This window comes from Amphiura filiformis, chromosome 2 (genome assembly GCF_039555335.1).
Source record: "Amphiura filiformis chromosome 2, Afil_fr2py, whole genome shotgun sequence".
NCBI classification, from domain to species: domain Eukaryota; kingdom Metazoa; phylum Echinodermata; class Ophiuroidea; order Amphilepidida; family Amphiuridae; genus Amphiura; species Amphiura filiformis.
In genome coordinates, this window is record NC_092629.1 from 33,001,796 (window position 1) to 33,125,628 (window position 123,833).

General features: G+C 37.1%; 2 protein-coding genes across 2 annotated transcripts; both read right to left on the reverse strand.

Annotated features, from left to right (window-relative positions):
* Window positions 1-32,782: 32,782 nt before the first annotated feature.
* LOC140171499 (uncharacterized) lies at window positions 32,783-60,117 on the reverse strand. The gene is made up of 15 exons (XM_072194771.1): window positions 59,554-60,117; window positions 57,788-57,826; window positions 56,702-56,740; window positions 54,569-54,607; window positions 53,431-53,469; window positions 48,950-48,997; window positions 47,340-48,608; window positions 46,854-46,892; window positions 45,477-45,506; window positions 44,758-44,796; window positions 43,089-44,315; window positions 41,056-41,094; window positions 37,614-37,820; window positions 36,067-36,215; window positions 32,783-33,105 (listed from the first exon to the last, which is right to left on the reverse strand). Exons 1-15 carry the CDS (start codon window positions 60,068-60,070, stop codon window positions 32,929-32,931), a joined length of 3,897 nt encoding a protein of 1,298 aa, XP_072050872.1. The 5' UTR covers window positions 60,071-60,117; the 3' UTR covers window positions 32,783-32,928.
* A 58-nt stretch (window positions 60,118-60,175) lies between these two features.
* On the reverse strand, window positions 60,176-109,514 carry LOC140171509 (uncharacterized). The gene is made up of 13 exons (XM_072194780.1): window positions 109,382-109,514; window positions 96,737-96,835; window positions 93,019-93,105; window positions 91,972-92,076; window positions 88,714-88,804; window positions 87,660-87,775; window positions 84,525-84,623; window positions 81,406-81,492; window positions 76,789-76,890; window positions 64,928-65,800; window positions 63,142-63,264; window positions 61,973-62,092; window positions 60,176-60,786 (listed from the first exon to the last, which is right to left on the reverse strand). Exons 1-13 carry the CDS (start codon window positions 109,512-109,514, stop codon window positions 60,176-60,178), a joined length of 2,646 nt encoding a protein of 881 aa, XP_072050881.1.
* Window positions 109,515-123,833: the final 14,319 nt, after the last annotated feature.

Genomic DNA, 123,833 nt, shown 5'->3' on the forward strand with positions numbered 1-123,833 from the left:
ACTTGATTTGTTTGGGATAATTTAGACCATATCAATGTACAGAGTTTTACGGTATGCAGACACAATAAAGATTTTAATACTATGTCTCTATATTGTTTACTGGCTTGCATACCGTGCATTTTTTTTTTTTATGTCAAGTTTTGAATCTAATTTGTGAAGAACAGGTCTGAATACCGTGGTTCTCTATTCAATAAGCCAATTATTATTGCATAAAACAAGTGGATTAGTTTTAAACACTTTTTATTCGTTTATAATGAATCTATAGTACAAAGGTGCACGTAAAATTACAACACCCCAATAGCTCAGTGGATAAGAAGACTGACAGTTAACGGAAGGGCGTGGGTTCAATTCCCGGCATTTTTTTTCCATTTTTCCAAGTATAACGCTAACGGTCGACACAATCAGTTTAAAAAGAAATCAATGTAATTTTCTTTCTTTAAATTTTGTCGACCGTGGGGAAGTTAATGAATCAAAATTCCAATTTTATTTTTACAACCCTAAATACATTGCCAACAAATATATTCGGAGTAAACCGATGAAATTATGTCTGTTTGATACGTTTCAGTTAAGTTTTCTATCACGCCGCCACGGACCATACGTACATTGAATAAGTTAATATACATTATAAATCGATTAAATGTTCAGAGAGTTCCTCGTGTTGCAGCGGTAGAGGCTGTGACTTGTGAACTAAAGGTTATAATGATAGCCATGAGTTCGAATCTTCTGTAGCGCTATCTTTTAATAATATTACTTTTCCTATCCTCTTCTGTACGATATGTTTAAAAGCTTTTTTACCCAACTTCTTTCTTTCTTTCTTTCTTTCCATCTTTCTTTTTTTCTTTCTTTCTTTCTAAGATTTAAAATAGCTCAATTGGTAGAGCGCGTACCAATTAAACGGAAAAATTAACCGCACGGGTTCGAATACTACATGCTACCTTTTTTATTTTGATCCCGATATTTTATTTTTCCTTAGTATTTACTTCTACAGAATAAATTTCAGATTTTAATGATCGAAATAATATTTTACAATGTGTTTGGTCAATGATGTCTTCTGCTATAAGTATGAAATACTAGGGCTTGGTGTGATAAGCCTTTTGATAAGTATGAAAACATGTTTAATATTCCGCTAGCTTAGTATGTATTATCAGCTGACTTCAGATATGCAAACTGTAATAACAACATTTATTTTCATTTTAGACTTTTTTATAGTCTATATTTTCTTCATTTCAGCTTAATTTAGCAGTTGTCATGGTTGTGTGCAAATTCTCACCCCCCCTCCCGCACCCACCAGTCAATGTTGTTTTGATACTGAGACAGGAACGGACAATTGGTCTAGTATTGGCTCCAACATTGCTTGGGGGGGGTTGCAATATGAAACATTAATGTTTGCCACTCATGTTACTTGCAATGTTTAAACAAAGAGCACGTTTCTATATGGTATCAGTCACAGTATATGTTTTTGCTTAACACGTGTGCTATGACCCAAAAATACATCATCTCCAAATACACAGTTCAGTGACCTCGAGGCCTCCATTCAACAAGAAAGTTAACCTGTTGTTATAGAAGGACATGCATTTATACCCAATACACTCAGAGGTCAATTTATGAGTGCACAAACATTATAGGGTCAACAAACTGTGTCTTTATAATCCGAACAACATGTGACATATTTACAGCAAGGGCCCGTGCCAAGGCCAAATCGACTTTTACAATGTTTATTGAAGAGATAAGATATGCATAATCTCAGTTTGCGAGTAGATAAGAGGTCAAATTTTCCATGTTAAAAATAGAATTACATGCTAGGCATGTTTGTTCCTCTTTTTCGTTTGTGTATTAATCATCATCATCATCATCATCATCATCATCATCATCATCATCATCGTCATCGTCATCATTATCATCTTTGATTTGATTTGATTTGTTCATCATCATCATCATCATCATCATCATCATCATCATCATCATCATCGTCGTCGTCATCGTCATCATTATCATCATCATCATCATCGTCGTCGTCGGCGTCGTCGTCGTCGTCATCATCATCATCATCATATCATCATCATTACCTGACTACTAGCCACAAACCCATACCAAGGAAGATAAAATATCAATTTTGCTGCAAGCCCTCAGAGAAAAGTAATATACAAATGTTTAAAATCATGTTTTATTACAACGTATCTAATAGTAATAGGAATTTGCACACAACCATGATAACTGCTAAATTAAGCTGAAATGAAGAAAATATAGACTATAAAAAAGTCTAAAATGAAAATAAATGTTGTTCCAATTAGTTTGCAATTTCTGTAAGAAACCAGGGCATACAGTGACCATGTGTCGGAGCTTAAAAGCCAAACAAGATGCACAAAAACAGCAGCAAACTGCCAGTAATACTGTAGGATGTGCAGTGTCACTTGAGTCAAAGAAACAAGTCAGTCAAATCAAAAAACAAGAATTCCCACAAAAGAGAGGTGAAACAGACAAGGTGTGTGAAGAATTTGAACCATTTGTGTTAGAGGGAGTAGTATCACTTGGTGATAATGGTAGTCCAAAGCCCACCTGGATATTCTCTTAAACATGCCCCGCGTATTGGTAAAAAACGTGGAGGAGGGGTAGCACTTCTGTATAAAACTGGTTTGAATATAGACTTTTATGACACTGGACTTGAATTCAAATCATTTGAATTGCTATGTGTAGACATTACAAGTGTGAAATCTTCAATATCTCTAGTTGTTTTGTACCGCCCTCAATGCAAATCAACAGGTTGTTCATTTGGTATCTTCATTGAGGAATTTTCTGATCTAATTGATCACTTTTTATTAAGACCATTGCCTCTTGTCATCACTGGTGATTTTAATATTCATGTAAATGTTCCTGATGATGTGGATGCTAAATTATTCCTCAATGTGTTATCTGCTACTGGACTCGAACAGCACGTTACTTTCCCAACACACATACATGGAAACACATTAGATTTGCTCATCACACGCATATCTGATCCACCAGTCTTCTCCAATCTTCATGGTGTTGACGGACTCTCAGATCATTACGTGGTCAAATGTAATCTCTTTTTAAAGAAACCATCGGCCATCACCAAGTCAATTACTGCTCGCAAATTAAATGGAATAGACATTGATTCATTATGTGATGATATTGCTACCATTGACCTTTCAACCTGTTCCTCAAATTTGTCTAGCAAAACACAAAAATATGACTTTGAACTTAGCGCATTACTTAATAAACATGCTCCAGCAAAAACGCGAACTGTAACGATCAGACCCAATACCAGCTGGTATAATGATGAAATCCATGCTGAAAAGCAGAAACGCAGAGAACTAGAGAAAAAGTGGCGGAAATCGCGACTTGAGATTGATCATCAATTGTACAAACAGCAAAAACAAAAGGTGATATCACTACTAAAAAAGCCAAAGCCAATTATTATAATGACTTATGCGTAGCACATGCCAATGACCAGAAACAGCTTTTTAGCATTGTAAATAAGTTGCTTCATCATAAGCAGGAGTCCCCTCTCCCAGACTGTGACTCAGATAAAAACCTTGCCAACAAGTTCTGTAACTTCTTCACTGAAAAGATTAATAAAATCAGAAATGGTTTTCAGATTGCTGATGACTTATCATGCAATGAACCTGTAGCACCACTTCATCATCTCACCAACTTTGCACCTGCTTCAGAAGAGGAAATCCAAGACATTTTGTTCAAATCACCAACAAAATCTTGTGAATTAGACCCAGTTCCTACTTCTCTGCTAAAAAAATGTGCCAGTGCTACTGTTCCGCTGATAACAGACATTGTAAACCACTCTTTGAAAACGGGTGTTGTGCCACAGGAATTTAAGACTGCGCATGTCCGCCCGCTCATTAAAAAGCAGAATTTGGATCATAATACACTTAAAAATTACCGGCCTGTTTCAAACCTAAGCTTCCTCAGCAAGACTCTTGAACGTGTAGTTCTCGCGAGATTAAACCCTTTCCTCCAAGAACATGGATTATGTGATGATCACCAGTCAGCATATCGTGCTCACCATAGTACCGAGTCTGCTTTGCTTAAAGTACAAAATGACCTGCTTCAAGCAATGGACAATGGGAAAATCACACTGCTAGTGCTGTTAGATTTATCTGCAGCGTTTGATACTGTGGACCATGAATTACTTATCCATCGAATGAAATATCAAATTGGAATTGATGACGTAGCGTTAGAATGGTTTAAATCATATCTGCATGACAGACATCAGCTTGTGTGCATTAATAATGAAAGGTCCGAAAAAGTACGTCTTGACTATGGCGTTCCCCAAGGCTCTGTCATCGGACCTAGCGCTTTCTCAATATACACATTACCACTTGGTGACATTATACAAAGCCATGGCCTTGATTACCATTGCTATGCGGACGATACCCAGATATATATTTCTGTAGACCCTACCCAAAGTAGCGTTGATGCTGCTATCAATCGCTTGGAAACATGTATTGATGAGGTAAAAGTGTGGATGTCCAATAACTACCTGAAACTGAATGATGACAAAACAGAGTTCATGGTTATTGGTTCAAAATATCAAACTGCAAAAGTCCATGTTGCACATATCAGGGTAGGAAATGCTAATGTTATCCCATCATCAGAGGTTCGAAACCTGGGTGTTATTTTTGACTCATCCCTTTCTATGGAATACCATATCACAACAGTGTGTAGAGCCGCATATGCGTCCATTAGAAACATAGGTCGTATTCGTAGAAATGTAAACAGGGTGACTGCTGAAATGATGGTACATGCCTTCATAACATCCAAGATAGACATTGGCAACTCTCTGTTGCATGGCATCACAAAGACCCAACTGCACAGACTACAGAGAATTCAAAACATTGCTGCCAGACTTATAACATACACAAAACCACGTGAGCACATTACACCTGTTTTACATGACTTGCATTGGCTACCAGTTGAACAAAGAATCACATTTAAAATAGCCTTGTTTGTCTACAAGATCTTGTATATATCAGCTCCAGCATATTTAAATGAACTTGTAGAAATGTATTCACCAACTCGTAACCTCCGTTCTACTACAAAAGGACTTCTTCAAGAAACAGTTGCCAGAAACCAGTGGGGCAGCAGATCATTTCATGTTTCAGCTGCAAACATTTGGAACAATCTGCCATTTTCGGTTCGCTCTGCCAAGAGCTTGTGTAGTTTCAAAACAAATTTGAAAACACATTTGTTCCAAAATGCTTTTAATTGACTCTTTGCATATCATGAACTATACAACACTGATGAACTGTTTTTGTTATTAATTGTTATAATATGTTTGTATCATTGTACATTGGTTGTTTTTTTGCAAAGCGCCATGAGCGTCTCTCGACGGATACCGGCGCTTTATTAAGTGTACATTATTATTATTATTATTTATTAAGATTGTGCGAGATACGTGTTGTGCACGGTCTATGATTCTGGAAGGAACTTTGCCCTTTAATGAGGATAGTTCAGCTGGTAATGCTTTGATCCAGGGTATTGGGATGGAAATACTTAATGTACCTCTCCACAAAATTAACTTGACATCTGACTTGGTTTCTGGTCCTGTAACCATAGGAGTTAGACATGAATTGCCAGTCAAGGGAGTGTCCATGTTGCTAGGAAATGATCTGGCAGGGGGGAAGGTTTTTCCTGACCCAATAGTTAAGCCCTGTTTACAGGATGACAATAGTGAGGAAAAGGAGATATTTCCTGCATGTGCAGTGACACGGGCAATGAGTAAGAAGGCCTCATTAGAAACAATTGAGGACAACCAAATTGATGACTTAGGCTACAATTTGGAAGACACATTTGTGTCAAAGTTGAATGAGAAAGAAGATAAACTTCCTTCTCCTGGGGATAAAAATACCCCTACAAATGACACAGCCTCTGAGCATGAACAACTTGGGGAAACCATAAAAGACCCATTAAGTCATGACAAGCTAATTCTGGAGCAACAAAATGACCCAGAACTCAAAGAGATCAATCAAAGGGCATTGACCCTAGTAGAAGCAGAACAAAATTCTGTCTGTTTTTACAAACAAGATGATGTGCTAATGAGAAAATGGCGGCCCCCTGATGCACCTGCCGATGAAGAGTGGAAGGTAGTGCGCCAAATTGTGGTACCAAAAGTATACCACACTGAAGTTATTAACATAGCACATGATAGTCCCATGGCAGGGCATTTGGGTGTTAAGAAAACTCATGAAAGAATTCTGAGACATTTCTGGTGGCCCACTCTCAGAAAAGATGTTTCTGAATATTGTAAAACATGTCACATATGCCAAGTAGTAGGGAAGCCAAATCAGAAAATACCTCCTGCTCCATTGAAGCCAATTCCAGCCTTTGATGAACCATTTAGTAGGGTTATTATTGATTGTGTAGGCCCCCTACCAAAGACTAAGTCAGGTAATCAGTACCTTCTGACAATTATGTGCGCGTCAACACGCTTTCCTGAAGCCATACCCTTGAGAAATATTAAAGCAGTGACTATAGTGAAAGCTTTAACGAAGTTCTTCACATTTGTGGGGCTCCCCAAGTCCATACAGTCAGACCAAGGATCAAACTTTACTTCTGGAGTATTTCAGCAGGTCATGTATCAATTAGGTATAGAACAGTATACCTCAAGTGCATACCATCCAGAATCACAAGGTGCACTAGAAAGGTTCCACCAAACATTGAAAAACATGATCAGGACATACTGTTTGGAATTTCAGAGGGACTGGGATGAGGGAGTACACTTGTTGTTGTTTGCTGCAAGGGAAGCTGTTCAGGAAACTTTAGGATTTAGTCCTTTTGAGTTAGTGTTTGGACACACAGTGCGCGGGCCCTTAAAGTTGTTGAAAGAAAAGTGGCTCAATGAGAAATCAGATATCAATTTATTGGATTATGTCTCCAATTTTAAGCATAGGCTTAACAGAGCAACTGATATCGCCAAAGAAAACTTGAAACAAGGTCAGGCCAAAATGAAACAATGGTATGATCAACATGCCAAAGAGAGAGTGTTCAAACCAGGTGACAAAGTTCTAGTACTGTTTCCAATTCCAGGACACCCATTACAAGCCAGATATCATGGCCCATGTGAGGTAGAGTCAAAAGTGGGTGAAGTAGATTATTCGCTACTTGCACGGTTCCGCCATTATGCACTATGTGCGGGAGAGCCTCGAACTGGCAGCATACATGAATGGGAATTGAACTAGTCATAACGTTCTGTGTAAGGTTACATAATTCTTCCTTTCATGTATGCTGCCAGTTCGAGGCTCTCCCCGCACATAGTGCATAATGGCGGAACCGTGCAAGTAGCGAATATTATCAAGACTCCTGGTAGATGCAAGAGCAGGCAGTTATGCCACATAAATATGCTCAAAGAGTATGTTGAAAGAAGTGACAGTGGCATTCCAAAACCTGTGTGTACAGTAAAACATACTGATAATGTAGACAAACATGCCGATGTATACAAAATCGCCAATGTAGACAAGAGTAAAGATGACAATTCTGATGTCACATTTGACCAGGATAAAGAGCTGGAGCACAAAGAGTATAATGTAAAATTGAACAATTCTGATGTGCTCACTAATTTGGACTCAAAGTTAGGTCATCTTTCTCAAGATCAACAAAGTCAAATTGCAAATTTGATTCACAAATTTGACAATATATTTCCTGATACGCCAAGTAGAACAAATGCTGCATTTCATGATGTAGATGTTGGTGATACAAAACCAATCAAGCAGCATCCTTACAGAGTCAATCCATTGAAAATGGAACATCTCAAAAATGAGATTAATTATATGCTAGACAATGATATCATAGAACCAAGTAGTAGTGAATGGAGTTCACCATGTATTCTTGTTCCCAAGCCTGATGGTTCATACCGATTGGTCGCAGACATGAGAGCTGCAAATGTTCATTCAAAGACAGACTCGTACCCAATTCCAAGAATTGATGATTGCATAGACAAAATTGGGAATGCAAAATTTGTTAGCAAATTTGATCTTTTGAAAGGGTACTGGCAGGTTCCACTCACAGACCGTGCCAAAGAGATTTCTGCTTTTTGTACACCATTTGGTCTTTACCAATACAAAGTTATGCCATTCGGGTTGGAAAACGCGCCAGCGACATTTCAGAGAATGGTGAACCAAATTGTGGCAGGCATAGAGGGATGTGAAGCGTATGTAGATGATTTGATTGTTTACAGTCAAACTTGGGAACAACACATGGAACAACTCCAACAATTGTTTAAGAAGCTGTCTGAAGTACAATTGACAGTCAATCTGGTAAAAAGTGAGTTTTGCCATGCCACAGTCACATACTTAGGATATGTTGTAGGTCAAGGTCAGGTGAAACCTATCAAAGCCAAAGTTGAAGCAATTGAGCAATACCCCACACCTGTAAACAAGAAGGCACTCATGAGATTTCTAGGAATGGTCGGCTATTATAGAAAGTTCTGTCCAAACTTTTCAGAGATAGCAAGTCCTATGACTGACTTGTTGAAGAAGGATGCAAAATTCATTTGGTCAGAACAGTGTGAAAATGCTTTTCACAAAGTCAAATCAATACTCATGAGTTCACCAGTACTTACTGCACCTGATTTTCAGAAGCAGTTCAAGTTGACTGTTGATGCCAGTGACATAGGCTGTGGAGGTGTTGTGATGCAAGAGGGTGAAGATCAAATAGATCACCCCATTTGTTACTTTTCAAGGAAATTCAACAAGCACCAGAGAAATTACTCCACAATTGAGAAGGAGTGTCTAGCATTGCTATTAGCATTGCTACATTTTGATGTGTATTTGGGTACCACAGTATACCCTGTGCTTGTTTTCACAGATCACAATCCCCTCACCTTCATCAACAGGATGAAGAACAAAAACCAAAGACTGGTGAGGTGGAGTTTGACCTTGCAAGAGTACAATCTGGACATCAAACATATTAAGGGAAAAGACAATGTAATGGCTGATGCCCTGTCCAGAATTGCTTAAAAACTGATAAACAAAAAATTCCTTTAAAAGGGAAGTTGTGTGTGACAAGTAGTCACTGTGTATGATGAGTAAATACTCAAAGTTGCTAATATGTTGAAGTTGATGTAAAAGAAGAAAACATTTAAGAAAGTTTTCATTACATTCAAACTTTCTTCTTTTAAGGGGGAGGGTGTGATGTGCCCTGAGTAATTTAATTTGATGATTTATCTTTGTTTACAAAGTTACATGAGTGATGACATTTTGGGGAATTCCCCTCTCAAATTGAGCAAAACAAGCTGAATCATATCTAATTTGGAATATTTGGAAACCCCCTGAAAATGATGTAATGGGATTTCCCCTCAGGAAGTGATGTAATGGGATTTCCCCTCAGGAAGTGATGTCATGTGAAAGGTTAATGTTATAATTAAGACTTTGGAATTCCCCAGATTGAGCATAATGTGAAGGCAGTAAATGGCCCAGAATAGAATGGGGTTTTTCCCAAGCTTGGTATATAATAAGAAAATGTAAACAATGATTCACAGTTGATAGTGTTGATCTGGGCTATGCTTACAGTCCAATTCCTTGAAAGAAAGGAAATTACAAACCAGAAATATTTTATGTAGTCAAAGTACTACTATTTACCAGTGTTGTCGGAGAAGATCTAGAATACGTCAAAGAACGTTATTCTTCCAAGAAAGGAAATATATTCTTCTGTCGACTTGCTGAAGTCTGGTATTTTGATTCAACGCAACTGTCAAAATAAGTGGGGACAGCTGCATCGCAGTCCTGCTTCCTGAAGATATTGTGTGAAAGGAGGAAATAGCACCAAATTTGGAGAAAGCAGCGCAAGGAGTTAAATTTGGAGAACTGCGCAAGGAGTTTAGCATAGGAGAACGGCGCAAGGAGTTTAGCATAGGAGGATGGCGCAAGGAGTTTAGTATAGGATAATTGCGCAAGGAGTTGTAAACGTGTTTGGAGAACACCATTTTCGTGTAAGGATTTTATACGCAAGGAGTTATCAATGCAAGTGTACAAAGGACTTCGCTGATTGCCGCAGGACAAGTGAATAGGGATATATTACATCAGTCGTCCAGAACATTACAAGAACTTTATGATCACCAAGAAGAAGAATGCTGGCTAAGTACAAAATAGATAAAGAGTGATTATATTTGATTAATGTATATGTGCATTTGTAGTCATTATATTGTACCAAACGAAACTTGCTTTCAATTAAAGACTTAGATTTTGTTAGCTTAAACGAACAGTGTATTTGTGTTGTGCATTCGTGTGAGTTCGGGTAAAAGGTGATTTTGGCCTTGAGTCAAGTACGACTCGTAACACCTTCTAAAGATTCACAAAGTTGGCAATTTTTACCACCATTTTTAGAAAATCCTGATTTTGTCAAATTTGCAAATTCACGGAGCGATAATTGTGGGAAAAAAACCTAACTGTTGCAAGTATTTTTTAAGGCAAATATGTGACTGGACGCGGCGAATCAGCCGTAAAGTCGGCCCGGTCTAATTTTTTTTTTATTTCGTGTTTAGAAAATATATACCATAAGCTTTAAAATGGTATATCATTTGACTTCAAACGATATCCAAAAGCGGGGTTATGATTTGTTGAACTCTGTTCCTTCGACAAAATTGTATTTTTATCGGTTCTACGTGTGTCTCTTTTTCTACATTTCTGGTAATAAATATCCAACAGTCATAATTGGCGGTCATTTCAAATCATCCCCAAGTCAACGAGGTTCATAAATATCCTCTCATTGTTCATTGTTGATTATACATACCTAGATAAAATACAATGCTTTGTTATCTACCACTTGAACAGGATTTAGCCAAAGCAAACAAAGACAAGAACTAGTCTATAGAAATAGGTAGAAGCTTATTATCCTCTTCAGCAGTAGTATTATTGATTGATTTAAACTGCGTTTGATAAGATACTTGTCGCAACGAATTGATACACCTATGAATACGACCTTCACATACATTTTACACTTTAACCCAGAATACAATTTGCCGAGTTTACGGCTGATTCGCCGCGTCCACTCACATATGTGTGATTTTCAACGGAGGGCGGTATTTTGTGCCATTTATGACCTTCAAAGACCAGTATTTCCTAAACTGCACAACCAAATTGTCTGATTTTGCACAGGATTTTGCTATGAGGGTCTAGATTGAAAAAATTAATACATTATAATTGTTTTTGGAAAAATAGTTTTATTTGATGACAAAAAATGATTTTGTGCGCAATTTTTTCATGTGTGACCGTACAAAAATGCTGTATTGACCATCGTTTCGAGCAATAATAATAATTTCCAGAATAAAGTACTACGACACATATTTCTTCTTCTGATTGTTAATATGGGTATTTAGAAATACTATGAGTTGTTAGTGTAGATACTCTAGAACAAGCAATAATAATTTTATTTTTGCATGTATGTACCAGTGATGAATTCAAAAAAATATATAAAATGAACAATGGGATTTTGATTCCTTATCTGAAAACGCACTCTAGAGATAAAGGTACTCAAAATTGTAGCCCCAGAAGTGATCTAAAGCATGATGCAGTCATGTCTACAGTAGAATTCACCGCGACCTTTGCAGGACTTAAACCCCATTAAAAGCTATTAAACCAAGATAACACTCATTGAAAACAGCTCAACTGATTAAATCAGATCTTCTCTGGTTGTGCACATCTGTCTGTTTTATATGTGCGGTATCGCAATGAGCTGGTATTTATAGCTTCAGTTGGGTAACCGATTATAAAGGAAACGCAAGGAAACAATGGTATGTGGACCTTTGTTCACGAAATGAGACAATGGCCTGCTTTTTGTTAACCAGCATTCTTGAAAATGAGCAACATAATGATTGTTGACTTAACACGGTTTGGAAATAATTTCTTCATATTTTTTGGTGTTATCTGTCGTTTACATATCCTTCCTAAGGCTGCGATCACATAGAGGTATACTATTCGGGTATACGGTGCACGTTTTGCAGGTGCACGCGTATAGCTTAAATCGGGCAAGGCAATTCCCTAGTACCGGGTCACATAAGGCTACGATCACATAGAAGTATACTATTCGGGTATACGGTGCGCGTTTTGCAGGTGCACGCGTATATCTTAAATCGGGCAAGGTAATTTCATAGTACCGGGTCACATCAGGCACTATTCGAAAAGCCGTATACCTGCGTATAGTATAGTATAGTGGGAATCGTGCGTGCTCGATTTTAGTGCAGCGTATACCGTCCTAATTTTAAAACTAAACCATATGTGGGTAAATTCATTTTTTTGTAATAGATGCACTATCTAATTCTGCATATTATGACACCTCATTCAATGCAATGTGACCTCAAGAAGTAAAGTTACAAGCATTTGATTAGACGAAGAAAATTGGTAAACTGACCTACAAATGTATACTCGCTATTAGCTATACGAAATACGCTCATTTGATTCAGGCTGAGTTCACATAGTATACTCCTATATGAACTCAGCCTGATCGAATGAGCGTATTTCGTATAGCGAATACCGTATACCGTATACTTCTATGTGAACTCAGCCTAAAACACCAAAGTACGAATATTTCCACACATCTAAATTAGCTAAAATTTAGGACATGTTACAAAACTATATTTTCTAGAATTTTAGAAGAGTACTTTTAATATTGGCCGGTTATTTTTCACACAGCGACGTTAACTAGGCAATGTACTATTACCTATAACATACACTAAAACACCAAAGTAAGCATATTTCCAAACATCTAAATTAGCTAAAAATTTAGGACATGTTACAAAACTATATTTTCTAGAATTTTAGAAGAGTACTTTTAATATCGGCCGGTTATTTTTCACACAGCGACGTTAACTAGGCAAATCCCCACACTTCTAACGTACGCTATTTGTAGAGGTCACGCGTCAATGGGAAGAGCACTGTGTATTGTGTATAGGAAAACGGACAGTAACTGCAGTATGGTGCCTATACTAACACCAATAGTATTATAAATTAGTTAAAGGTCCGTGACCCGATCGACAGCATCATCCCCCCGATATTTTTCATTGTTGGTGAGGTTTTGGTATCACATGATAGTACTATTTTTCTCATTACTATCCTGAAATTTGACGCTCCAAGTCGATGTATTTCCGGAGAAATCATGAAACACAGCGGTTTTTACAGGCTACCAGTTTGTAAATACTAAAACTTCTTCGGATTTCTGGGCAGGGAATTAATTGCGAATCATCAGTCTCCTCAACAGCTACTTTGGTTTAGCGTCATACACATTCTGTGTCATACACATTCTCCCTTTTGTTTGCTGAAGTGGTTTGTTGGTAACACTTATTACAATAGGCGCTTAGTTTGAATAAACATGGATTACATCTCTTGGCGATGACCAATGCAATGGGAATTAGGCCTATGTTATGAGCTTTACGCTAATATTATTAGGGATGACCATCATAATTTCATGTTGCCCCTTTTGCTACAAAAGATTGCTTTCTGGAAAGAACTCATCAACAGAAGTATTTTGGTGGTTAAATGGTCAAAATCGGTCAAAAACTTTTCGAATTATGAATTTTCAAAGTTTCCCATTCTGACCGGTCATTGGAACGAAATAAATTGACAAAGTCTAAATATAGCAATGTGAGCAAAATTGGTATAAGCATATATTTACCTTTTTATATTTCTTTATTTTAATATATATGGAAACATGAAACAAGCATATTGTGAAAGTATCAAAGGGGTTTCTTATGAAATGGCACTTTACTAGTCAATAGCATTAAGTATTTCTTCAAACCGAGGCACTGAAATCATGCTTTTAGAAAACATTTGCCAAAAATCATCCATAATGGCCAAAGTGGCACAAAATCAAAAGTCCAGGTGAACTTTTTTCCACAACAATATACACTACACATAAGAAAAATACTGATGTACTACAAGGGATTTTCAACATAGGAATCCAAACAATCAAGTACCAACATGCACTGCTTTGTCCTGATATCACTTCTGGGGTTTTAACAAAATGTTTAACCTCTATTGTGATTGGCAGCAGCATAAGGTATCTCTTTGATAGCTGATAATGCCCAGCCATTCAGCAAGTGGCTAATAACAGACCTTGATAGGCTTGAATGAATACTGTCATGTGCTACAAAACCATCACACTCCAGGGCCTGGTCACTCTATATGCTACTGGGAGCACAGTACTTTAACAATGGAGTGAAAGACTCATTATTGATTAGGCGCGTATTTTAAAAGTACAGCTCCTGTGCGTGTATAGCAGCAAGTCAGTGCAGATGGTATAAATATAAGAAAATGTTTAGGGTTAAGATCAGGTGAATAATACAACAAATGAGCATGAAACTTCACATTTATGTTCCATTACTCGTTGATGGTCGATAAACGTCCCAATAAATCGGACTTAGTCACCGGTCAGTTCTACAGCATAGATATCCATGGCTAACGATGGTTAACTATGGAAACATGTTAAAGGACATCAAGAAAATTTTCTAAGTTATTTATTTTGAGCTCTTTCGAGACGAGTAATGGATATATTCTGTAGATTTAGGTTTTGTCTGTGACTGCTAATGTGAGGCCGTCGTAGGTCGTACGGGGCTCAAACTCGGTGGGTGGGTGTAGTTCTGTCCTGGCAAGAAGAAGTTTATGTTCGTTAAGTCATCCGACCCCAGGGCCCCCTCCCAGGGGTCATTTGAGGTCAAATGACTAAAAACTGCCATATGGGCATGAAACTAGGTCCTACGGGACTCAAACTCGGTGGGTGGGTGTAGTTCTGTCCTGGCAAGAAGATGTTTATGTTCGTTAAGTCATCCGACCCCGGGCCCCCTCCCAGGGGTCATTTGAGGTAAAATGACTAAAAACTGTCATATGGGCATGAAACTAGGTCGTACGGGGCTCAAACTCGGTGGGTGGGTGTAGTTCTGTCCTGTCAAGAAGATGTTTATGCTCGTTTTAAAGTCATCTGACACCGGGGTCCGCTCCCAGGGGTCATCTGAGGTCAAATTACTAAAAAGTGTCGTATGGGCATGAAACTTGGTAGGTACAGTCAACATTTAAAACAACATTTTTTGAAGGTCATTTTGGGGTCATCCAAGGTCACCACGGTCATCTGAGGTCAAATTAGTAAAAACTCATATATGGGCATGAAACTTGGTGGGTACAGTCAACATTTAGAGTTATAAGTTTAGATCATTTTGGGGTCATCCAAGGTCACCCAGGGGTCATCTGAGGTCAAATTACTAAAACTGTCGTATGGGCATGAAACTTGGTGGGTACAGTCAACATTTAGAGCCAAATTTTTAGAAGGTCATTTTGGGGTCGCCAGGGGTCATCTGAGGTCAAATTAGTAAAAACTGTCATATGGACATGTCACCATCAGCCTGGTAATCGCGCCCAGCCGAGAACCGCCAAATATGGTAACCGCCTAGTCTATTTTAAAACTGATGCATCAATGACTATGTTCATCATGTCATTATTGTATCATTCTCACATACATTAGGAAATGAATTTGGAGAATAGAGGCCTTGCATGTGACATATCATCCCGTAAATATGGCGGACTACTCAAATGCATTCAACAAAAGCATGATTGCAATCAAATAGGTTGATGACAACATTTGATTGAATAACTACGGTGAAGGGACACCGGCTCAAATCCTTTGTTTGGAGCCAATCGATAATTTCATGCAGGGCCTCTATACTTTCTGTTAATAAAATACTATGCTGACCTCACACTCCAGTAATTTCAGATCATTGAGCTCAGTAATACATCAAAGAATGTCTTCCAATTCATGAAAACAAATAGATAATCTGCATATCGGATTAAAAGCTTGAGGCATTTCAATTGCAAGGCCCATTACTTATACACCAACAACAACATAGGCCTACAAGTGTATATAATGTAGCATGTGCACACATTATCATGTTGTGGATGGGGAATCAAGCTGCAGTGCCTACCCATTCCCAAATAAATGCAGTGACCAACCGGTGTTCACTCATGATTGACGTACTGATCATTATGTATGATTTAAACTTAAAGGTTTTGGCAATTTGGGAGGGGGTGGGTTCAAAATGACCCCATAGGATTATACGGGGGTAAAAATTTCAAATTGCTCAAATACCCCTTTCAAATATATCAAATTATTTAAATAAATAAATGAATGAATGAATGAATGAATGAATGAATGAATGAATGAATGAATGAATGAATGAATGAATGAATGAATGAATGAATGAATGAATAAATAAATAAATGAAAAAAAATTGAACAAATTGTAGCGTAGCATTATAATCATAATAACCATTGCTGGCAGGCGGATTCGAACCAACGATATTGACATTACCAGTCTGATGCTCTAACACTGAGCTATGCCATCATCTAGTAATGAGGGTCGAGTTTTTAGCGTATACAGTGTTTGTCTGTGAAAATGCCGCCTTGTGAAATAAATAAATATAAAGTCTCAATTTTTAATTTAAATTTATTTGATAATTTTCTAACCTATATTTTCTTTAGAGCAGGGACAAATATTTCCCTTTTATCCAATTTGGCCGCTAAATAAGAATCTACTTCTTTTATTACTGATTTAATTCCGCGATTTGTTCCATTCAGCAATATCAAAGATTAATGTCAAGCAACTCACGACAGATATTTAGTTGGCTTAGTGGTTTTGCACAGTGATTTTTAACCGGGAGGTACCGAGATCGATTCCCACCTCTGCCTGCAATTTTTTTTCAAGACTGGGAAATAATAACCTGACATTCGCCGCTGACATTCGTACTGCAGAAGCGGAGTTGTAACTTGTTAAACTTTGCTCCTTCCGTAAAAGGGTACATTATTTTGGCACTACATTATTTCTTTTTTTCCACATTGCTGGTAGGCCCCTATTAAATATCAAATGGTCATAATTGGCGGTCACTTCAAATCATCGCCAACTGAACGAGGTTCAGGAATGTACTCTCATTGTTAATTGTTGGTTAATCCACCACTTGAACAGGACTTAACCAAAGCAAACAAAGACTTAAGCTTTTTTACGAATGCTATACATAAGTATAAGCTTATTATCCTCTTCAACAGTAGGATTAAAGATTGGTGCTTGACTGGAATTACGTGCTAGTGTCATTGGTTATTGTTAAAAGGCAATAAGGTGTGTAATTGCAATATTTCCTCTGAATAGGAAAGACTCTCTACATCGAACCATGGATGCTGGTGGTTCGAATTAAGCCCGATCCTGACTCCACTTCGCAGCGGTATGCGATGCTGCGATGCTTTTCAAACATCTCAGCATCCAGCGATGAAATTAAAATGTACAGGTGGAGTCAGTATCGGGCTTTAGGAATAAAAACCCAATTCGAAATGATGCGCTTGAGAATTCAACAATATAAATAATGGTAGCTCTATTATAATACACATTAATGATAAAATTCCAAAATATAATACTGTTTTCTGTCTTTGCTTGTCACGTGGTAGCGATTATATTTTTAAATAAGTTTCAAATGAATAACAACAAGACAAGTGGCCGAGTGGTCTAAGGCGCTAGGCTCATAGAGTACTAAGCGTTGCGCCGTGAGTTCGAACCCCGCCTCTGCCAAACTTTAAAAGAAGTAAATTAAAATTTGACTTTTTTAATTTCATATTTGGGAAATGTGACTGGGAGAATTTATGTATGGTGTGGAGTGGTGTGATAGGGCATGTACTTTAACTGGCCGGCGCGGTCCGGTGACTAAGTCTTTATTGGGCGTTTTATCGGCAGTCAACGAGTAATGAGAAAGGTGTCTATTCGAAAGGTGTTTGGAAATTCCAAAGGGAAGCTGGTGATTTAATTTTTAACTCGAGTGTGACTCGAGATCTACTTGTCCGTTTTTTTCCTTTTTACAGAGGGTATGATAGAGGTAATAACAACAACTCTGCCAAATTACAGCTCAGTAGGTCAAGGTGTTCACCTGATCTTTTCATCTGAATATTTTGTGCCATTCTGAGCAGTGCTGCACTGGGCCACTGGCAATTAAGCGCACTGTGGCGATGGACCAATTTTGACTCACACTTACAGAAAAACCAAATAAGTTATGATGCTGTAATTTGCAGGATAGTTACAAAACATAATTGGCATTAACATCTCCAATTTTTACAGAAAAATTATGAAAAATAAAAGAATGAGCTCAATTTAGAAATGTCTGTGCAAGCAGTGCACAGTTGAGCTCCCTGCATGTCTATGGGAGTGTTCTAATCAAGTTGATGGTTCATTGGTCATCCCTAATATTATACTTCTAAACATGTTTCAATTAAATATTCTTGTGATATGCCTATATTATTGTCCCGGATTATTATAATAAAAGCTCAATTATTATTCCAGTAAACGTCAGCTTTGTCAATTTTATATTTCCATCAGGACACAAGCCCATTTTATCTGTTTGCTCTCCCTAGCCCCCCCCACCACCACCATCACCACCTCTCCATATCATCCCCTCCCTCCATCCATGGAAATAGTAGATAAACTACTATATCCATGCTCCATCTATTCATCTATCCTCACTTTCCCACTCCCCAGTGGCGTTGCCAGGAGTTTTCTTTTAGGAGGGCAAAGACTCCTCTTTGCATTCTGATCGAATTAAATATATCTCCCCGAATGATCCTTATTTTGTTCTTTAAAAACTCCCAGAATTTTGAATTTCAACCAACATATTTCTGGATGCTCCTTTTCTGACATTCTTATTTTTTGTAACAAATAGGCCTCCTCTTTTAATAATGAATAATTTGGTTGACATACAATACCCATAGGCCTATAATATGCGTATAATAGCGTGGCACATGTTAGACCAGCTTTCTGCTGAATTGGGGTACATAATATAGGCCTAAACGAATAAAATAATAATTAAATAAAATACCTGAACAGTACAAACATATTTGGTTATATAGAGGTGTAATTATAAGACACGCAACGTTGTAAAAAAATGTTCACAGTAGCTGCAATTCGCAGAAGTTCACTACACTGCTGGGTCCCGTAAAATCAGTCCATTTTACTGGAACTTAATCCCCTTGGCGTTGAAGTCAAGCCAAAAACTTGGTTCCGCAAGCTGATTTGGTGTACGTCATGAGCACACACAAATGTATATATCAAGTGTGACGTTTGGAACAAAATTTATTTTGATCTAATTCAATCAGTAATTTTAGCATCATGTGGCATGTTTTTACCCAAACCAAATTAGATTTCCAATAATTGGTCTATTAACTAGACAATACATAAGTGGTAATTATGTAGTCTATGAGGAAATATGCAAACCATTGTTTTAATTATGACGTATTTTCATCATAATTTACGGCACACTATAGATTCTGGCGTTAACTTTAACTTCAAGCGGCTTTAATGGCAGAGTGGTTTTGAATACATAATCCTCTATAATCCTCTAGACGTTAAAGTTAAAGTTAAAGTAACTCCATTTCGCAAGCTCTCTAATGTCGTCATACGAACGGGAATTGTTATTGTTGTTGCTTGCCTGCCCAGAATGCAATTCACATATACCAAGGTATTGGATTGCAAATTTGGCTATTCACATTTACGCTGAAAATGCTCTCGTTTTCTCACAAAGCAGCATAAAGGGGGCGATATTTGATATTATTATGTAATTTTAAAGACAATCCATATCCAAAACCAATAGGGTTACCCCCCTTTAACATTCCTATTCCTTGTATGGAGATATCGTGTGAGATAGGAAACATGGCAACAATATTGTTTGTATTTGGAAACCATTTTGAATGTGCTTCCTTACAGATCTTTCCTGCTCACTTTCCGTTGTTACATTGAACGTTGAGTATCATATCTTGCAAAAATGTTTGTAAACCGAATGGGTCTGACCGCTGAAATTACCACTTTATGACCTAATAGCCCATTTCATGGGTTTCGTTGGCCGGTTTCAAAACGCCCTCTAGAGAAAAATGTACCGTAAAATTTGAGTCCACCCCGCCCTCTAACATTGTTCTAGAGTATCTACACTAACAACCCATAGTATCAAAGAATGGTGATTTTGACTATTGAATGAACTGGCAATTAATTTCTCGCATGAGATAGTATCCAATCCAACACCATTTTGTGATATTATTTTGGCAGCCATTTTGAAATGTTTTTGAGCTTTCAGAACGTCCGGCTTTACGTTGTACTGACCGTTGATTATATATCCGTCAAAATATTTACAACTTGAATGGATCTAAACTATTATAAAATAAGTACTTTATCCTATTGTCCCATAAATGCATTTTGATGGCCAGTTTTGAAAACGCTCTTTAGCTAAAAACCCCGGGGGGATCACTCACATAAATGGTCTGTACGCATGCGTGACCAAAAAAAACAAGGAAAAGGGTGTGTTTTTTTAGGCAAGGCAAGTTACGCGAGTGACGCATTTTTGGTAAATTACGAGTCCAAAAAGGGTCCATTTTTTTATATTTTTACTAGCCAAAAAACTCATTTGGGGGTAAATTTTATATTGAATTACCTTATTAAGGGCCTAAATTTGCTGGTAGGGTAAAACTCGTTTAGGGGGTGTTTTAAAAAAATTTGGTCACGCATGCGTACACTATCATACTTGAGTGGCCCCCCGGGCTAAAAACATACCCTACAATTATAGTCAACTACCACCCCCCCCAGTGAGCAGTCTATACAACCCATGGTATCAAAGATTGGTAGACATGGGTTTGTAAATCAAAACCCCTTGCTGTTAGACTAGTTCTTATTTAAACATTTTATTCGTTTAGATCACAGCCTGTCTTTAATGCAGAACACACAAAAAAAAATCATGCCTTCCCACGATATGTGAAACCTTAAACTCTAGAAATCTACTAAGAATCTACACATGTGGATAATAGTGGAGGCCAAAATATTTACACAGGGACCGTGTATAAAGGGACTGGGAACTGGCTATATAGGCAGGTCCATCCCAGGAAAACAACTAACATCGTTCGCTACCAGAACCATTCATATGCTGCTTGGGTTAATAGGATAAAAAGACGCCCACGGGCCACCTCGATTTTTTCCTGAATCCAAGGTAGCGGCCAAAAAATCCCCTGTTATGGAACTATTTTAGTTTACATTCAAATTATATACAGATATCGTTTAACAAATGTGCACAACAAGTTCATTTCATTCATTCATTCATTCATTCATATTTTATTTCCATAAAAATCAAAGATATTACATAAAAAATAATAAATAAACACGGTACATATGGAGGAAAAGGCTGTAAGACCAAAAAGGTCTGAAAGTTAGCCTTTCCCTGAAATCAAATGAAATTAACAAAATAAATCAACATCACATAACATAACCAAAAGACAAGGGAGGGGGGGTGCTCACGGAAAAGATTAATTATATATAGAGATCAGTTTTGTTTTGAATTGATTGCGGAAATGTTTAACAGATTTTGAAGCTTTCAGATTTTTATCTAAAGAATTCCAAAGAATGGGACCTCTTGTACGTATGGCATGATCAGAAAAGACTCTTATTTTTGGTTAGATTTAGGTCATTTACATATCGTGTCTTGTAGTTATGTATGTCAGAACGTTTGGTAAAATAATTATCAAATGAACAGGGCAGCTCATTTATTATATTTTAATATGTTATAATTAGCAAACAATGGTGTTGTGTGGTCTCTATAGTGAACGTTTGCCACTGTTCTAATAGCCCATTTTTTAATTTGTACAATTTTATTTAAGTAAGTTTTACATGTATTTCCCCATAAAAGTACTCCATAATTTAAATAAGGTAATATTAACGTACAATAAAGTGTAAATAAAATACGACTTGGAACAAAATGTTTCAATTTATTCATGACACCAACATTTCTTGAAATTGTTCTAGATACGCAATCTATGTGACATTTCCAAGTGAGACATACATCTATTAGCACACCAAGGAATTTAGTTTGATGCACTCTTTCTAAAGTCAAGAAATTGGTAATACATTAAATGATGCACCTGTAATTTTTAAACAGAATTACACCATTTGTGCTACAATGCGCTAATAATATAATTTTACTTCTAAGCATAATAGGCTAATGCAATGGAGCACTAGACCCAGGTGGTGGATGACATGATCGAGCCGGCAACTTGTGAAACCGCCCGGCCGTATGACATTTTCAATATACTTGGTTAGTTTTGTGGGGTTCATTGTCGAACCCCAACGGTTTTAGCTTGTATTTATTAAAAACCTCGCGTCGAGGTTTTGCCAAGTTTTAAAAAATAACGGTTACTTAATGAAATAACGGTTAGTTCATGAAAAAGAAGAAGTGAAGTTTAGCAAAACGCGACGAGGTTTATTTACCCGTAAGAGAGCTCTATTGTTCCGCTATTGTATCCACTATTGTATTCTATTCATAAAAGCTACTGCAAGAATCGCGGCAATCCCTGATCTTGCAGGTGTCTACCGCCGGCGTTTCGCATTTATTAACATTCAAAATGATCCCATACTCTTACATTTATAGACTTATTCCCGCTTTTTATATAATATTCAGAAATTGCAATTATGAAAACTACAAATTTTGAAAGTGAAAATATATTACCATCGAAAATATATCATACTTAAATTCTATAGAATTAAATAAATATGGCAGACTACTCAAATGCATTCAACAAAAGCATGATTGCAATCTACCGTGACAGTTCGTCTCACACACATAACCCTGCACTACGATCAAATAGGTTGATGACAACATTTGATTGAATGGACTGTACTCCGCCATAACTACGATGAAGGACACCGGTTCAAATTCTTTGTTTGGAGCCAATCAATAATTTCATGCAGGGCCTCTATAGATACCCAACCCAGAAGTGCCCATTTATTTTCTAATTTTTTGTAATCGCGCCCAAATATCCCCGCAAATATCTTATACCAGGAGGGTGAAAGTGCATAGGAACAATGCCGGAAACTACGTCACGCTATTGTTCGACCTAGGCTACATATTTTTAACGCATGCGTGTTCGTCAATACAGCTTTAGACTCCTCCACCTTCGCAACACGGTACGTGGAGTGACTGGAATCACACTGACGGCGGAGGAGAATACTAGCTGGTCAAACAGTTTAATTCTATCAAGCATATAATACCTAAACAATCATCGTCATTTGATCTATTTACTCACAGAATATATTGTATACTCAAAATATAATTTTAAAATAGTAAACCTGTTAACTTATATATTTGTGTACTAACATATAAGGACACGTGATGTCGAAGACAAAATGGCCGCTAATCCGCCTATTGTGAGACCTAGGATACATATTTCGAAAGAGGGCAGCAGACTAGGATGCCTATCCCTTTGTCTATTATTCCTGCTTATACACGGTTTTATTGATTCATTTTGGGCATTTCAAAAGTTAGAAGTCGTCAAAAATGGCAACATCCATTGATAGCAATGGTTGAGTAAACATTGTCTAAACACTAGATAAAAAGACAGCTTTGTACTACCATGGAAATAGTAGATGAGAAGGAATCACAACGAAATCGATCGCCTGTGACTAATCCCGCTTATCTATTCTTCATTACAAAGGAAGAGGACTCAACAAATTCCCTTTTGAGGACACTCATATTGCCGCCATCAGCGTGATTTGGTAGCAGAACTGGAAATTCATAGCGATAAATCTTTGCGCACCAACACATTTTGAACCGGTTGTTGTGACCTTAGTTGATGAAGCGCACTTTTAACGTTCATTTAGACTGGATTTTATAAACATTTGCAACAGATTTCTGCATTTTCAGATGCAGAGAAGTCAAAACAATACAAATATTGGGAAATTTAATCAAAATACGTTGTATTTTCGACTAAAGACACTTTTACATTTTGTAAGGATAATCTGACCCCAAATTTAATTAAAATGTAAAGGTATAAAACAAGTTGTTCCGATTGTTTCCGAAAAATGGGAACAGATTCTATCATAAGACAAACGGAAAATCAATTCTATCAAATTGCCTTCACATGTGCCCCAGACCGCCCACATAGGTAAATTTGCCCCTAAATGTTTCAAATATATGACTTTCTACTTCCGATTTTGGTAATACATCCTTCCCACAAGGCATTATTTTTTGGCTATGTTATCCCATCTGTCCCATAATGCATTCATATTTCCCGCCCTTTCCTGCTCACAAGGCCGCATTTAGTCCATAAGCATTGGTCGCTTGACTGCAGCTTTAGAATTGAAAATGTCATGTCATAGAAATGTTACGTCACCGATGACCATCGTGTTGGGATATAATCCCAAGGATTATGATATAACTATAGTGGTTGACGTGTATAGAAACGTCAATGTACATGTCGGCAATGTGTTTGGAACTTTGATGATGGATAGTTGTGATTCCTTCTCATCTACTATTTCCATGGTACTACAGAGAAGATGTGAGGAAAAAAATATGTGTGCTGCCGCTCATTCAAAAGTAATCACGCTATTCTGGTTTAACAATAAAATACAATAAAGGGGTTCGAACCCATGGTGGGTGTGATACACAACTTGCTGCTTAATAGTTTTAGGGAAAGGTCAGTGTCTGTATATCATCATACCATGGAGGTATATAAATAAATGGAGAATGATCGCCAGAATTCTAATCTCTTAAGTGGAGATTATCCGATTACCTCTATTCAATGAGTCACCAAACTTGAATGACTAGCCACTTCAGCCAAGCTATTGATCTCCACGATGGTTATGAGACTCTACCATGGTTCATTGATCGTCACTCCCAAAATTTCCTCATAGGAATTGACCCTACATTGACCCGTACCGGAAGGCTTGTAAAAGAGACTGTATAATGACGTCAGCTAGTCAATTAGATGTTCAAAGTCGCCAGTTTTGATAGCTTATAGTTTCAATGTATGATTGTGCGAAAACCCGATGAAATTTGGATGTTCTGTTCTCAAGTTATGAAACTGTTTTCAACACTAGTTGTGCCGTAACTTGACAAATATACTTAGTTTTCATGTTCATATATTAAGCTTTTAAGGGGGTCTGAAATAGTGCAAATGAAAGCAAAACGTTTTTACCTTCCGATTGTGAAAAAATTATGTTGGGCCAATTTGGGCCAATTGAGTTACGAGCGAGTAAAATTTACCGGAAGTACTTCGGAATTCAGCTAAAATCTTTTCATCATCATTAAACTTCTCATTTTATAATAAATAATTATCAGTATTTAGGCCTAAATTATTATTAATATTATTAGGGGCATCATTTTCTTTGGAGGGGGTTCCAAATAGGCCTATACCGGGGGTCATAACTTTTTGGAAAGAAAAATAGGGGGTCATAGCCTAATTTAATTTTTCAAGAATCATGACCAAAATGTAGGGGGGTCACAATATGACCACAGATATAGGCCTACAGATAGGGTGTTTATTTTATTCAAAAAGACTGATTTCAATGCAATTTTTTGACGAAAATGACATTTTGATATTAAATTTTCTGAAGCATGAGCACTTTCCAATAAACATTATAAGTAACTGCATTTAGCACCCCATTGAAATAAATGACCAGTGAAACAGACTTAACAATGTAATCAGCTTAGCATAATCAACAACCCCTGAAAATGCCTATTCAACAATAATTGGTCATAACCAACGTAGTACAAAAGATGCTTGGCTAGATCATTCTCCATTTATTTATATACCTCCATGATCATACTATGCATACCATGCATGCAGACCCTAACATCCAGTTATATTTCAAATGAAAATATGACCGAAGTTCCATGGCAAATTATAATTTCTGACGCTTGTTGACTCTTTCAACCTCTACGATTTATGATACAGACTATTTTCAATTATCAAAATATCTTTATTAGGTTTGCAGGAAATGACAGGAAAATACATACAACAATAAAATAAACATGATCAACAATCATCCCTTTTCTAACAAAATCCTAAAACACTCTCCCTAAATAATTATAATTCGAAATAATAACACCTATTCATTTATTCATTATAAACCTCTCGCAAACTGGAATGTGTATGTGGTGAATTGTAATTTTAATAACCGATATGGAAACAAACAGGTACTATAATATTATTCAAAATCAAGAATAATATCAAACAAATCCTCCTACTCGAACAGTACACTTAATTTAGGCCCGGGATTTAGGCCTGCATTATGATTATAGACCTAAGGTAAAAATACTTGAAGAGATAACAAGAAACCTTTCGTGCTTGGCCACTGTAGTGCTTGGCTGATCCTTGCTGGATGAAGGTCAATATTGATCTATTATGTGAGTGAAATCAAACACCGTGTCCTCGTTGCTACTCCCATGTAATCGAAGGTCGTAAAATTAATCCGATAACAATAGAGGGTATTCATTACTACATCATTGATGTGGTTGCTCAATGCTCATGCATAAAATTCTTCCATGGGCTGTTTAGCTTAATCATGTTAATCGGGAAGTGACCTCTTGAAATGATATCATCACAAAGTGAACGATGTTATAACTTGGAGGGCTAACAAACCAACACCGCCAAATTCGACTGACGTGTGTACAACGTGAGAAGCTATGAGGAAATGGAACACTCGTTGTCTGATAATGCATGTGTTTATGGTTAGGATAGCGGTTACTTAGCAGCTCTCGTTCCGCTTGGGTTTATTGAATACACTCTATATAATTATAGTCATCAATATGTCGTTTCCAGTCCCTGGCTGAACTATAGGGTTCAGCTATTATTTAAATAATTCTTTTACCCCATGCAGCTGATTGGGGTGGTTACAGGTCGTTTAAAAACCACTAACCGCGAAATGAGGATATCGAACATAGGCCCCCGCAGGGCTAACCGCGAAAAACTGCTAACCGCGAAATATGGATATCCAACTAGTTTGCCCTCGAAGCTGTAAAAACCACTCACCGCGAAATATGGATATCCAACTAGTTTGCCCTTGCAGGGCTACAAAGAACCACAAACCGCGAAATATGGATATCCAACAAGTTTGCCCCGCAGGGTACAAAGAACTGCTAACCGCGAAATATGGATATCCAACTAGTTTGCCCCTCGAAGCTTCAAAAACCACTCATCGCGAAATATGGATATCCAACTAGTTTGCCCCGCAAATCTAAAGAACCATTAACCGCGAAATATGGATATCCAACTACTTCGCCTCGCATGGCTACAAAGAACCACTTACCGCGCAATATCTTTTTACCTCAAAAAAAGAATTAATATCTACCAAAACACGTTTCAAAACGTAAAAAGGGGCCAAGTTTAACAAATCTTTCCTGTGTGGCTTTTCACCCTTTTTTAAACTTGGTCCCATTTATGAAAGTTTCTAAAGACCCATACGAAGTCATCTTTAGGCTACTTGTTTGTTTTCTTAGTTGTCAGTGTTCATTTTGTAGAGTAAATTAATTAATGTTCGTGCTTGATTGAAGTTTTTCCGTAAAGACGTTATAATGTATTTTGATTAAAGCAAAAGTAGCAAATACTCACTTTGTTAAATTCTTCATCGTCTTGTGCGATCCTGCGCCTTATGTACAGATGTAGGGCCTATAATATGTAACAGGTTGACAGACAGTCAATTTGCTAAGTATATATAATACTCTACTGCTCTTTATGAACACGCAATATAATGAAACATAAACCTTCAAATGTGTTTGATAATACATAGCCTACGTCATATTGCACCGCTTTCGAACAGTCTTAAACCTAATTGTTGCATGTAGAAATTAGGACTCATTCTTCATGTTATTACGGTACCACTTTACTGAATGGGACCAAGTTTAAAAAAGGGTGAAAAGCCACACAGGAAAGATTTTTTAAACTTGGCCCCTTTTTACGTTTTGAAACGTGTTTTGGTAGATATTACTTATTAACATAGGCCCATTTGTTTGTGATATTTCAAGCGTTTTAAAATTTCAAAATAATCCCATTCAATTACACGGTTGACGATGAAAATTTACTGAATTTAGGGAATGCAATGCGGCCACCACCTGACTAGACCTTTATATATAGTATTGAATAAATTCGCACATACTTATGCTACACTGTCAAAGGGGGCTGTTACCCAAGAAGGCATTTTTTGTTATTTTGGACTTTTTGGATAGTCAATCATCACTGGCGTATTCCTGTAACAATTCTCAACTCAAAAATCTATTTTTTTCGTCGCCCATCCACCGTTGCCATGGTAACGGCGGCCATTTTGTATTTTTACACACCTAATTATTCCGGTTTTTCAGAAAAATTAAAACAACAATTAGTCTGAAACCACCAATATTTAACTGTTAGAAGCATAATAAAAAGAAGTACAGAGCTCTTTTTCACAAAATTTGCTCCCTTTTTGTTTTTCAGACGTTTTTAGATCGTGTTTATGCAAAAAGTTCAAAATTTGGTCATTTTTGGAAAAAATCACCATATTACAAATTTGGAGGGGTTTTGTTTAAAAAAAAGGGCTTTGTACTTCTCTAGATCTACTTAAAATACACCTTTCTGCCAAGTTTCAAATCATTTGGACTTACAATGGCTGAAAAATCCTGAAATTGCTGGTAAAATTACCATTTTGAAATAAACGCGTTTTTAAAATGACTAATAATAGCCAGGTGAAAAACTATGAAATATATTATTAATATACTAGAATATAAATTTGTTGAGGCAAAATTCATATATGAATAATAATAAAGTATATATAAATAATAATAAAGTACAGTCATGGACAAAAGTTTGGAATATTTTTTTTGCATAACCCTGTTTTTAAGTGCAGATTTTTTACCATCAATGACCCGTCAGCCATGCAAAATGGATCACGGATGTCTGTCAAACCATTCCATATCACATAATACCTAATGTAGGACAATGGCTTCATATGCCTGACCAATGAACCATCGGGCATCCTTTTCGCAGTTATTTTAGCGATATGATTCATAAGGTTACATTGGCTTTTGCATTACGGTGTGAAGAAACCAGTTTTGCTTTGTTGCATCTGTCTGTTGTATACAATATTTCTGACCATGGGGTACGAGTTGAGCGCAAATTTATACGCCCGCGTCATTGACTTACGTAATCGCGGCTACAAACAGAAGGATATTGGTGCCGCATTAGGAATTACATAAGGTGCAGTCTCTAAATTTTTGAAGAGACGTCGAGAGACCGGAACTACTACACCTAGTCCAAGGTCAGGTCGGCCCCGAAAGACAAGCGCCAGGGAAGACCGATCTCTCCTGAGACATTGCCGCAATGGCCGCACAAAGTCTGCATCCCCGCTGCGAACAGAATGGCGGAGGTCCATAAACTCGCCTGTTACCAGGAAACTTGTGAACAATATACTGGTTAGTGCAGGTTTTCACGCAAGACGATCAATAAGAAAGCCGATACTACTGCAAAGACATCGGCATGCGCGCTTACTTTGGTCACAGAGACATAGGGATTTGACAGTAGGCTACTGGCATAATGTGATCTTCAGTCAAGAAGCCTGGTTCCTCCTCTACAGACAAGATGACCGATTCAAGGTCCGAAGACAGGTTGGTCAAGCCCTGCTTGAGGATTGTATCCTTCCTAGAGTCCAGGGAGATGGTGGTGGAATCACAGTATGGGGAGCATTCCACAGTAGGTCTAAATCACACCTCTACATGCTAGAAGGACACATGAACCAGGACCAATACCTGTATGTTCTTGATACAGTTATGCTTCCGTTTGCAAAAGGAGACTTCGGGAACGATTTCGTGATCCTAGATGGCAACACCACGGGGCACAGAGCCCTACGCGTGAGGGAATTCCTTGAAAATGAGAATGTAGAACTCCTGGACTGTTCGGATTTGAGCCCGGATATGAATCCTATAGAGAACTTATGGGCAGAAGTATCCTGCAGGATAGGTAACATGGACAACCAACCAATCACCCTGCAGGAACTTAGACACGCCCTCATTGCTTGCTGGTGAGATATTCCATAAGGGATCTTGACAAACCTGGTTGAGGGAATGTCACGTCGCGTAAATGACCTTGAGCTGGCCAGGGTGGACACACCAAATATTGAGATGTGTTTTCTTAAGCAAGAGACTTACTGAACATGTCACAGTGAGAGTTTACGTTATTGTTTAAACAATTAAGTTTGCTAGTGTCTTAAATCTCATTTTGTGCGACAAAGAGATGACCACCAAAAAGTGTTGCGATTGTATGATCCTTCCATTGTAATGCGCTTCCTCTGGTAATTCTTTGTTTAATTGACAAACTATGTAATGTAAACATCAAAGGACATTCATATATTTCAATTAAATTCAACAGAGCACTACTCCAGAACAATAAATCTGTTCCTAATATGATTGAAAACTGCATTTGATACAAAAATAAAAATATTCCAAACTTTTGTCCATGACTGTAAAATAAATGTTAAATTATGATTGTAATTGTTATTCTTTTACATATCGCACCTTGAAAAACAATAAAATACATTAAAATTCAATTGCATGTATAGGAATAGGAAACGAACGAATGTTACCATATTTCTCTACACCTTGTTCACTTGAAATAGCCGAAACTTTGCAATGAAACATCCGATTTTAATGGGGTAAAAATTATTTTAAAGTTAAACCTCTGCTAAATTTAATAAGTTGCAAAATTCAAATTACACATAAATACTCATTCTAATCCCTTTCTTGGGTAACAGTCCCCCCTTTTTTTTTTTTAAAGCAATTTGATTTTAGATTAGAATATAGGGTTTCATTCACTTAATAAATTCACTTTTGTAAAAAAAATCTTAAATGTGATGCGATCAAGCAAAATCTGTCGGAACTCGGAAATTTTAAATTTTCAGTTTCTTATAGGATAGTAAAAACCATTTACAAAGCTGCATTTTGCAGAAATTCCCATTGAAATTGAGCAACCAGTTCCAAAGATATGAAGAATTAAAGAGTTTCCAAAACAAGAGGAAACAAAAGGAAATATTTCCTTTGTTTGGCTATATCTCAAAATCAATATTACCGAGTTCCGACTGATTTGGCTTGATCCATGGAAATAGTAGATGAGAAGGAATCACAACGAAATCGATCGCCTGTGACTAATCCCGCTTATCTATTCTTCATTACAAAGGAAGAGGACTCAACAAATTCCCTTTTGAGGACACTCATATTGCCGCCATCAGCGTGATTTGGTAGCAGAACTGGAAATTCATAGCGATAAATCTTTGCGCACCAACAAATTTTGAACCGGTTGTTGTGACCTTAGTTGATGAAGCGCACTTTTAACGTTCATTTAGACTGGATTTTATAAACATTTGCAACAGATTTCTGCATTTTCAGATGCAGAGAAGTCAAAACAATACAAATATTGGGAAATTTAATCAAAATACGTTGTATTTTCGACTAAAGACACTTTTACATTTTGTAAGGATAATCTGACCCCAAATTTAATTAAAATGTAAAGGTATAAAACAAGTTGTTCCGATTGTTTCCGAAAAATGGGAACAGATTCTATCATAAGACAAACGGAAAATCAATTCTATCAAATTGCCTTCACATGTGCCCCAGACCGCCCACATAGGTAAATTTGCCCCTAAATGTTTCAAATATATGACTTTCTACTTCCGATTTTGGTAATACATCCTTCCCACAAGGCATTATTTTTGGCTATGTTATCCCATCTGTCCCATAATGCATTCATATTTCCCGCCCTTTCCTGCTCACAAGGCCGCATTTAGTCCATAAGCATTGGTCGCTTGACTGCAGCTTTAGAATTGAAAATGTCATGTCATAGAAATGTTACGTCACCGATGACCATCGTGTTGGGATATAATCCCAAGGATTATGATATAACTATAGTGGTTGACGTGTATAGAAACGTCAATGTACATGTCGGCAATGTGTTTGGAACTTTGATGATGGATAGTTGTGATTCCTTCTCATCTACTATTTCCATGCTTGATCGCATCACAAATTAGCGACGACATGTACAGGGTGTCCCAAAAAAGAGGCCCCTCATTGCGCCCTCTTTTTCTCCTACTTCTGACAAGTTGATCAAATATATTTTGGTATGTAAAGAAACCTTGAGTCGTTAGTTTTAATAAACCAAAACAATTATATCAATCGGCTCACAACTTTTGAAGATATGCTCTTTTAAAGAAATGTACCCGTTTTTCACTCTGTCCACGGAGAAGGTTTGGCTACTTCAAATATTGAAAAGGAGTACACATACCATGAATGAATATCAAACATTCCTCAATGATGACTTTATAAAATAACTTTATTTATGGAATGGGCTTTACCGGTTGGTTTATGGGCAATGAATTTTGTTAATAGTGTCATTAATTTGTGGGTAAAATGGATGGTGAATGGGACTTCTTTTGCTTTACTTGCAATTACTTATTTTTTTTCTTGGTTATTTATGCCTTTTTCTTTTATTATGTTTCTTACTTTCTTACTTTGTTGTTTCTTGCTTTCTTTTTTTATTGACAACATAAGTCATTTATCTTTTTAGGATAATAGGTAGCCCTAAAAGGCTGTTTGGTTTGTCTTTGGTTCTTCTGAAGTGAGTTTACTGTGCTGCTATGCCCTCTACCTGGTTGCCTCCTTGGCGAATACAGGTTTCAGCCCTGGTCCTCATTGCATCAGTTGCGTTGCGTACCATCCTTGTGCTTCGTATACTTGCGAATGCATTCAGTAATACGTTTGCGAAGATCTTGGATTTTGCCACGAAGGAAAAAACCAAGTGGTGTGAGGTCTCGTGATCGTGCAGGCCACTCCACAGCATGAGCCATCCCAACCACTCTGTTTGCTATCCGTGGACAGAGTGAAAAACGGGTACTTTTATTCAAAAGGGCATATCTTCAAAAGTTGTGAGCCGGTTGAAGTAATTGTTTTGGTTTATTAAGGCTAACGATTAAAGGTTTCTTTACATACCAAAATATATTTAATCAACTTTTCAGAAATAGGAGAAAAAGAGGGCGCAATGAGGGGCCTCTTTTTTGGGACACCCTGTATATGCATCATAATCACGTTTTATAGTTTATGAAGAACATAATCAGGTTTGATTATTAATAGTGAGGCCAGGTTTGTATTTCTGCATACAGGGCGTCACCGGGACAATCTGTAGGCTTGTACCCCTCTCTCATGTCCCGATGTCCACGTAGGGTGTAATCAGATCGAATCTTTCCTAACTGTACTCCACAGGCTATCATGTTTTGTGCCAAATCACGAGCGGCTTGGTTGGGCTGGAGATAGGGAGTGAGTGACAGAGAGAGAAAATACAATTAACTTCAGATAGAAATGAGAATTTTAGGCCTTAGTATGTTTACAGTTTACTCCAGTACTCATGATCGATGCAGAAAAACGATTAAAATGTAATATTCAACGTAATAATGAATGTCCAATCTCTGGCCTACTTCTGAACTTTACCAATCGCAGTGGAGATGATTCTACGATATGTAGCTTCTGACCACACCACTCGACGCCATACATAAATTCTCCCAGTCACATTTCCCCAATATGAAATTTAAAAAAAGTAAAATTTTAATTTCACTTTTGTTTAACAGAAGTTTGACAGAGGCGGGGTTCGAACTCACGGCGCACCGCTTTGGATATTCTACAGTGCAACAGAGCATAAATGCCCAAAATTTGAAAGCTATATTTATTTATGAACAATATACACTACACATAAAACAATACTCATACAAGGCATTTCCAACATATAGGAATCCAAACAATCAAGTACCAACATGCATAGCTTTGTCCTTATAGTCCGGCTGCAAACTATTGTTTTATTTGGTTAGCTGGTTTTGCCAGTTAAAGTGTTTTTCTTTGCTGATTATTAATCTATAGGTTGTACAAAATGAGATTATGGGGGATGTAGAATTGTCACCCCTGGGCAATTCAAGATTTCCAAGGTCAAAGTTTATACAGGGGTCAAAATTCAAAATTGCACAATTTTGTTAAAAGTATAGTTTGACCCACCTCCGACTTATCATTTCGGAGTTATAAGCCAAAAGGTCAAAGGTTAACTTTGCAGAAGCACAGGGGGTGAAAGAGATACAATGCTCCAATTTGGATGAAAATGGTCTTAAATTGTTGGCAGTGTTATCTCAATCGAATAAAGAATAGTTATAACCAACTGTAACGACTCGTTACGTAGGTAAGCATTCAGAGAAGTACCAGTAGGTCAACATCAGTAGGACTCAATTGACAATGACCTATTTTGATGTGTTACCAAGGCAACAAGTCATTCTAGGTAGTTCAAACTATTCATTATTCGAGTTGTGGTACAGAACGACCAATTTGAGACCATTTTCATCAAAATTGGAGCAATTGTCAATTTCAACCCCTGTGGGAGTTCTCTATTTAACCTTTGACCTTTTTACTCATAACTCCACAACGATAAGTCGTAGATATGTGAAACTATATATTTTCTGAATCCTTATGACAAGAGAAATAATTTGACATATGTTTGGACAAAATTGGACAAGTTTATAATTTTGACCCCTGTATAAACTTTGACCTTGTATATCTCGAATTGCCCAGGGGTGACAATTTTACATCCCTGGGAATTTCATTTTGTACTACTCACAGAACAATAATCCAGAAACAAAAACACTTTAACTGGCAAAAGCAACCTACCTTGGTCTGCCACCGGACTATTATATCACTTTTGGGTTTTTAACAAAATGTTATCAAACCTCTACTGTGATTGGCAGCTGCATAAGGCATCTCTTTGTTAGCTGATAATACCCAGCCATTCAGCAAGTGGCTAATAACTGACCTTGATAGGCTTGAATGAACACTGTCATCTGCTACAAAACCATCACACCCTAGGACCTGGTCACTCCATAATGCTACAGGGAGCACAGTACTTTAACGATGTAGTGAAAGACTCATTATTGATTAGGCGCGGATTTTTAAAAGTACAGCTCCTGTGCGTGTATAGCAAAAATTTGGAATAGAATGTTTGGAATTTTGTAAATAAAATACTAAAAGCATTTTGCAAAATGTGCTCTGACCAATTTATAAAGCATTTCATTGGCTTTAATTTGACATATTGGTTGACATGTTTGGAATTATGGTAAATCATTAAAAAATATTTATTAATTATGTCCATTAATTAAATGATATTCTCTGACACAATGGTAGGAGTTGACAAAAGTCAATACTTTGACTTTTTGATAAGTTTAATTCTTATAACATATTCATTTTTGACGATAAAAAAATAAATTCATTTTTTTCATACATTTCTTTTTATTATGCTAATTATATGAAAATGTACGAAAACGTGTCAAATTTTGTATACACATTCGATATTTTTATCAATTATTTAAAAAAATCCACATTAGACCCCATTTTTTTTCAGGAAATAAAAGATTAGATTACCATAAAAAGGAAACATTAATCTTTTTGTGGGGTCTAATGTATTTTTACATAGAATTTTCAACGTTTTTTCTATCCTTATTCGTGCTCAATTAAAAAAAAATATTTTGGCCTATATAAAATTGAAATAAAATTCCTCTTAAACGACATCAAATGTGCCACAATTTGGTATCACGAATCGTTATATATGATGTGCAGTAAATATTCATATATTCTTTTATACATAGGACGCTTCAATTTTGACACACAAAATATTTCATTGAAAACCCTCTCACTCGGCTATTTAAATAAGGTAACCACGCTTCCCTAGAATGTGCAACAAATTAGCATTAAAAGTTTTCTATTTTAGCAGCATTCTAGAAACTCTTGCCGTTTGACGAATAGAGAAGTAGCTTCTGATCACGCGAGATCGGGTCGACCAAAGTAAGTAAGTCGTAACAAGAACTGTCTTTAAAAAAGACAACGCCATAGATGATGATCATAAATAATATTATAATATACTGAGATGTATTTATTTATTAAAAGGGTCAAATAAGGTAAATTTTTCCAATACTACATGTATACGTGTATAAATTATCGCTTTAAATAAATTTGTTGCTTATTTTTGGTTAGGCTGTATAAAATAACTACCGTTTCAGTCCATGACACAAAGCCAAAGACTCATTTACCAGCCGGGATTGATCTAGCAACTATGAAAGTGAAAAAATAAATGTGCATTTGGATCGGAAAGATGCCAAATTACTGGTAATCACAGATGAAAAACTTTTTATAAAGTAAATTTTAGGGTAGAGCTTAGGGTAAAAAACATAGAAACGTACCAACTCGCTCCTGAAATTACCGATAAAAGAGAACGCCAGACCAACGTCATTATAGCCTTTGGTATGAGCCCCTTTTCGATCCCAGCCTCGTCCTTCGTAGGCATTGCCATCTTCACCAATTAGAAAACTATAACCGATATCCTTCCAACCTAGGAGTATGAGGATGAAAAGAAGCCATTGAAAATGACGCACCAAACTATTCCTTATAGGATCAGATTATACGCTTGTATGGTTTTTCTTACCAATTTTCATGTTCAGTTTTTAATAAATTACTTTGTTAAGATGTTAATGCTGGTAAATAAGTTTATCATAAATCCCATTAAAGCCTTAATGTACGATTTCCGTCAAATTTTGATTTTGTTATTCTTTATTCAAAATGTTGAAATAATATTAGTAATAACTGACGGGAAGGGCTGCTGTCCATTTTAGGTTGAAATAACAAGGTGAAGTGAAAGAAACTCCACTGGTTATTTTGGCCAGTTGGGAGGACATATTATCATATAATTTTAAAATTATGATAATATGTCAAACTTTGCTCTGTTGACCTACAAAGACAACAAATTTGGCCGATTCCATTTAGGTGCAAGTTGGGACATGTGTAAACATTACAAATATACAAAAAAATCAGGTTTGAAAAAAATTAACCAATAAAATCGTACATTATGGCTTTAAGTGTTTTTGTCGCACTCTAAGAAGTCAATAACCTCTTAATCTTGAAATAAAAAGGGCCTCATCGTTTACCCCGAAGATCCTGGAAACTGCTAGCAATGTCAATTACTTACGTGAAAACTGCTGTACCAATGTCCCTGCCAAAAAAATTCCACTAGCTCTTAAAATGGGTGATTTTAAATAATGTGGCATTTGAAGCAGTATTATATATTTGCAATAAATATCATCTTATTTATTTACTAATGTCAATTAAGTGAAAGAAAAACATGAAAACTTTTGTTTTTGCTGAGATCTTTGACGATAAGCATGATAGTTCATTTTACGTGGTACAAAGTTCGGCGATTAAGGTGGTACTACACCCCTGATAAAGTGTGTGACTAATTTTGCATTTTTCTCAAATGTTGTGTATATTATAGGGGCAAGGAATTCAATTACTTCACCGAAATTTCATAGATTCAAGACAAGTAGTTCATTATATATGTTAAGATCAGTCTCGCTCACCAACGCTCGGCCAAACTCAATTTCTAGTGAGCGATTTTCCACTCGCCATCGCTCCCGGCGAACCATCGCGATCACCCAAAATTGAATCCAATTTACATTCAAGTTTCAGCATTTTAATGTATTCATTCGATTAACGGTAATAAATTATAGCCTTAATCTCTAAAAACGAAAGAGATGGTGTCTATAAGTTTCTATAGTGCGTACGTGGTCCATATTGGTATGAATTAATGGTCTTTCAGACCTAGAGAGTGACTTGGCCACTACATACAACTAGAGAGTGATTTGACCACTCGCCTAGCATCATACTAGCGAGTGATTGACCACTCGCCATTTTTAAAAAGATTTAAAAATCTAGACGGCAAGGCCTGCATACCTACCCTTTGTATTCATGTGATAGTTCTGAATGCTCCGCACTCTTGAACTGCATTCTGATTGGTTGGAACACGGAAGCCCGTCCGTATGGTGTATAATACTGTAAAATACTGATCCCGCTAAGTTCTTAACGGTGGCCGTTGAATTCTCAGCTCCCCAATCGTTACGACTGATTACAGTAACTTGTTGGCACGGGTCATCAGCTTCACCGTCTGTGTGAAAAATATGAATTGCAGATACACAAATATCTTTAGTGTACAAACTTTTGGCGTAAATTGATTCCCTAGATATAATTAGTGATGATGTACAGCTTATTTTATTCCGTGTGATGGAGGTTTAAACTTGATATGTCCGCCAACAAAATGTAGATTTTTGAAAATAATTTCGGTTAATGTTAACAAAATAAATATTAATGTTCTTTTTATGACATGTCTAGATACCATCTACTAGTACCCTGTGAATGTCAAGTTCACAACTTGCATATTTATCCCGCATTCCATATATTCCTGAGCGGCGGCGTAGCTGGGATTTTTTCCAGGGGGGGAGGCAAGCCTGTATGGGGCGGGGGCCCAAAGCCACCAAATTTCCCTGCACTTGGGGGGGGGGGGGGGGCCAAATAGAAAATTGTTGCCAGGCTTTTTATAATAATCGTATGGTATTGCATATCGTATGGATTCCCCATCTCTCTGCCCCTCCTCTCCCTCTCTCTCCTCTCTTTTTTCCTCTTTCTCCCTCCTTTTTCCTCTTTTTTCCTTGCACTAGGGGCCGGGGGCCCTAATTGGCAATTTTTGCCAGGGGGCAATTGCCCCCCGGCAGCTACGCCACTGTTCCTGAGCAAGATCTTTACGTGACTCATTATGCAACACGAGGTTTATTGCCTATGTTGATGACAGGAGATAACCTTTTGGTTAGGTTTAGGGTTAGTGTCCCAAAGAAAGAAAGAAAGAAAGAAAGAAAGAAAGAAAGAAAGAAAGAAAGAAAGAAGGAAAAAAAGAAAGAAAGAAAGAAAGAAAGAAAGAAAGAAAGAAAGAAAGAAAGAAAGAAAGAAAGAAAGAAAGAAAGAAAGAAAGAAAGAAAGAAAGAAAGAAAGAAAGAAAGAAAGAAAGAAAGAAAGAAAGAAAGAAAGAAAGAAAGATGTAAAGGGGTACAATGTCCGGATTATTCCGAGCTTATGATCCACGGGATGATTAGATGCGAAGTTGAAATATTGGTCCGTGTGTGTGCTCTCGCGATAGATTTGGACTTTGACGAACTGTCCGGTTTCATAACTGACAGGAAGGCACGGGAGTGATTTTCCTCTCCTTCAGTAGTAAATTTAATGTCCTGATCCTGGGAGGTCAGATGGTCTGTGAACTTTTGCGAATAACACCTCTTGAGTTTGCAACGAGTGTCATCTACATAACGATATCACCACAAAGTGGATTGCTCGTTGTTCCAGGTGTTTCATGTAGATGTTGCACAATATAAGGGGAGTCCCATCGCTTGTTGTTCGTAAAAGTTTCCACTGAACAAAAGAGATAATTCTGATCTATTAAAAAAACAGATGTAAATGGCGTGGTGACGTCATCGTCCTCTACTCTACTAATTAGATCAGCAGATAACGCAATTTAATGTTATAGCAAGGCGAATGTGGTAAATCTGTTGAAATCTATCTGTCCAAGATGACCAAAACGTAGGTTTTAAAAGTCAAAACCTAAAGTGTTCTTTACAATATTTTTCAAATTTTATGTTATTAAGTGAAAGAGCACACTTACATGTATATTGGCCATATACTAGCTACATTAGAATGAGCAATGACCAATTCTCTTTAAATTGCAAATCTTGTGCAAAAGTTACTATTTTCGCCTGTTTTGTCATACGGTTGTAAATTCAATGAACTATTACTTTGCTAAAGAGCGTTTACAAATTGATATGTGGTAGACCATAACATTTTGGGGGATTCTCAGTAGTTGGATATAATTTTCGATATTCGACCCTTTGTGGTATTATACAGCAATACCATAAGTGCTATCTTATAGCGAGATGTGGGGTCGAGGTTTACCTAATCTCTTGTAAGTGACATTATCACTGAGTAAATTATCACATTTCTGATGGTATTCTCTTATATCTAAAATTACACACAAGCGGCCTTTATCAGCAGGTTAAATACGAATGCTCTGATGTTTTCTGAGATTTTGGAGTGCCTTTATTTTCTCCATTCTACCAAACTAAGATTATAGTCACTTTTCTTGGGTTTACTCACGAGATTGACAACTTTGGATCGCAATTCATTGGCGTGTATCTCTGATAAATTCCGACATAAACGTTCGGTCGCTGTAACAACTTCTACAATTGGGATTTTGATGTCAGTGACAGCAAAATTCAAACCACGTGCGAGCAGACACAACTCCGGGTCGCTAAGAATACGCTGGGAAAAATTCTTAACCCATTTGCTGATACATTCCGAGGCAATGTTACAATTGGAATTAATGTTACAATTAGAATTGCGTTTATATGTCTCTGTTCTCTTTTCCACGAGGCGAGCGAATTTCTGTTGTGACGTTGTTTTGACGTTTCGTGCTCTTTGACCTCTGATCTCGTTAATCGTATTTCTACTTCCGCTTTATCGTCAGCTGACAAATGTCTCGCGCGAAAGACGCGATTTTCAAAGCGATCTTTTTCTTTGTCCAAATGAACTCATTTCTGAACAATCTGTCCAATTCCAACTTTCAAAAGGGAGCGTTCCACTCTTTTTAGTACTATTATCTGCTTTCTATCCTTTTTACGGAGCTTGACAAACGTAAGCTTGCTGGTGCAGTGGCGTAGCGTCATAGGCGCACAGGGGCACGTGCGCCCCCCATCGATTGCAAAATTTATAAAATCCCATAGGAAAATTGCCACAAAACGCCCCCCCCCCATCATGGTCGGTGCACCCCCACCCAATATGACGACCCACGCTACGCCACTGTACTGGCGTGATGTTAGACAGAGACCATAGGTGGTTTGAACGGTAAATGTGACATTTACGACAAACGACCCCTAACCCTAATCTCTAACCCCTCACCTAATTAGCATATGGAGATGTGTATGTCTTAAATGCCACATATACCGTTTGAACGGGGAGTCAAGGAGGCAGTGCAAATCAGAGTCAACCAGTCATCTCTCAACAAAGACGGGGGCAGGTTCAAACTTCCAGGAGTCTACGAGACTGTGATCAAGTCAAAGGTCAAAAAGGTCACGACCTGATGATCAACATCACAGTCTCAGTCACGCTGATGAAAGTTGGAGTAACCGAGAAGTGGGAATTTTCTTGTGTTTGGATCAAAAGTTAATTAAAGAACGCATTGCTATCAGCGCACACGTTTTTGAATTTTCATTCAAATTGGACCAACTTAAATTTTTTCTCAGATTTCTCCCTCTCCCCTCCCTCCCGACAAATTCCAGCTATGCTACTGCAATGCCTCTTACCTGTGCTTGTTGGCAGGGTAGTACGTCCATTCGTTTCCTCTGCGTTAATAAAGGGAAAAGAACGTTGTAAACACATAAAAGAAGATCGTCAAACACGTGACTGACATGTGCAGGAGAACGACCATATTATAGACTGGGAAGAGGCTAAGGTAGTAGGTAAAGAGGCTGATAGATACAAGCGGTGGATTAAGGAGGCGATAGAGATCAGAAAACAGGAGACCATCATGAACAGGGACGAGGGGCAATACATTCTCAGTCACGTGTTTGACGATCTTCTTGGATAGAGAACTGGCAACCACGTTGCTAAGCAACCATCAACATCAGTGGTACACAGAAGTTCGTCACAACAACAATAGTGTAAAAAAGATGTCTGGTAGACATCGAAACGTCCACAGTGAGTACTGTTTATTGGACTAGAAATAAGAAAATTCTACTATTATGTTTCATAACAGTCCTGAGGAACATGTTCAGCGTTGTAAACACAATTATAGGAAAACAATGAATTTTAACAATAGGCATATACCAATTAAGCTCGAAAGGTGGTCATCATGCATGAAAGAATTAGTTGGGGGAATTACGTGTTACTTGAATGTTGGTACATTGTTGTTATATGGTTCTTAAGGTAGCACAATTTAGCTACCATTCGGTTCCTCTGCGTTAATATGGTTAACAAAGGAAAAAACAAAACATAGTAAACACAATGTAGGGAAACAATAGGCATACGTACCAATTAAGCTCATATGAAAGGAGGTCATCATACATCAAAGAATTAGTTGGGGAAATTACGTGTCATTTGGATGTTGGTACATTATTGTTGTTATATAGTCCCTACTCCCAATTCCAGAAAAATGTAGCACTATTTTTTTGGCATTAAAAATATTAGCAAGTTATGCCAAATGAAACATAGCTCAATCTAGAAATAAAAGAAAAAGTTCACTATTTTACTAATTTCTTGACAAAGAGCCAAAACCATGCATTTTCGGCATGTTTTCTGACAATCGAGTCACATAAATCAAAGACTTGGAACAAGTCTAAGCATTCAAAATCTTGAGTATAGGCTGAAATTTTGCTCTAATTTTCATTTTTTTTGTGTGTTACTTGAATTAAATTGATGCTTATAAGAAAGAAACAAGTCTTTTTCAAAAATTAGAATGTATAAACTGAAGTTAGTCTTAGTACAGAGGCATCAGCGTGGCACACTGGTTAAGGTCTTTGCCTTTGGTGCGAGAGATCCCGGATTCGATTCCCCGCAGGACCTAAAAAAATCTCCGCTCTCCCCGTGGTTCATCTGGTAATGGCGGGGCGGATGATCCATGATTAAAAGACCTCATTTACAGGCGGTTCCGATCAGGGTAACGCCCGATTGTCGGCTACACTAGCCTGTCCTGTAAAAATACGACGACCAGGTATCTACGGCGACCCCCTTCGTTCACCAGGTCACCTGGCCGAGGTATCGTCAACGTTATCTCCAAGATTTCAGCTATTAATGCCTAACTATGCTCGTCTTTGGGCTTGATTGTTACAGCATACGAAAAACACACCAAAAAAACGTATGTTATTGGCCCTTATCTCCAAAAATTGGCCAAATATTAACATTTGACTTTTATTGCTAGTAAGGACTAGCTAAAGGATTAGGATTTAGCTATGTTTCATTTGGCAAAACAGGATAATATTTTTTAATCCCAAAAAAATAGTGCTGTATTTTTCTAGAATGGGGAGTAAGGTAGTACAATTTTCTGTCTTTATATAGTTCTTCATAGCCACTTTGGTCTCGTCTGATATGAACTGGATTTCGCTATACATCATTTGGTCAATTAATATTGATTAACAATAGTCTTTGATCACTCGTTTTTACATTACTATTTTATTTTCACTTGCGGCCAAACTTATATATAATATGTGCTTTACTTTTTATGGCTGATCAAATCATCCTGTATATCGTGTATTTGAAACTTCAGAAAAAAACATCAGTTTACGTCATGTGTTTAAATTGACAAGCACCAAGCATAAACAAGCAGCTTTGTCACACTTACTTCTAAAATATACGTCTGATGCCGGGTAGACGTAGGATGAAGCGCACTCACCACTGCAAATACCATAAACGTAAACAAAGAATAGGGCATTCGGGTTCGCATGCTCTATATAATGTTCTCCTGTATCGATGCCTTTCCTGACGCAACACATTTCTTCATTATCTGAAGAAAGCTGATCATCCCAAACTGTTGTTCGATTGTCCAATAAGAGTCCATTTATGTATGTACACTCCATAACAACATTGATATAATAGAGGGCTAGATGGTCCCTGTTATTATTGCGAAATCCTTTATACCGAAATACAGAGAATGTTACATTACTGGTGTATGATGTGACCGGTGGAATAACGATCATTGATTCAAAATTTTGACGGCCTCTTCCAGTAAGGTACTGCGAGACCATAACAGGTTGGTCTGATATCAGTGTGAGGACTTTATCACCTGTTCCTTCGTAAAAGTCTTCTGGAAGAATAGTTACCGTATCAATATTAGAGATGTGCAAAGTTGTGAACATAGTTCCTGCATAAACTCTGAAAACATACAGGTCTGAATAGAGAAACGGTGCTAAAACATAGGTATGTCCCCAACTGCTGACTGGTGGAAGTTGCTCGAGTGCTCCGTCACCGTATCCAATGTTTTCGTTCCGTGTTGCTACGATACCACCAGCTATCACAGCAACTGGCTTGTTACTTTCTATTCGTGTTCCGGACAGGTCTTCACCATCACTTCCGTCAAACCTATAACTCTCGTACTGTCTGAGATGATAAATATTATTTTGTTGGAATTTTTTCCTAACTGAAACGACTGTATCGGGAGAAAGCGCGGTAACACAGAAGAAAGAAGTGTCTGGCGTGTATGTTGCCACATAATACAAATTTCCTAAACGCGAAGATGAATAAACAGTAAATATATCACTTTCGATATATCCAGTATCTATAACATGCACAGTTATCATTCCCGAGGATCTTATTATACCGGTTACATTTTGCTTTCCACCGTCAAGATTAAGACGAAATTCAAATGGCAACGTGATATCGGCGTGATGTTCCCGGTCGATGGTATGATAACTCGCATAATTGAGTGAAGGAATAGAGAGCGTCACAGCAACAGGATCTTTTGACGGTGTTGTGATAAATACGTGTGGGTAAAGACGTTTGTACGTAACTGTCGGGCCAACTGTTGGGACAGTAAACACATATTCATTCCTCATTTCGCTGTCGTCTACTCCTATACCAGAAGAAATGATACATAAAAGGTAACATTAACATGGCAGCAAGTTCGGTAACTCGATAAACATAGTAAACAATATCTATATAAGCCGTAAGATACAGGCAAATGTCTTTCATTAACGCGACGGTTGCCAGTCCGTAATAATTATTGGATATTCACACTTTCAGTCCATTTGCAATGCGCAATGGAAACTCAATGAAGATTCGAAACCTCAAAATTTTAATAGATTCTTTACTTTATTTTCTATTATTTGATAACTACAGGTATTATCGACACATCAGGTGCACAAGTGAAACAAAGAAAACCTACAAAATGTCGCCGTGATATTTTAAATATTTTTGCCCATTTTTTAAATTTCTACCCTCAATCCCTTCAAACTCGCCTCTTCTCCTCTTATAATCTAGACAAATCCCGGCTATGCCGCTGCAATGCCTCTTACCTGTGCTTGTTGGTAGGGTAGTATGTCCATTCGTTTCCTCTACGTTATGAAAGGAAAAACACAAAACGTAGAAAACACAATATAGAATAAAACAATACAATCTAACAATAGGCATATACCAATATTAAGCTCATATGAAAGGTGGTCATCATGCATGGAAGAATTAGTTAAGGGGGAATTAGATGTTATTGGGATGTTGGTACATTATTGTTGTCATAATAGTCCCTAAGGTAGCATAATTCTGCACGTTTCACTCTTCTAATATATAGCTTTTCATAACCACCTGGTCTCGTCTGGTCTATGTCATTCTTACACTTTTCTTTAATTCTCAGAAAGGAATCAAATTAGCTCTTTATTTGGAAGCAAATCCTTTTAGTGTATGAAAAACGTTCTGAAAATGTGTACAAATATCGAATTTCTTGCTGCACAAGTCACGGAAAGGGGAGAAAAGGGGTCCCGCAAATATAAGTAAATAATGCGCGATGGAAACTCAACCAAGATTCGAAACAAATTTTAATAAATGCTTTATTATATTCATTAAAATATTATGATAATTATATGTATTATTGATACATCAGATGCTCAAGTAAAACAAAGAAAATGTACAAAATGGCCGCCCTGATATTTTAGATATTGTCAACAAACTGTCCCCCTCCCCCATAAAACTCGCCCCACTCCCTCTAGAAAAATCCCGGCTGTGGCACTGCAATGCATCTTACCTGTGCTTGTAGTTCGTACATTCGTTTCCTCTGCGTTAACAAAGGAAGAAAAACAAAACGTAGGAAAACCAATGCAGAGAAACAATACACTATAACAATAGGCATGTACCAATTAAGCTCATATGAAAGGTGGTCATCATACATGGAAGAATTGGTTGAGGGAAATTAGGTGTTGCTGGGATGTTGGTACGTTATTGTTGTTATATAGTTCTTAAAAGGTTAGACGCTATTTTAAACTGTTGCGATTTGGTAGTTCACAGCATCTTGCGAACGGTAGTGAGCTTTGGGGCAAAAATTGCATTTCTCATTTCATAGCGAGAGCGTAGAAGAATTCAAATATCACAGACATATTTTTGTAGGTCCTGTGGTTCTTATATGTTGTAAAGAGGGCTGAAACCACAACACTTTTGTAAAACGTAAATAACTCATTAACAACAATAAATCAAGCATGTTTTCAAAATATATGATTTGTAGAATGAACTTTTGCAAAACATCAAAGTGTTATTTTCCAATAATATATTGATTTAGATAATGAAAATAGATTGTTTGGCTATTTCGACCAACAATACCTAGTCTACCCTAAAGGCAGCACAATTTTGCACTCTTCAGTCTTCATGTAGCTCGTGATAACCACTCTGGTCAAGTCCTGTATGGACTGGATTTCGCTTTAAAATATTGTTAAAATAATATTGATTAAACATAGCCTTTGAACGCTTGCTTTTACATGAATTTTTTATTTTTACTTATGGGAAAACTTATATCGTAAGGGGGGTGACATTCTATCCATATACTTGGTGTCCTCGCGTAGCGACACTTGATACAAGAAGGTCGTAAATGCTTGTAGAATTAGGATTTTACACGAGGACAGGAAAGTATCGGGATATTATAAAAAATTACAACAAAAAGTAAAATTCTCATAAAAGAATCAAAATTGCTCTATATTTGGATGTTAGAAGTAAATCCTTTTAATGTATAACAAAAGTTTTGAAAAGGTATACAGATATCACATTTCTTTCTGCACATGTCACGGAAAAGGGAGGAAATTTGTTCTTCACATTATTTTGTGTTCCACATTAATAAAGGGGTCATTTTCATACTTTCAGACCAATTGCAATGCGCAATGATAATGCAACCAAGACCCGAAATCTACCCAAATTTTAATAGATTCTTTACTATATTTACTACTTATTGAGATCATTTCTTGTATTATTGTAAAATCCGATGCACAAGTGAAACAAAGAAAACGTACAAAAATGGCCGCCATGATATTTGAGATATTTTGCCCATTTTAATCAAATTTCTACCCCTCCCTCCTTGAAACTCGCCTCCCTACTCCCTCTAGAAAAATCCCGGCTATGCCACTGCAATGCCTCTTACCTGTGCTTGTTGGCAGGGTAGTACATCCGTTCGATTCCTCTGCGTTAACGAAGGAAAAAACAAAACATAGTAAACACAATGTAGGGAAACACAAAAGGCGGCCATCATGCATGAAACAAATAGTTGGAGGAATTAGGTTTTCATGCGATGTTGGTACATTATTGTTCTTATTTAGTAGTACAATAATTATGCACTCTTCAGTCTTCATAGAGCTCTTTATAACCACTATGGTCTCGTCTGGTATGGACTGGAATTCGCTTTATATCATTTTCGCAATTAATATTGATTAAAAATAGTCTTTGAACGCTTGTTTTCACATTACTATTTTATTATAACTTATGGCCAATCTTATATATAATTATGTGCTTTACATTTTACGATCATCCTGTATATCTTGTATTTGAAACTTCAGAGAAAACATCAGTTTACGTCATGTGTTTAAATTGACAAGCACCAAGCATAAACAAGCAGCTTTGTCACACTTACTTCTAAAATATACGTCTGATGCCGGGTAGACGTAGGATGAAGCACACTCACCACTGCAAATACCATACACGTAAACAAAGAATTTGGCATTCGGGTTCTCATGCTCTATATAATGTTCTCCTGTATCGATGTCTTTCCTGACGCAACACATTTCTTTATTATCTGAAGAAAGCTGATCATCCCAAACTGTTGCCTGATTGTCCAATAAGAGTCCATCTATGTATGTACACTCCATTACAACATTAATATAGTAGCTATCCGGATGGTACTCACTCGAGTAATCACTTGATTCAAATGATATTCCTTCATACCTAAATACTGAGAATGTTACATTACTGGTGTATGATGTGACTGGTGGAATAATGATCATGGATTCAAAATTTTGAATGCCGTTTCCAGTATAGTACTGCGATACCATGACTGGTTGGTTCGAGAGAAGTATGAGAACTTTATCGCCTATTCCTTCGTAAAAGTCTTCTGGAAGAATAGTTACGGCATCATCATCAGAGATGTGCAAAGTTGTGAGCATAGTTCCTGCATAAACTCTGAAAACATACGGGCGCGCATAGAGAAACGGTGCTAAAACATGGGTGTGTCCCCAACTGCTGACTGGTGGGAGTTGCTCGAGTGCTTCGTCACCGTATCCAACCCATCCAGTATCCAACCCAACCCGTCCTATTGCTGCGATACCACCAGCTATCACAGCAACTGGCTTATTGCTTTCTATTCGCGTTCCAGACAGGTCTTCACCACCACTTCCATCAAACCTGTAACTCTCGTACTGTCTGAGATGATAAATATTAATTTGTTGGAATTTTTTCCTAACTGAAACGACTGTATCGGGAGAAAGCGCGGTAACACAGAAGAATGAAGTGTGTGGCGTGTATGTTGCCACGTAATACACATTTCCTAAACGCGAAGATGAGTAAACAGTAAATATATCACTTTCGATATATCCAGTATCTATAACATGAACAGTCACCATTCCCGATGATCTTATTATACCGGTTACATTTTGCTTGCCATCGCCATGATTAAGACGAAATTCAAATGGCAACGTGATATCTACGTGATGGTCACGGTCGATGGTACGAAATTTCACATTATTGAGCGAAGGAAAAGAGAGCGTCACATTAACAGGATCTCTTGACGGTGTTGTGATAAATACGTGTGGGTAAAAGGAAATCAAGCCATAGCCGAAAACCATGGTCGGACCAACTGTTGGGACAGTAAACACATATTCATTCGTCATTCCATTGTCGTCCACTCCTAAATCAGAAGAAATGATACGTAAAAGGTAACATAAACATGGCAGTAAAACCGATGAAGATAGTAAACAATATCTATATAAGCCGTAAGATTATATTTAATTAACGCGACGGTTGTCAGTCCGTAATAATTATTGGATATTCACACTTTCAGTCCAATGCGCAATGGATACATGTATTATCGATGCATCAGATGCACAAGTGAAACAAAGGAAACGTACACAATGGCCGCTGTGATATTTTACGCCAATTTTTGTCAAATTTCTCCCCCTCCATCCCTTCAAACTCGCCTCTTTACTCCCTCTAGACAAATCCCGGCTATGCCACTGCAATGCCTCTTACCTGTGCTTTTTGGCAGGGTAGTCATGGTAGTACGTGCATTTGGTTCCTCTGCGTTAACAAAGGAAAACCACAAAACGTAGTAAACAAAATATAGGAAAACAAGAATCTAACAATAGATCTAATAATCTAACAATACATGTATTAAGCTCATATGGAAGGTGGTCATCATGCAAGAAATAATAAGGGTTTTTTTTTGGGGGGGGGAGATTATGTGGTATTGGGATGTTGGTACATTATTGTTGTTATTATAGTTCTTAAGGTAGCACAAATATTATGCACGTTTCAATCTTCATACCCACTCTGGTGTCGTCTGGCATGAACTGGATTTCGCTATATTTCATTCGTTTCAAAAATTAGTCTCTGAACGCTCGTTTTTTTTTTAATTCTCAGAAAGGAATCAAATTTTCTCTTTATTTGGAATTAAATCCTATTAATGTATGAAAAAAGTTCTGAAATGGTGTACAAATATCAAATTTCTTTCTCCACAAGTGACGAAAATAATCCTGGTCCTGCTCAAGACCTGGTCTACAACTCATCCGCCAGAGAGTTTGAAAGTTGATTTGTGTTGGTGGACCACTCATCTTTAAGAATCACACAGGTGGATTTTTCAAAGCCCTTGCCAATAAATAAATCCAAGATGGCCGCCGGTGGCCATATTGAAAATATATAATTTCAGCCTCTAACCCCACGGGTATGTGTAATACCTCATTTTAGGGATTTTTGCACGCGGGGAATCAATTTCTGACATCATTTTTACGATTGGAGGTCAAGGTCACGTGATAAGATCAAGTTAAATGTCACAATTCAAGATGGCCGCCAGTAACTACATGAAAGTCTACATTTTCAACCATTCGCCATTGAAGAATACATATTCCCCCCTTTTGGTGGTGGTGGTGGTGGGGGGGGGGGGGTAACCTTAAAGGTGCAGAGAATAATGATTTCTAACGTTATAATGGGTCGTCAAGGTCATATGTTGCAGTCAAGGCCTAGGTCAGGAATGCGCAAAACAGCTAAAAGTTCCCTTATGTACACATTTAGAAAACTAATAGTCATAAAATTACTATGTTTTGCAATTCAGCTCATCTTTTATTTCAACTTTAATACTTCTTTTCAACTTGAATACTTCTTGTTTACCAGAGGCCCAATATTAATCAGTCCATTCCCGATTAATCATAATTGATCAATATCAAAGACCCTAGACACAAAATCTACCATTTAAGCGTGCGTCTCATACTTGCGATATTGAGCAATACATAAAAATCTTTTATAGATTGATATTTAATGACATTGACACAATATTGTACACGTTAATGACGGCCAAATCAACAGCACTGTTCTCACCAGCTCTACAGATCCTCTCTCCCTTCTTAATGCTCTGCTCTCTGTAGCTGTCAAATACTATGTGAGTCATTGCCAGTGATGGACAAACTCGGTGAGCACTCTGGAATACTTCTTGAATGACTCCACCAAAGTTTGGAAACGCAGATCGCAGATTAGGGAATTGTCGTATTTTCGACATAAAGTCAATCACAACATGTGTTGTTTGAGTATTATCCCTCTTGAAATTTGGTAGTCTCCAGGGGTGAGATTACTTTCAAGCTCAGCAACCATTTGCGCTTTGTCAGGCTTTGTTGTAAAGTCCCCCAGAAATATTGGGCTAGACTGGAGAAGGTCATGTGCATATATCTCTTCTGGACCAAGTCCACGTAGTTTAGCAATCTCTGCCTCCCTCTGTGCAGATGCAATGTCCTTCGTAGAAACATTGGCCTTGGTTGTTTCATTGCTGGTTTTGTTTGTGTCACCCTGTGAGTTGAAGGCTGGAAGAGTCACCTTGGATATTGTGTAACTCAGCTTCTTGGATCTGTGTACGTAACACTCTTCACGAAACTTCAGATATGCTGCGTCACCATTCTCCAGTGCCTTCAGGAATCTTACCTTGACGATGTCATCGACGATTTGTTTTGTTACAAAGTTGAAAAGTGGAACATCAGGTTCCCGCACTATGAAAGGGTTTTCCCGTGCCTTTACGAAGTCTAGAAGTCGTACCACATTTTGGTCGAAGATAAGACCCCTGCGTCCCCCAATCTCATGCTGTATGGATGTTTCCAAATGATCCATGAGTCGAACAGTGGTGAGTAACTTGAGAAGATTGCTGATTGCAAGGATCTCATGAAATAGAAGTCCAAACTCGGCCACGACATCAGCATCTCCAGAGCTTCCAACAATTACATGTCCACCTGGTCCCTGTGAGAATCTGTTCTGGGACTGTTCCAGCTTTAAGTCCCTTGCCACAGCAGTGAGTATTGCATCAGCTCGGTCCTTCACAACAAAATACCCCATATGGAACCGGCGGTAAAGGGTGGGGTAGGTGACCTCCAGAACCTGAATCCTCTCCAAATACCATGATGCATACCGCAGATAGTTTATGGCATCAAACTCACGTAAGATCCCCATGGATGTCTTCACTGTACCAACATGCAACGGCCAGTTGCCATCCCGGTCTGCAACGACCAACTGCTTGATGAGAGAAACGATCTTGCAAAAACTCATAAAATACTTGCATAATTCTGATTTCTCCTGACACCCTAGGGCAAATGCTTCCAATTGTTGACGGAGAGCCACGGCAGCAACAGATACCTGCTCAAACTTGGTGACGCATTCCTCACGCTTCATGGTTTGCAACATATTCTTGAGCTCAATAGCTGACTGGACAAAGGGAATAGATGCATGGTCATTGGACTGCCAGAACGCACTCCACATGAGTGAGTCAAGGACCTCTGAAACAATAAGCATTCCCTTCAAAGACCTGACATAGTGACCACCAGAGAGAACCGTAGAAACTGTTTTCGGCCCAAACACTTCACTTTCAATAAGGGCATCGGTCATACCACTGCCAGTAAGGTACTTTCCTGCACATCTAAGGAGGACCTTGGCAAAGTGAAACATTCCCAGCATGGGAAATAGGTCATTAAAAGTGCCTGGTTCATTCATGACTATATCAACTACTATGTGATACACACCCTCATCAGAAACTATAGCCATAGCTTCTTGATTCAACTGCTCTCGGCATGCCATGCAACTCTCATCAGTGGAACATTGGCTGTTGTGATAAGGGCATGGATACCACCCCAAGGGGGTAACTCACCCGGGGCAGGAGCTGAGTGTGGCAGTCCACAGCGGACAAATGAGGAACTCTGTATTTTGGACCTCTCAACAGCAATCTCAGCATTAGATAAGATTTCACATTGGTATTTTCCACCAGTGTAAAGTTGGATGGCAAGGTGGGTCTTACAACAGGTTTGTAGCATGGGGTACCTCCTGACAAGAAAGTTTTTCTTTCGAAGGACAAGAGAATTTGGAGAGGCCAGTGCTTGATACACAAGGTTTTGACTTAGGTGGGAAAGTTGTATCCTGGTAAAGTGCTTGAGCTGTATAATGTTTGCTTTGTGTACCTTTTGACTTGTCATCAAAGTCTTCATTATTAAAGGCACCAAATGCCCAGCCCTCGTTTAATTCTTTTACTAAACATCCTGTCTGATTGAAGCTGCCCTTTTAATGCTATCTTTACCGGCTTGTTTCGGTTGAGTTATTTTTTTGGTCTTGTCATGTTTCTGGCAAATGATACAGTTTGACACATACAGGGGGAAACTTCGGGGTGCTACTCTCTGCCATTATCTTTGTAAATCGCAATGTAGGATCTGGAAAAGTTAGTGGAAGATATCAAGGGGAGGGCTCTCATCCACACTGTAAAACCGAAAGAAAAGATTATGAAATTAGCTTTGTTGATATGAACATTGTACATATATATTCAATACTATATTCTGGTTTAACTTGTTAGCATGTCTGTGTGTACATGTATTATAGACTGATTTATGACTTTATTTTGACTTAAACTCATGAAAAGAATGTCAGAGATAAAACAAAAAACAAGGTATTACAAACTTCTGCGAAAAGTGGCAGGAAATCATAATTTTCCATATGGCTACTGGCGGCCATCTTAGATTTTGACCTTGAACTTGATCTTATCACGTGACCTTGACCTCTAATCGTGAAAATGATGTCAGTAATGGATTCCCCACATGCAAAATCCCCTAAAACAAGGTATTGCACATACTTCTGTGGTTAGAGGCTGAAATTATATATTTTCAATATGGCCACCGGCGGCCATCTTGGATTTATTTATTGGCAAGGGCTTTGAAAAATCCACCTGTGTGATTCTTAAAGATGAGTGGTCCACCAACACAAATCAACTTCAAACTCTCTGGCGGATGAGTTGTAGACCAGGTCTTGAGCACGACCAGGACTAAAAGGGGAGAAAACTTGTTCTTCATATTTGAGTTCCGTAAAGGTGAATCAAAGAAAATGTACAAAATGGCCGCCCTGATATTTTAGATATTGTCAACTTCTCCTCTTCCCCTATAAAACTCGCCTCCCCACTCCCTCTAGAAAAATCCCGGCTATGCTATTGCAATGCCTCTTACCTGTGCTTGTTGGCAGGGTGGTACGTCCATTCGTTTCCTCTGCGTTAAAAATGAAAGGAAATGCAGGGAAACAATACAATCTAACAATAGGCATGTACCAATTAAGCTTATATGAAAGGTGGTCATCATGCATGGAAGAATTAGTTGAGGGAATTACGTGTTACTGGGATGTTGGTACGTTATTGTTGTTATATAATTCTTACGTTTAGACACTATTTTAAACTGTTGGGATTTGGTAGTTCACAGCATCTTGCGAATGGTAGTGAGCTTTGGTAAACCTTGCATTTCTCATTTCATAGCGAATGCGTAGAAGAATTCAAATATCACAGATACACTTGTGTAGGTCCTGTGGTTCTTGAGTTATGTTGCTTCGACCAACAATACCTATTCTACCCTAAAGGCAGCATAATTTCGCACTCTTCAGTCTTCAAATAGCTCAATCACTCTGATCTCGTCTTGTATGGACTGGATTTCGTTTTAAAATATTATTAAATTAATTTTGATTAAACACAGTCTTTGAACGTTCGTTTTCACATGATTTTTTTATTTTATTTTTTACTTATGGCAAAACTTATATCGTTTGGGGGGATGACATTCTATCCAGATACTTGCTGTCCTCGCGTAGCGACGCTTGTTACAAGAAGGCCGTAAGTGCTTGTAGAATTAGGATTCTACATGAGGACAGGAAATTATCATGATATAAAGGTTACATCATAAAATCAAATTATCAAAAAAAGAATCAAATTTGCTATATATTTGGAAGTAAATCCTATTAATGCATAAGTCACGGAAAAGGGAGGAATTTTGTTCTTTATATTATTTTGTGTTCCACAAATATTAATAAAGGGGTAATTTTTATACTTTCAGTCCAATTGCAATGCGCAATGATAATGCAACCAAGACCCGAAATCTCCCCAAATTTTAATAGATTCTTTACTATATATATTATCATTGTGATAATTTCATGTATTATTGTAAAATCAGATGCACAAATGAAACAAAGAAAACGTACAGAAATGACCACCGTGATATTTGAAATATGTTTGCCCATTTTTGTCATATTTCTCCTCTCCCCATAAAACTCGCCTCCCCACTCCCTTTAGAAAAATCCCGGCTATGCCACTGCAATTCCTCTTACCTGTGCTTGTTTGCAGGGTAGTACGTTCATTCGTGTCCTCTGCGTTAACAAAGGAAAACAAAACAAAACGCAGTAAACACAATGTAGGGAAACGCCGTAATTGAAGGGGAGGCGATCTTTTGTGCGTAATTATAGAGAGCCAGGGGATTTACTCTATCATTATAAAAAAATATTTGAAGAAATCAGAGAGCCCTAGGAATAAAAAACTGTGGTGTAATTCACGCCAGACACACAATTTTATTTAATGCCAAAAATGAATTTTTGTAATCGATCAAAAACCAAACGTTTTATACCAATTTTGAATTTAGCCTGAATCCGTAAATATGGCACCTCTCGCCCTTTTTTAGGTCAAGGCTGTTTTTACCATTATGCAGCAAACTATTGTTGAAGAAATTTCACATACATGTTCAAAACACTCGTTTTAACTGTCATTAATTTGGTATAAAATGCTAATAAACAGTTCTTGTCTTTGGAGAGATCGAGAAAGACATCACACTTAATAAACTAATGTTGTTACTCCACCCTACACGATCCATTTTCGGGCCCATCACCGACTAGTTACTCCTAACCACAGAGGAGTAAGATAAGACAGAGCGCGTACCACCAGTCAAAGTCTCCGCCTCATCCGATAATGAGGGCCGATTGTTCTGTGAAATGCGACAGGCGAGACTGCTACGCAATTACCGCGTATTTTCTTGGTCTATCGCGTAATCGCGAAAGCACGCAACGCTCTATCGCGGATACGCGAAGGCACGCAGCGCTGGCGTGATTGTTAGACACCACACGATCGAACAATCGGCCCTCATGAATATGCGAGAACTTACACCATACAATACACGGGGACTTTGACTGATGGTACGCGGTCTGTTTCTCTTTCGTCCATGCTCCTAACTATCTCTGTAATAACAGGCCTACAGAGTGGTATTGCCAAAAAATGTATCCAGAGCAAATTATAAACTGAATTGAAGTATTAACAACAGAGTTAAAAACTATACTAAATAACTCCTTTATATTGATAAGATTAGTCACACTGTGCACAACTGAACACAGTATATTAGTCTTATATTTACAAGGTGAGACACACTGTGTACAATTGTACACACCATTTAAAAAAAAATACACCACACATGTTTGAAGCATTTGATCAAAAATAGTGTTCCCTGTGTTCTACAGGTCTTACACTAACCCCCTGACCAGAATTTAGCTTGTCCACAATGTTATTTCATATAAAATTAAAAACGGAAAGTACCAGTCTTTTGGCAATGTGCTGAAGTGGGTGATGCCCTCTTTGATTGTGAAAAGTGACATTCAGCTAGGCGAGGGCGCTCTGCACTGGAGGATAGCACATGTATGCACAATTTTGCACATGGTGTTTCTTTGCAGTAATAGGCTTCCCCTGGCATACAGAGCGCAATATAAGTTCACGTGTACAATTGTACACAGTATGTACGAAGGGGATTATTATGTGTTGATTTTCACACGCTTGGATTCATCAAAACATAATAATGATTAAACATGGTCTTTGAACGCTCCTTTTCACATTACTTGCTTTATTTTTACTTCTGGCAAAACTTATATATCTTGTTATATATCTATAACATGTTGTCTTTGCAAAGTGACGCTTGATACACGAATGCCATAATTGCTCTTATTGAGAATTACGATTCTACGCGAGGACAGGAAAGTATCAGGATAGAATATCAAAATTAATTTTTTTTTAATTCTCAGAAAGGAATCAAACTTGTTCTATATTTGCAAAGCAAATCTTTTTAATGATAATGACAAAAGTTATACAACTATCACATTGCTTTCTGCACAAGTCACGGAAAGAAAATAAACTTGTTCTTCATATTTGGGTCCCGCAAATATAAGTAAAGGGTCATTTTCACACTTTTAGTGCATTTGTAATGCGCAATGGAAACTCAACCAAGATTCGAAACATCACCAAATTTTAGTAGATGTGTTATTATATTCATTAAAATATTATGATAATTACATGCATTATTGATACATCAGATGCTCAAGTGAAACAAAGAAAATGTACAAAATGGCCGCCCTGGTATTTTAGATATTGTCACCTTTGTCCCAATCGCCTCCCCACTCCCTCGGCTATACCACTGCAATGCCTCTTACCTGTGCTTGTTGGCAGGGAATTACGTCGATTCGTTTCCTCTGCGTTAGCAATACAATGGAAAAAACAAAACGGAGGAAAGGCAAAATCAAAACGTAGGAAAGACAATGCAGGGAAACAATACAATTTAAAATAGGCTTGTACAATTAAGCTCATATGAAAGGTGGTCATCATGCATGAAAGAATTAGTTCGGGAGATTATATTTTATTGGGATATTGGTACATTATTGTTGTTTTATACTCCCTAATAGTATAATTTTATACTCCCACATTATGTACTCCGTCTTCGTATATGACCAGAATGGTCTCATCTGGTATGGACTGGATTTCGTTATACATCATTTGGTCCATTCATATTGATTAAACATAGTCTTTAAACGTTCGTTTTCACATTACTTATTTTAATTTCATTTATTGCAAAACTTATATTTCGTTTGGATAAAATTGACATTCTATCCAGATACTTGGTGTCATTACGTAGCGGCATTAATTGATACAATGTCGTAAGTGCTGTAGAATTAGGATTCTACGCGAGGACTTGTGTCAGGATAGAATATCAAAATGTTTTGCGAAAGTTCATTCTACAAATCATATACTTTGAAAACTTGCTTGATTTATTGTTGTTAATGCGTTATTTACGTTTTATAAAAGTGTTTTTTTTTAATTCTCAGAAAGGAATCAAATTTGCTCTATATTTGGAAGTAAATCCTTTTAATGTATGATAACAGTTCTGATACGGAAAGGGGCGGAAATTTGTTCTTCATATTATTTTGTGTTCAGCAAATATTAGTAAAGGGGTTATTTTCATACTTTCAGTCCAATTGCAATTCGCAATGGAAACGCACTACCAAGATCCGAAACATCCGCAAAATTTAATAGATTCATTACTTTATTTACTATTATTACGTGTATTATTTATTAATTTATCAGATGCACAAGTGAAACCCAAAAAAAGATGTTTTAAATGGCCGCCGTGATATTTAAGATATTTTTGCCCATTTTTTAAAAATTTCTCCTCTCCCTCCTTGAAGCTCGCCTCCCCACTCCCTCTAGAAAAATCACAGCTATGACACTGCAATGCCCCTTACCTGTGCTTGTTGGTAGGGTAGTACGTCCATTCGGTTCCTCTGCGTTAACGGGAAAAACAAAACGTAGTAAACACAATATAGGAAAACAATACAATCTAACAATAGGCATAATCATATACTGTGATGTGCCCTGAGTAATTTAATTTAATTATTTAACTTTGTTTACAAGCTGAAAGTATTTCATTAGATGGGAAATCCCTTTGTACTTTGTTGGTGTGGAAAGCCATTTTGGGATTCCCCCAAATTATTGTAAACAAAGTCAGATCTATGTTTGGAACTTGGAAATCACCAGTTCAGTATACATTGCACCATAAGAAAACCCCAAGGAAGTGATGTAATGTGAAAGTTTAATGTGTATATAAAGTAGATGACATCGTGGGGAATCACACACAGGAAGTGTTGTAATGTATCAGAATGGTCTATTAATAGATTATGGGTTTTTTGAGGAATGCAAAAGCAGGAGAGAAGTGAGTTTGTTCTTGGCAGAATGTCATTAGAGATTGTAAACTCTCTACGTGTTGTCATTTTTGTGTTTCAAAAGAGGTACATTTAAACCAGTATACATAGCCAATAATGTGCTATTTTAATACAGCAACGAAGGAGAGTTTGAGAGACTTGCTGGAATCTGGTTTATTATATTAATCAACACATCTGTCAAGTGAAGCAGTGTTAAAGAAGCCTGTTTCCCGGAGGAGTTAAGTGTTAGGATAACGGCGCAAGGAGTAAAGTGTTTGGAGATCTGCGCAAGGAGTTAAGTGTTAGGATAACGGCGCAAGGGTTTAAGTGTTTGGAGATCTGCGCAAGGAGTTAAGTGTTAGGAAATCTGCGCAAGGAGTTAAGTGTGAGGATAACGGTGCAAGGAGTTTATTGTTTGGAGAACTGCGCAAGGAGATAAATATGTTATACGCAAGGATTTTATACGCAAGGATATATATGCAAGTGTACAATGGACCTCGCTGATTTTCGCAGAACAAGTGAACACCAGAATCAGCCGTCAAGAACATTGTAAATGAACAAGATGATCATCAAGGAGAAGACTGCTGGTTAAGTACTGAGTAGTTAAATTAATTATTGTGATTGTGTGATTATTTTTGTATGTGCATATGTTGTCATATATTGTACCAATCATACTCTGTTTTCAATTAAAGGCCCATATAAAATTAACAGATGTGGAAATAGGAGTATAAGCTGCAAGTAGATACCAGTTGTAGTCCTACTAATTCATGGTATATTGGATGGCCTAGGGGAAAGTTAGCCCATATTAGCAAGACTATCCTTGCCTTCAAGGTGAAACAAACCTACTCATGTTACCCTCTGGCCATGGGCTGGCCTGGTGTCAGATCTTACCCAGGGAAAGATGACATTCTAATATATGCCTTTAAAGACTTAGATTTTGTTAACTTAATCAAGCAGTGTATTTGTGTTATGCATTCGTGTGAGTTCGGGTAAAAGGTGGTTTTGGCCTTGAGTCAAGTACGACTCGTAACAATACCAATTAAGCTCATATGAAAGGTGGTGATCATGCATGAAAGAATTAGTTGGGGGAATTACGTGTTATCAGCTGGTTATTGGAATATCGGTACACTCGTTTTACATTACTATTTTATTTTCACTTATGGCCAAATTTATATATAATACTTCGGTATGCTTTACTGTTTTGGCTGATACATCCTGTACATCTATTATTTGAAAAGACAAATAAAACGTTAGTTTACGTGGTATTTATAAATTGACAAACACCAAGCACAAACAAGCAGATTGCTTACTTCTAAAATATACGTCTGATGCCGGGTAGACGTAGGATGAAGCGCACTCACCACTGCAAATACCATACACGTAAACAAAGAATTTGGCATTCGGGTTCGCATGTTCTACATAATGTTCGCCTGTATCGATGTCTTTCCTGACGCAACACATTTCTTTATTATCTGAAGAAAGCTCATCATCCCAAACTGTTGCCTGATTGTCCAATAAGAGTCCATCTATGTATGTACACTCCATTATAACATTGATATAATACCGAGCTGGATGGTATCCAGTAGATTCAAATGTTATTCCTTCATACCTAAATACTGAGAATGTTACATTACTGGTGTATGATGTGACTGGTGGAATAATGATCATGGATTCAAAAGTTTGAATGCCGTATCCAGTAAGGTACTGCGATACCATGACTGGTTGGTTCGAGAGAAGTATGAGAACTTTATCGCCTTTTCCTTCGTAAAAGTCTTCTGGAAGAATAGTTACGGCATCATCATCAGAGATGTGCAAAGTTGTGAGCATAGTTCCTGCATAAACTCTAAAAACATACAGGTCTGAATAGAGAAACGGTGCTAAAACATAGGTATGTCCCCAACTGCTGACTGGTGGAGTTGCTCGAGTGCTCCGTCACCGTATCCAATGTTTTTCGTTCCGTGTTGCTACGATACCACCAGCTATCACAGCAACTGGCTTGTTACTTTCTATTCGTGTTCCGGACAGGTCTTCACCATCACTTCCGTCAAACCTATAACTCTCGTACTGTCTAAGATGATAAATATTATTTTGTTGGAATTTTTTCTTAACTGAAACGACTGTATCGGGAGAAAGCGCGGTAACACAGAAGAATGAAGTGTCTGGCGTGTGTGTTGCCACGTAATACACATTTCCTAAACGCGAAGATGAGTAAACAGTAAATACGTCGCCTTCGATAGATTCAGAATCTATAACATGAACAGCCACCATTCCTGATGATCTTATTATACCGGTTACATTTTGCTTTCCATCGCCAAGATTAAGACTGATTTCAATCGGTAACGGGATATCGGCGTGATGGTCACGGTCGGTGGTATGACAACTCTCATGATTGAGCCCAGGAATAGACAGAGTCACATTAACAGGATCCCGTGAAGGTGTTGTGATAAATACATGTGGGGGTTCCCATTCCCCAGTCGGATAAAATGTTGGGACAGTAAAAACATATTCATCATGTTCAATCGCCATTCCACTGTCGCAGATTCCTATATCAGAAGAATCCGATAATAAAGAATAAAGGTATTGCTTTTAGCCACAGAAGTGCATCTATCGTTTCATATAACACAGGCAATATCATTATTTTAAGTAAAACAACGAGGCAAAGCCAAAAATAATGACGTCGCCCGTGTTATATGAAACAATAAATGCACGGCAGCGGCTAAAAATAGTACCTTTATTCTCATTCTTAAACACTTCAAATCAAATCAAAAAATATATATATAAGTATTACAAATATTATTTTAATCAAATTAAATCCTACATTATACAAGGAATTACCTAGGGCTTAAAATTAATCAGTCCTGTTGTTGCTATGCGCCTACGATTGGTTCAAATAGTCTAATAGCCAGGAGGGGTTCATGAACACCCCCCTTATAACTAAATTCTAACATGAGTTTTAGCACCTCTAGGACATCACAGTTAGGAATTTTGATGTTACCAGTGAAAAAAAATGTCCCACGGGGATCAAATGGGGGTCATATTTAAAGTAAGGGGGTCAAAATTCAAAATTGCTCAGATTTTGGTAAAATGCACATCAAATTATTCCTCTGGTCATAACAATTCAGAAAAAGTATAGTTTAACCTATCTGCGACATACCATTCTTGAGTTATAGGCCAAAACGTGAGAGCAAGGGGCGGTCATTATTCTTTTGGCTCCATAGGAGTCAAAAATTAAAAATGCTCCGATTTTGACGAAAATTGTCTCAAATTGCTCGTCATGCAATATAAAGCCAAATCAGAAATAGTTTATAGTGTCTAGAATGCTTTGTTAGTACCAAAATCTGGCAATAAAGGTTGACCCCCATTGAATCCTATTGTGAAGTATTAACGGTGACATATTTTCCAATTTTAAAGAACATATGTACCACCTTCACATGTGTTGGTGCAACCTACAAAAATGACATCTATATTATGACGTCATTGTGACATCAAATGGGTGTATTGGAGTTTTTTGATATCGAAGGAATGAAAATACTCTACGATATTATTGATACCATTTTGTAAAAGATTGAATGATAAATGATTGTATTTGGCCTTATTCCTTCATACCTAAATACAGAGAATATTACATTACTGGTGTACTGAAAAGAGTATAGGTATGCTATCAAAGGCTGCATAGCGATAGCGTTTTTGTTGCAAAATGATAACCTTGAATTTCAATGTGTAACCTACCAGTATGACAATTTTGCTCATCCGAGTAGTCGCCACAATCATTGTCACCATCACATTCCCATGATCCTCGAATACAGAATCCATCAGAACAACGAAACCCATTGCATGGCACATATCTAGCTGTAGGTGGTGAGATATATGACAAAACAGGGTCAACGGTAGCAATAACAATACGAGTCAAAGGTCAATGTTGGAGGAGTTTGTCCGTACGGACACTTGTTATCAAGAAGCAATGGAAATCACGTGATATTTTTGTGATTGATAACACTACAAAGTCGCAGGGCTCGTTTCTCATGGAGTCTTTGACCTTGGACTCTGGACAAGAAACCATGAAAGTATCATCTAGTGGCCATATGCTATATTTGCACCAAAATACGGACCATGAGGAGCGTGTAGTTCTTGAGCTAGCTAGAGGAGAGCAACTATATCAGAGATTTGATAAATTAGAAAATAAAATTAAAATTCTCGAAAGGCAGATAATTGTAAAAGAGTATATGTATGCTAACGAGGTTACGGTTCGCTATCTATAAGGACCGCTATCTCTAAGGTTCGCTATCTCTAAGGTTCGCTATCTCTAAGGTTCGCTATCTCTAAAGGTTCGCTATCACTAATTTCAAATAAGGTTCGCTATCTCTAATTTCAAACAAGGTTCGCTATCTCTAATTTATAATAAGGTTCGCTATCTCTAATTTTAAATAAGGTTCGCTATCTCTAATTTTAAATAAGGTATAGATAGCGGACCTTAGGTATAGCGCACCCTAATCAAAATTAGTGATAGCGAACCTTAGAGATAGCGAACCTTAATTAATTAGGGATAGCGAATCCTAAACAAAATTAGTGATAGCGAACCTTAAGTATAGCGGACCTTTATTGCAATTAGTGATAACGGACCTTAGAGATAGCGAGCCTTCAATATATTAGTGATAGCTGACCTTATTCAAAATTAGTGATATCGAACCTTAGAACTAGCGAACCTTATTCTAAATTAGTGATATCGAACCTTAGAAGTAGCGGGCCTTTTTAGGTATAGCGAACCCTTTTCTATTAGAGATACCGGGATTCTGATCTCCATAGACTTTACACGTTAGTGATAGCGAACCTTAGAGATAGCGAACCTTAGAGATAGCGGTCCTTAGAGATAGCGGGATGTCACCGCTAACGAAACTTACCAGGACATAAGTTAGATTGCTCATCCGAGTAGTCGCCACAGTCATAGTCTCCATCACATACCCATGATCCTGGTATGCAGTATCCATCGGGACAAAGAAACCCATCGCATGGCGGATCTCTACCTGTAGGCGGTGAGATATATGACAAAACAGAATCAACGGTTGCAATAATAATACGGGTCAACGGTCACAGTTTAGTCAATGTTAGAGGAGTTTGTCCGTACGGATCTTTGTAGCCAAGAAGTAATATCACGTGAAATTTGTGTGATTGAAGTCCAGAATCAACTCTAATATCATAAACTCATCTCAAAGAATGGGTAAAACCTTTAGTGACAAAAAAGCACCTTACTCAGAAAAGAATAATGTGACCAATGACCATCGACCATTTTGCTATAGCTAAAGAACCATACGTCGAAGACATACTAAACTTAACTTGTTCTGAATCGTGTTGACCAGATGAAAACTTAAGTGCTTTCTGATCAACTTTGAAATTAGTATATTGGTCAAGCTGAATACTTTGTTATAACATTTGGGGTTCCAAGCGATCACACACAAAGTCTGATTCAAAGAATCATGTATGCCAATATCACACATATGTCTATCCTGCAGAAATCCAATATTTTTCTCTCATTAAGGGATCTAAAATGAGCATTTATTGCGTTTCGACAGTATTTTTTGTGGGACATGAGAGCACCTCAGACCTATCGAATTGCATTCTGAATACGAAGCATGTCTTTCTGATATCAAATAATTTTCATTTTTTGAAAATCACAATATAATACAAATTTTCTGACAAATTATAAAAATTTGATATTTTTCAAATTTTTGATATATAACAGTCCTCGAAGTAATTATATAAATCTAATGATATATTTTAAAGTGTATGTAGCAGGAGAGGAAAAGCCGACAGTCAATTGAAAATTTTGACCTTATCATATTGAAGATATGGATTTTGTTCCCCAAAAGACCTAATTTTTATTGGTGTTTTGGGAAAAAAATCCATATCTTCAATACGAAAGGTCAAAATTTTCAATTGATTGTCGGCTTTTCATCCCACCTACATACACTTTAAGTATAAATCATCAGATTTATAAAGTTTACTTCAAGTACTGTTAAATATCAAAAATATCAATTTTAATGATTTGCCATAAAATGTGTATTATATTGCGAATTTCAAAAAATCAAAATTATTTGATATCAGAATGACATTCTTCGTATTCAGAATGCAATTCGATGTCTGATGTGCTCTGATGTCCCAAAATAAATACTGTCCAAACGTTCATACCCCAGCCCTTAAGTTGACACATTAACTGAATGACATAAAATATACAACATAATGAGCCAAAATCACAATATTCAAAAAGGTGTCAGCTGTGTTTTGTGGCCTGCATTGTACTTTCGTGATACATTTATGTCATTGGGATTATCTGCCTGTCCATAAGATGGACTTACGCACTCTAACTGATGATAAAGCCTCCTTTGTTGCAGGACTTTTTCTTTGGAACAAACTCCCTCGCCATATCCGCCACTCTCCAACGCTAGTAACCTTCCGATCTAATCTAAAAACTCATTTATTTGATATTTGATTTGTGGTTTGTTCTTGTATGATGTTTTTCTTCCTTAATTTTCTTTGTAAAGCGCTGTGATACATTGTTTTCTTTGTAAGAGCGTTATATAAGTGCCTGCATAGCATATCATAGCATAGCATAGATACACAAATATTGTTATTGCCACAAAAAGCACATGAAACTATATATTAGGATATCTACTAGATTAAGACTATTACCATTAGTGTGTATGGGTGTTGTCGGCATTAGTGGTTCTTCAGATGGAAGTTTTGGTTGGACAGCATCACAATCAGCCTCATCAGCTTCATTTTGGCAATCAGGATATCGGTCACAGCGCCGTCTTCTATCCACGCAAGAACCATCCCCACAATCGAAATCCCAGATACTACATGGAGGATTCTGCACTATGGAAGCACAATTTCTCTCATCGCTTCCATCTCTACAATCCGGGTTTCCATCACATCTAGCTCTTCCCATGATACATCTGCCATCTTCGCATCTAAACTCAAGCCGTCCACATTGCCAACTTATTGATCCAGTCAAATCTGTTACCGGATCAGGATAACCACATCCATACTCATCAGCACCATTGTCGCAATCTTTGACCTTATTACAGCGACTCTCCACTAAAACACAATTAGCTCCATCACCACAGTTAAATTGCCATGGTTTACAACCGTCTAACACATCTAATGAAGATCCAGAACAATCTTTTTCATCACTGCCGTCTATACAGTCTTGTATCCCATCACACCACAGAAAACGACTAATGCAAGCACCGTTGGCACATTGTGATTCATAGCTACTACAATCAATACCAACTGGCACAGCATCTCTTATTTCACAGTTATCTCCTTGCCATGAGTCAACACAAATACACATGGATTTCCCTAACACAATCAGACATGTACCTCCATTCTGGCATGGTGAGCCACTGCAAGGTGCAGATAGGAAACTTGTTGAGGTTTTACAAAGTGAGCCAGTCCAGCCAGAAGAACAAGCACAATTATATATGTAGGTGTCTGGTGTATGAATACAGGTACCTCCATTACTGCATCCTGAGGTTGAACAATTGGCTATCAGAGTACAAGCTGTTTCATGAAGGAAGAGAAAGAGGACAATAATATTCCTGCGCATTTAAGCCTAGACATGACAATTTCGGGTTTTTTTTATTATTATGTTTTTAAATTCTACAATTACTAACTTTTTCTCTATTCAAGTTCTATGGAATAGCATGCTTGAATCTCCCACAAATGAAGCAACGGTTGGTATTTAAAACAGTTGCTAACCTTAAATATTGGTGAAATTTAGAATATATAAAGTGTATATATAGTATATTTCAAACAAATGCTATTCTTGAACTGCATGAAATGACACAGAAACTTGCCAGAGAAAACTCTTTACAAATAATCTAAAACGTATTCCATTGGTTACTTTTTATGTCAAAGGTCTGTGACACCAAATACTTATTTTCGAATATATATATATTATATAGACTACTAAATAGTATACAAATATATACTGACATGAGAGGTTCTGGTTAAAACTATGGGCCCCGAGGTGAGATCAATAGTACTATTTTCCTGAGGGGGCAGCCCCGAAGGAAAATAGTACTATCAATTGCTCTCAGCGAGGGACCATAGTTTTAACCTGAACCTCGAATGAAGGCAGTATATATTTGTTTTATATCCTTCTTTCATATATTTTTGTTCATTGATTGGTTAAAAGATTATATGAAAACTCCACCATGCTTCAATATAGGTCTAGGTAGGGCCTATGCACGTTAGGCCGGTTTAGGTAATTCAAAAACTCGCACTGTCATGTTCATGTGTTAGTGGCTTTTAAGCTTACTCATTGTCAGTGTTTATTTGTTCAAGTTGTATCTTCATTCCATTGTGCCTTCATTCATAGATTTACATGTAAAAAGATTTACTTGTAAACTCGAAGGCCATCGTGCAATCGGGATAGGCCTCCATACGCACGGTACTAGGCCGGCTGCCTTCATGCATGCATGGCCAAGGCGGTCCGAGACTGGTCTCGTACTGTCAGTGTTTGTTTTTAAGCTTACCATGTCAGTGTCGCTCTGAATCTGACTCTGTGTTGGTCTGAATTCAGTAAATATTCCTGCGCTATAACTGGTAAAAAAGTTAAAATTAAACAGCTAAAATTGTGAATCTTTTTCAGCAGTAGCAGCCATTCCAGCTTGATTTAATATTTCGCCATGTTTGTCCGAGAAAAAGAGATAGAGAATGGACACTCCGTACAATTAACGTGCAGACGGCCTATACCGATGTGAGGACAGAAAATGTGACTCTCGTGCTAGTCTCGGGCGCGGGCCAGACTGTATGCGGTATGGTTGACTAGCTAGACTTCTCTGTAGTCCACTTGCCCATTGTGCATACTCTGGATATTGTATTTAAGCTTAAAACTCTGATTTAATTAATGTGTGCACAATTGATAGATTTTCACAACTGATCTTTTCAGTCACCGTACTCCCTCTGTTTGTTAGCTTCCCAAGTGGACTACTGACTTTGGATTGCGTTTAGCATTTTTAACACGGGACGCTATGGAGAGTTAGGCCAATTTCTGGCCTAACTAAAATTGGTCATGATGTAATGCATCTTTAAATGAATCTGGCTTGTGATTGGTCGCCCAGATCTCGTTATTGTTTAAATCCTCCCGACACGTACCATTACCATTAACTATACATGGTGCACAACTATCTATGGAATGCGGCGCTTTTGTGCTGGCGAGAAAGTGGTGGGTGAACGTGCGCATCTAGCGCGTATTGTACCACCATGCTTAGTCTTGTGGTTAGATTTGATGATAAACAAGTATGATTGACAGTGTGTTTTAGAGAACGAAGTCCCTGGGTAAAGTTCTGCTTAAAAGTAAAAATCCATAGTCGATTTTTAACTCGGGACTTTCGCGATTAATACTGGTAGATTCTAAAATCAGAATTGTTCAGTATTGAAGTGCCAATATAATTATGACATTATGATATGTTGCATTACATAATATAAGCCTACGTACACTTTACTTTTACTGTCACTAATATAATTATATAAACTTTTTCATAACAATTTATACTAGTATTTTGATGTAATAAATATCAGTATAATTTTGAGTTCAACTGAATGCTTTCATCATGAATAATAACATGCTTTTATTTATCAAAAATCGACTATGGCATAGTCTAGAGACTAGCACGAGAGTCACATTTTCTGTCCTCTGCTGTCCTCCGGAGTGTCGCGGTCCTGTGTTTGTGTCGTCGTTTTACGGCAGTGCCAAAATATTCTCATAGTCAATGTCGACGTTCAAAGTTATTTTTATGCTTTATCGACTGCGACGTGGGTATGCTGCTATCCGTAAATAGTAAATATCCAGAAGTACTATTTACGGCTTGGAGGTACTATTTACGGACGTAAATAGTACTTTTTCCACTTCTTTCCAGCATTGTGTGTTTATTTTTTATCACGTGACACACTTTTAACCAATCAATGAACAAGAATCTATTAATGAAGGATATAATATCTTCTTTTATTATCATTCTAAAGTTAGCAACTACTTTAAACTGTTGGGATCTTGCGAATGGTAATGAGCTTTGACAAAAATTGCATTGATCATTCATAGCGAGTGTGTAAAAGAGTTTAAATATCACAGATATACTTTTGTAGGTACTGTGGTTCTTGAGTTATATTATAAAGAGGGCTGAAACAACAGCACTTTTGTAAAACGTACATAACTCATTAACAACAATAAATCAAGCAAGTTTTCAAAGTATATGATTTGTAGAATGAACTTGTATTCTCGTAAAAGTATTTGTGTTTTCGTCGTAGGCCATTTTTCTTCTCAATTAGATGTCGCTTTTGCGATTTTATTGAGTATTTGTTTAGATTAGATTTAGATTTTGCAAAACATCAAAGTGTTATTTTTCAATAATATATTGATTTAGATAATGAAAATCGATTTTTGGCTGCTTCGACCAACAATACCTAGTCTTCCTTTAAACCTACACAGCCACTATTTGTTTACTCTCTCTCGTTTGCCTTATGTCAAAGGTAGCCAATTGGCCGCTTTTTTGCTGCATTTTTTCATCTATCTCGCTGGAAAATAGCCAATTTGCTGCCTTTTAAAGCGGCTTTGTACTGTAGACGTGATTTCTTTCGAGGAATTGAGCTTTTTAATAGGTATGTACTTTGTAATGTTTTTTGTAAATACAAGCAAAGAAAAGATTTGTTGACCCCAAACTGGATTGTGGATGGATTTTATTTCACCATTTCACTCGTGATCGCAATTTAACGCGGCTGTGTGCTCAGAATGCTATTTCTTTCGAGCATTTGAGCATTTTTGATATGTATGTACTTTGTGATTTTGTATAAATACAAGCAAAGAAAATCAAGATTTGTAAAACCCCAAACATCATGTACAACCCAATTTTAGGCTTAAACAGTTGAAAGCGGTATCATGATTATGTAAACAGATGTTTTTGAGTCATTTTGAACTTAAATTTCTCTTTACAAAATTATTCACCTGCACAGCATTTTTCGGATATAAAATATATCTATTTATGACAAGATTGGTGGCGCTATTTAGTTGGAAATTACCCTTTCAAGCTTTTAATACAAATAATTCCTTAAATTTTTGATGAAATATGTTTTTAAAATTTCTTTGTTGCTTGTTTCCCCAATTCTATCTGTTTTAGAGGCAGTATTGATTACCGACCCCTCACAAATTTAAAAAAAAAAATGATTTAGGATAAATAACGCCACCTATATTTTGCATTTATTTAAGAATGAAGCCAATTCCATAATAACAGGGTGTCCCAAAAAGTCTCGATACTATTTTAAACGTTCATAACTATAGTATACGCCCATCACTAAATCGAGTACTCCTTTCTCATGCTTGTCACCACCTTCTGTCATATAGTATACAGCAACCAACCATAAACATGAAGGTATCTTTGCACAATGAAAACTCGTGCAGTTATTGACAAGCGAGAGGTGAGGGTTCAAGTCCCCGCACAGGCATGTATGTCTGGAGTTTTTACTCTGGTATCTGCCTATGCATGTTATGTTTTCATTTGTAAATTCATGATTAAATGTGCTAGTGTGCGATGCGTGATTCTTCTTTCCTCTGTATAACAAAATGAACATATAAATACACAGATATAATAAATAATCTACGGTGAAACAGTTGGGCATATTACGCACAAAACTATACAATAAGTTTACAGCATATCTCCGGATCCCAAGAATCCACTATCTCCGCTCAACATCTTGACCAATTTCGCACACTTAATTCAATTGCAATATTAAGAAGTTCTCATATTTTAATAATAGACTATCAAGATGACAATTCAACACCACGAAAGGTGTACTTATGCTTTGATTTGATTCTGAAATCAAGCCAGTAAAAGCTATCTTCTGAATTGCATAATATTTAATCCATCAAGTTACAAGAATCCTCCACCAGGACTGTCCGGATATAATTCTCAAAATAAGTAGCTCTCGATGAAAAAAGACGGGCATGTCAACATTGAACATAAGTGTCGTTGTTCTTATTGTAACTGCAAACCCAAGGAAATCAACCAGTTGTTTTCCATTCAAAGTCTAGACATTATGCTTAAGATCAAAAGACAAATTTGATCTTCAGTTGGTGCTTCATCATCAGTATATGACCGGGCCAGGAGTGAAAGCGCTATTTGCATCCATTGTTAGATTGGATTTCCTATGAAATGATTTCAATCTATAATCATCAACTATAATCACAATGAATGAGATAATGATTTTCGTCTAAATTTCACAAGGAAAGAAAGTGAAGAGAGAAGTTTTAAATTATTTTTTTATTGTCAATGAGAAATGTTGTAATAGGAAAAGAAATGCAACTAGAAGGCTATATATTTGTACACAAATACAGCTATACCCGCATGTTATCGGTGTACCCAAACTTACAGTCCTTATTTGCTGAGGACTTAAAATAAAGAAATAATATTGTAAAAAGTCGCCCAATTGAGCAGAAAATGTGTAAAAAGTGAAAGTCCAAGTCACGAGCTTTAATTGAATGTACAGGGTGTCCCCCCAAAAAAGAGGCCCCTCATTGCGCCCTCTTTTTCTCCTATTTCTGAAAAGTTGATTAAATATATTTTGGTATGTAAAGAAACCTTTAATCGTTAGCTTTCATAAACCAAAACAATTATGTCAATCAGTTCACAACTTTTGAAGATATGCCCTTTTGAATAAAAGTACCCGTTTTTCATTCTGTCCACGGATATCAAACAGAGTGGTTGGGATGGCTCATGCTGTGGAGTGGCCTGCACGATCACCAGACCTCACACCACTTGATTTATTTCCTTTGTGGCAAAATCCAAGATCTTCGCAAACGTATTACTGAATGCATTTGCAAGTATCCGGCGCACAAGGATGGTACGCAACGCAATTGATGCAATGAGGATCAGGGCTGAAACCTGTATTCTCCACGGAGGCAACCAGGTAGAGGGCAGAGCAGCACAGTAAACTCACTTCAGAAAAACCAAAGACAAACCAAACAGCCTTTTAGGGCTACCTTTTATCCTAAAAAGAGAAATGACTTGTGTTGTAAATTTAAAAAAAGGCAAGAAACCAAAAAGTAAGAAAGTAAGAAACATAATAAAACAAAAAGGCATAAATAACCAAGAAAAAATAAGTAATTGCAAGTAAAGCAAAATGAAGTCCCATTCGGCATCCATTTTACCCACAAATTAATGACACTATTAACAAAATCCATTGCCCATAAACCCACCGGCAAAGCCCATTCCATAAATAAAGTTATTTTATAAAGTTAGCATTGAGGAATGTTTGATATTCAAGCATGGTATATGTACTCCTTTTCAATCTTTGAAGTAGCCAAACCTTCTCCGTGGACAGAGTGAAAAACGGGTACATTTCTTTAAAAGAGCATAGCTTCATAAGTTGTGAGCCGATTGATATAATTGTTTTGGTTTATTAAAGCTAACAACTCAAGGTTTCATCAACTTTTCAGAAATAGGAGAAAAAGAGGGCGCAATGAGGGGCCTCTTTTTTTGGGGACACCCTGTAGGTTGCACTGTTGTAGAACTTAAAATAAAGAAGTTGTAAAAAGTCCCCTCCCAGGGGAGTTGTCGCTCTTAGGTTGCTGTTGTCAGTATCTCTTACTCACAGTGAGGCTATGCAATATGATTAGGGGGAAACTATTCCAGAGGGAGTATGTAAATTAAATGGAACAGCCATTTCAGAGGGAGTATGTAAATTATATGGAACAGCCTTTTTTGAGGCCATTTCAGAGGGAGTATGTAAATTAAATGGAACAGCCAATGGGTATGTAATTTAACTGGAACAGCCTTAACGCTTCACGCTGGTATTTCCAATTATGATATAATACGATCTGTCTGTTTAGTCCTACGTGTGTGTGGGTGTGTGTGTGGGGGGGGGTGTGTGGGTGTTAGTAACAATATAATTCTCAGGTGCTATATGTGTACATATTCTGAACCCGGAAGCTGCTTTCTGTTGATGAGAAACGGCCCGCCCTTTGTTTTAACATTTCCTATTATACTTCAACATAATTATGTACATGGGCATCATAAGTCAAGTGCTATCAGTAGACTCAAGCTGGCCACTGTAGCTACTTTATTTACTGAGTAACGACCGTCCCTATGTTTTGCGTTTGGGGCCCTGGGGCCAATATTATGTGATATATGGGGCTCATATGTACATATAACAATGTAATTTTCAGGTGCAATCTGTGTAGAAACTCTCAGCCATAAAGCTGCTTTATATGATGAGAAACGGCCGGCCCTTTGTTTTAACATTTGGGGCCCTGGGGCCCAATATATATGACTTATGGGGCTCATGTACATATGTTAAAGTGTGATTCTCAAGTGCTATCAGTAGACTCAAGCTGGGCATTGCAGCAGCTTTATTTACTGAGTAACGGCCGGCCTTATGTTTTAGCGTTTGGGGCCCTGGGGCCCATATTATGTGACATATGTGGATTATATATACATATGAAAATATAATACTAAAAGACCTATCTGTGTACCAAATCTGAACCCTGTAGCTACTTTATTTGCTGAGAAACGGCCGGCCCTTTGTTTTAACATTAAGGCCCCTTGGGTCCCCAGCCTTGTACATCTGGGGCCAAAATGGGCAAAAGGCACATCTGCAACTTAAGGCCCATACATATGCCACATATGAGCCCTAGTGATCTTGTAATTTTAGAGCTAGGCTTGTCAATCTGTTGCACCATATTTTAACATTTGGACCCCTGGGGCCCATAATATATAACATATGGGGCTCTTGTATATTTGTAAATATAGAGTACCCCTAGGGCTATCAGTGTACCAACTCAGGGCCCTGAGGCTGCTTCATTTGATGAGAAATGGCGTGCTTTGTATTTTCACATTTGGGCCCCTGGGGCCCGTAACCTTTGACCTCTGGGGCCAAGATGGGCAAAAGGCACTTCTACGGGGTAGGGCCCATAAGTGTACCACATATGGGTCCTGGGGCCCTTGTAGTTTTAGCGCTAGCCTTGACAGAATGATGTGTTTGATGGAAGGAGGAGGAGGAGAAGGAAAGGAAACCACACTAGAAGGCTATATATTTGTACACAAATACGGCTATACCCGCATGTTATCGGTGTACCCAAACTTACAGTCCTTATTTGCTGATGCCTTAAAATAAAGAAATTGTATGTGTAAAAATTGAAAGTCCAAGTCACAAGCTTTAATTGAATGTAGGTTGCACCGTCGTAGCACTTAAAATAAATATATTGTAAAATGTTCCCTCCCAGGGGAGTCGTCTCTCTTATTCTCCATAGGGTGCTGTTGTCAGTCTCTCTTACTCACAGTGAGGCTATGCAATATGATTCAGGGAAACTATTCCAGAGGGAGTATGTAAATTAAATGGAACAGCCATTTCAGAGGGAGTATGTAAATTAAATGGAACAGCCTTTTTGGGGGCCATTTCAGAGGGAGTATTTAAATTAAATGGAACAGCCAATGGGTATGTAATTTAACTGGAACAGCCTTAACGCATCACGCTGGTATTTCCAATTATGATATCATACGATCTGTCTATTTAGTCCTCCGTGTGTGGGGTGGATGGGTGTGTGGATGTTAGTAACAATATAATTTTCAGGTGCTATCTGTGTACAAATTCTGAGCCCGGAAGCTGCCTTATTTGATGAGAAACGGCCCGCCCTTTGTTTTAACATTTGGGGCCCTGGGGCCCATAATATTTGACTTATGAGGCCCATGTACATAATTATGTTGGAGTATAATTTCCTAGTACTATCAGTAGACTCAAGCTGGCGACTGTAGCTACTTTATTTACTGAGTAACGGCCGGCCCTATGTTTTAGCGTTTGGGGCCCTGGGGCCAATATTATGTGATATATGGGGCTCATATGTTCATAGTTCTCAGGTGCAAACTGTGTACCAACTCTGAGCCATAAAGCTGCTTTATATAATGAGAAACGGCCGGCCCTTTGTTTTAACATTTGGGGCCCTGGGGCCCAATGTATATGACTTATGGGGCTCATGTACATATGTTGAAGTGTGATTCTCAAGTGCTATCAGTAGACTCAAGCTGGGCATTGTAGCTGCTTTATTTACTGAGTAACGACCGGCCCTATGTTTTAGCGTTTGGGGCCCTGGGGCCCATATTATGTGACATATGGGGATTATATATACATATGACAATATAATACTAAAGACCTATCTGTGTACCAAATCTGAACCCTGTAGCTACTTTATTTGTTGAGAAACGGCCGGCCCTTTGTTTTAAAATTTGAGCCCCTGGGGCCCCCAGCCTTGTACATCTGGGGCCAAAATGGGCAAAAGGCACATCTACAACTTAGGGCCCATACATATGCCACATATGAGCCCTAGTGATCTTGTACTTTTAGAGCTAGGCTTGTCAATCTGTTGCACCATATTTTAACATTTGGGCCCTTGGGGCCCATAATATATAACATATGGGGCTCTTGTATATTTGTAAATATAGAGTACCCCTAGGGCTATCAGTGTACCAACTCAGGGCCCTGAGGCTGCTTCATTTGATGAGAAATGGTGTGCTTTGTATTTTCACATTTGGGCCCCTGCGGCCCGTGACCTTTGACCTCTGGGGCCAAGATGGGCAAAAGGCACTTCTACGGGGTAAGGCCCATAAGTGTACCACATATGGGCCCCAGGGCCTTTGTAGTTTTAGCGCTAGCCTTGACAGAATGATGTGTTTGATGGAGAAGGAGGAAAAGGAGGAGAACTAGAAGGCTATATATTTGTACACAAATACGGCTATACCCGCATGTTATCGGTGTACCCAAACTTACAGTCCTTATTTGCTCCACTCTCGTGCAAATAAAGAACTTGTAAAAAGTCCCTCCCAGGGAGTTGTCTCTCCATAGATTGCCGTTGTCAGTCTCTCTTATTCACAGTGATGCTATACAAGATGATTAGAGGAAAACTATTCCAGAGGGAGTATGTAAATTAAATGGAACAGCCATTTCAGAGGGAGTATGTAAATTAAACGGAACAGCCTATTTTGGGACCATTTCAGAGGGAGTATGTAAATTAAATGGAACAGCCAATGGGTATGTAATTTAACTGGAACAGCCTTAAGGCTTCACGCTGGTATTTCCAATTATTATATTAATAATTATAATACGGATATGTCTGTTTAGTCCTACGTGTGTGGGGAGGGGGGTATTGGGGTGTTAGTAACAATATAATTCTCAGGTGCTACTGTGTACAAATTCTGAGCCCGGAAGCTGCTTTATTTGATGAGAAACGGCCGGCCCTTTGTTTTAACATTTGGGGCCCTGGGGCCCATAATATTTGACTTATGAGGTCCATGGACATATGTTGAAGTTTAATTCTCTAGTGCTATCAGTAGACTCAAGCTGGGCACTGTAGCTGCTTTATTTACTGAGTAACGGCCGGCCCTATGTTTTAGCGTTTGGGGCCCTGGGGCCCATATAATGTAATATATGGGGCTCACATATACATATAACAATGTGATTTTAAGATGCAATATGTGTACTAACTCTGAGCCCTAAAGCTGCTTTATTTACAGAGTAACGGCCGGCCCTATGTTTTAGCGTTTGGGGCCCAGGGGCCCATATTATGTGACATATGGGGTTCATATATACATATGACACATGTCCAACATATGAGCCCTAGTGCCCTTGTAGCTTTAGAGCTAGGCTTGTCAATCTGTTGCCCCTTATTTTTAACATTTGGGCCCCTGGGGCCCATAATATATAACATATGGGGCTCATGTATACTTGCATTTATAGAGTACCCTGGGGCTATCAGTGTACCAACTCACGGCCCTGAGGTTGCTCCATCTGATGAGAAATGGCATGGTTTGTGTTTTGACATTTGGGCCCCTGGGGCCCGTGACCTTTGACCTCTGGGGCCGGGATGGGCAAAAGGCACATCTACGAGGTAGGGCCCATAAGTGTACCACATATGGGCCCTGGGGCCCTTGTAGTTTTAGCGCTAGCCTTGACAGAATGATGTGTTTGATAGGAGGAGAAGGAGAAGGAGGAGAAGGAGATGGAGAAGAAACCACAGAATGGGAAGATACCCTGCATGCGCTGCATGCGGGTATAAGGAGGAGGAGAAGATGAAACCCAAGGATGGGAAGATACCCTGCATGCTCTGCATACGGGTATAAGAAACCACAGGATGGGAAGATACCCTGCATGCGCTGCATGCGGGTATAATGATGGCAATATACCCGTCCATGCTTCGCATGCGGGTATAATATGTTTGGTATCAAAATAATTGCATGAATTAACCTTTTCCAAATATGTATTTTGATCCGGGATTTTGATTTCCCCTCGGGCAATCATTGTGAAAGATATGACGGTTCAAAATGGTATCAAGACTTTTGGAACACCCTGTACATCAAACAACCACGAGCTGAGAATAAATGTAATTAATAGGTGGCTTTTTGTTTGATTTATGAAAATTTGAACTTTTTCTTGTAGCCAATGCAAATTATTCGTTGAGTGTGTAAATATTATGACCATTGATGGGCTACGATTATGCTTTTACTTACAGCTTTGCGTGTTGCAGGATGATGAATCTCTAGCAGAACCATTGCATGAACCACTTGGGCAAGTGTTGGGAAGAGCGTCCAATGACCCCGCTGACATTGAAGCTGAATATTAATGAAACATATAACAATAATGTTAAAATTCCTATATATTACTGCTACTTTCTCCGACATACTTTTTATTTATTTTATCATGATGTCTACACTTGGTTGCTTTAAATGGCTTCTTAGTGTGTCTCTATGGGGATTTAAATGGCTTATAACCTTATATAGCTTATGACCTCGGATACACACCTTTCCACCAATGCGTATGGACAATGTACTACGAGGTATAGCCACTCACCCTTATCACAAAGAAATGCTCCCAGAGTATTACAGGGATGTAACTGCCACTGCCATAAGTAGAAAAAGCTGTAACGTTGTACATCAAGTGCCAAACAAAGCTGCAAATAGTCGGTCAAATTGGGTGGTATTGCTGGTATTGTAAACCCTTGACTCTCCTTCTTTTCAACTGGTACCTCCCACGGGAACTCCCGTTGGTTGGGAGCCTCCCAACCAACCGGTACCTTCCAATCGGAACTGTTTGAGTCCCTTTGTAGCAGATACCCCATCCAGTATGGGGAATCCATTCCCCAGTTTTGTCTGATGACTAAGTCTAGCTCATCATCAGTGACCATGGCTAAATTGCCACCCTGTTCTGCGCAGTAGTCATGTGCCCCTGCATGTGTTAATGGACCAGTGAATGTTTCAAAACACTTTTTAGTTTTGCCATAATATACCCAGCCAGATGGACATTGATCTAAGAGATTTAAATGAAAAATGAAAAAAAAGAAATAAAGATTAGGGGAAAGACTGACAGGGTTTTCCAACCAATGGCTAAAATATTTTGCTGTAAACCTTTGACCCGAGCGTACTTCCGTATATGTTAAATGTCATATATATATATTGCTCGGACAACATCATATCATTGGCAAGCTAATATTATGAGGACAATGAAAATGACTCCTTTTTTGAGAAAATAAGACGTTTAAAATTTGTATTCCGCAAAAACCAACTTAAGCGATGAGTTCCTTCGACCGAGACAGATTTGACCTAGAAAAAAGGTTGACGTCATGAAATGAGATGTGCCTGCTTTGAGAGAAGGGACTGTAAACGCTCTCAATGCACAGAAGTATACTGTTGTTCTCAGAAAAAGTCTAATCAAGTGTTACAAATTTAACGGTTTTTAAACATATGGATAAATCAGCCGCTTCTTTTTTATATATTAGTAAATTGTGATATAACAGTTCATATGTATAATTATCAAAATCATGAGAAATATTTGGACTAAAAAATAAAAAAATATTTTGAGCTTAGAACTTGAGCGTGAGACTAGTAATATTCAGGTATACTATCAGTGATCAATATTGTATTTATTATGCAAATAAACAATATTTCAATGAACCTTCCCGATTTCTCGTGGTAGAAGGTCGCATATTATACACATGACTGAATGTCAAAAGAGCTCATATCCAGGCCTCATGTGTATGTAACATGACTCTTCATTTACTGTTACGTCATCAGTCTCCTGCCATGGAAATCAATTTTGCTTCGAACGGGGGAAGGACCGTACATTTGTGTGCGAGGCAGCATTTTACAAACACAATTTCTCTTTTTCAAGAGAAATACGAATAAAAAAATTGCAACGAGTGTCAACTTGTAATGTAACTAATTCTCTTCGAATGGAGTTAAACTTGTTTTTGCAATAGATATGCCCTTTAAAGTTTGTGGTTTCAAACTTCATTTCGCAAACTCTCTATTGTGTTTTTGCCGTCAATGACTCAAGACATTGACAACTGGTAAATTGCTATACACGCAAAGGAGCTGTGATTTTAATATCCGCGCCTAATCAATAATGGGTCTTTTACTCCATTGTTTAACTACTGTCCTCCCTGTGGGATTATGTAGTGGCCAAGGTCCTAAACCACTAAATCTTAAATTGGATGCTTTATAGCAGATGACAGTGCCTTATCAAGCTTATCAAGGTGAGCCATTAGCCGGCTTGCTGACTGGCTGGGCATTATAAACTATCAAAGAGATACCTCATGCATGTGAATTTAACTATGGTCAAAGAACGTATACAAAGAAGTACAGTATAGGCGTAAGCGCGAGCTTTCATACGAGAAATGTTTTTGCTTTAAAGCCTTAAGGGATGGGGTATGAACGTTTGGACAGTATTTATTGTGGGACATTAGAGCACATCAGACATATCGAATTGCATTCTGAATACGAAGAATGTCCTTCTGATATCAAATAATTTTGATTTTTGAAATTCGCAATGTAATACACATTTTATGGCAAATCATTAAAATTGATATTTTTGATATTTAACAGTACTCGAAGTAAACTTTATAAATTTGATGATTTATACTTAAAGTGTATGTAGATGGGATGAAAAGCCGGCGATCAATTGAAAATGTTGACCTTTCGTATTGAAGATATGGATTTTTTTCCCAAAACACCCAAAAAAATTAGGTCTTTTTGGAAAAAAATCCATATCTTCAATATAAAAGGTCAACATTTTCAATTGATCGTCGGCTTTTCCTCCCAGCTTCATACACTTTAAGAATATATCATTAGATTTTTAAAATTTACTTCGAGGACTGTTATATATCAAAAATGTGAAAAATATCAATTTGTCATAAAATTATTATATCGTGAATTTCAAAAAATAAAAATTATTTGATATCAGAAATACTTTCTTCGTATTCAGAATGCAATTCGATATGTCTGGTGTGCTCTCATGTCCCACGAAAAATACTGTCGAAACGCTTAAAACGCTCATTCCAGATCCCTTAATGTACGATTTCCGTCAAATTTTGATTTTGTTATCCATTTTAAGCTGGAATATCAAGGTAATGTGAAAGAAACCCCACTGGTTATTTTGGACATTTAAAACGCAGTTCTATGGGAGGACATATTATCATAATTTTTAAATTATGATAATATGTTGAACTTTGTTCTGTTGACCTACAAAGACAACACATTTGGCCGATTCCATTTAGGTGCAAGTTGGGACATGCGTAAACATTACAAATATGCAAACAAATCAGGTTTGAAAAAAATTAACCAATTTCATATTATAAGATCGTACATTATGGCTTTAAGATTGTCCTTATCACAGCGTATTCCCGTTTTCCTTGCTGAGCATTAATAATAATGATACTACTACTAATACTACTAATACTACTACTACAGGGTGCCCCAGAAATTACCGAGTGAATAGAATTGAATGTAAGTCGAGAAATATACATCAGAATCAAAATATTTTAAATGTCGCGCATAGCCTATTTTATTGTGCATCACATACGAAAATTGTATTTGATTCGTTTGACTGCTTGCGAAGAAATTAACGATTACATAATGCGCGCATCAATGCAGTTCATTCCAAGTTTGACCAACAGGCGCTTTTTTTATACTCGCTCACCACTTCCTAAAGTTTGTGTATCTCATTAAATTTAGTCCACATTATCTTTTTTATAATCTGACGGTGTTATGTTATTGAATGCTTTCACTGAAGATGAATAACAGTTTGTCCGAGAAAACTTTCTGCAATTGAAAGCTTTCCCACTTTCATTCTTTAGGTTGTGAAATTATGTTATATTTTAACTTTCCAAAGAATATTTGAGCCAAGAATGACAATGATCAAGTGCTTACAGCTTTACATGTGATTTTTGATATCATGCAACATTATTGTGGACGTTTTAAAAGATTTAATCTTTGCATCACAATTTCTTGGAAATATGCCGAAAACATTAATGTGTGTGAGAGATTCTTTAAATGCAATAATTTTTAATTTATGCAACATTTGTATCAACATTATCGAAAAAAGATATTTACAAGTACCGGACATCATCTTACATGCAAGCTTTAATTTTCAATATCGTGCAGGTTTTCAAATTTGAACAAAACCTAATAAAATGTTTTGCAAGAAACAGATTGTTTAAAAAGAACGAAAAGAATTTCAACGAACAAAATATGAAGCCCACTGACAGTTTTAAACCACTACATGTAGTGCACATTATGTTGAAAGATCTTTTTTTCAAACTTGGAATGAAGTGCATTGACGTATGCGTTATATAATCGCTCATTTCTTCGCAATCAGTCAACCGATTCCAGCAAAATTACCGTAGAAGATGCAGAATAAGATGGGCTACACGTTGATGGTTAGATCCTTGGATTTTGATGTATAATTCTCGACTTACGTCCTAATTTATTCGCCCGGTAATTTTTTCTGGGACACCCTGTACTACTACTACTACTACTACTACTACTACTACTACTACTACTACTACTACTACTACTACTACTACTACTACTACTACTACTACTACTACTACTAATAATAATAATAATAATAATAATAATAATAATAATAAAAGTAATAATAAAAGTAATAATAATAATAAATAATATTATTAACTACAAACTTAAACTATATACAATAATTCTTAAACACTTTACATAATATTTGAAATAAAACAGGCGACTTTTGAGTTGAGATTTGAATGAGATCAGAGAATATGTTCAGAGAATTAGTAGGTTAGATATCGTTAGATTTATTCTAAACAAATAACTCACGACAATAACAGGTCCTGGTTCGAATCTTAGTTCCACTGCCACATATCTTACTGCAAGTACCCCACGGACCCCATGACTGCCATGAAGCTGCAAGAAATAGTGGTGATATTTGTTAATTTCATCACAATTTGACCTTTTCCTTCGGCTAATGCAAATATTCATTGAGTAAGTGAATACGTGACCCCCGACGTGACCATTGTGAACATTTTAATTACACTTACGGCAGCGTTGTGTATTGCAGGGTGACGAAGTAGTAGCAGAGCCGCTGCATGGGCCATGTCCAGAACACAACAACAAAAAAATAAACAAACAAACAAACAAACAAACAGGTTCTTGATATTTATATCTAGTTTTGGGAAATTAATATAAAATACTGAAGATTTCCTTTTATGTGGCCCGGAAACTAAGCACGATGACTTCAGATGGTACTGCCATGCATAGTGCAGTTTTTGCCCACGGCAAATTAACCGTGACCTTTTCAGCCATAAACCCGCTTAGTGAAGATTAAACCGAAATATGCAATACTAATTCAGTATAGTAATCTATTGTCCAATGCAAATTTCTTACCACGTGATAATATTAATACAATGAGCGATCGAATTGTCCGCTACGGTCGACTAATCCAATCGATAATGATGCTATGTACGGGCGGAGCTCCACTGACTGAGTTTTGGGGTATTTTTCACTGGTTTGCTATCATTTACTTATCAAGGCGGTCCCCCGTTATTATAAGGACTATGCTAATAATTTAAAGATTGACATGTAGAGAATAAACCTTGATTGACAGAAAGTACTAAATTTGTACCTATTACGGTTTCGTGGCACCCATATCCCAAATGCGACCAAGTCAGGGCGGCCCGGTTAAGCAAAATGTGCATTGGATTAACACGGGAGTTTGGATAAGATGTAGATTTACTTTCTCATACAATTGAGCCCCCGTTATTAAAGCTTGTACCGGGTTAAAACTCAGATATTTTGAAAAAATAAGTAATTGAAACATAGAGCAAGTACTAAAATCATAGCTTTTATAGTTTTTGATATATGACGCTAATGGCTCTGTCACACTACGACGGACTGGGTTAACGAACATCACCGTATACAAAAATATTTTATTCGGTGGAAAAATCACCAGTCCGGCAGGAGATTCGGTGGGATTTGGGGTCCGATTCCCGCCGTCTCTCTATGCGTTGTGGCCGCTAATAATCCTGCAGGTGTCTTAGATCCAATCGTTCAACGTCCGATAAATGACCGGCGAATCCGTCCCATGTGACACCAGCAGGGACGTCGACCCTATCAGAAAAGTGGGGGAAGAGAGGGTGTTTGAGACGGTTTGAGGCCCCTCAGAGGCAATGGCGTAGCAAACACTTTTTCAGCGGGTGGACAAAGTGGGTAAAGACAACTTTTAAGGGGAAAAACTTTGACGAAAATGGTCAAAAATGGGCTAAAAAGTACAAAAAGGGCTACAAATCTTACATATCAGGGCAAGCAGCGTCCAGGGGGTAATAGAGGTGAGAAACCTTTGGACAATGAAGGCCCAATTGAAGCCATTTGTGGATCAATTTTAGCACTATTATTGGATACTATTTTAGTTTGAAAAAGCCGCAAATTGGTGAAACAAAAGCCGAATTGAAACAATATGTCCAAAGCAGAAGCAAAAAGGAAGACTTGTCCATTTTTCAAAATGAAGGTCCAATTGAAGCCATTTGTATTATACAAATATCTGTATTCACATTATTAGGCCTATTGTGTAAACATTTAGTTTTAAAATGGAAAATTTGGAAAATTGTTTTTTGGTGCATCATTTTTACACTATTATTGCCTTAAACAAAAACCAAAAGGCCCAAACTGAATTTGCAAAATTTAAAATGTTACACTGGTCCACTGACACTTAGATATAAGACTTCAGACTCATAATTTCAGGTAAAGCATGCATGGATTGATATGTTAAAGTCAGTAATATACCTAATCCGTCTTAAATACTGACTTTGGTGACAAAATGTCACGAGCCCTGCATATCGACGGACCGGCAGTAATTTTCACAGGCTTTTTGGGCCAAGGACCACTGCCTGTAATAATTACAGGCCTATACTTAGGCTTCCTACTGCCCGGGGCCTATTCATAACGTGCAATTTAAGCTTTTCTCTTTTTTTTTCTTTCTTATCAATCACTAAAACTGGGAGGAATTTGATATCGCGTCCTCTACCCTTCAAAAAGTACTCCCTCCCTCAATTCTAATACATGGCCCTACTAAATTATGTGCAATTTAACTTTTTCTATTCGCTTCTCTCTTCAATTTTTCTCACACGTTTTTCTTTTTACCTCTCTCCTTTCCCCCTTTTTTCTACTTGTCAGTCACTACTGGGGAATTTGATTTTGCGTCCCACATCCTTCAGAAAGCCCCCCCATGATCGATGCACATGTTCGCAAAACGAAACGGAGTGTCGACGGACTAAACAAACATCACCTAACACGAAACGCATTTGACGGATAATAGCAGGACATAAAAAGAACATAAAACGAACATTGACGAACACTAACGGATTTGCGAAAATACCATCCGTTTGTTGTACGTAGGGCCGATCCGGTGAGGCGTATCATATTTTTTTCCACCTGTCCATGCACAAAACTTGCCGAAGGACTTAACGAACATCACCTTACACGAAACGCATTTTGGCATTGCGGATGATGGCAGGACATATAACGAACTGGACAGCAACTTATTGAAATTACACAGAACCTTGCCACATAATAAAACTCTTTTCAAAGCGGTAGTTGGCATCATAAAAACATCATAGCAACGCTAGAAGCAGTGGCGTAGCGTGGGTCATCACATGGGGGAGGGAGACCACGACCATGATTGGGGGTACCGGATCTGATGGGGGGTGGGGCACAAGCCGTTTTTCGGCAATTTTCCTATGCGATTTTTAAACATTTCAGATCGATAATAGGGGAACGTGACCCCTTGCCCTTATGACGCTACGCCACTGGCTAGAAGAATAACGTATTCGCTGATGATGCAAACCTGATGATTTATTATTATATTGTATAACTTTATAGAGTTGAATTTTGCAATATTTACACTATATAGGCCTACCGATTATTTAAAAAAAAACACTTACCACCTCCGGTACCACCACTTCTTGATCCGTAATTAATTGTATCACCTTCTCCTACGTTGGTTTGACTTGTTTCATCTATAACAGCTAAAAACTGAAATACTGCAACAAAGATAACAAGGCACAGATACATGTTGCGTTAAAGTCAGAAGACTAATGCCCTGTTCAGAATAGCCTAGGAAACAGCAACTTACTGAAATCACGCAGAAACTTGTCACAGAAAACAGCTTTATAAATAGTCTAAAACGTAGTCCATTGCTTGCTTTTTATTACAAAAGTCTATTACACCAAATACATTGCTTCGACTTTTTCCTTTATCATTTTTAACCTACACAGCCACTATTTGTTTACTGCCTCATGGTTGCCTTTTTCATAGATATATAATAAGGTAGCAAACTGAGTTCATTTTTGGTGCATTTTTTCATGAACCTGTATATAGCTGGAATGTAGCCAATTTGCTGCCTTTTAAAGCGGCTTTGTACTCTAGACGTGGTTTCTTTCGAGAAATTGGGCCTTTTTATATGTATGTACTTTGTAATGTTTTTTGTAAATACAAGCAAAGAAAAGATTTGTTGACCCCAATTGCATTTTGGATGGATTTTATTTCACTATATCAATCGTGTTCGCAATTTAACGCGGCTAGATGCTGTTTCTTTCGAGAATTTGAGCTTTTTTGATATATATGTACTTTGTAATTTTTTTAAAATAAATACAAGGAAAGAAAATCCAGACTTATAAAACCCCAACTGCACTTTTTTATGAGTTTTATTTGACTATTTCATTCGTGTTTGCAATTAAAAGGAAAAACCTCTTTGTTGAATCAGCGGGGTATACACGCGCAACAACTTATCGCGTTGCGTACTTTGTTAACGCTCAGATACGCGACGTTTATATGCATGCACGGCGCGGCGCAACCTATGAAAGCACTGACCTCATAAGAACCTGGTGGTTGAAAATGTCGGTTTTTTTGTCCGATTGAAAGTTTTGAATGGATTTCGGTCAGACTACGGACGGGCGGGTTCTCCGCTATTCATCAGTATACGGTAACCATTACGACGATATGATGAATAGATATGACTAACTAACGTTGACTCTGTAGTTAATATAATGCATATGGGTACGGACGGGTGGGTTCTCTGCTATTCGACAGTATACGGTAATTATGACGATATGATGAATAGATATGACTAACTAACGTTGACTCTGTAGTTAATATAATACATATGGGTACGGACAGGTGGGTTCTCTGCTCTTTGTCAGTATACGGTAACCATAACGACGATATGATGAATAGATATGATGAATAATTAACGTTGACTCTGTAGTTAATATAATACATATGGGTACGGACGGGTGGGTTCTCTGCTATTCGTCAGTATACGGTAATAATGACGATATGATGAATAGATATGACTAACTAACGTTGACTGTGTAGTTAATATGATACATATGGGTACGGACGGGGTGGGTTCTCTGCTATTCGTCAGTATACGGTAATTACGACGATATGATGAATAGATATGACTAACTAACGTTGACTCTGTAGTAAATATAATACATAGGGGTACGGACGGGTGGGTTCTCTGCACTTCCTCAGTATACGGTCATTATGACGATATGATGAATAGATATGACTAACTAACGTTGACTCTGTAGTTAATATAATACATATGGGTACGGACGGGGTGGGTTCTCTGCTATTCGTCAGTATACGGTAACCATTACGACGATATGCTGAATAGATATGACTAACTAACGTTGACTCTGTAGTTAATATAAATACATATGGGTACGGACGGGTGGGTTCTCTGCTATTCGACAGTATACGGTAATTATGACGATATGATGAATAGATATGACTAACTAACGTTGACTCTGTAGTTAATATAATACATAGGGGTACGGACAGGTGGGTTCTCTGCTTCTCGTCAGTAGACGGTAATTATGACGATATGATGAATAGATGTGACTAACTAACGTTGACTCTGTAGTTAATATAATACATAGGGGCACGGACAGGTGGGTTCTCTGCTATTCGACAGTATACGGTAATTACGACGATATGATGAATAGATATGACTAACTAACGTTGACTCTGTAGTTAATATAATACATAGGGTACGGACAGGTGGGTTCTCTGCTTCTCGTCAGTAGACGGTAATTATGACGATATGATGAATAGATATGACTAACTAACGTTGACTCTGTAGTAAATATAATACATATGGGTACGGACGGGGCGGTTTCTCAGCTATTCGTAAGCATACGGTAATTACGACGATATGATGAATAGATATGACTAACTAAAGTTGACTCTGTAGTTAATATAATACATAGGGGTACGGACAGGTGGGTTATCTGATTACGACGATATGATGTATAGATTCATCATGGCATACACAACAAATGCTTGCAATTGGACCGGAGTAGCTTTTGGCGAGAAAAGGTCATCACTTTACACAGGGTCAAATTTCAAACTTCAAACTTGTTCAAATTGGGTAAATACCATTTCAATGTATTGCTCTAGTAATAAGGATTCAGAAAATAGTTTGACCTATCTAGGACGACGTATTGTTTCTATACAGATGTTTTTGAGTCATTTTCAACTTAAATTTACCTTTACAAAATTATTCACCTGCACATAGCATTTTTCGGATATAAAATGTACCTATTTATGGCAAGATTGGTGGCGCTATTTAGTTGGAAATTACTATTTCAAGCTTTTAATATAAATATTTCCTTTTTTTTTGATGAATTATGTTTATAAAATTTCTTTGTTGCTTGTTTCCCCAATTCCATCTGTTTTAATGGCAGTATTGATTACCGACCCCTTGCAAATTAAAACAAAAAGATTTATGATAAATAGCGCCACCTATAGTTTGCAGTTATTTAATAATGAAGCCAATTCCATAATAACAGGGCAATCCTTGTGAAAGATATGACGGTTCCAAATGGTATCGAGACTTTTGGAACACCCTGCACATCAAACAACCGTGAACTGAGAATAAATATAATTAATGTGCGGCTTTTTGTTTGATTTATCACAATTTGAATTTTTTCTTGTGGGCAATGCAAATTATTCTTTGAGTGTGTAAATAAATGACCATTGATGGGCTTGGGCATTATGCTTTTACTTACGACAGCTTTGCGTGTTGCATGATGATGAATCGCTAGCCAATCCACTGCATTGACCACTTGGGCAAGTGTTGAGTAGAACGTCCCATGATCCCGCCCATGACCCCAGTGTAAGGAAGCTAAATATAAATGAAAAATATAACAATAATGTTAAAATTCCTTTCTCCGACATACTTTATATTTATTTTATCACGATTTCTACACTTGGTTGCTTTAAATGGCTTCTTAGTGCGTCTCTATTTAAATGGCTTATAAATGACACCTCAGATGCATAATTTTCCACCAATGCGTACATCGACAATGAGCTATTCAAGTTGTAACCCACACTACCCCTGTGGAAGATTGTGCAAATATCTTCCACAGGTGGAGTGTGTTTTTCAAATGTAATTTGCCAGGGTTGATCCTTTTGAAACTACTCCCCATGTATTATGGCTTTCGTTACCTATATCTTCCAAAACTGGAGTGAGTATTTCAAATACCCAATTGGCAATTCTATTCAAAACTCAGACTCCCTCTGTGGAAAACTTTGGCTAAATCTTGGACAGGGGTAGGGTGGATTTTAAATGGAATAGCCCAAGGTAAATCCATATAGCCACCACTCACCTTTATCACAAAGAAATGCTCCCATAGTAATATTACATTGTGCATGAATCATGCACAATCACTTCCACGGAACAGAAGTACGAACAGATCGAGAAGGAACTTTCGGTTGTGGTGTTCGCATGTCGCAAGTTCTATCATTACATGTTTGGCAAGTCTATTGTGTTGGAAACCGACCACAAGCCCTTAGTTATTATCAATAAGCCTATGGAGAATAAGCCCATCACGCAGTCTCGCTAGACCCCAACGGACAGTACATCAGCTTCAGAAGTTTGACATTACTTATCTTAACTACAAACTTACACTACATATATACAATAGATCTTAAACACTTTACAAATTACATAATATTTGAAATAAACAGGCGACTTTTGAGTTGAGATTTGAATGAGTTCAGAAAATTTGTTCAGAGAATTAGTAGGTTAGATCCTCGTTAGATTTATTCTAAACAAATAACTCACGACAATAACAGGTCCTGGTTCGAATCTTAGTTCCATTACCACATGTCTTACTGCAAGTACCCCACGGACCCCATGACTGCCATGAAGCTGCAAGAAACAGTGGTGATATTTGTTATTAAACTTCATCACAATTTGGACCTTTTCCTTCGGCTAATGCAAATATTCATTGAGTACGTGAATACGTCAAATCACAAAAACAAATCATAAAAAAATTCCTTTAAAAGGGGATGCGTCTGGTCCAGAGAGGAGATTGGGTGCGTTGTGGGCGTGGAAACAGACTTGAAGAACCAGGAATCAAATACTAGTTATGTATTCTCATGGCGTTTTATTAGTCGACATATAAAAATAAATGTAGTTGGTGGTAATTAAATATAAAAATGTTAAGAATGTTTGACATCTTGACAGTTATTAGTTTTTATTGTTGAAAGTTATGTCTGAACAATTATAAAATTGTACGGACGGGTAGGTTCTCTGCTTTTCGTCAGTATACGGTAATTATGACGATATGATGAATAGATATGACTAACTAACGTTGATTCTGTAGTTGATATAATACATAGGGGTACGGACAGGCGGGTTCTCAGCTATTCGTCAGTATACGGTAATTACGACGATATGATGAATAGATATGACTAACTAACGTTGATTCTGTAGTTAATATAATACATAGGGGTACGGACGGGCGGATTCTCTGCTTTTCGTTAGTATACGGTAATTACGACAATATGATGAATAGATATGACTAACTAACGTTGACTCTGTAGTTATTATCCCTGCGGTGTACCTCAGGGATCGGTGTGTGGTGCTCCGCTATTTACTCTCTATGCTGCACCAATCAGTGATATCATCTCTCGCCACAAGTTGCAGCACATCGAGTACGCGGATGACACTCAAGTTTATGCATGTTTTGAACGGCATGAGAGAGACTCTGTTATCCATCGTCTGGAAGCCTGCATTAGTGACATCAAAGCATGGGCAGTGAAAAACAGACTCCAGCTTAATGACGACAAGACGGAGATATTGCATTTTCGTTCGCGTTTTATTGACTCCGAACCACTTCCACCGGTTAAGATTGGTGATGCGTACATCAGTTCAAGCCTCGCAATCTAGGAGTCACCTTTGATAGCCATCTCAGACTTAAGAGTCATGTAAGCAACATTTGTCGTAGTGGCTGGGCATTTATTCATAAGCTTGGAAAAATCAGGAAATACCTCGATAACAATTCCACTGAGCGTTTAGTCCACGCTTTCATCACCTCCCGCTTGGACTCCTGTAATTCGCTCCTTACAGGCCTGCCCGACATTGATCTGCAGAAACTCCAGAAACTCCAAAATGCCTCGGCTTGTCTCGTCACATGCACTAAACGCAGAGAACACATCACTCCAATCCTTGAGCGCCTCCATTGGCTACCAGTGTCACACCGAATCAAATATAAGGTTCTTCTTCTTGTATTCAAAACGCTCAATGACCATGCTCCTGTCTATCTAGATGAGCTGATATGCCGCTATATGCCCATCCGCACCCTCCGGTCTTCCTCACAGAACTCTCTCAGGTTCCCATCGCAGCGTCCACGGACACAATATTATGGCCATAGGGCATTCGCTGTTTGTGGGCCAGCACTCTGGAACTCTGTGCCATTAGAGATCAAGAATGCTGCTACAACTGACCAGTTTAAGTGTCGTCTGAAAATCATTCCTTTTCAAGGATTACTATGGCTGATTGCACCATGCTGGTGCATTGTTATGACTTTGTGCTATATTTTTGCCATATTTGTGTTGATTATGATTATTGCTTTTGTTGTTTTTGTATATACATTATATAATATGTTATGCTTTTTAGAAATTACTGGAATTATGTGATATCTGTAATGTATGTATTTTATTGTTTAAATTTGCTTTTTATTATGTTGCCTGTACAGCGCTCAGTGGCTTGCTTGCTTGCAATGGGCGCTTATAAATCCCTCCTTTATTATTATTATTATTATTATTATAATACATAGGGGTACGGATAGGTGGGTTCTCTGCTATTCGACAGTATACGGTAATTATGACGATATGATGAATAGATATGACTAACTAACGTTGACTCTGTAGTTATTATAATACATAGGGGTACGGATAGGTGGGTTCTCTGATATTCGTCAGTGTACGATAATTACGACGATATGATGAATAGATATGACTAACTAACGTTGACTCTGTAGTTAATATAATACATAGGGGTACGGACGGGGTGGGTTCTCTGCTATTCGTCAGTGTTCGGTAATTACGACAATATGATGAATAGATATGACTAACTAACGTTGACTCTGTAGTTAATATAATACATAGGGGTACGGACGGGCGGATTATCTGCTTTTCGTCAGTATACGGTAATTACGACAATATGATGAATATATATGACTAACTAACGTTGACTCTGTAGTTGATATAATACATAGGGGTACGGACAGGTGGGTTCTCTGCTTCTCGTCAGTAGACGGTAATTACGACGATATGATGTATAGATTCATCATGGCATACACAACAAATGCTTGCAATTGGACCGGAGTAGCTTTTGGCGAGAAAAGGTCACCACTTTACACAGGGTCAAATTTCAAACTTGTTCAAATTGGATAAATACCATTTCAATGTATTGCTTTAGTAATAAGGATTCAGAAAATAGTTTGACCTATCTAGGACGACGTATCGTTTCTATACAGATGTTTTTGAGTCATTTTCAACTTAAATTTACCTTTACAAAATTATTCACCTGCACATAGCATTTTTCGGATATAAAATGTACCTATTTATGACAAGATTGGTGGCGCTATTTAGTTGGAAATTACTATTTCAAGCTTTTAATATAAATATTTCCTTTTTTTTTGATGAATTATGTTTATAAAATGTCTTTGTCGCTTGTTTCCCCAATTCCATCTGTTTTAATGGCAGTATGGATTACCGACCCCTTGCAAATTAAAAAAATATGATTTATGATAAATAGCGCCACCTATAGTTTGCAGTTATTTAACAATGAAGCCAATTACATAATAACAGGGCAATCCTTGTGAAAGATATGACGATTCAAAATGGTATCGAGACTTTTGGAACACCCTGCACATCAAACAACCGTGAACTGAGAATAAATATAATTAATGGGCGGCTTTTTGTTTGATTTATCACAATTTGAACTTTGTCTTGTGGGCAATGCAAATTATTCTTTGAGTGTGTAAATAAATGACCATTGTTGGGCTTGGGCATTATGCTTTTACTTACGACAGCTTCGCGTGTTGCAGGATGATGAATCGCTAGCCAATCCACTGCATTGACCACTTGGGCAAGTGTTGGGTAGAACGTCCCATGACCCCAGTGACATGGAAGCTAAATATAAATGAAAAATATAACAATAATGTTAAAATTCCTTTCTCCGACATACTTTATATTTATTTTATCACGATTTCTACACTTGGTTGCTTTAAATGGCTTCTTAGTGCGTCTCTATTTAAATGGCTTATAAATGACACCTCAGATGCATAATTTTCCACCAATGCGTACATCGACAATGAGCTATTCAAGTTGTAACTCACACTACCCCTGTGGAAGATTGTGCAAATATCTTCCACAGGTGGAGTGTGTTTTTCAAATGTAATTTGCCAGGGTTGATCCTTTTGAAACTACTCCCCATGTATTATGGCTTTCGTTACCTATATCTTCCAAAACTGGAGTGAGTATTTCAAATACCCAATTGGCAATTCTATTCAAAACTCAGACTCCCTCTGTGGAAAACTTTGGCTAAATCTTGGACAGGGGTAGGGTGGATTTTAAATGGAATAGCCCAAGGTAAATCCATATAGCCACCACTCACCTTTATCACAAAGAAATGCTCCCATAGTAATATTACATTGTGCATGAATCATGCACAATCACTTCCACGGAACAGAAGTACGAACAGATCGAGAAGGAACTTTCGGTTGTGGTGTTCGCATGTCGCAAGTTCTATCATTACATGTTTGGCAAGTCTATTGTGTTGGAAACCGACCACAAGCCCTTAGTTATTATCAATAAGCCTATGGAGAATAAGCCCATCACGCAGTCTCGCTAGACCCCAACGGACAGTACATCAGCTTCCGAAGTTTGACATTACTTATCTTAACTACAAACTTACACTACATATATACAATAGATCTTAAACACTTTACAAATTACATAATATTTGAAATAAACAGGCGACTTTTGAGTTGAGATTTGAATGAGATCAGAGAATGTGTTCAGAGAATTAGTAGGTTAGATCCTCGTTAGATTTATTCTAAACAAATAACTCACGACAATAACAGGTCCTGGTTCGAATCTTAGTTCCATTACCACATGTCTTACTGCAAGTACCCCACGGACCCCATGACTGCCATGAAGCTGCAAGAAACAGTGGTGATATTTGTTATTAAACTTCATCACAATTTGGACCTTTTCCTTCGGCTAATGCAAATATTCATTGAGTACGTGAATACGTCAAATCACAAAAACAAATCATAAAAAAATTCCTTTAAAAGGGGATGCGTCTGGTCCAGAGAGGAGATTGGGTGCGTTGTGGGCGTGGAAACAGACTTGAAGAACCAGGAATCAAATACTAGTTATGTATTCTCATGGCGTTTTATTAGTCGACATATAAAAATAAATGTAGTTGATGGTAATTAAATATAAAACTGTTAAGAATGTTTGACATCTTGACAATTATTAGTTTTTATTGTTGAAAGTTATGTCTGAACAATTATAAAAAAAGAGACTTTAGTGACATGTGCAAATTGTATTTGTCTAACTGATTGTATACTGTTTGAATAGTAAACCATTTAACAACAACACAGGGACTTTTTCGCACACCCTCTACATCCACATTTGAGCTTCGCGGGGACCTTCACAATCAGGATCATTCAAGCGTTTAATCCCGTATAATCTTTAGGGAACAACCCAAAAGCTCGACGAAGCCCTATAAACGAAAGTCCTTTCGTTAGGGGGGAGGGAGTCAGAAAGTCCGATTACGTTTGTAAAAAAGTAGTTAAAACATCGGTCAAAGTTTATCTTTTTTTAAGGATTTAATATATCATTTTCAAATTTTAGTAGCCTATTTTCCGAAGTACGATATTGACATTTTACAGTGGTTCTTTCAAATCAATATGGAGTGTAGTACCCTGTGTGTGTAAATGTACTGTTATTTTGTTACTTTTGTATTTTGTAATTCAAATAAATATTATTATTATATTGATCTATGGTCCACAGAAATGCCTCCTCTCCATACCAATGGTACGTCCATATCGATCGGTTGGATGTCCAAGGGCCCCGTAAACGTATTATAGAATAAGACGGTGCGTGGCTTGTTTTAACGATGCAATAGAAGCCTACATAACATGTTTGCCTACAATGATGAGATTTTAATTAATTCAGTTTCGAAATCTATAGGAACAGAAAGAGTATGGTGTACACATTCCAGGAAAATGTTTAATCTGTTTCTTCCAACATTCTATATTTCCCTAAAATTATTACATTTTGTCTCCAAAATCCCATGTAAATGATTCTCCACGCTACACAGAAATTATGCGCGAAAAATCATTTAGATTTTACACAATTTGACATAACTTTAGAAAATATTGGAATAGGCTATCTTGAAGGGCAACATGAGTAAATATTAAGAAATCAAACACCGCGTCCCCGGCGCTACACCCATGTAATAGAAGGTCGTAAAAAGATACTCCGATAACAATAGTCATCAATATGTCGTTTCCAGTCCCTGGCTGAACTATGGGGTTCAGCTATTAATTTTCTAAATAATTCTATTACCCATAGCATTAAGAAACTAGTATCTTGATAAGTAAAATATGAGGTGTGCAGCTGGTTGGGGTGGTTACGGATCGTTAAAACCACTAACCGCAAAACGAGGATATTGAACTAGTTTACCCGCGGGGTTTCAAAGAACCACTAACTGCGAAATATGGATATCCAAGTAGTTTGCCCCGCATGGCTACAAATAATCACTAATCGCGAAATATGGATATCCAACTAGTTTGCCCCGCAGGGCTTCAAAGAACCACTAACCGCGCAATATGGATATCCAACTAGTTTGCCCCTCAGAGCTTCAAAAAACCACTCACCGCGAAATATGGATATCCAACTAGTTTGCCTCGTATGGCTACAAAGATCCACTAACCGCGCAATACGGATATCCAACTTAAAAAAACGCATCAATATCTACCAAAAAGGGTGAAAAGCCACATAGGAAAGATTGTTTAAACTTTGGCCAATTTTTTACGTTTTGAAACGTTTTTTGATAACTTTATTTAACTTAAAACTTTTAATCTTTCCTCAGATTATTAAGGGTTAATATATTTAAGCAATCCCCTGTCACAAAATAATATAATTCTAGTTTCATATATTCCACATTTCACGATGGGTCAAAGAGCCAGTTTGTGCAGGGAAATCTCTGGTATATGCGTGTCGTCATTGTTCTTGTAAGGAGAAAAGGGAGGGCTACCACATGTATAGATTTTATTACTCTGTTGGTGGTGAGAGTGAGTGGTGTTATAGCATTGGGTTTTAGAGAAAAAATAGTTTTAAATTATAAAATATAATCTAGAAATGTGGCACTGGGCACTTTAAGTCAATTCCAGCACTATATATAGCGTCAGGTCCGTGGGACCAGACGCGAAAACCCTGATATTAGGAAAGAAAAGGCGCAAAATTTTATAGTGCGCTACGCACAGGTACAACACCTAGACGTTGTTCCACGAGCCTCAGCACACTGTACAGGTTGTCGCTGATCACTACGGCCCCTTATCATTCCATAAACCATTTAACAACAAATCAGGGACTTTTTCGGACACCCTAGACATCCACAATTGAGCTTCGCGGGGACCTTTGCAACCAGGATCAGCTCCCCGAGTTTCGTTCGGGTTACAACGAGACAATTAGCAGTAGGTTCCTTGTCCAGGGGAATTTAAGCTAACTCAATTTTTCCACGAGAGTGCACTGACCACTGCCAGGGTTCGAACCCGCAACCTCTTGCATCATAGTCGAACGCCTTATCTATCAAACGCCTTATCGATTGAGCAAAAAAAAAAAAATTTAAACCTAGATATTTATATCTAGATTTTAGAATTAAAAAATACTGAAGATGTTTTATGTGGCCCGAAGAAACGACTGTTTGGTATTTCCTCCACAACTAAGCGTTTTTGCCCAAATTTGACCTCACAGATAGATTTCGCACTTGCTTGTGATACCATGTAAACGTTACCATGATAATAACTCAACTTTTATATTCGTGACACTAAGCACGATGACTTCAGATGACACTGCCATGAAGAAGTATTAGCCTACAAAAACAACTTTAGTTTCGAGCCACTCTGTTGTAGGAGGCAAAGCCCAGTAAACAAAAACATGTCTATTAATAAACGTGCTTTGGTTTGGTCAAAACGTTTTTCAATAACATTTAAATGGGTTATATAAAGGTTATTAAAACGGTTTAAGAACGTTTTATATGAAAAATACTACAATATTTTAAAAGCATGCTGTTAAAGTTTGTGCTAAATATTTGATCTACACGTAAATAAAATTATGTTTAGAATGTTTTGCAACCAGTTTTCAAAAATGTTATTAAGCAGGACGGCTCACTTGCCCATAGCCATATATCTCATGCAGCTGTGATTGGTCCTCATTGGTTTTAATGACCTTTGCAGACTTTTCCCGGGGTTTTATGTCCTCTCCTTTTTCAGAGGACTTTTCCACCTTAGGATTAGGTTTGCAGGGAGGGAGTTTCGCCTGTTTGGTCAAATGTGTGTTTTTTTATATGTGAACTTTGTTTGAATAAAGCATGAATAATAATACAACAAAAGTGTATCTGGCTCTATTCTTTCTGAATGCTCACTTGCCCATAGCCATATATCTCATCCAGCTGTGATTGGTCCTCATTGGTTTTTATGACACAACAAAAGTGTATCGGAGCCAATTCTTTCTGAACATTGCAATATTTACACCATATACTCTCTTGAACACTTACCACCACCGCTACCACCAATGCTGGATCCGGCATTAATTGTGTCACCTTCTCCTACGTTGGTTTGACTTGTTTCATCTATAACAGCTAAAAACTGAAATACTGCAACAAAGATAACAAGGCACAGATACATGTTGCGTAAAAGTCAGAAGACTAATGCCCTGTTCAGAATAGCCTAGGACGTTTTCGTCCGTCTTCACTCTATGCCGCACAGCAAGTTACTGAAATCACACAGAAACTTGCCACAGAAAACTATTTACATATAGTTGCGTTGGAAGAAGAGGCTATCGTGCGCCCTCGAAATCAACTTCGAATCGACGCGTCGACGTCTCTAGATCAGAAATAATGGGTAGAAAACGATAAGCTATGTTAGAAAATTCAAACAATGACGATGTCATATTACAGGGTTCAAATTTCAAAACTGCTCAGATATTGACAAAACCCACACTAAAGTATTCCTAGTTTGACATATCTGCGGCACACCGTTCTTGAGTTATAAACGTAAAAATCTAAAAGTGTTCCGATTTCAATGAAAATGGTCTCAAATTAAATCATCATGCAAAATGAAGTCAAATAAGGAATAGTTTTTACTGTCTAGAATGCTTTGTTATTGCCAAAATCCGATAATAAAGATCAACCACCATTGCAGCCTATAGGTCCTTTTGACCATGACCTATTTTTGCGATGTTTCTTAGGTAACGAATCATCCTAGATGGTGAGAATTATACCTTATTTAACTTCATTTTACATGACAATACAATTTGGGACCATTTTATTTATTAAATTTTGACTTTTTTGTTTATAATTTAAGAACGGTATGTAGCAGATATTTCATACTATACCTTTTCTGATGAATACTTTCGTGTGTTTATTTTTTGACAAATCTGAGCAATTTTGAAATTTGAACATTGTAGTATAGAATTTGACCTCTGTTGACCCCTTTGGACATTGTTTGAATCTTTTAACATAGCTATCGTTTTCTACGCATTGTTTCTGATCTAGAGACGTCGATTAGAAGTTGGTTTGCTGCGGGTGCACGATAGCCCCTTCTTTCAACTAAACTAAAAGCGGTAGTTGGCATCATAAAAACATCATAGCTACTGTGCATTCAATTAACTAAGACTAGTTGTATTTATTCAATATTTGACAAAGTATCGATAAGTGTGAAAAATCATGAATGAAATGTGACGTGTCATGTCAAAAGGAGACACTTTTGGGCAGGTTATCGATTTTGAGGTTTTTACATATCTTAAATATACAGATATTTTGCTCCACAACGCCGTTTTCCCCAATGAAATCGGACATTCCTAAGCGAAGATATTGAGTTCGTAAGTTATGGTATTATAAAATTGGAAATTGAGATGTCGGCCTTTAAAAATATTATTGACAATGTTGAGAGTAAGAATTACCTTGAAAAATGTCTTAAAAAATGCAAGATGGAAGTTATATTCTGGTCTGAAACTATCAGACAATATTTTAAACATTAATAACATCACAAATTCGCAACAAACCCAAATTGTAAAAAAAATCACCCCCGGGCAGATTTTTGGCTATATCTCCATTTACGATCCTGCCCAAAAGTGTCTCCTTTTGACATGACACGTCACAAATGTTGGTAAATATTGTCAGACCGAACAAGTTTCAACTTCCACTTGACAAACCGGATGAGAAACACTTTTAAGTGTTTTAAACACTTTTAAAATTCTTTACTAATTTGGTCGTTTCCCACGATATTTTTCTAAAAACGTCGGGTACCATAAACTTTTCTGGATCAACTTCCTTTCAGTGCAATGGGTTATTCCATTTAAAATCCACACTACCCCTGTGGAAGATTTGGCTAAAGTTAAGTCTCCCACAGAGGGAGTACGAGTTTTGAATAGAATAGACCGCTGGGTAACTTCCATTTGAAATACTCACTTGGAAGATATTAGTAAAGCCATGATGCAGAGGGAGTATGGGTTTCAAAATGATTTAACCCTGACCATTTACATTTGAAAAACATATTCCTCCTGTGGAACATATTTACAAAATCTTCCGCAGGGGTAGTGTGGATTTTAAATGGAATAGCCCAATCATGGTAATTTAATGCTGAGATTTATTCGACCATCCGTATCGGGAAGTAATGTCCGGCCAGTAATATATATGTGTTGAAAGCCCAGGGCTGGAACATTACTTTATAAGATGAACTATTATATGCCTGGTACGTATGATAACAGAGATGTGATGATGAAGGTAGAACTTTTTGAATGACCCTCGTATGTCAAAGGTAGCATTGGTGCATTATTTGCTGCATTTTTCATATATATGTGGAAGGTAGCCAGTTTGCTGCCTTAACGCGGCTTTATACTCTATATGTTGTTTTTTTCGACGAATTGGGCTTTTTTGATATGTATGTAGCCTACTTTGTAATGCTTTTTATAAATAGAAGCAAAGAAAAGATTTGTTGACCCCAACTGCATTTTGATGGATTTTATTTCACTATTTCACTTGTGTTTGCAATTTAACGCGGCTGTGTTGATGTTGGCTGTGTCTAAATGTTGATGTTGTTTCTTTTAAAGGAAGGTGACCTGATATATTTGGAAAATCAAATTCTTTAAAACTTACGTATAACATAAAATGTCATCCCTTTCAAGCACTCATGCAAAAAGAACATATAAATGTTTTTTTTGTAAATGTGACTAATTGTCAATGGACTCAAAAACAAACATGGGAGACAACAACATTTTGTGGTGGTCATGTTCTATACCAACCGAGAGATCATTTGGTTTATTTATATATAAAGAATATCCTTTATGGGATTTCTTAAGTATCTCATACCAAAGAAAAATGCCTCTACACCAGACATGACCATAATCTGCGCGTATTTAAAGGCACATTATTTCTTATGACGTTATTAATTTAACAACTTCTAGATTCCATGGGAAAGTGACGCTTGACCCGGACAAGACCATAATCCGCAGCCATTTCAGGGCACATATTATTCCCTATGGTAAATGCCCCAAAGCCAAACATGACCATAATTTGCACTAATTAAGGGCACAAGTTACCATTGTTCACCATAAATATTCGCCAATTGGCACACTTCTAGATTCCATGGGAAAGTGACCCTTGACCCGGACAAGACCATAATCCGCAGCCATTTCAGGGCACATATTATTCCCTATGTGAATGCCCCAAAGCCAAACATGACCATAATTTGCACTAATTAAGGGCACAAGTTACCAAAGCCTCAAAGTGTATTTTATAACACCCAATTCCATACTTTACGCATATTTCAAATAATGACCATGTCATTTGCCATGATTTGTCATAAATGCATATAATTAATGCATAATATCATTGAAAGCCGAAAAATAACTGCACATGTGCGTCTTCTTTTATAGACATGAAAAGTTTTGCTTCACTCATTTCACGTATTTATTTCCCATCTTAGGCACAGTTAATTGGTATGTATTTACCACAATGCCCAGGAAACTGGTGACATACATGTACTTGGCTTGTATCTTTAACTTCAACAACCATTTTTGGTTGTTTTATTTATTTTTTTATTTTTTGATTATGTGGTAAAGTGCTTTTTCTTCTACTTTTTGTTTTTATGATAAAGTGCCTCCTTGATGCCGACAGAAACATTCTTTTTGTGGAATTATTTTCGCATACAAATTCTCAGACTTCAGAATTTGCTATGAATTCAACGTCATATCAAACTTATTTTGAATTTGTTGACTTTTGTGATCTTATTTCTATACAGCTAGTTCTCTATTTACATTGAAAAACATTTTTCTCAAGTGTTTTGCACTTGGAGACATTCTTAGTTTAACACGACCGCTATATGCAGTGTTTAAGGCTCAAGTATATACAATTGAAAGCTTTAAGACTTAAACTTGAATTCAAAATTATAATAACTTGCTAACTTGCGAGTTATTATCTTATCCGTGTCCCCACTTATTATGATAAACATGTTTTATTAAACATGTTAAGCCATTAACTTAATTTCCATTAACAAATTAAGCCTGCACGGCTTGATTATATTCACTTCAATTCTTATATTGTTATGCATGAATTCGAATTTAACTAATTTTGTGAATATTTGACATTTCTTAAGGTATTTTTGTTTCACATGATTAACTTTGAAACGTTTAACGCTCTGATAAAACATTTAATGCTCGTGTAAATTCAAGCCGCATAATTTAGCATTAAACATGTTTTCACAGTTACGTAAAACTTATGACCAATTGATTATTCTTACTAATTTAATGTTTGTGTAAATTTAAGCCGCATAATTTAGCATTAAACATGTTTTCACAGTTACGTAAAACTTATGACCAATTGATTATTCTTACTAATTTTCCGCTAAAACATGTTAACTTATTCATGACTCGCTGTTACTTTACTTTCACTTAATACATGTACACTTATTGGGCGTGGAGGGTGGGTTTTTCAGTAGAAGTTGATCTCTCGATGATAAAACATGATATGAGTCAAAACCCATTTGCATTTGACCAGCTACAATTATGCCAAGTGATTGGTTGCATCATAGCAACAAAACAACAAAAACATTTAACAAAACCATTATGTTTGCTTTATAACCATGCACCTGTTTTAACACGGGTGAACGCATATCTGAAATCACTGATGTGCATAACTCCAAGTGGATCAACGGCTTAGCCCATATTATACACAAGGGCGAAAAAACTCCCATTTTACACCTGGCTGTAAATTTTCTCCCCATTGACAATCTAGTTTTAATTCGACTTCGCTTAATTAAAAGCCATTGTCAATGGACTCAAAAACAAACATGGGAGACAACAACATTTTGTGGTGGTCATGTTCTATACCAACCGAGAGATCATTTGGTTTATTTATATATGAAGAGCTTTGTTTCAAAACCCCTTACATCCACTTTTGGCCAAATTGAGTTATTGGCATAATATTATAGTGTGGGTAAAAATACACATTTTGGTGGTTGTTTGACCTTCATACTACCTTCCCTTCCGGAGTTATCGCATATTTCCCGTTTGGGAAATCTTATGGAATTTCCGGAAATCTGAACTTAAAATGAATATAGAATTGTTTTGTTTTAAATTTTTTGATGTATAATGGTAGCCTGGAATGTTCTTTACCTATTAAAACCAAAAGGAACTGTTTTTGGGTCACTATGTTTGAAAAAATCATTTTAATTAACAAAAGGTGTAGCTTCGGAAATACCCAAAAATGCCATTTTCCCGAATTTAATTAAAAATTCATAATTAAAAAAGTAAATGAGATATTTCAATTTTTCTTCAAAGCATTAGTCAAGTTACATAATGAAGTGCAAACAAATGGGCTCAAATTTGATTGCAAAGGTGGTTTCTAGAAAAGGGGTAAATTTATTTTGTTGCAAAACCCCTTACATCCACAAAAGGTGCGATATAAAAGAAATAATAAAATAAATAGGAAGCCTTGAAAATTGTCCCAAACCTATTCTTTTAGTTTATATTCATCAACACTTTATCCAATCCCAAATTGAATCAAATCGAACAAGTAATACTTGCACAATTAAAAAAAGCTGTTTTTCTCATAAAGTCAAAAGTGGATGTAAGGGGTTTTGCAACAAAGCTCTTCATATAAAGAATATCCTTTATGGGATTTCTTAAGTATCTCATACCAAAGAAAAATGCCTCTACACCAGACATGACCATAATCTGCGCGTATTTAAAGGCACATTATTTCTTATGACGTTATTAATTTAACAACTTCTAGATTCCATGGGAAAGTGACGCTTGACCCGGACAAGACCATAATCCGCAGCCATTTCAGGGCACATATTATTCCCTATGGTAAATGCCCCAAAGCCAAACATGACCATAATTTGCACTAATTAAGGGCACAAGTTACCATTGTTCACCATAAATATTCGCCAATTGGCACACTTCTAGATTCCATGGGAAAGTGACCCTTGACCCGGACAAGACCATACTCCGCAGCCATTTCAGGGCACATATTATTCCCTATGTGAATGCCCCAAAGCCAAACATGACCATAATTTGCACTAATTAAGGGCACAAGTTACCAAAGCCTCAAAGTGTATTTTATAACACCCAATTCCATACTTTACGCAGATTTCAAATAATGACCATGTCATTTGCCATGATTTGTCATAAATGCATATAATTAATGCATAATATCATTGAAAGCCGAAAAATAACTGCCAAACAAGTTCCTTCATTTCAGAAGGAAGTTGCTTAACCCCCACCCTTTTTTTTCAATTTCAATGATTCAATATTCCATGATGCAGCGTGAAACATGCAGCATAAAGTTACCTGGCACTATCCAGCTTAATATAGGATGATACTTTTTTCAACTTGTGGAGCATAAGTTGATGATTGTGACTTTAGAATGCCGCCAGTTTGCCCAACATAATACCCAAATTACTTGTGGGTTAAGCGGTTAGCACCTCGAGAACTGATTTTGAGCATTGGAGTGGCTAAATGCTTTACTGTATATTATATCTTTCTTAACGGCTTTTCAAATAATTGTTGACTAAATAAACCCATACTTTGAAATCATACAAACACAAATTCCCATACCAATCCGTTGGATTTAATACTGTCACTGATACCGAATAGATGTAATTGGAACGTAGAAAAACCTAATCAAAACCTTCGTGGGATAAAAGCAGGAAAACCTTCCAATTGCAGCGTGTATCGTTTCAACATTTACCAAGGATTTCCATACAGGATCTATATACAATTTTTCTTTTATGAACTTGGTTTATCGTTTCGCCTTTGCCAACTGTCAAGTTCATAGCAAGAGTGTTAAATGTTACCTACTGGCTTTATGCATTTGACGAATTAAGTTTCAATTTGTATCCCCAAGAAAAACAATTAAATGTATCTTAAGATTGCTTAACCCGGCCCTGTACTATATACTTGCAGTCATTTGTACTTTTGTGGACATTGTTTAACTCTGGTGATGATCATGCCATTTCCAGAATAAAGTTTGCTTGACTTTGTTTTGTGACTACAAACTACTTGCATTGGTTTTTTGTTATCTGAGCTTTCATCAAATGCCAATTCCATGCTGACACACCCCTGACAATTATGTTGATGATGCGGTGTTGATGCGACTATTAATATTATAAGCTATTATAAATTTATCGATGTGCATCGATTTTAACGGTTTACAACATCACCTAAGTACGTATAATATTATTGCTGCATATGTGAGACACGTTCGCACCTCCTGCCGTTGCAATTTGGTAGTTCACAGCATCTTGCAACTGGTAGATGAGCTTTTGCAAAAATAGCATTCATCATTTCATAGCGAGTGTGTAGAAGAATTTAAATATCACAGATATACTTTAGTAGGTAATGTGCACTTCTTGAGTTATGTTGTAAGGAGTGCTGAAACAACAACACTTTTGTAAACCGTACCAAACTCTTTAACAACGATACAATAATCCGGCACATTTTCACGGTATATGATTTGTAAAATGTACTCTTGCAAAACATCAACGTGTTATTTTTCCATGATATATTGATTTAGATAACGAAATCAATATTTTGGCTGCTACGACCCCATTTCTGCCAATACCGCGTCTATCCTAAGTCCATATTGTAGTAGTAGTATGAGCTGTACATTCTAGGCCTTAATGCGGTTTGATCCAATGTTCATGCATGAAATTGTTTTTAATTTCGATGAGCTTAGGAACTTCGTTTTGCCATATCTCGTCCATCATTATTCATGTTCGTATTATAATCTTCAGTGGTATGTTATTCAAGAACTTCGGTATTATAACTTCTTGTAGGCCTTAGACTTGAATGCTGATATCCTCCGCAGTTTGATCCAAGCGTTCATGCGTTATGCGTGAAATTGTTTTAATTTCCCCGAGTTCAGGAGCTCTGCCTTGTGAGGTACCGCCCATTGTCGCTTGTTATAGACTGAACTGTATACCATGCATTATATCCACTACACATTTTGCCATATCCCACCAAGTACGCGAATTCCACAACTTCAGCACTATGAATTTCTGAAATGAAACAAAAATACACAGCACGAGTCGACTGATGCTAAACACTGTATGTCTTATACTACTGTTTTATGATTTATGCAGATATGATGTCTGTTGGTGTCTGTTCAGCCATGTTTCTTTGATATACGTCTGCACCTATAATTGTAAATATAGGCCTACTCCTTTGTTTTTATTTTTGAAATGCCTATTTGTTATAAACGTGTTTAACATTGGATGCATATGAACTCGCAAACGTAACCTTCGCCCCTCTACTTAGGCTTGTTTTGTTCTCTTACTGCATTAGTTGGTTAACTATCATGTAAAGGGGTCAACATCACTAACGCACTATGCAATTTGTGGCTTCCTCATCTACTGCTCCTCCTATTTTGTTCTATCTTAAAATCAACCTGTTTCTCATCTACTTTGTACAATCATGTATTCCTTGCTCGTGCCTGCATTTATATATCTTTGCATATTTGATGTGTCAGCATATCTTATAATACTATAAATGAATGCCTAACTACATAAGTTCACATTTTTAGTATAGGCCTATCCTCAAACTATATTTCTTGCCTATGATACGAATATATTCCAATATTGCTAACCTGGTCATGTGATCTGCTAACACTGTAATAAGCTTAAAGGTTCTCATATTTTACCATTGTACAAGACAATTTTTTTTTTTTTATTTAACAAGGCCTCTCGCTATCCTATACCATGTATACTTGCACTCCAAACGTCCTAAACCATCGGTGGAGTTTTGTGAATGCACTAACTCAATATAACTGGTATTAATTGACAACCACCCAAAAGAATCTTTTTAAAAGCATGTCACTATAAATTTTTGATATCAGGCCTAAAACTTAATATACTCACTTCCATTTATTTATTTACTTTTTTTTTCCCCTTGCATTATAATATTACCTGTATGTATTCTTTGATATTGTTATATTAAATTATATAATGCAGATCCACTAATTTTGACCGGTCATTTTTACCTTGTAATTAATCTATGTTTTTGAAGAAATATTTATATATTTTACTGCATATTATATCTATCATTACCTATACAAATGTGTTTTATTTTAATCCACTAAATACGCGTAGATGCTATTACTGTACCTGGTATGCTTATTATTTTATATTTATGTTAGGCTTATACTTATACTTTATTTCCTTATTTGTGACCTAAGTGACCATCCCACTTTGTTTACCTCCAGAAAAATAAGATATTTTTTCTTGTTGGCCTTCTTTACTTCCCGTTTCTACAGCAATTGTTCACATCTATTGTTAATCTGGCTAGTTTCTTATATTATTCAGATGTCAGTTTATAAGATCTCGACTCTGCCGCCATTATATAGAGCTGGTCTATCTCCCTTGATAAACAATAGTTTTACTTTTTCGTTATTCTGTTTTGCATTAGTAATAGAACCATGAATTTAGTGTAACCTCCTTGACCCTACCATTTGTTGCTTTTAATATTTTTCCCCGCTAGTTATCCTTGTACTTATTGCCTACCATAATCTAGCCTACCACTATTAGTTCCTGTAATATTCGTGTTTAGGCTTTATTATTTTTTGACGAAACCATGTCAATCTGAAGCCCCGGTCTGAAGCGTCATTAATTCCAACTTGTGTGATACTAATTCGGGTTTTTTACGTACTCTATCAACTCGCAATAACTCGAAGATGAATCTGACCGTGCATTTGTATTTAGGCCTAATTTGATCCCCCAGTACAGAAGGTACCATAGGTCCTACTGCTTGCCCTCCGTCTTACACATACCATGTGCTCATGTACATGGAGCTATTATAAGATGGAGAGGAAATAGATTACGTAACGCATTGAAACCTTGTGCCGATTTGAAATCTGACAAGCTATTCATCGAAAGGTACCTTTTGTTTGGGACAAAGGGCTTCCGCCATTAAATCAGTAAGCTGACCCGACAGTGTATTAACGCTTTACCTAGCCGGCTACTGTCAATAAGTGATCAAATGAAAGTCGCGTGAAAGCGCTTAATGGAACGAAAAGTACCTATTGTTATACATAAACCCAAGGGTGTGATTGAGTAGCCGTAAGCACAAAAGGCACACATTAGCCGCTAATGCATATTTCGTTGTCACCCCACTGACATTAGGTGCTTCATTTAAATAAATTGAATGCGCTTGCTGAATGATTACGCATCAAGGCTGCCATGTGTCTGCATGTCAATAGTACAATAATGGTATTAAATAGCTACGTCCCGGGAGCTACGTATACATGTAACATATAATAAGGGTCCTTTCATCTTTTCTGTTTCGGTTTCGGTTTCCGGTTTCGGTTTCGGATCTCATTGTTATTTTGAAGTGTTAGCATGGTACGTGTGAACAATCCTTTTATTCTAGTCTTTTGTTGACTACAGAAAAGTTGAACGAAGATAACTTCTGTTTCGGTTTCGGGAGTTATGTTAATTTCTGGCAGGAAAAAAAGTGAGATGAGAGGGTTGATGCTAACCTAGACAAAAGAAGTGTCTAAATTTTACGGTCGTAAATTCGCGATAAATTGTACGGCTTCAATTGACTTGCGTTGGGTGTATAGGTACTCCAGCCTAAGCGGGAGTAGATTGTGAAAATTGCCCAACGTAGAAATAGATACATTAACACGAGTAATCAGTGTTGCCAAGAATTACGTACTTGTTCGTGCAATCGCGCAAAAATCGGTTATATTATGATTATGTAGCGATTAAACGGGGAATTGTTTTCGTCCCAAATACACCTTAAAACTTGGTAATATGCAACACCAGAGAAGTGCGTTGAAGTGAAACTAATAGGATTTCTTTCATTGGAATTGGTAATCTGATAATTGCTTCAGGCAAAATTGCCAGACTCAAAATCTATTTTAAATGTATATTACATGAGAGAGTGGGGATGCTAGACGAGGAGATGATCTGGTGGAGGGAGGGGAGGGGGGGAGGGGAGGGAGGGAGGGAGGGAGGGGAGGGGAGGGAGGAGAGGAGAGGAGAGGAGAGGGAGAGGAGAGGAGAGGAGAGGAGGAGGAGAGGAGAGGAGAGGAGGGAGAGGAGAGGAGAGAGAGGAGAGGAGAGGAGAGGAGAGGAGAGGAGTGGAGATCGAGAGAAGAGAGGGGCGAGCAGAGCAGGGAGGAGTTCATACCGTTGATTTTGCTTGTTTCACGTTGATCATAGGCCCACTGCTAAAACAGTGAGAGGGGGAGAAGGGTAAAGGAAATACAACATCCAATATAATTCAGATATCCACATAATTCAAAAGATGGCACAGGTGAGAGTTGGGGAGGGGGAGAGACAGACAGACTAGAAAGAGAAGAAAGCGAGAGGAGAAGAGGCAGGGGGTCCTTTTTTTTAAGTAAGAGTGAGTAAGATTGCCCACTTGAGACGCCAGTGTTGCATATAATTGACTTATCCAACCTTTATTGACAGACATAAGTGTGATTGACAGCACCTATTATTACCTCTTCAAATGAGAAGCATGATGCCCCAAACGTAACAATGAAGTCAACTTACACACCATCCTACTTAATCCCTTGCGTTTTCGTTTCTGAACAATAGAGCTCCCGAAACAGAAAAGTTGAAACGAGGGTAAGTATACCGGTATAGGCCTATATAAAAGTTGTTTTACAAATTGAGATTTTATTTTATTTTATTTTAAGAAGGGGAATATCATAATCAGTGGCGTACTGAAGGGGCAGCTCTTCTGTGAGAGGTCTTGGGAAGGGATGGGGTTGGAGGAGGGGATATGAAGAATGAGAGGGGACTGGAGGAAGAGAGAAAGAGGAAGAAATAAAGAGAAATAAATAAATAGACGTAAATAAATAGAAAGGTAAGGAAAATGATAGGAATGAGAGGGGACAAAACGTAAGAGGGGATGGAGAAGTAAAGGGAGATAAGAAGAGGGAGTGATACTTTAGCAAGTACAGAGAAAGGAAAAGAAATGAATGACAAATAAATGTAGGCCTAGGCCTTTTATAATAATTATTATAGAAACTAAACACAGCCCCCCCCCCACCACACACACACACATAGGCCTAACACTAACAGCACTATAGGCAGCCATTCGATGATGGCAATGCCTTTATGCGTTACGTATTTAAAACGCCCAGTCAGATGTATTTTACACCTGCAAAGCACAAGTCACCCAATTTCGAAAATTGGACGTTGAATGTACACTCTCATGAATATTGATTGGCAACATTTTCCAATATGTCAGCGCTCAAATCGGACACAATAGAACAATAGACCATTCAGTGCGTTGCTCATGTATATTGAGCATGTTTGAAATCAATCTAGGCCCTATTTAACCACATAATATTCATAATTATTCGATCAACTGAAATGCCCACGTTGGTACTATTTAATGTTTTAATTAACTCGCATCCTATCTTATGCCTTTACGCACTCATTTCTTGGCACTGTTTATAGATGTTATACGCGTATAGATGTTATACGTGTAGGCCTACATTTAATAAAATTTTCAAAAGATACGAGATAAGTAGGCCTATAGTTCCCTAATCTTTTGCTACATGTATATTACTCGTATAACTTAATCGCTGTCCTTCATGGTGATCCTCGTTATTGCTATTTCTGTTATTTGTTATTATCATTATTATTTCATAGTATAATTAACAGATTAATCATAACTTGCCTACTCAAGTCCTCTGTCTCTTCCATACCACCGAAAGACAAGGATTCCACCATGATGACGCCCCATCCTGCTTTACAATCGCAATCTATGTAACATTCTGCTTGCACTCGATACCCTGATTGTTTTACTGTTGCCATTTTGTTAATATCCTGTTGGGAGATTCCTATACATTGCCTCATTTCAAATATATAGATTTAGTTTTGGTTTTGGTTTTGGTCACGTGGTTTCCTATTGTCCTGCCTAACCACTTGAATCATAAGATATCGAACTCATTGTTTCTACCTTTTGTTTAAAACCGAACATTTGTGTCAGTCAGTTTCGGTTTTGGTTTCAGTTTCTTATAAGTGGTGTGGATCGTAAAATTATTTGATTTGAAGTTACCTACTCTAAGTATACAAAAGAAATGTTTAAATTTCGCAGTGCAATATTCACGAGGAGAGAAATCGAGCATGGTAATCTACATTGAAAGACGTGGTTTACAAAACCGAATAAGTCTAGGCTAATTCACCTGTGAAAAAAGATAGACCATCGAAATATTTGCATTCGACATTACAAAAGGGGTCACTATTGTAATTGTATAGGTGCTATAAACAAAATCGATTCATGTCCTTAATCCCATGTACCAGAATCGATGGAAGGCCATTATATGACCTCTAATAACCTAATGACTTTTATTGAAGCAATTTTTACTGCAAAAAGTAGAAGATAGAGGGGAAAAGAGATTGTGTGGTGTGTGGGTGTGTGTGTGTGTGGTGGGGGGGGGGTTGGAGGGCAAGGGGGATATGGGCCGGGAGAGAGAGAAACAGATGAGAGAGAGAGCATTGGAAGTGAAAGAGAAGGGGGGGGAGAGCTCGAGATGAAGATATCGAATGTAGGGGAGGAGGAGGGGGAAAGGGGTAATTTAGGGAAGAGGTGGTTATATAGGGGGGGTAGCCCCCTCTTGAAGAAGTATGGGTTGTGCTTCCTGGGGATAATAAACTAATTCATAATCAAATCATCTCCATGCATCGTTTATGTTTCATACAAACAAACAAATCCCCCCACCCCGCCCCATCCTTCAATATACGCGCATGTATATGTGCCTGGACACCTCGAATAAGCCGTAAAGTCCCCCTCTGGTCATTTTTACTTTTTTACATATTTGCAAAGAGCATGTTTCAGGAATTAAAATGACACCTCAATGAACTTCATATGACAATCAGAAGCGAAGTTATGGCTTGTTATAGGTTGTCATGAATCAAAACGCGAAACCGAGAAAAACGCGTTCAAAGTTAGGGAAGCATAAAGACCATTCATCAGATGGGCCTCAGAAAATGTAGATTATTTCATATTTCCACTTATTTCTTTAAAATAAAACTTTGTATGTGTTTAGAAGAAAGCTTAAACATTTCAAATCTGCAAAAATCTCAACTTCGCCAAAATACGAGATTTGCATATATTTTCACCTGTCGCTCGAAATGAAGTTTGCCGAGTTTACGGCTCATTCGCCGCGTCCAGCCACATATGATTTCTAGGCCTAGAACTCGTGAGTGTAATATGCCACCTACCTTCGACAGAGAGCATCAACTGTCGTCCGCGGGATAGATTTCCGATATCAATCATGATAATAATTATGTTAGCACAATAGGCTATTGTATACTTCTGGTTATATACCCTATACTGTGTCCTTCCAGCATAATAGTGTTATGATTGCAAACCAGATCAGCTCTACTTTTTAATCCCTTGATTTTTGGTTTCTAAACAAAAGAGAAACCAAAACTAAATATTTGAAATGAGGGATTGCCATAGAGCGAATGCAAGCATTAAACATGCCACTGTTTTATATTGACATGCAGCTATTTAACCATAGATGCTTTAACCATTTTTCAGTAGAAGTTGATCTGTCGATGATAAAACATGATATGAGTCAAAACCCATTTGCATTTGACCAGCTACAATTATGCCAAGTGATTGGTTGCATCATAGCAACAAAACAACAAAAACATTTAACAAAACCATTATGCTTGCTTTATAACCATGCACCTGTTTTAACACGGGTGAACGCATATCTGAAATCACTGATGTGCATAACTCCAAGTGGATCAACGGCTTAACCCATATTATACACAAGGGCGAAAAAAACTCCCATTTTTACACCTGGCCAAAAATTTTCTCCCCATTGACAATCTAGTTTTAATTCGACTTCGCTTAATTAAAAGCCATTCCTTATGGAATTACCGACATTTATACAGCGTGATATTGGTAGTCTACAGTATTTTTATTAATGATAATCATCATGATTATGTAATATATTGATTTCAAGATTTCAAAGCATATTAAAATTAGAAGTTCCAACTCAGTGTATTTCCGAAGATATCATCAAAAAACTATCTAATTAGTCTCAAATGTGGTATACCATATTTGAGACTAATTCGGCAGTTTTTTTGATTTTTTCTTCGGAAATATACCGATTTGGAACGCCAAATTTCAATATGTTTATGAGAAAAATATGAGCTTTCATCTGATACCAAAATCAGTATTTTGATGGGGTAAAGTGGGGGATGAGATTGTCAATCAGGTTACCCACCTTTAAGAATTTGAGTTTTTCTTATATGCATGTAGCCTACTTTGTAATTAATAATGCAAAGAAAATCCAGATTTATAAAACCCCAACTGCACCTTTTATTTATTTGACTATGTAACTTGTGGAAAATCATGTTTATGACAAAATCATTAAAAAGTATTCTTTCCCTGTATATTGATATATTAAGAATAACGATTAAGCATCATTAACTTGATCTCGTGCACTAGTTGTAATGTTTGAATGTTTCCATGTTCCAGTGTATGATGCATGCGTAAGCCTCTTCCTCTGTTTGTATGATTATATTAGGCTGGCGGGTAGGCATCATTAATTGATCTCGTACACTGGTATGTAATGTGTTGTTTGTACTGTTCACCCTTGACTGCTCATATCCATAAGTACCCGACTTGAGTCCTGTTTATCAGGGACAGTCTGTGTAGCTCAGTGGTAGAGCGCTCGCCCGACAAGCGAGAGGTCTGGGGTTCAAGTCCCCGCACAGGCAGGTATGTCCAGAGTTTTTCTCTGGTATATCTGACTATGCATGTTATGTTTCCATTTGTAAATTCATGTTTAAATGTGCTAGTGTGCGATGCGTAATTCTTCTTTCCCCTGTATATATTTAGGTATTTTTCTGTTAGAGTCTGTATGGCACATTATAAGTACACATGTGGAAACCTAGGAAACATCAAGAGTTTGACATGGTCAATAGGACCTACAAGCTGCAATGGGGGTTGACCTTTATTGTCGGATTTTGGCGATAACAATGCATTCTAGACAGTAGAAACTATTCCTTTTTGTTTCACTTAATTTTGCATGATGAATAATTCGAGACTATTTACACTGAAATCGGAACACGTTTAGATTTTTACTCCTGTGTGGTCAAAAAACGAGCCACCCCAATTTTGACATTTTCGCTTATAACTCAAATCTGAACAAATTTGAACCGTGTAGTATGAAATTTGACCCCTGTTGACCACTTCTGACATTGTTTGAATTTTTTAACATAACTTATTGTTTTCTACCCATTGTTTCTGATCTAGAGATGTCGATTAGAAGTTGATTTCGAGGGCGCACCATAGCCCCTTGTAAAGAGTTTTCTGTGGCAAGTTTCTGTGTGATTTCAGTAACTTGCTGTCCGGCATAGAGTAAAGACGGACGAAAACGTCCTAGGCTATTCTGAATAGGGCATTAGTCTTCTGACTTTAACGCAACATGTATCTGTGCCTTGTTATCATTGTTGCAGCATCTCAGTGTTTAGCTGTTAAAACAAGTCAATCTGACGTAGGAGAAGGTGATACAAGTAGTTATGGATCCAGTAGTGGTGGTACCGGTGATGGTAAGTGTTCAAGAGAGTATAGTGTAAATATTGCAAAATTCAGAAAGAATTGAGCCAGATACACTTTAAAAACAAGTATTACTATTATATTTGAACTATTTTGGGGTTATGGGCAAGTGGGATTTACTGGGCGGCCAAAATAATTTAGTGGATGTGCTACAGTAAACCTAACTTGTGATAAAAAAAAAATAAAGCTTATTTTTATGGTGATCTATGATGATCATTATACCGGGCACAATGTCTTGCTTAATAACATTTTTGAAACTTGTTGCAAAACATTTTAACATTATTTGATTTAAGTGTGGCTCAAATATTTTGCAAAAACTGTTTGCTAAAAGCATTGCACATTGTACAATAACACGTTAACAGCATTTTTTACAAATATAGTTGTCTGTTGTATTTTTTCATATAAAACGTTCTTAAACCGTTTTAATGACCTTTATATAACCCACTTAAATGTTATTAAAACATTTTGACCAAACCAAAACATTTTTTACTGGGCTTTGCCTCCTATGACAGAGTGACTCGAAACTAAAGTTTTTTGTAGGCTAATACTTCTTCATATTAGTGCCATCTGAAGTCATCGTGCTTAGTCAAATCCTCTTTTAAAATGCTACTAGTGGCAGACACTTGCACCGATCTCGACTAAAGTTGGCCACAAGAAGAACTGACCCAAGCTAACCCAAGGTGTTTACAGTTGGGGTGAAAGGTTATGTAGGGGTTATTAGAGATCATTATGTTAAAATCTTTAAAATGCTACTAGTGCCAGGCGCTTGATCAAATTTAACCAAACATGGCCATAAGAGCCGTTAACCCAAGCTTCACACTTCACAGATAGGGGACAAAGGTCATATAGCGGCTATTAGGGGTAATTTAGTGAAAATCTTAAAAACCACCAAACTTGGGACTCAAAAGAACCACTGGTCCAAGCTTAATATGAATTGTATCATAGTTTGAGGGTCAACAGGAGGTCGATGGTCAAATGAGGTCACATGTTAAAATTAGCCCGATTTGGCGCTAAGACTTGAAGACTTGGTTCAAATGATCCTTGATATGAGAAGAACATGAAAAAGCCAACTTGAGGTCACCCGATGTCAACGTTTAAATGAGGTCAATATTAAAATGGGCCCGATTGGGCTTAAAGTTGGTACAAATCATCCTTGATATGAGGGGAGCATGAATGAGTCAACATGAGGTTACCCGAGGTCAAAGGTCAAATGAGGTCACATAGTACAATACTGCCTGATTGGGCTTAAACTTGGTGCAAAACATCCTTAATATGAATGAAACATGAAAAGGTCAGCTTCAGGTTACCCGAGGTCCAATATTAAATGTTAAAATGGACTTAAACTTGGTGCAAAGAATCCTTGATATGAAGTGAACATGAAAAAGTCAACCTGAGGCTAGCCAAGGTCAAAGGTCAAATGTTGAAATGGACCCGAATGGGCTATAACTTGGTGCAAATCATATTTGATACGAGGGGAGCATGCAAAAGTCAACCTGAGGTTACCCAAGGGCAAAGGTCAAATGAGGTCAAATTTGCCCGATTGGGCTTAAACTTGATGCAATGAATCCTTAATATACGGGAAACATGAAAAGTCAACCTAAAGTCACCTGAGGTTAAAGGTCAAATGATGTCGAATGTTGAAATGAGCCCGATTGTGCTTAAACTTGGTGAAAATCATCCTTGATGTAAGGGAATATGAAAACGTCAAGATGATGTTAAAGGTCAAATGAGTTCAGAAGTCACCGCCAAATATTTGTGGCTCATGAGCCACAGTAGCTCTAGTTACACTTGTGAGTGCACTTATTTACTTAATTGGCCCAATAACCATTATAATTTTTGAGTTTGATCTGTACACTTGTGAGGGCACTATTTTATCCTTCTTTTCTCACATCATAGACTATGTGTAGGATATTGAGTTGGCCAGTTGTCTAAAAAGACTTAACCAATTTGTTATCAAAACCAGATGTTGGGTGTGTTTAAAAGGGCTGTCAATTATACACATTTGTAGTTGCTGGTCCAATCACAGCATCATTGGTCTATTCCATTAGTGGGAGGGTGGTGAAGTTACAAAGCTTTGCTACAGACAAATGAATTTGTTCAGATTAATAAATTCTGAATTTTAGATAAGCATACTTTAATGTACATGCTTTAATCAATAGTATTAATAATGAAATATAATATAAATTATATTAAAAATTAAAGTTAAGAAGATGATAATTGTAAACATGTACCGTTGGCTTCAATCGATTATTTCCGAAACTTTTTTTTTGTATAATTCAATAGAGCTGTACATTAACAGTCGACTTCGGTTGTATATATAAATGCGCTTTTATAAATGCGCACGTGACCAGATGGCTAGCGCCATATTTGCATTACATCACTGTCAATCACTGAAGGACAGTGAAGGAGTGGCTTCAGTTGTGACCTTGTTTCGTGACTAGCACTGGCAAGGAACATTGGCTGGAGGTTCGATGCTATAAATTTGCAAGGTTAAATCATGGATATCGAAGGATCATGATTATTGCACAGCACCCCATGTACAAACATAACTAATGTTTAATTATTTATTTTTATTTATTTATTTATTTATTTATTTATTTATTTATTTATTTATTTATTTATTTATTTATTTATTTATTTATTTATTTATTCATTTATTTATTTATTTATTTATTTATTTATTTATTTATTTATTCGACGAAAAACGAAAACCCTGTTCTATTTTGAACAAATTGGGAAACAAATTTTTCCTGTACAAATGAATGCCGACCCCAAATTTCGGAAATTTCAGGACAATTTTTGCTTGCATTTTCTCAAATTGAAATTTATTTACAGATTTTTGTGATTTGTTGGGTTATTTAAAAAAATTTAAAAAAAATACCAACCGACCGACCGACCCTACTTGAAAGGTCCGTTCGCCCTTACAACATGGTTTCTCTCTTTCTCGCCTTACTTATAATTTTGTAAATATTATTTGTCCCCCTTCCCCAAAACCACCCTCCCCCTTTTACACTCATAAATTAATTGTTGTTTTGCTAACTTCCCCCTTCCGTGTAAAGTAAAACTTTATAAGTCGGTTGAATCAAACTGAACAAAATTGACGTATACAATTACAATATAATACCATGACAATAATGTGTATGACGAGATCTAACTTACTAGCTGAATAAACCTCAAACCATGCATCACATACGTGATTGTACGTCAAATTGTCATATAACGTATGAGCGTGATGTATAGTATACGAGTCTTCCTCAACATCTTCCAGCCGGGATGATTAGATCATGTACAGTCATCTACGTGTTTATACTCTAAATTGTACGTCAAAGGGTTACAAAGGGTGTACAGATTACCGATTTAGCATGGGGACACAAAAGGTGCTTAAAACACATTTTGAATTTATTTTTTTGTCCATTTGCGAGCGAATGAGTAAGTTAGAGAGGTCGGGCGGGGACATCTAGCCTATTAGTTTGAGAGGGTCATTATTCCGAAAAGGGCTAAAGTTATAGTTTCCTCAATTTACGTTATAATTAGAGTTAAAATTAGGGTCAGAGTTATGTTCATTGGCGGCACTACGGGGGGGGGGGCTCCCAAATAAATAAATCCATGACCCCTTCCTTCCGAAGAAAATGACAGCCCCCTAAGTTCCCTACGTGCAAACATTATCAAATAACATCATCGGCAGCTACCTAGTTCTGACCTTAATGCCAGTAAGAATCACATTTCGTCATCAATATCGCCAATTGCCACGCCCATTTAGCACGGAAATAAAGAAATATAAGTTTTTTAATCAGCTATATCTGGCTTTTCCGTAATGGAAAATTCAAATAAAGAGTTTATGTTTCGGGTCAAATTATTTTGCCCTTTGCAATCAATGCCACTATTTTGCAAAAACAATTTTCCTTGTAACCTGTCATTTTCGCCCATACTTTTGCGTGTGGAATTTGTGCACATCCGGGTACCTTACATCGTTGAACACGGTATGGCGACTTGTAGATGTCACGTGCGCATTTATAAAAGCGCATTTATATATATACCCGAAGTCCACTGATTAATGTCATACCTTCTTGAAATTTAAAAATATGTCCATTTCAGACAAACACGTTGCTAAGTGCGGAAATAAGGAAGTCAGGAAATAAGGAAACATAAGCTAACACCATCTCATGGTTCAGCAAAAACACTACTACACAGCACCCAACCGAACTTTTCAACAAAACGCCAAACGATATGCCATAAAACCTCGTCTAAAAGCATATAGAGTGCTTTTGATGAAAGTTAAATTATTCCAGACGCCAAACATCGATTATAATATTATCATGGAGTTTCAGCAAATTATTTAATTACCGATACAAACCTTATACAAACAAAAACAAATTGTAAAACCAATCTATTTTATTGGCATATTTACGGCTGTATTTCATCAAAAATACACTATATGCTCGTAGACGAGCTTTTACGGTATGTGGCTCCTGAGCCACAGTTGCTCTAGTTAGAAGTTAGTTTTCTTCTTGACTTCAGTAAAGAAATTGTTGAGTATCGATAGTTTTCTAGAATTTCACTGTTGAAATAAAAGTTTTAAAATGTGGTAAAATAAATAGCTCTTTTCATGTACCCTTACAAACAACAATACAGAATTCAAGTTCTATTGTTATGATTTGAATACTGAAGTGAGGTTAAGTTGTTTTGTATAAGGAAGTACAATTCTGAGCAATTTTAAATGCCTGAAGTAATTTCACTACCACAAGTGTATAAACACGCAATTCTATTACAGACCCTGGGAAAATAAATGCTAAGGAAATACAGGGGAAGTCCTTTCTTCTTGGTCTTGGCAAGGTATATTAGCAAACACATAATCACCATAGAAACTAGCATTAGGTATATAAGGGTGCATACTCAACTATCAATATACTCTGCCTCCAATATAGTTGGATAACCCCACTGAGAAATATATGCTTGATAGGGTCTATGGCTGCATTCATAGTTAATTGGGACTGTCCTTTGTTTTATTTTTTTTTATTTGTTTGTTTAGTTCTGACTATATACTTTTGTTTTCTTGTATGTTCCTTTTCAGTTTAAGCTCATGCAGACAAAATCCCCAAACATCATCCAAAATTTGATATTTTATCCTGAGGAAGTGTTCTGAAATATTTTGGTGGAGGCTGGGCACTTTTTGGAGTCCTTGACCCCCTCTCAAGAGAACCTGAAACTTTATTGACCCCCTCTTTAGACATAATAAAACTTTTTTTTACTGCTCAACATGTAACTGCGCGAAACTTTGCGATGAAACTCAAACTCTTTGAAAAATTGCTTTTGAGTAGAACTGCTCAACCAGAGCGATTACCGTACCATAGCTGGACTATGTGCCTTCAGCTGAGGGAGAGGAGGGGGGTTGCTCTCTTTCATTTCACACCTTAGGGGCCGGTCATACCTTCTTGGCATTTCGAGATATGAAAAGGACCCAAATGTGAATGCTGACCCAGGGTCTTAAGAGTAGTGTCACCCCCGGTAAGGAAATAACTTTTAATATAGGCCTATTCTTTTTAGGGGAGGGCACGTACTTTTACACAGATTTGTGGACATGATTATTTATTAGGGGCGTGAATATTAATTTATATAGGGGCGCAATTAATTATTTAATAAAATAATTAAGTTCATCTGGGAGGTTAAATTTGGGCCAATATGCTCATTTGTGGCCCAAAATCCCAAAAAAATTGTTTTTGACCCACTTCTTTTTCGTTAATCGTAACAAAAAATTGTAGGGCCAAAAATAAATTTTTAAAAACTAGATAAAAATGTCTAGTAGCCGTTTTTTTAAATATTTTTGAATTTCGACCAACTTCGAGAAATTTGCACCAAAATGGTTTTAAAAAATGCTGAATTTTCAAAAAAATCATATAAAGCCCTATTTTCGCCCAAATTTCAAATACCTCTGGTGAAGTTGGTCAAAATTTAAAAAAATTACAAAACTGCTCCTAAATATTTTTATCTAGTTTTTAGAAATTAATAAAAAAAAATTTGGCCCAAGAATTTTTTTATTACGTTTAACGAAAAAGAAGTGGGCCAAAAACCGTTATTTTTGGGTTTTTGGGCCAAAAGTGGCATTTTGGTCCGAATTTGACCTCACAGATGAATTGATCAAGTCTTTGCCGTTCTAAATATGTATACTTTTATATACATTACACCAACAATAATTAGCAGTTATGAGGCCCTAAAGTTTCCATAATTCCCGGGTTCAGACCAACCTTAATTAATTAATTAATTAATTAACATGTAACATTAATTAATTAATTAATTACAATTAATTAATTAAATTCATACATTCATTCATTCGTTGTTTGATGTACAGGGTGTTCTAAAAGTCTCGATACCATTTTGAACCATATCTTTCACAAGGATTGCCCGATGGGAAATCAAAATACATATTTGGAAAAGGTAAATTCATGCAATTATTTTGATACCAAACATATTGCATTTCTTTTCCTATTACAACATTTCTCAATGACAATTGTGAAATAGAATTTTAAACTTCTCTGTTCACTTTCTTTACTGGTGAAATTTAGACGAAAATCATTATCTCATTCATTGAGATTATAGTTGATGATTGTAGATTGAAATCATTTCATAGAAAATCCAATTAATTGATGAAAATAGCGCTTTCACTCCTGGCCCGGTCATATACTGATGATGAAGCACCAACTGAAGATCAAATATGTCTTTTGATCTTAAGGGATCTGGAATGAGCGTTTTGAGCGTTTCGACAGTATTTTTGTGGGACATGAGAGCACATCAGACATATCGAATTGCATTCTGAATACGAAGAATGTCTTTCTGATATCAAATAATTTTCATTTTTGAAATTCACGATATAACACAAATTTTATGACAAATTATTAAAATTTGATATTTTTCACATTTTGATACATAAAAGTCCTCGAAGTAAATTTTACAAATCTAATGATATATTCTTAAAGTGTATGTAGCTGGGAGGAAAAGCCGACGATCAATTGAAAAATTTGACCTTTCATATTGAAGATATGGATTTTTTTTGGTGTTTTGGGAAAAAATCCATATCTTCAATACGAAAGGTCAAAATTTTCAATTGATCGTCGGCTTTTCATCCCACCTACACACTTAAAGTATAAATCATCAGATTTATAAAGTTTACTTCGAGTACTGTTAAATATCAACATTTTTTAATCATTTGCCATAAAATGTGTATTACATTGCGAATTTCAAAAAATCAAAATTATTTGATATCAGAAGGACATTCTTCGTATTCTGAATGCAATTCGATATGTCTGATGTGCTCTAATGTCCCACAATAAATGGGACAGTCCAAACGTTCATACCCCATCCCTTAAGCATAATGCCTAGACTTTGGAACACTTTGATGGAAAACAACTGTTTGATTTCCTTGGGTTTGCAGTTACAATAAGAAGAACGACACTTATATGGTCGAATCCAACCAAAAGTGTCCACGGGCCAAAAATAAAAGTCCGAAATAAAAATGTCTCCACAATTTTTTCCTTTTGCCCATTGATTGATGACATATTGGCCTTATAGGAACCAAAAAGTGCCATTACTAATCTTGAAAAATAAATGCAGGACGTGTGATAGTAAATGTGATATCAAAACCCAATGTTACCTACGAATACCACTAGGATGCTTTCACTATCGCAATACTAATCAACCTAAAACAAATGGAATATTCCCATTAACGCTTTTTTCGTGGAATGTAGACCACAGGGTGTCAGGAAAATGCTAGCTCAACCAGAAAATATTTGTTTTTATTTTTATAACGCGATCAATATGATCTTAGTCAATTTATGCTAGTTTATTTTTGAAAATGAAGTTTAGGTCAGTTTCTGTATTTTATTTATCAAATGAGTATGAATCAATTTACACATTGTATAAGAACGAGTAGGATATATGTTTTCAAGAATATTAGGAATTATACGCATACACCTAACGCTTTATACAATGAAAAGGTGAAGAAACCCGGGTATTCGTAGGTAACATGAGCGATTTAACAATATCTATATTGAGTTTAGAGGTTTAAATTTTGCTATTATGGTAATGAATTAATAAAATGGTAGTTTTAGATCTCTTTCAGATGGTACGTCCAAATGAATAAATGCTATTACCTTAGATCAAAAAAAATGTGATGCTTTTAGCAAGATTTTGACCACTTCATTTTGATATACAAGTAGTTAATCAGCAATTTTACATAATAGATAATTGTTGAATGAATCCGTATATGGGTAATAATAGTGTCCTGGGGTACCGCTTAAAGTTTTTGACAATTAATTTCCATTGGTAGGGACACTTCATTACACATGTCATGTATTATGCTGTATTCGTAAGTAACATTTCAGTATTTGTAGGTAAGAATTAGACTTTTGGTGGATATCGCAATCAAAACTTCATTTTATAAAGCACTTTGAATGTATTATTTTCTTGATGTGCGTTTATTGATACTTTAGACCCTATCATGTATTAATAATGTCGGTTCACAGCGGTTGAAAGAGGATTGAAGTAAGAAACAAAGGCACTAAAGTGACTTTAATTTGTTTAATTGCACACAAATCGCTTAAAACCGTTATTGCAGATTTGTGAAGTCCATCTTGGAGTCAGTTACGTCTTGTGGCTTTTCGTTTGAGGGTAACTACAATTAGCTTTATACCAGGGTCCATCACTGTGTTGTCTAGATCATGAGACAATGAGAACAGTCGTTTTTTCCATGGTATTCGAAGGTAACCTTAGCGAAAACGTCAAAAGTTACCTTCGAATAAATCAATTTGGACACAAATTACTCAGAAACCAGAAGGTCGGTAAACATTTAAAATGAAGCACACATGACAGTTGACAAATCCAAGTATTTATCCCTTCTAATCTTCTTTGAATCTAATTTTTCTTTCAAATGAGCAGACCGTCGTCTATTTCAGTACATATTTTTCAACAATTAAGCCGCATTAAGTTTTGCATGGTGGGCATGTATGTGAATTCGCAACTTTCATTGACATATGATTTGATAGCAAACATACAGGCCTTCATTATGTACCAATATGGGCATTGGCATGAATGGCGGTGTTTCACAATACTGTCATGATGTCAAATTGTATTCGTAGGTAACATTCGGTTACCGAAATTTACCTACGAATACTTGCTTTTATTGTTGACATCTCAGAAATATTTAAACGCAAGCTATTGAATCTTGGTAGAAATAAAGAGTGTATTACCCTGCACCTATTGCTTAACTATTGTTTACTATTCTCTCATTTTGTGGAAATGACACAGCTTTTAACATGTATTCGGAGGTAATGCATATTTTTTACCAAACCTACCTTTGTGCCATTTAGAATTTCTGGCAGCTAAACATAATGATAAAGATGTCCGAATGCAATGCATTTCAGTATTGGACATATCAAAGCTTGTATCAATTGCGCATTTATTAGTGATTTCCATTTTTAAAGATATATCTAGTGCTATGAAAAATTGTATTCGTAGGTAATGTAAAAAATACCACTCAAAAAATTATCACAAAAAATCATAATTATGTACAAATATGTGAAAAATTGAACAGGCAATCTTTGAATACACACCTTTCAGGAAATCAATTTAGATTCAATCCAATCACTTCTTTTCATAACTGATTTAGATGTTTTTAAAAATACTTTAAGAAATATTTGAAATAGCATGTTTTGGGGTCTCTGTGTCTAAGTTTTTCACAGAAGGGGTCTTATTATATATGGCGCGAAGCGTATGATAAACACAATACAAAAACGAATGTCAATTGATTAATACTTTTAAGTTATGGCCCTGAACATGCCGTGTACACTTTTCGTTGGATTCGACCATACACATTCCCGTCTTTTCTCATCCAGAGCTACTTATATTGAGAATTATTTCCGGACAGTCCTGGTGGAGGAATCTTGTAACATGATGGATTGAATATTACACAATTCAGAAGATAGCTTTTACTGGCTTGATTTCAGAATCAAATCAAAGCATAAGTATACATTTCTTGGTGTTGAGTTGTCATCTTGATAGTCTATTATTATAATATAAGAACTTCTTAATTGAATTAAGTGTGCGAAATTGGTCAAGATGTTGAGCGGAGATAGTGGATAATTGGGATCCGGAGATATGGTGTAAACTTATTGTATAGTTTTGTACGAAATCATGGTAATATGCCCAACTGATTTACCGTAGATTATTTATTATATAAACTGTGTATTTATATGTCAATTTTGTTATACAGGGGAAAGAAGAATCACGCATCGCACACTAGCACATTTAAACATGAATTTACAAATGGAAACATAACATGCATTGGCAGATATACAAGAGTAAAAACTCCGGATATATCTGCCTGTGCGGGGACTTGAACCCAGACCTCTCGCTTGTCAATTTTGTTGTCAAATATAACTGCACGAGTTTTCGTTGTGCAAAGATACCTTGACGTTTATGGTTGGTTGCTGTATACTAGAGTTATGAACGTTTAAAATAGTATCGAGACTTTTGGGACACCCTGTTATTATGGAATTAGGGAC

Excerpts from the sequence above, each read along its gene's own strand:
- LOC140171499 (XM_072194771.1), bottom strand. The coding sequence starts at position 60,070 with ATGCTCACAACTTTGCACATCTCTGATGATGATGCCGTAACTATTCTT. Across the intron at positions 48,998-53,430 it reads CACCCTGCCAACAAGCACAG|AGGAACCAAATGCACGTACT; the intron begins GTAAGAGGCATT and ends TTGTTAACGCAG. Across the intron at positions 48,609-48,949 it reads TACCCTGCCAAAAAGCACAG|GAGTGGACGACAATGGAATG; the intron begins GTAAGAGGCATT and ends CTTCTGATTTAG.
- LOC140171509 (XM_072194780.1), bottom strand. The coding sequence starts at position 109,514 with ATGGCAACAGTAAAACAATCAGGGTATCGAGTGCAAGCAGAATGTTAC. Across the intron at positions 81,493-84,524 it reads AAGTGGTGGTACCGGAGGTG|CTTCATGGCAGTCATGGGGT; the intron begins GTAAGTGTTTTT and ends TATTTCTTGCAG. Across the intron at positions 65,801-76,788 it reads ATCCTGCAACACGCAAAGCT|CTTGTACTCTGATAGCCAAT; the intron begins GTAAGTAAAAGC and ends TTCATGAAACAG.